Source organism: Capra hircus, chromosome 21 (assembly GCF_001704415.2).
Source record: "Capra hircus breed San Clemente chromosome 21, ASM170441v1, whole genome shotgun sequence".
Taxonomy (NCBI): Eukaryota; Metazoa; Chordata; class Mammalia; order Artiodactyla; family Bovidae; genus Capra; species Capra hircus.
The window spans coordinates 52,552,518-52,696,696 of NC_030828.1; the positions used below are offsets into that span (position 1 = coordinate 52,552,518).

The 144,179-nt window shown below is 36.1% G+C and overlaps 1 pseudogene; it reads left to right on the forward strand.

Moving 5' to 3' along the window:
• LOC108638479 lies at window positions 14,214-99,497 on the forward strand (annotated as a pseudogene).

A 144,179-nucleotide genomic window follows, 5' to 3' on the forward strand; every position in this document is an offset into this window, starting at 1 on the left:
ATCGCCAGTCTATGTCTGATGCAGGATACAGTATGCTTGGGGCTGGTGCACAGGGATGACCCAGAGAGATGTTATGGGGAAGGAGGTGGGAGGGGGGTTCATGTTTAGGAATGCATGTACACCCGTGGTAGATTCATGTCAATGTATGACAAAACCAATACAGTATTGTAAAGTAAAATAAAGTAAAAATAAAAATTAAAAAAAAGAAAGAACATAAATTGTAAGGAGTAAAACAGTAAATTTTATGTCATGTAAGGAAGAGATATCATAGAAAAGTAAGATAGATGTTCATATTATTAAATCAAATCACTTACGATTATACAGTAAGTGAAGTAAAGTGAAGTAGCTCAGTCGTGTCCAACTCTTTGTGACTCCGTGGACTATATAGCCCACCAGGCTCCTCTACCCATGGGATTCTCCAGGCAAGAATACTGGAGTGGGTTGCCATTTCCTCCTCCAGGGGATCTTCCCGACCCAGGGATCGAACCCAGGTCTCCCGCATTGCAGGCAGACGCTTTAACCTCTGAGCCACCAGGGAAGCTAAGTGACAAACAGATTCAAGGGATTAGATCTGATAGACAAAGTGCCTGAAGAACAATGGAAGAAAGTTTGTGACATTGTACAGGTACAGGAGGCATGGATCAAAACCATCCCCAAGGAAAGAAATGCAAAAAGGTAAAATGGTTGTCTAAGGCCTTATAACTAGCTGTAAAACTAAGAGAAGTGAAAGGCAAAAGAGAAAAGGAAAGATATACCCATTTGAATGCAGAGTTCCAAAGAATAGCAAGGACAGATAAGAAAGCCTTACTCAGTCATCAGTGCAAAGAAATAGAAGAAAACAATATAATGGGAAAGAGTAGAGATTCCTTCAAGAAAATTAGAGATACCAAGGGAACATTTCATGCAAAGATGGGCACAATAAAGGACAGAAATGATATGGACCTAACAGAAGCAGAAGATATTAAGAAGAAGTGGCAAGACTACACAGAAGAAGTATTAAAAAAAAGACCTTCATGACCCAGAAAAACATGATGATATGATCACTCACCTGGAGCCAAACATCCTGGAATGTGAAGTTAAGTGGGCCTTAGGAAGCATCACTACAAAGCTATTGGAGGTGATGGAATTCCAGTTGAGCTATTTCAAATCTTGAAAGATGATGCTGTGAAAGTGCTGCACTCAATACGCCAGCAAATTTGGAAACCTCAGCAGTGGCCACAGGACTGGAAAAGGTCAATTTTCATTCCAATCCTAAAGAAAGGCAATGCCAAATAATGCTCAAACTACTGCACAACTGTACTCTTCTCACATGCTAGTAAAGTAATGCTCAAAAATCTCCAAGCCAGACTTCAACAGAATGTGAACTGTGAACTTCCAGATGTTCAAGCTGGATTTAGAAAAGACTTAGGAACCAGAGATCAAGTTGCCAATATCTGTTGGATCATCAAAAAAGCAAGAGAGTTCCAGAAAAACATCTATTTCTCCGTTTTGACTATGCTAAAGCCTTTGATTTCATGGACCAGAACAAACTCTGGAAAATTCTTCAAGAGATGGGAATGCCAGATCACCTTACCTGTCTCTTGAGAAACATGTATGCAGGTCAGGAAAGCAATAGTTAGAACTGGACATGCAACAGACTGGTTCCAAGTTGGGAAAGGAATATGTCAAGGCTGTATTGTCACCCTGCTAATTTTACTTATATTCAGAAAAAAAATTGATACAAAGCATTTAAAATTTATTAACATTTGATTTATAATATCCTCATTCAATCTTCAGAGAAGGCAATGGCACCCCACTCCAGTACTCTTGCCTGGAAAATCCCGTGGATGGAGGAGCCTGGTGGGCTGCAGTCCAGGGGGTTGCTAAGAGTCGGACAGGACTGAGCGACTTCACTTTCACTTTTCACTTTCATGCATTGGAGAAGGAAATGGCAACCCACTCCAGTGTTCTTGCCTGGAGAATCCCAGGGATGGGGGAGCCTGGTGGGCTGCTGTCTATGGGGTCGCACAGAGTCGGACAGGACTGAAGCGATTTAGCAGCAGCATTTAATTTTAGTAACTTTTCCATTTGCATTTGAAAATAATGTGCATTGTCTTGCTTGAGTGCAGTTTTACCTTATTAAAACTAGGATAGTTTTGCTACTTTTGTTTACATATCTACCCTAGTATTTTTTTTATTATATTAGGTATAATACAAGAAATGTATGAATATTTCCCATTATAATTTGAGTTTATATAGGAGATATAATAAAAATATGTTTACATCTAATACATTTCTAAGTGTGCTTTAAATATTTAATATCTATTATTATTTTGTGCATACAACTTTTGAAATGTGATGTGTTCTTTTTAATTTATTTAAGTTATAAAATATTTCTCTGTCCTCTTCTGTGATGCATTTTTGTTTTTGTACTTTGACCATTCTTAACAGAGTATGTTTGCTTTGTTAAGTGCTTACAAGATATATTTTTTACTGTGAAAATTTTCTATGTCCTTATATGTAGCATATTGCTCTAGAAAGAAGCCTGCAGTTGTGTGTTGCATTTTACATATTCTGAAAGTCATAGTATGTTCTTGAAGTATTTTCCATTTGATCCACCATTTTTTAATATTTATTTTATCTATTTTAAATTAATATAAACAACTACAAATTATGCAAAGTACAGCAGATGTGAAAATAACACTACTATGTGGGGAGGGTCCTTAATGTATATTTCACTGATAGAGAAGTCCTTCCACAGAAAATGACACATAAACTAATGAATAGAAGATGAATAGGAGGAAATGACTTGAAAAAAGTTTAGAACAGGGCTATGAACAGAGAAAATATCATGATCAAAATCCCAGATACAAGAAAGGGTTTGGCCTGAATGGCTACAGCATAGAATGGAAGAAGTTACATTAGATGAAGTTAAAAACTTTGTAAGATATCTTATGTAAACTAATATATTTGGAGGTAAAGAATTTGTACATATAAAATTATTATGAACATAGATCTAAATTTTCTAATCAAAATCAAAAAGCATCCCAAGAACGCAGCAAGAATATCCAAACATATTCTACAAAATGCTCTTACATCACACACTCAGTTCAGTTCAGTTCAGTGGCTCAGTCATGTCCGACTCTTTGCGACCCCATGAATCGCAGCACGCCAGGCCTCCCTATCCATCACCTACTCCTGGAGTTTACTCAAACTCTTGTCCATTGAGTCGGCGATGCCACCCAGCCATCTATCTCATCCTCTGTTGTCCCCTTCTCCTCCTGCCCCCAATCCCTCCCAGCATCAGGTATATAAAATAGAAAAATAAGTATCTGTAAGACTTTATACATTAAATAAGCAGTGCTATGTATTTACAAGATGCATTTTATAGTACAAATTGTTTGGATTTTTGTTGTATTGGCTGAAATGTTACATAAAAGGTTAACTTTTGTAAGAATAGAGTTATGTAATAAATAAGATAATCAATAAATGTTTCCAAAGATCATGCTAAATTCTGATAAACACTTATCATAAAATTAATTGCTGAAAAAGTATCTTTCTAAACTGGAATGACTCAAAGCAAACATCCTATAAACAGAAATAAAAATTCCAAAGACATTATCTCAAATTATAATCTTCAAGTAGCACTGCCTAGATAAGAAGCATCTTATCATTCATTTTAAGAAAATATTTCACATCACATATCTTTGATAAAGAGCTTTGAAATTTCACATATAAATGAGTTAGTAAAGTGTTCATATAACACTTTCCAAATGGCGTTTCCATTCCCCTTGGTGTTTTTACTGTATCAAAGATTGTAAAAAGAAACAGCAATTTTTTCATATAGTAATTTACTTGTGTTTTGATATTAAGAGAAAGTGAAGATCTCTTTTGAAATGAATCAAAATGACAGTATTGAGATAAGACATGGTGATAAGGAAGATGGTGATATTTTACTATATTAATTTTTTAGATCTTCACAATAACTTACTAAAATATTACTTCTTGTAGTAAAGACTCTCAATATCAAACTTTAGTAAATTAAAATTTTAAAACTTTAATTTTGTCCATACTTTAATAATTAGCAGAAAAGGTAGATTATTACAAGGAGAAAAATGACATTAAACAAAAACAAATGGGAAATGAATATCCCAAATTGGAGCTATATATAACTATAAAACATCTACAGTTTTAATATTTATTCATGGATTAGTAGAATCACCTAACTTGGTTTAAAAACAAATTCAGACATATATATATATATATATATATATATATATATATATATATATATATATTCCCCTATCTAAAAAAAATATACTTTCTTGCAGCTTGTTGATAGCATTCTTATTCTGAGTTACTATTAATAGATAATTATTGCAATAATCATTGCAAAAAGAATAGTCTTCAAAATCACACACATATGGTTTTAAAATCCTAACTCTGTCACTTGATAGTTTGGCTTTCAAATACTTCATTTGTATAGTAGGAAAAGAACATTATCTCACAGATTTTTTAGCAGAAGGAAGGTAGGAAAACATCAATATTAGCTGGTACTTATTAAATAATGACCATGTACTAACAACTATTCTAAGTACTTATTAAGTCATCAGACTAAACATATGAGGAAGATAGTTACATAATTACTACTTTGTTGATGAACAAACTAAGAATTAGCTAAGTTAATGTATGGTGGAGAAAGCATTTCAAGCTGAAGTTCTTAACAGCACACATTTCTCTTTGTTAAACACAGAAGGACTGTGTACAGAGAAATCCTGTAGTCTCTCAAAGCAGGGAATGATGATTTTCAGACACAAGATATTTGCGTGCAAGTTTCTGTTATGATAGCACAGAGTTATCTAAAGATTATATTCCAGGTTTTTTCTACCTTGATTTGCCAGTTAAATATCCATTATGTCAGAGTTGTTTCTCTTCCATAATTATGCATTCATGGATAATTTTAAGTGTAAAAAAGGACAATTTTGGTTTAGTTTACAGTAGTTTGCAAAGTTCCCTTTTATACTTTCTCTTATTTCTTAATTCAATTTCCCATATTTAATTACAATTAATATTTATTGATAATTAATATGTAGTCAAATAATATGCATAAAGCAAATTTTAAAAGCTGAGTAATGTTGATTCACACGTGTTACATATTTCTCTTGATTTGCTCCAAACTTTTCCATTCAGGAAAAGAAGGAATCCTAGACTACTGAATAATTTTAAAATGTTTCAAAATGAATGTTCAATAGGAAAAGGAAAATAAGTATATTTTTAAGCATGTAGATATTGCTAATAAGAATTGTGAAACAGGGCTGATAATGAAGAATTAAACATATGACATTGCATCTTGTACATAGTATATGCTTGCAGCATTTGTAATGTAATTTCAAGACTGCATTATATTGCCTTGGAGAAAATTAGCCATGAGATCCAGTAAGTTAGCAAGCTCTGAAGTCTCTTGAAAAGTGTCTGAAAGTAGAGGAAAGGCATTTGAGAGTAAGGGGGACATAAAGCCATGCCCATATCTGCTGTAGCATGACAGAACAAGTCAGCTTTCTAGAAGCTAGCTGATTATTGCGATTCTAGCACTAGGAAAAATAAAGTTACTAAATTATAGACTGCTCTCATAGAATTTTATTTCATAATAATCTAGATGTCAATATTATTAATATTCTTTCAAATACCTATTAACTTATCAATGATTTGATATTCTAGATTCTCCCTGCTTAAGTTCACACTAAATCCAGTCCAGGTTATAATTCAAAAAATTAAAATTCATCATAAATAGGTAAATATTAGCAGCTTTTTTTTAAGAAAAAAATTGCATCTAATTGTAATGATCTCTATATAGAATGTACATACTTTGGATATGTAAATTACTCTAATATTTCATGTGTTTACAAGGGGTTACTTGAATATTTATGTATTCATTATATATCTATTATTTTCCTTTAGGAGTTTTAGAATCTAATAAAACTGTCACAGAATTTTCAGCTGCAATGAATAAATAAGTAGATGTTTGGGTTCTTTTTCATTCCATAAGTAAGGTTAACAACATTATAACTTCTAAACACTCTCTTCACCCATAAAATAAACTGAAATCAATTATAATATGATGAAATTTCTCAAGTTTGCTATTCAAATTTGTCAACACCTATTTATTCTAGATATCAGAAATGTATGTCTATAATTTATGTAAAAGAAAAATTAATGGGTAAATTAACCCTTAGTGTTTTTTACCTCTGCCCAAACTGAAAATTTAAGATGTGAAACATTAAAGTGAATTCAGTATTTTACCTCTTAACAACTTAAATATATCTTAATATAATTACAGAGAAATATTTTTGAAATGGGAGAATAAAAACTAAGTATCTGCTGTTCCACCAAAGCAAGAACACTGGGAAAACTTGTCAAGTTGACCTATTCAGAACTCTGGAAATTTACCTAAAGCTTGCAGCAATCCAAGGACAATATAACCATTTAAAAAAAAAAAAAAAAGCCTGCTGATTTTCAGTTAGAACAATGAGCTTGGTTTTATTGAAAACTGAAAATTTAAGATGTGAGACATTAAAGGGAATTCAGCACTTTCGCCTCTTAATGACTTAAATATATCTTAATATAATTACAGAGAAATATTTTTGAAATGGGAAAACACGGTTTTCAGGTACGTAGTAACCTATACGCATAAAGCTTAGCATACATTAGGAGAGTGGACAATGGTTTGGATCTTCTCAAATTTCCATCTCCAGAGTACTATCAATCTCTGACTTGTATTAAAGTTTTCTGGAAGACCTCATTCACTGGGCTTCTCATTATTTGGTCTAACTCAGGAAACTTATTTAATATATCTGATGGAAAAGACCTATTCTCAAAACATTTATCAAAAACAATCAGCTGCCTGAGGAATTAATATCAATCTGGGCAAACAAGGGAGCGGTTAAGAAGAAAAATAACTGAGGGGTGAGATGTCCACAGCATCTTTGAAAAAGTTCTAACATTCTTAAGACTCCAAAAGAATTGCTTTGTCACTCTAAAGACAGAAGGATTTATTGCTGTTTTTCCCATCCTTGTAAGTATAAAGGAGAATTCAAGATATTTTGACATTAATATTCTAATTGACAGGGGAATGCTATACTGAATGATATGAAGCCTTAGTGATTATTGAACTAAGCACAATAATAAAATGATGTTCCCTGAGGGATTATTACTAAATGAATTAAAAATCAATTAATAAGAAACATAGTATATTATTCATTGTTTTTATTATTTGAACATTAAGTAGTTTCCCAGACTGTCCAGTATTTAATAATATTCTTTAATATAAAAAAATCGGAAAATTCTTAAAAGTAAATCTAGGGGAAAATCGTCATGAGAATGTTCTTGGCAATGATTTCATGGTCATGACACCAAGCACACAGACAACAAAAGCATAAATAGTCAAATGGGACTACATCAAACTAGAAAGCTTTTGCAGAGCAAAGGAAACAATCAACAAAATGTAAAGGTAACTACAAAACAGAATATATTTGCATGTCAAGTATCAGATAACGGGCCAATAACCTGTATATACACACATACACACTCAAATGTCAATATATGGCAAAACCAATACACTATTGTAAAGTAAAAACATAAAAAATAAAATTTAAATATGAAAATAAATAAATAAATGAATTATACCAAAGTGAAAAAAGAAAAAATTAATGGCAAACAAGAAATTAAAAATGGGCAGAAGATCTGAATAGACATTTTTCCAAAGAAGACATACAAATAGCCAGCAGGCACATGAAAAGATGCTCTACATCAATAATTATCAGAAAGATGTAAATCAAAACCACAATTAGCTCTCACTTTGCATCTGTTAAGATGGCTATTACTTAAAAAGATAGCATTTTAAAATACACGCTAACAAGGATATGGAGAAATTGGAACCCGTGTTTACTGTCAGTGAGACTGTAAACTGTTCAATCACTATAAAACCAGTATGGAGGTTCTTCAGAAAATTATAAATAGAAGTATCATGTGATCCAGCAATCCCACTTCAGGCTATTTATTTAAAAGAACTGAAATCAGGATCTTCAAGAGGGATCGGCACTCCTATGTTCACTACAGCAGTATTCACAATAGCTAAGATAAGGAAACAATCCAAATATCCATGAATGAATGAGTGGATAAAGAAAATGTGGTCTATATTGACTATTATTATATAATAAGCTTATCATATTATATAAATATGCTATATGATCTTATTATATCTTATTATTATGCATTATGTAATATTAGATTATAAATTATATGAACTTACTACAACATGTGAAATATTAATTAGCTTTAAAAAGGAAGGAAACAATGATGTTTAAAACAACACAGATGAATGTGGAGGCCATTAAACACAGTGTAATAAGTCTGACTCAAAAAGACAAATATTGCATGGTTTCGCTTATATGCGTAATTAAAAATAGACAAAACCATAGAGTCAGAGAACAGAAAGATGGTTATCAGTGCCTGGAGAGAGTGGGATACAGGTTGACGTTGGTTACAATGTGCAAAGTTTCAGATATGCAAGATGTACAAATTTTTGAGATCTAATGTATAGCATTCTGCCTATAGCTAACAGTATTGTATTGCATATGTCAAATCTGCTAAGAGGGTAGATCTTCAAGCCTTCTTACCACAAAATAGAGAAGAAAAATAAAACAAAAACTATGTGAATGTGATGGATATATTTTCTTGATTATGTGAACATTTCACAGTGTACACGTATCAAAATATCCCACTGTACACCTTAAATATACATAATATGTATATATCAATTGTACCACAATAAAGCTGTTAACAAAAGCCAAGAATGTCAATAAACTTTGTGTTTTATTTATTAGCTAGTTGGCAATTTTTCCATGGGGTCACAAAGAGTCGGACACAACTGAGCGAGTGAACTAAACTGAGTGACAATTTTTCAGGTTATTCTCACTTTATAGAAGTCATATTTCCATAATTTACAAAAGATAATGGTATTATATTACAACTGATAGGCTCTGTCTGCCATTAATAAATTAAAAGGAGATCTAATATTATTCTTATATAATACCCAATATAATCCAAAAGACCAAAAAAGATATATCTCTGAAATACATTTGTCATTTTCTATTACTTTCAGGATGAAGTACATTTTGAATGCTTGATCACTCATCATATATGATTTTATTATGCTTCATTTATATAATATAGAGACTACAGAGAATTAAACATTAGTAGAGGATTCAAAATTATTTTTAAAATTATAACACTACAAATATTTGTTTTTCTAATATAAAACTTAGCTGCTAACTATAAAAGTCATATCCTGAACCTGCATTTTAACTGGTTTAACTTTGAGAACTTTTAAGTGTGCCATTGCCACCTAACAGATATAGATTCTTTGTGCTAAATAATAGTTTTATTTTAAATGAAAGAAAATAAGATTAACCTTAATTTTTAATAAAGCTTAAGTTGTAGGAGCAACAAAGTTTTTAAAAGTTAACTTACTTAAAAGAAATGAATGAAATAAACAACTGATTTTAAGGGATTTTAAGACTGTGCAAAAAAGTGAGAAAAAATAAAAAACTTCATGCTCAGTATGTACAGAAAACATAAAATACTCCAGCACAGAACTAAACACTTGATGATCTGAGACAAATAATCAAATGGTGACACTTTTGTTTATTTTTCCCCTATTACTTGATTGTAATGGAAATTAATTGCAACAGTATTTCAATGTACACATTACTAAAGCTGAGGCAAAGCTAACATGTTGATAAATACATAAGTGTTTTCCCTCTATACCAGAAATAATTAATTCATCTATATACCTTAATAAAACCTTTGCTTATAAAAGGCTTTCAGTTCAGTTCAGTGTTTACTGCGAGTCAAATTTTCTTGAGGGGATAAAAAAAAAAAATATCTGTTTACTAAATATAACCAAGGTACAGAACTAAAAATTCCCAAACTGAATTTATTTTTACTGTTTAATAAAAGTGAAAACATGCTGATGCACTGTAACTTAGAGTGTTAGTGCACTTTATAGTGTTTCATTATGAATAGAATGTTTTCATTAAATTTTCTGAAGAATTTTTTGTTTAAATTATTAATCAGAACAAAGCCCTAAATTTGCTTTTTATTACTCTATTACTAGACTGTCTATACAATTCCTTTACTGTATATTGCATTTATAAAACCATTTTATGAAATCTGCATATTTCATAGTAGTAGTTTCATATCATTTGTAAAAGCAATGAAGCTGAACAGGTACCTCAGGGACTCAATTTCACGTCTTTTTAAAACTCTATCAATATATATATTAATAAACGTTCATTAAATGATAAAACAAAAGACTATCATATTTAATATTCCTAGACGGTCAAGAATCTGCATGCAATGTGGGAGACCTGGGTTCTATCTCTAGGTTGGAAAGATTCCCTAGAGAAGGAATAGCAACCCACTCTAGTACTCTTACTTAGAGAATTCCATGGACAGAGGAGCCTGGCAGGCTATATAGTCCATGGGATCGCAAAGAGTCAGAAATGACTGGGCAACTAAAAATAACTAAAACTTTCACTTTTCACTTAGAATAAGAAAAGGGTATCTCTATAATCATATTAACTTCATACATTTTTATATTTGGGGCCAATGTAATAAAGTATTAAGCAACGACTTAGACGTTATTGCTTTATGTATACAAAAAAAGCTGACAAAATATTTGTGTAAAAGTAGTAGAAAAAAGCAATTGCTTTACTTTGAAGATTGTGATGTCATTAAAAGTATATTGAAAAAATGTTGTTTACAAATGAAAAGCAAATTTAGTTTAAATAAATTTAAATTACTGAAGAATAAGGACAATGCTAATAAACAGAGAAACACTGGTTGCAGTAGTACTAGTTCCTTTAAATATATATATATATATGCACACACATATGTCTATTTCAGTATATACACACGCAGGGATAATGTATGATTGTATTAAATTATTAATGAGTATGAACGTCTATGTAAGCTGATTTTACTCTATAAGCCAAAAGTAAAGATATCACATTTATAGGTATCATTATCACTGTGATAAATTAGAGCTGAGATTAAAATTAATTCACACTGCAAGTTCAATCACTGTCAAACTTTTAATAAGGCATCATTAATTTACCACTAGAATAGCAAAAATGCTAAATGTATTAATATGTCCTTTAGACTGCCTTATTATTGATACCATAAAGAAAAGTTATCCTTGTCTTAGTTTACTTAATATTCTAGAAGTACACTGTCACTTGGTTTTTCTTTTACTTATTTTTTAATTGAAGGATAAGTGCTTTACAGAATGTTGTTGTTGTCTGTCAAACCTCAACATGAATCAGTGATAGGTAAGGGTTTTCACCTGGTTTTGAGTGAGCAGCTTATCACTTACATAAAGGAAAGGCAAATACTGAGAGAAGTCAGGAGACACAGCCAACAAAGGGTAAAGAATCAAGTCAGGAACCACACTGAGTGACTTAAAACTATAGAAGGAACTCCAGGAGTCACTGTAACAGACCATTCACATTTATCAACACAAGGGACAAAGAAGGTGGTGTTTTGGGTCAGTCTTCGGCTATTGATAGTTCTTGCTGCTGCTACTGCTAAGTCACTTCAGTCGTGTCCGACTCTGTGTGACCCCATAGACAGCAGCCCATCAGGCTCCCCCATCCCTGGGATTCTCCAGGCAAGAAGTCTGGAGTGGGAGGCCATTTCCTTCTCCAATGCATGAAAGTGAAAAGTGAAAGTGAAGTCGCTCAGTCGTGTCCAACTCTTTGTGAGCCCATGGAACACAGCCTACCCAGGCTCCTCCGTCCATGGGATTTTCCAGGCAAGCATACTGGAGTGGGGTGCCGTCACCTTAAAACAAGTTAAATCACTGGACATACAATCTGAATGTCTCAGTAAAGAACGGGTGCTTAGCTGTCAGGTTGGTGGGAATAGAGGTGGGGCATTACCAATGTCTTTGACAATAGTCTCATAGCAAACAGTATGACACACAGAAGCACAGTATTACACTTACATTTTGTCACAATGTCAGTACTGTTAATACAAATAATACAAATATTTAATATTTATTCTACAAATACATAAAAGGTTTCCTTTTTGCCCTAACTGCTTTAAAGCTTTTAAAATTTAAATTATAGCTATTTTACTATTATGTGTCTACATGTGGTATCTCTGTATATATTCAGCTTTGAGTCTGCAATATTTTTGAATATTTGGCTAAGGATCCTATTGTTCTAAAAACTTTCTCCAGCCATATTCACTTAAAACCTTGCTTCTGCCTATTTACTTTCCCCCATTCTTCTGGGGTCTCACTACTACATCTTTCCTCCAAGTCCCTTTTCAGCACTTTATGTAAGTTTTCTGTATTTGTTTCTCACTGTTCTAGTTTGGATATTTTCATAATCTTTCAACTCATTTAGCCTCTTTCTACCTTTGTCTAACATATTATTAAATCCTTCTACTGAGTTCTTCTATTATCATATTTTTTTATAAGTCAATTTATTTCTATAGTTTCCAGTTCTCAGCTGAAATTCTCTAACCACTCATTTTTTTAAACAAATAAAACACATAATTTAAAGTCTACCTAAATAAACTCATATCTGGTCTTAAAAGGATCTGCTCCTCTTGTCTCATTTTATACTCAAGTCTTTAGTGTACCTGGTTATTTTTTTCGGCTGCTGAACATTTTGTTTAAACGTATATGGTGTCAGTTTAAGACTGAATGATGCTATATGCTTTCCAAAGGTAGTGACAGCTTCTTTTGACCAGCAAGTTGTAAGTTAGATGCACTTATTAAATGACTGAATTGATTCAAAACTGAAGTTCAATAATGTGAGTTAGGTTACTGAATGGTTTACTATTAATTCTATGTTGTGTCCTTTTTCAACAGATCCTTAATTCTAATTTGTATTCCCCAAGTCCCCAGGTGATGACTGAAAAATATCTATTCAGACTTATAAAGGCCCTGTTTTCAAGCTACCAAATGACACAAGAAAAAAAGTCACATCATAAGTTGTGTTTAGCTCAGAGAACTCTTTACCCCTGGATCTTGACCCATCATATCCTCTATGTTTGTTGGTCTTCTGATAGCTTCCTACAGATCTTATTTTTAAATATTCTCCATTTTTCTTAGTTAACTCTTAGGAATTATAACCTGGTGGCTTAGACTGTAAATAATCTGCCTGCAATGAGAGAGACCTGGGTTCGATTCCTGCATCAGGAAGATCCCCTGGAGGAGGGCATGGCAATCCACTCCAGTATTCTTGCCTGGGGAATCTCATGGACAGAGGAGCCTGGCCGGCTATAATCCATGGGGTCGCACAGAGTCAGACGTGACTGAGTGACTGCTGCTAAGTCGCTTCAGTTCTGTCCGACTCTGTGCGGCCCCATAGAGGGCAGCCCACCAGTCTCCTCCGTCCCTGGGATTCTCCAGGCAACAACACTGGAGTGGGTTGCCATTTCCTTCTCCAATGCATGAAAGAGAAAAGTGAAAGTGAAGTCACTCAGTCGTGTCCGACTCTTAGCGACCCCATGGACTGCAGCCCACCAGGCTCCTCCGTCCATGGGATTTTCCAGGCAAGAATGACTAACAGGAATTAAACAGCAAAAACAAGCCCCAAACTGCTAGAAGTTAAACAGTTCTACCACTGACATAATGAATAGACTAGAATAACACTTCAGACCTCACATTTATATTCAAATATCTGACTTAAAATAAGTCATTTTTAAAAGTAAACAAATATTTAAAAATCTACGGAACTTAGTGAGTGAGCTAAGAAAAGTATACTCCTACCTGGTTTTGAGAGAGTAGCTCATTCCCTAGGTTGAAGGAAACACTGGTATGGAAGGACCGCACAGAGAGAAGGCAGGAGACAGTTAAGACTGTGAACTCAAGGTACCCTGCTGGGTGACTGGACTTCAGACTGCCGAAGTTTCAACAGGCCCGCCTGGCCAGTGGCTGTTCCTGGGCCTCCGCTTGCCACAGGGCTCTCAGGAGGAATGGCAGCCTGCTTGGCCTTCTGCGGCGGTGTGTGCTGACAGGGCACCTTTACAGGTCACGTTCTGCCGGCGGGTTGAGGGCAGCAGAGCCTCGCTCACGTGCGTGCACTGAAACACACGTTTCTACTAAAAACTGGAAAACACGTTTCTACTAAATGCTGCAGACCCAGCACAAGCGCTCCGCCATGCCCCTGGGCTACCCGGAGCCGCGACGTATGCTCGCGAGATCCGTGAACTGGACGCCTGATGAGAAGTGGGTGAGAGTCGGCGAGGCGCCCTTCAGAGAAAAGGCGAGAGGGCTGAAGGTGCGCTTGTATGCTTCTTTAGGTACTATTTTTAGATAATTTATACACTTCCATGAATGAGGGGTTTTATACTACCCAAGGTTTACGCGCAGCAACTCAATTTCAGAAAACCATTTTAAAGGGGTAATTTTTAGAAGCAAAAATATGTATATATAAGAAGGCGTTAATGCATTACATTGCCCTAACACTGTTAGGGCATTACATTGGAATGCCCCATAAATATTAAATTCTTAAATAGTGTGTCATTATAATACCTGTGTACTGTAATTTTTACAGTGGAATAATATGCAATAAAAATGATATTTACATGGACCTTTTAATGCCACCAGAACATTCTAAATATTTAATATTCATTGAGAAATTTAAAGGGCCTTTCCCAGTGACTCAGTGGCAAAGAAACTGCCTGCAGTGCGGTAGGGGCAGCAGATTAGGGTTCCAACACTGAATAGGGAAGATACCTTGGAGGAGATCATGACAGCCCACTCTAGTATTCTTGCTGGAAAAATTCCCATGGACAGAGGAGCCTGGTAGACTATGGTCCACGGGATCACAAAGAGTCCATCAGTATTGAAGTGACTCAGCACTGAACACACAGGTGAAAATTAGAATTTGTTAGGACAGTGAAGTATTAAAGATGTGCTTATTTATAGATATGCATATGTATAGATACACATATATGTTCAAAAAATTACATATTTCCATTCAATATTAATTTATCAAATACTTTAATATTTTCTTATTAATTTAAGACATTAAGAGAACATTTTATTTCCCAAATGACTCCAAAATGTGCTGTGGGACTTTCACTGGAAATGTAAATGTCTAAATTGTTTTCTATACAAGTAACAATCAATAATTTAACAACTAATAAATGAAGTGATCTATATTTAAATAATAGGAAGCAGACAAGTATTGTTTCAATACTTTATTCCAATTTTATTTTCAATGGTTTTATTTTAGAAATCCATTTTAAATGTTAAACATCATCAGAACTGCAAAATTTATAGTCTTACATTCAAGTTGCTACTTCAGCTCTTCAGTGATGAGTTGTTCCTCAAAGATACATAGACACACACATATATAATTTTTGAGATGATCACTAAACTATTTCTTCAATTGTTACATGACAGTTCCTTCTTAAAAACAAATAAAGCACCATTTCCATTTCTTTCTGTTCTGAACAGGTGAAGATGACAGTGATATCAATAAAGAGAATTGTAAGGTCAGGATGAAGAACATTCCCAGTTCAGATCTTAATTTCAGGAACAATTTGCCATGACATCTGTGTAGTCTCTTCATGGAACTTTAGCAAATCTGACAGCTAATTAATTATAAAGCAAGATTAGAGACTGGACAGAAGTGCTGGCAGAGGAGAATTCATCTTTTGTGTCAACATGTTTCAGTATATTCATTTTCTTAGGCCTGAAACACATTCGCCTAGTAAATCATTGTTTATCTTTAAGCTCAAAAAGGAAGTCAAACATGGCATGAACAATTATCAAGATATTCTCAGAGAAATGGATTCCCAAAAAAGAAACATGAAAGTAAATTAGAACTATGGTGACATCTGAGATTTCCCTGTTTTTTGTTTAAATTGTATGCGATGTCTAAAATCACTTTATTTTAAAATCTCAGACAGAAATAGAAAGCTATCACCAGAAACAAAGTGTATATAAAATGATCATGAATTTAATATAGCTATTATATATATACAAAATTGTAGATTATGAATTAAGAATGCAGAGTTCAAGGTAACATAAGTTAAATAGGAAAACTCGGCCAATTAAAAAATTAATATTATCCATCCTTAGTAATTCAGAAATGTTATTTGACCTAGTTAAAACTCCTATTTTATACAACCCTGGATAAAGTAAAACCAAACAAAAGCTTGTTACCTTCAATCAAGTATTTCCAGCATTATATTCTGTAAAAATAAATGCACATTTTATAATTTATTGTGGTGAACAGTATAAGTGTTTAGAAATAGTGAATCAGTATGTTGTATAATAGGAATTAACATAGTGTGTAGGCCAGTAATACTTCACAAACAAGCTCATAGAAAAAGAGATCAGATTTGTGACTACTAGAGAAGAGAGCAGGAGAATTAGATGAAGGTGGTCAAAAGGTCCAAAATTCCACTTATAAGTACTGGGGGTGCAATGTGCAGCATTATTAATATGATTAATACTGCTGTATGTTATGAAACTTACTAAGAGAGTAAGTTCTAAGAGTCTCATCACAGGGAAAATTTTTATTTTACTTCATTAATAGTGTGTCTTCTGAAATGATGGGTCTTCACTATTGTAATCATTTCATGATAAATGTAAGTCAAATCATTATATCATATGCTTTAAACTTATACAGCACTATATGTCCATTATATCTCCATAAACCTAGAAATAAAACAAAATTGAAATAAATGAAGAAACTTTTGGTTTCTAGTCTGATATGTAGCAAACTTGGAATTTGCCACTGTATCTTAACAAGTAAAAACCAATACAAACTAAAAAAAAAAAAAAAAAAAAAAAAACCTCTTCTTAGATCTTGGAATAGAGTTATATCATAGTACAATTAGCTGCCTCCAAATTTGGAGAAGCAAACAGAATCCAACTTACTGGAGCAGAAACTTACAGCAGGAACCACTGCTGCGTAGAAAAAAATCTAATCTTTAATTAATGAATTGCCAGACGTTCAATTGCAAAAGCCTAAAAATCAAAAAATAGACATTTCTCCAAAGAAGACATACGGATGGCTAACAAACACATGAAAAGATGCTCAACATCACTCATTATCAGAGAAATGCAAATCAATGAGGTACCATTTCAGGCCAGTCAGAATGGCTGCGATCCAAAAGTCTACAAGCCATAAATGCTGGAGAGGGTGTGGAGAAAAGGGAACCCTCTTACACTATTGGTGGGAATACAAAATAGTACAGCCACTACGGAGAACAGTGTGGCGATTCCTTAAAAAACTGGAAATTGAACTGCCTTATGACCCAGCAATCCCACTTCTGGGCATACACACCAAGGAAACCAGAATTGAAAGAGACACGTGTACCCCAATGTTCATCACAGCACTGTTTATAATAGCCAGGACATGGAAGCAACCTAGATGTCCCTCAGCAGATGAATGGATAAGAAAGCTGTGGTACATATACACAATGGAGTATTACTGAGCCATTGAAAAGAATACATTTGAATCAGTTCTAATGAGTTGGATGAAACTGGAGCCGATTATACAGAGTGAAATAAGCCAGAAAGAAAAACATCAATACAGTATACTAACACATATATATGGAATTTAGAAAGATGGTGATGATAACCCTGTATGTGAGACAGCAAAAGAGACACAGAAGTAAAGAACAGACTTTTGGACTCTGTGGGAGAGGGAGAGGGTGGGATGATTTGGCAGAATGGCATTGAAACATGTATACTATCATGTAAGAAACGAATCGCTAGTCTAGGCTCGATACAGGATACAAGATGCTTGGGGCTGGTGCACTGGGATGACCCAGAGAGATGATATGGGGAGGGAGGTGGAAGGGGGGTTCAGGGTTGGGAACTCATGTACACCTGTGGCGGATTCATGTCAATGTATGGTAAAACCAATACAGTATTGGAAAGTAAAAAAAAAAAAAAAATGGCTAGAGAACCCAGTCATAGGAGGACTCCACACCTTTCTGACTTTAAACAGCAGGGATTTGGCCAAGTTGTAAATGAATATCATATTTTTTTTTCTTTTACTTCTATGAGGAGGAGGGGTATATGAAACATTCTGATTATGTCAGGGCACTCTGTTCTTCATAAGGTCTGGACTCAGGAGAAACAGTTTATCCAGGATCCAAACTGATGTGATTTAATCGGAGTCTAATCAACCTGGGAAAAGAGAAAGACCCCTCTGGAAGTCTTTCGCCTTCCAGATAAAGGAAAGAAATGCCCAACTTCAGTGCATTCTGACCATCCTGCCCCACCTAGATAAGTATGGACTGAAAAGCACTTTTGAAGTTCACGTAGAAAGGCACAGTCTTATTAAAAGACCTCAGCATAGAACTCTCTAGAACACATCATCTCTTCCAACAGCTTACCACTGCACTGTTCAAGATGTATTTATGGCACCTTTTCCTATTATATCATGTCCATTTATTAAGAAAAAATACATGCCAAAAGAAAATAATAGTTTTGAGAGACAAAGCAAGTGTCAGAACCACTGTCAGTCTGACAGAAATATTGGTATTATCAGACTAGAAATTTGAAACAGCTGTACTAAGAACTATAATGGATAAAGTACACAGCACAAAAGAACATATTGGAAATCTAAATAGAGAAATGTAACTTCTAAGAGAATCAAAAAGAAACACCAGTGATCAAAAGCATTATAACAAATGAAGAATACTTTTAAAGGACTTATAAAAAGTTAGTTGGATAGGCTGAGAAAATTTTATTGAACTCAGGATAGCTAAGTATAAACTGTCAAAAGTGAAAAACAAAGAAAAAGTAATCAATAGTACACCAAAATAATGAGACAACTTTGAAATGTGTAACATGTATAATGAGAATACCAAAGGAGAAGAAATAGAGAAAATAACAGAAGAAATATGAGAAGCAATAATGATAGAGAATACTAACATTAATGTCAGAAATAAAGCTATATATTCAGGAAGCTCAAGAACACTATCAGGATAAATACCAAAATATTAATAATCCTTATTATTTTCAAACTGCTGAATATCAAAGATTAAGAAAAATCATGAACAAAGGCAGAGAGAAAAAAATCTGTCACATAAAGGAACAAAAGATAAGAATTATATCTGACTAATCTATGCAAACATGAAGATAGTAAAGTGAAATATTGAAAATGTTGAAAGACAAAATCCAACAACCAATAATCTTATACCATGTGAAACTATCCTTCAAAAGGGAAGAAAAAAAAAAATTTGTGACAGGTATAAATAGAAAATGTGTTGCCAAGAGATCTACCCTGCAAGAAATGTTAAAAGTTCTTTAGAGAGAATGAAAATTACATAGGCCAGAAATTCAGATCTAAAGATGGAAGAGCATTAGAAAATAAATAAGAAAAGGTAAAATATTTTGTTCTTACTCTAATGAATAGCAGTTTGAGCAAAATAGTACTTGCAGTGATGTATTTGATTATGTATGTTTTATAAATATATCTGAAAATTTATATAATATATTCCTTTGTTGGTATCATAAGGTGCTCACACTCCTTCTGAAACAGTGTAGAGTTATATGAAAGTCAATTTAGATTAGTTGTAACTAAATATACTTCAAACTCTAGGGCAACCATTAAAAAATGTAAAAACCAAGATATACAACTGATATACCAAGGATGGAGAAAAAACTGAAGCATATAAAAATGCTTAATTAAAATCACTAAAGGAAGAAAAGAGCTGAAGGAAAAATAAGAGCAAGGAAAAGCAGTGATGAATAAAAACAACAAGTATGGTAGATATTTGCCCTACTATATTAGTAATTACTTTAAACATCAATGTTCTAAATCCACCAGTTAAGAGACAGAGCTTGTTAGTGTGGGTTGAAAAATCTGGGTATATGTTGTCTACAGGAAACTCAAGTTAAATGTAAAGACAGGTATAAATTTAAAGTTATAGAGAAAGATATAATGTATTAACAAGAAACAAAAGAAAATAAGATTAGGTTACTTCATATTAGATTTCAAAGTAAGGAGAGATTTTAGGGATAAAGAAAGGCATTACATTAATGGTAAAATTCTCCAAGAAGACATAATAATCTTTAACATGCATGCCATTTGCAATGAAGTGTCAAAATGTATGAGGTAAAAACTGATAGACCAGTGAGAGAAATAGATGAATCCACTATTAGAGCTGGAGGTTTTAACACCTTCCTGTCAGAAATTAACAAATTGAACAGGAAGAAAATCAATAAGGAAGGACGTAATTGAACTTAACCGTATTGATCAAATGAATGTGACTGACATCTGTAGATTCCTTTATTCAACAAAAGCAAGATATGTATTCTTCTTAAGCTTACCTGCAACATTCACCAAGAAAGATCAAATTGTTGATCATAAATACGTCTTAACAAATTTGAAACAGTAGGAATTACGCAATATCTGTTCTCAGATCACAGTGGTACTCAATAATAGATAGCTGGAAAATCACCAAATACCTGGAGATTAAACAGCACAGTTCTGAAAGACACATGGGTTAAAAAAGAAATCCTCAGAAATATTAAAATATTTTGAATGAAGAAAAATGAAAACACAGCCTATCAAAAGGTGTGAGATACAATGAAAGTGGTACTTACAGGGAAATTTCTAGTATTGAAAATGTAAATTAGAAAAGATATTAATAGATCTAAAATCAATCATCTAAGCTTCCATCTAAGAGATGAAGAAGTGCATTTAAATCACTTTAGAAGAAAGCAGAAGAAAGGAAATAGTAAAAGAAAATAGAACAGAGATAAAAGGAACAAAATAAGAAATCAATAGAAAAAAATCAATGAAATAAAAAAGTTATTTGAAAATATCAACAAATTAGTAAGTCTCTAGCCAGGCTAACTAAGAACAAAAGATGACAAAAATGACTCATATCGGAAATCAAACAGGGAACATTACTGCTGGTCCTATGGAGCTAAAGTGATAATAAAGGAATACTGAGAACAACTCTGGGCCTATAATTTTGGCAACCAAGATGATACAAACCAGTTTCTCAATAGCACAATCAAATAAACTTGCTTAAGAAGTAAAAAATCTGAATAGACCTGTATCTATTAAAATAATACCCCAATTATAACATTCCAAAACAGCAAACACCAGTCCAAGATGATTTCACTGAGTACAGAAGTAGTAAAGAAATTGTGCCAATTGTCTACAGTCTCCTTAGGGAATAGAATCAGAGGGAATGTTTCCTAACTCATTCTGTAGGCCAGTATTAACCCTAACACCAAAACCAGACAAAGACATTACAAGGAAAGAAACTACAGAACAATATCTTTCTTGAACAGATGTAAAAATCCTCAACAAAATATTCTCAAATCAAATTCAAAATACATATGAGATTTATTCAACATGATTAACTCAGATTTATCCCACATTTGCAAGGCATTTTCAAAATTCAAAAACCAATTAATGTAATGCATCATATCAACATGATAAATAAGAAAAAAAGAAACATGATCATATCAGTAGATTCTGAAAGAGCACTTTTCAAAATTCAACATGTACCCATAATAAAAACTTTCAGCAAACTAGAGATGAAGAGGAAGTCCCCTAACTTGATGAAGTACATAGACAGTAAACCCACAGCTAATGTAATACTTCATGGTGAGAAACTTGAAGTTTCCCACCACAATTAAGAACAGGGCAAATATGTCCTTCTCACTACATTTTGTTCCATCATACTGAAGTCTTAGCTAAGACAGGAAAAATAAATTAAAAGGTATACACACTGGGAAGGAATAAATAAAACTGCTACTGTTAACAAATGGTAGTCTATGTAGAAAAATCCAAAGTAACACGCATATACACACAAGAACTACTTGGAACTAATAACTGATTATAGTTAGGTTGAAGTATACAAGGTTGATATGCAGAAGTCAATGGCCTTTCCATATATCAGCAGTGATCAAGGGAGATTTGAAATTAAAAACACAAAACCGTATACATGAACAAGTAAAAATGAAATAATTGGGTGAAAACCTTGTGTAAAATACATAATCTATAAAAAGAAAAACAAAAAACTCTGATAAAGCAAATCAATTTCTAAATAAATGGAGAGATATTTCATGTTCTAGGGATAAGAAGATTCAGTATTATAATGTGTCAGTTATTTGCACTCTGATCTATAGATTCAAAGCCATATCAATCAAAAAAATCTGTAGATCAGATTAAAATTATAAAATTTATGTTGAGGAAGAAAAGATCCAAAATAGCTAACACAGATTAGGAAAAGGATAAAGTGAGATGATTGGCATTATCCAACTTCATGACTTCTCATAAAGCTACAGTACTCAAGACAGGGTGTTTTGCCAAAAGAACAGAGAGATGAATGGAACAGCAGAACATAACAGAAGTGCAGCATTCATTTCAGGTCAGTTCAGTCGGTCAGTAGTGTCCGACTCTTTGTGACCCCATGAACTGCAGCACGCCAGGCCTCCCTGTCCATCACCAACTCCCAGAGTTTACCCAAACTCATGTCCATTGAGTCAGTGATGCCATCTAACCATCTCATCCTCTGTCATCCCCTTCTCCTCCTGCCTTCAATCTTTCCCAACATCAGGGTCTTTCAAATGAGTCAGCTCTTTGCATCAGGTGGCCAAAATATTGAAGATTCAGCTTCAACATCAGTCCTTCCAATGAACACCTGGCATGTGTTGTTAGCATAATATAAATTAAAACAATGAGCTACCACTGTGATTCTATTAAAATGGCCAAAATCAGATACAAATACAATACCCAATACTTGTGAGGATAGGGAGCAACGGAAACTCTAGTTCAACACTAAAGTTATGTAAAATGGTGCCACTTTAGAAGACAGTTTGGCAGTTTCTTATGAAATTAAATATACTCTTATCATATGATCCAGCTATGCATTCCTTGGTATTTTCCAAAGGAGTTGAAGGCTTAGGTCTAAACAATAACCTGTTCATGGATATTAATAGCAACTTTATTCATAATTACATAAGCTTAGACACAACTAAAATGCCTTTCAGTAGGAAAATAGATAAGTAAACTGTGGTGCATCCTTGCAATAGAATATTATTCAGTGCTAAAAAATGCTATCATTTTAGAAAGTCAACTATGGAAAAAAACATGGAGAAAACTAAAATGCATATTTCCAAGAGGAAAAAAAAGTCAACCTGAAAATGCTGCATACTGTATTATTCCAGTTATATGACATTCTAGAAAGGGTAAAACCATGGAGACGATAAATAAGATTAGTGATTTCCAGGAATTAGGGAGAGTGAGGGATGAATAATTAGAGTGAGAAAAATTTTAGGGCAGTGAAACCATTCTATATGATACATGTCATTATGAAGTTCTTTTCAAATCCATAGAATGTGCAGTAATAAAAGGGCAGCATAATGTTATCTGTGGATTTGGGGTGATAATGAGGTGTCAGTGTAGGTTCATCAATAATAACAAAACTACCACTCTGGTGGGAGTCACTGATAATGGGAAATTCTATACATGTGTGGGTCATGAGGTTTATGGGAAATCCCTGTCTGTACCTTCTACTCAATTTTGTTGTGAATCTAAAAATGCTAAGAAAAGAAAGTATGTTCTTTGATAAATAAATATCTTGACTCATATCCAGTATAGCTCATTATAGAGCAAATAGTTAAAACAGCACTAGCCCAAACCCAGTCAGTTCTACATCATAGTGACTATTTTCTGTGAGACAGCAGTGTTTCATGTTTAAAATAACATGTTCTCTAGAATCAGAGAGACTTGGGATATAAATTTTGACCTTGTGACCAATGGCCTGTCTCCTTCCATATGTAAGGAGAATATCTATCCTAGAGATTATAAGAATATAAATGTACAGTGTCTGCCATTTAGCAAACTCTGAAAAGCATTACTTTGCACTTACTTTGAATCAGCAGATAATTTGTCTTCTCTACTGGAAATATTAGCCAACAGATTGCAAATATATGAGCCTCTTCTTACTTACTCTAGTTAATACAATTAGGAATGTTATATATCTACAGCTATTAATGCCATAGCATTTAGAAAAGAAAGTATTTTTTGTGGTTTCCAAATCTAAAAATTTTAACATGAATTTTAAAATTTTATGAAGTATGCAATTTTGTGGCCCAGGGGTTATTATTCTTACAGAGTTTAAAAAAAAAAAAGATAGCCATGGTAACATATTGAGTCTAGTCCTCTTTATGGAATTATGTCTGAATGTTTGTTGTTTTGAATTCATGTCTATATATCCTCCCCTCTCTTCATTTTACTGAAGTTCACTGTCAATTTGGGTTGCTATTTGTAATGAAACACACCCTTTAGAGCTAAACTAAATATATAAGTTCAGCTCTTTAGAGCTGAACTAAATATATAATTTTGACTTCCCTGGTGCCTCAGACGGTAAAGTGTCTGCCTACAATGCAGGAGACCGGGGTTCGATCCCTGGGTTGGGAAGATCTCCTGGAGAAGGAAATGGCAATCCACTCCAGTACTCTTGCCTGGAAAATTCCATGGACAGAGGAGCCTGGTAGGCTACAGTCCATGGGGTCGCAGAGTCGGACACGACTGAGCGACTTCAATGTCAATGTTGTAATGAAACACACCCTTTAGAGCTGAACTAAATACATAATTTAGGCTAGCCACGTGTTCTCTCTGGGACTCATCAATATTAAATATTAAAATAAAGTGAGACTAGACTCTGAGTTACATCATGTACTTGGAATTAGTTATTCTATGTGTATTTACTGTTTCTTTGTCAACTTTGTTCCTAATTTACACCTTTAAAAACTTCATATCTGAGTGTAATCAATTATGAACATATTCGCACAGAATGAAAGGAAATGGAAAGCATCTAAATCAAGGATATGGTAGCAGCTGGCTTACTTGGAAGGTAACCCAAGGAGCAGAACTGAGGAAGTGGTGAAAAGTAAGAGAGAAGGGATAAAAGTTAGAAAAAAAAAAAAAAAAGTTTGTTGAGCTGGTCATAACTATAGAAAAGGTAGGCTTATTCTTTCTGTGGACCATTTGGTTAACTGTTTGGAATTCACCTTAAAACTGTATTATCAGAGAAAAGAAGCCTGGAAAACTTATCTACCACCTTATATACTCCATAGGTTTATGGTTCCTTCTGGACTTATCAAATCTTCCACACTTTCAGAGTGTACCAGTGTTGAGCAAACTAGCTTTCCACAGCTTTGGAGAAAGTGGCAGGAGAGCAGGGCGTATACTTGGTGTGGAACTCTGAGGAAGATGTAGGGAACTATTGTAGCAGTGCTGTGTGACAGACATTGAGTGCTTTAGAGGCAGTGACCATTTTACCTTACTCATTCCGAGAGAAACATAAAGATATTATCTCTTTTAGACAGATGAAGAAACTAAGGCACAAAACCCAAATCACATAGCTAGTGAAGGACTGAATCAGAGTTTAACCTCTAGCAATCTGACTCCTGCATTTTCAGTGGCAATACCAGTCTTAAAGATTTTTTAAATATATATATAATATTGTTGCTTATAAGCAGTTTTCCCCCAAATTAACACCACTGAAAACTTGTTGAAAAAAACAAACCAACAAACAAAAAGACTTGTTGATATCAGATAATCTGGTGTGTAGAGCTTGTGACTTCTCACAGTACTTTCAACGTCTGCTCCTTATGTGATTCACAAAATTCTATAGGTCCAATGAACAACTGCGTGATTTATTTTGGGGGTTTGCCAATAAGAAACAATTTTGCCTATTAAAATTCAGTAGCATAAATCTACTACCCCAAACTGTTTATTTCAGTTGTTTTCTTACTGCTATTCCTTCTCTATTTCGCGTTGCTTAGTTAATTGTCTCTGGTTAGTCCTCTAGCTGACTCTGTCCTCTTATTTATTTTGATATCTACTATGTGTTTTAATTCTTTTGGTGTTTACCATCTTGTTCCTATATCAAACAAAAAAGTGTATTTAATTATATCACATTTTATAAACTTTTTCTCCTGCTTTATTGATATATAATTGAAGCATAATATGTTAGTTTAAGGCATACAACGTAATGATTTCATACATGTATATATTAAAAATGATTATTGAAATAAATTTAGTTATCACAGTTACATTTTTCTATTAATAAATTATGAATCACACAAAATTAAATAGATTCTAACACAAAATTTAGTATGTGTTACAACATAATCAAGTGAAAAATAGAATGCTCTTACTGTAAACTTCCATGAGGTTGAATTTTCATGACTTAGTTAACAGTATTAATGTCATTAGCATTGTTGTATCTCTTTATTTCAATAATTTTTATACAGTAATTTCACACAATCTTCAAGAAACATCATATTTCATTTCAAGTTTATCAAACATGTCACAAGACCAATTTTTTCTGTTTTCTATTCTTTTAATATTTTCTTTGCCTATTTTGAAATCCTGCTCTAATTAAATGGTTATTTGGTCAGGTAAATTGCTGCAAGTTTTGGTTTATTCTTAACCTTCAGATTATTTTTATAGACATAGTGACTTTTATAAGAGTAAATTTTTAAAAATTGCCCTAAAAATTATAGTGCAAGTTCTATGTTGCTGGGCAGAGAGTCCTTGAGGAACTCTTTTCTCAACAGAGTTCGTGTTTGCTGCTCTTCAGTGTGCTGAATTCTGGTTACATGTGAGAGGCCTGAATATGATATGGTTTTCTTTACCCTATAAGTAAACTGTACTTTTTCTCTGGAAGATTGTAATATTTTCTGTTTATTCTTGAAATTCATCGATTTTCACCAAAATAAAAATTTTAAATTTCATTGTGGTAAAATTGATACATGAAAAGTTATGCATATTCAAAGTATATATTTTTATGAATTTGCACATATTCATACCCCTGTGATACCATCACCACAATCAAGGTGGCAGATAATCATATTTGTCACCTCCAAAAATGTTCCTATATTCTTTGGGCTGTATATATGTGTTTATTTTCATTTATTTTACTGTGTTAAGGACATAACATGTGATCTAGCTCCTTTATATATTTTAAAATACATAGCACTGTATTAATAACTATAGTTTCTGTGTTGCACAGCAAATTTCTAGAATTCAATTTGTAACTGAAACCTTATGCCTATTGAGCAACACTTTCCTAATTTCCTACTCCCTCTGCTCTGGGAATCACCATTCTAGTCTCTGCTTCTATAATTTTGGCTATTTTAAAACCTTCATGTAAATGGAATCATACAGTACTTGTCTTACTGTGACTGCTTATATCACTTGGCATAATGTTCCTTAGGTTCATCCATGTCTCAGTGCTAGATTTCCTTCATTTTAAATGCTTAATAATATTTCATTGTATGTGTAATATTTCACTTATGTGTAATATTTCATTGTATTTGTAATATTTGGGGCTTTCCAAGTGGCTCGGTGGTAAAGAATATATCTGCCAATTCAGGAAATGATGAAGACAGGAGTTCAATCCCTGGGTCAGAAAGATCCCTTGAAGAAGGAAATGGCAACCCATTTCAGAATTATAGCCTGGAAAATCCCATGGACAAGGAGTCTGGTGGGCTAAGTCCAGGGGTTCACAAAGAGTTGGACATGACTGAGTGACTGGGCACATATGTATATACCACGTTTTTTAATCCATTTATTTATTAAGACCTAGCTTATTTTCATATCTTGATTATTGTGAATAATGCTGAATGAACATAGGAGTTCAGATATCTCTTCAAGATCCTAATTTCATTTTTTTTTGGATACATGCAACTTACATAGCATATTAAAAAGCAGAGATAGTAGTTTGCCAACAAAGGTCCGTCTAGTCAAGGCTATGGTTTTTCCCATGGTCATGTATCGATGTGAGAGTTGGACTGTGAAGAAAGCTGAGCGCCGAAGAATCGGTGCTTTTGAACTGTGGTGTTGGAGAATACTCTTGAGAGTCCTGTGGACTGCAAGGAGAGCCAAGCAGTCCATCCTAAAGGAGATCAGTCCTGGGTGTTCATTGGAAGGACTGATGTTGAAGCTGAAACTCCAATGCTTTGGCCACCTCATGCAAAGAGTTGACTCATTGGAAAAGACCCTGCTGCTGGGAGGGATTGGGGGCAGGAGGAGAAGGGGACAACAGAGGATCAGATAGCTGGATGGCATCACTGACTCGATGGACATGAGTTTGAGTGAACTCCTGGAGTTGGTGATGGACAAGGAGGCGTGGCATGCTGTGATTCATGGGGTTGCAAAGAGTCGGACACGACTGAGTGACTGAACTGAACTGAACACAAAACTATAATTTCTAGATCACGTGATAGTTCTATGTTTAATTTTTTGAGGAATCTCCTACTGTACTCTATAGTGACAACACCATTCTGCATGCCCACCAACAGTGTGTAATGGTTTCAATTTTTCCCCATCCTTGGTTACACTTTAATACCTTTTGTTTTTATTTTGTAATAACCATCCTAACATGCATGAAAAGATATTAATTGTGGTTTTGATTTGTATTTCTCTGATAATTAGTTATTTTGACATTTTTTTAATATCTGGTAATCATTTGCATGTATTCTTTAGAGAAATGTCTATTAAGTACTTTGCCCGTTTTTAAATTGAGCTCCTGGCTTTATTTGATACTTGGTTCTAGGAGATTCTTATATATTTGGGCATTAACCACTTACCAGATAGATGGTTTGCAAATATTTTTTCCAATTCCAATCTTACCAGTTAATATCCAAAATATATAAATAACTCATCCAACATTAACAAAAAATACAATTAAACCTGTGCAAAGGAAATGAACAGATATTTTTTTCCCCAAAGAAGACTTGCAGATGATCAATAAAAACATGAAAAGAAGCTCAACATCACTATTCATTACGGAAGTACACATCAAAATCAGAGTGAGATAGCACCTCACATTTTTATGTTTGCTATTACAAAAATACAACAGATAATTAGTGCTAGCAAGGATGAGAATGAAAAAGGAACCCTTGTGTATTGTTGGAGGTAATGTAAATCAGTACAGTCAGTATGGAGGTTCCTACGAAAACTAAAAATGTCTGCAGTACCATGTATATTGCACAATTATTCACAATAACCAATATATGGGAACAACCTAAGTGTCTGTCAAATGAATGAATAGAAAAAATGTAATACACACAGAAACACACACACACAAAGAATATTATTCAGCCTCGCCCATGAGAAAGATGGAAATCTTCAATTTGCAGCAACATGGATGGATCTTAATGGCATTAAGCTAAGTGGAATAAGTCAGAGAAAGACAAATACTGTATGATATCACTTAAATACAAAGTTTTAAAAAGCTCAACCTGTAGAAACAAAGAATTGAGTAGTAGTTAGCAGAGACTGGGGAATGGGAGAAATGGGGAGACATTGTTCAAAGAGTATAGACTTCCACTTAGAACAAGCTTGAGTTCTTAGAATCTAATGTACAGCATCATGATTACAGCTAATAATACTTACTATATACTTGAAAGTTGATAACATTGACTATTTTTCACCATAAAAAATAAATGGTAATTGTGTGATATGAGAGAGGTGTTAGCCTAGGCTCTGGTGGTAATCATTTTTCAGTATGTAAACGTGTCAGATCAGCATGTTGTACACCTTGAACTCATCCAATGTTATATGCAGTTATATCTCAGTAAACCTAAAATAATATTTTTGGGAAAATTATCAATAATAGTCAACAGAGTTGCTTCTGGGTATTATCATGGAAATGTAGTGTCAAAAGTGGTTAGTTAATTGTTTTTTAATCTATATACATATATTATTTTAAAATAATAGTAGCAACAAAACATGCTCAACATAAGACCTTTAAATAATTCTTTTAAGTAAAATATCATTTTAATTAAAATGTACTAAATTTTATAAATAAGATTTTTTTTTAATATTTTAAAAACTGGTGATTTAATTAAAATATTTCACTATGAAAAAAAAGGTTTTTCTTTAGTTTTGTGATATTTAGTTCTATTATTTGTTTACATTTACTAATTTTGATTTATTTTTCCAGTTTTTTCCCCTTCATTCAGAAATGGTACATTTTTTTCACATTATGGGTGACAAAGACTCTTTGACCCAAACTTAAGTGAAGTTCCCCTGTGCTTTCTGTGCTAGGTTTACACCTTAGCTTACTTCCTTGCTGGATTTATATTCCCAGTTATAGAAAGACTGCTACTAAATCAGGTTAGTGAGAATCTTCCCAACCTTGATATTTTATCAGCCTGATCTGCCTTTGGTAAGAATCCTATTAAGTTGGCTTGGCAAGCATCTCCTTACACTTAATGGCTCTTCTTATTAAGTTCCCATCCCCTGACTCTGTGATTCTATTTTGGCAGTGAATTCCCACTTGTCCTTGCAGTGTTTAGAGCTGCATTTGATCTTTCTCTCCTAATGAGACAGTTTTGATACCTACCTTGATAGTCTTGGTTAAATCTTCCTTACTCTTTTAACAGGGGCAAAAATATTTTATTTAACATCAATTCAGTTCAGTCTCTCAGTCGTGTCTGACTCTTTGCTACCCCATGAGTCACAGCATGCCAGGCCTCCCTGTCCATCACCAACTCCCAGAGTTCACTCAAATTCATGTGCATCGAGTTGGTGACGCCATCCAACAATCTCATCCCCTGTCATCCCCTTCTCCTCCTGTCCCCAATCCCTCCCAGCAGCAAGGTCCTTTCCAATGAGTCAAGTCTTTGCATGAGGTGGCCAAAGCATTGGAGTTACAGCTTCAGCATCAGTCCTTCCAATGAACACCCAGGACTAGTCTCCTTTAGGATGGACTGGTTGGATCTCCTTGCAGTCCAAGGGACTCTCAAGAGTCTTCTCCAACACCACAGTTCAAAAGCATTAATTCTTTAGCACTCAGCTTTCTTCACAGTCCAACTCTCACATCCATACATGACCACAGGAAAAACCAGAGCCTTGACTAGACAGACCTTTGTTGGCAAAGTAATGTCTCTGCTTTTGAATATGCTGTCTAAGTTGGTCATAACTTTCCTTCCAAGGAGTAAGCCTCTTTAAATTTCATGGCTGCAATCACCATCTGCAGTGATTTTGGAGCCCAGAAAAATAAAGTCTGACACTGTTTCCACTGTTTCCCATCTATTTCCCAGGAAGTGATGGGACCAGATGCCATGATCTTCGTTTTCTGAATGTTGAGCTTTAAGCCAACTTTTTCACTCTCCACTTTCACTTCCATCAAGAGGCTTTTTAGTTCCTCTTCACTTTCTGCCATAAGGGTGGTGTCATCTGCATATCTGAGGTGATTGATATTTCTACTGGCAATCTTGACTCCAGCCTGTGCCTCTGCAGCCCAGCGTTTCTCATGATGTACTCTGCATAGAAGTTAAATAAGCAGGGTGACAATATACAGCCTTGACGTACTCCTCTTCCTATTTGGAACCAGTCTGTTGTTCCATGTCCAGTTCTAACTGTTGCTTCCTTACCTACATATAGGTTTTCAAGAGGCAGGTCAGGTGGTCTGGTATTCCCATCTCTTTCAGAAGTTTCCGCAGTTTATTGTGATCCACACAGTCAAAGGCTTTGGCCTAGTCAAAGAAGAAATAGATGTTTTTCTGGAACTCTCTTGCTTTTTCAATGACCCAGTGGATATTGCTAAAGAAGAAGAACTAAAGAGCCTCTTGATGAAAGTGAAAGAGGAGAGTGAAAAATTTGGCTTAAAGCTCAACATTTAGAAAACTAAGATCATGGCATCTGGTCTCATCACTTTTGGGGAAATACATGGGGAAACAGTGGAAACAGTAGCTGACTTTATTTTTTGGGCTCCGAAATCACTGCAGATGATGATTGCAGCCATGAAATTAAAAGAGGCTTACTCCTTGGAAGGAAAGTTATGACCAACCTAGACAGCATATTAAAAAGCAGAGACATTACTTTGCCAACAAAGGTCCGTCTAGTCAAGGCTATGGTTTTTCCAGTGGTCATGTATGGATGTGTGAGTTGGACTATAAAGAAACCTGAGCACTGAAGAATTGATGCCTTTGAACTGTGGTGTTGGAGAGGAATCTTCAGAGTCCCTTGGACTGCAAGGAGATTCAACCAATCTATTCTAAAGAACATCAGTCCTGGGTGTTCATTGGAAGGACTGATGTTGAAGCTGAAACTCCCATACTTTGGCCACCTGATGCGAAGAGCTGACTCATTGGAAAAGACCCTGATGCTGGGAAAGATTGAGGCCAGGAGTTGATGGGGATGACTGAGGATGAGATGGTTGGATAGCATCACTGACTCTATGGACATGGGTTTGGTTGAACTCCAGGAGTTGTTGGTGGACAGGGAGGCCTGGCATGCTGCAGTTCATGAGGTTGCAAAGAGTCAGACACAGCTGAGCATCTGAACTGAATTGAACTGAACTGCATATATGCAGAATGATGAGCACATCATAAGCTTATATGTTTTTGAATTCTTACAAAGTTCAGAAAACTGCACTGCTACTATTGAAAAAAAAAAAAAGAACATTATCATAACTACAAAGTCTCTCTCAATCACCCTAGTTGTTACACCTTCCAAAGATTACCACTATTCTCACCTCTGTCTCCAAAGGTTATATGGCTTTTTAATAAATAATGGCATTATAATATATTGCTTCTAACTTTAAATGCATGGAATCTGTCCATATTTTTGCCTCTTGATTTGTCGCTTTTGGTAACAATTTGTTGTGAATATTCTTATCACCACAATGTTTTTGTATCCATACGTTATTCATTTTTACTTCTGTAAAATATTACCTTTTTATGAATATGCCACAATGTATTTGTTCATTTTTCTGTTGATTACTTTCAATGTAAGGGACTATAGATTATATTGTTGTGAATGCACTTTTTCCTTCTCTTTGGTCCAAATATACACTTATTTCTGTTGGTTGTATCTCCAGAAGGGAGCTGTTTGGTGATAAGGCATGCATGTATCTAACTTTGCTGCTGCTGCTGCTAAGTCACTTCAGTTGTGTCCGACTCTGCCACCCCATAGATGGCAGCCCACTAGGCTTCTCTGTCTCTGGGATTCTCCAGGCGAGAATACTGGAGTGGGTTGCTATTTCCTTCTCCAATTCATGAAAATGAAAAGCGAAAGTGAAGTCACTCAGTTGTGCCCAACTTTTAGCGACCCCCTGGACTGCAGTCTACCAGGCTCCTCCATCCACGGGATTTTCCAGGCAAGAGTACTGGAGTGGGGTGTCATTGCCTTCTCCGGTATCTAACTCTTGTAGATGTTATCAGGGCTTCCTTTGTAGCTCAGTTGGTAAACAATCTGCCTTTAATGCAGGAGGCCCAGTTTGATCCCTGGATCAGGAAGTTCCCCTGGAGACAGAAATGGCAACCTACTCCAGTATTCTTGTCTTGAGAATCCTATGGAGAGAGGAGCCTGGCAGGCAATAGCCCATGGGGTAGTGAAGAGTCGGACAGATCTAAGTGACTAACACAAACAATGACTACATATTTTCATACTTTCTTGTCAAATCTCAGTTAAGTTTACCAATAGGTTTTATGCCAGAGGAAGTGTAGTTACCTTATACTGTTGTTTAAAGAGTTCAGAACATGTATCCCTACATATGCCACACTGGCATATTGACTGGCATATTGACTATTTTGAGTTAAAGACACTTGAAAAACAGCAGATGCAAGAACACTCTGACTTTCCTTTTTTTTTTTAATTTTAAATCAGGAGATGAAATTCCTAACTGAAGGGCAATACACCCTATACCAGAAGGCATGTAACATTCTTATCACTAACTGGGAACTTGAGTTGGAGAGAATTCTGTACAAACAGATCTTGATAAAATGATTTTTACTTGCCTTCAGCTCATCAAATATTTAATTACTTTCCTCTTTTTATTCAACTTCCTCTGTTTATTCAGCCTTGTGCAAAAGCATTTTAGCTTTGCAGTTTTTTGGATCTTCATTCCTTATGGAGGCTCCCATGTCACATAAAGCTTGCATTAAATAAATTTCTTTGCTTTTTCTCCTGTAGATCTGTATTTGTCAATTTAATTATCAAGCCTAGGGGTCAGGGTGGGTAACTAAGATGTTATAGGTGAATTTTGCCTCCCTATACTGCTTTAATATGTGTTTTCGAGATCATTATGGAAGGTGAACCACATTTTCAGTTTTTATCAACCAATTGCATACTTTTTTTTATTTTACAGTTTATTTTGCATTTATTTTGGATTAAATTAAATTGTTAATAAATTTTAAAAAAGATGTCCCAATAGGATTCTAAAATTAAGTGAAATTTATCTTTATTTGGCAAGGCAAAACTTCCACAGTACTTCACACAGAAGTCTGAGAGGGCTATAATAAAAAAAAAAAGCATATATCCCAAATGAGGCAATATTCTAAATGCAAGTCTCAGCTGACAAGGTGGACTGTAAATTCTTTGTGATTGACTGGACATGTTCAGTTTTCACATCACAGATGCTGGCAAATCTGGTTTCAAACAAATCTGATATGAGTTGCATAAGAGCCAGCAGGCCTAAGATTCCTTAGGGAGGTACGTATTGCTGAAGCTTAGCAGAGTTTTCATTATCAATATATTCTGGATATAAGAACTTGCTACTATATTGTTACATATGTTCATGTTCTGAATTTCCTTTTCATCTTGGTAAAGATGTCTTTTTGCTTTAATTAACAGAATTTTCTAGCTTTAATGTAGCCTAAATTCACAGACTTTTTCTTAATGATTAGGACACTTACTAGGTTCTCTTTCTTTAGGGTACTGATTTTAAAAATTATTCTTTAACCCAAAGTCAAGAAACATTTGTGTTTTATTTACTCACAGATTAGATTGGGAGCCCACCTAGAGTTTAATGTCCATTTGGACACTTTCTGGACCCAGCAACTTTTACTGAAAAGAATAAAATCCCTCAGTGTTCTGCAGTGAAAAATTTGTCAAAAATTAATACCGTTTTATTTGTGAGTCATTTTCTAAACTTTTTATCTTTTTTTCTCTTTATCATTATTCCAAAATCAACCTATATTTCAAGCTGTATCTTTGCAGTTCCTTACAGCCCTGGGATTTCTTTGGAGGGAATGATGCTGAAGCTGAAACCCCAGTACTTTGGCCACCTCATGTGAAGAGTTGACTCATTGGAAAAGACTCTGATGCTGGGAGGGATTGGGGGCAGGAGGAGAAGGGGACGACAGAGGATGAGATGGCTGGATGTCATCACTGACTCGATGGACACGAGTCTTGGTGAACTCTAAGAGTTGGTGATGGACAGGGAGGCCTGGCGTGCTGCAATTTATGGGGTTGCAAAGAGTTGGACACGACTGAGCGACTGAACTGAACTGAAAATATGACCATATAAATCCTGTTGTATTAGCCAACTTTGTATATAACTGTAAATGTGTTTAAAAATTGTTAAAATCCTGAAACTAGCATAATTCTGTCCAAATTATATATAACTGTCATCTTACTTTTATTTTAGCTCTTACAGTAGTACTCTGGTATAATTTAACCTGCACCCCTGTCCATTCTTCACAACAATTATTTAAAATATATATATATATGACCACTAACTGTCAACCAGCAGGTTTTCCCCAATCCTTGTTTAGTTTATTAACTATAAAACAGGAGTATCATCTCCTAGAAGAAGGAAAGCATTCTCTGATAAAGCAATACAACCAAAGTTTTTAAATGTATAAAGAGATTTCAAGGCATTTCTGTTAGAGCATTACCTTAAATCTTACCTTATTACCTTCAATCTTCCCAGTAAATCAGAGAACTTATAAAATTTTGAATAATTTGTCTAATTTAATTTTTGCCTTTTAGTTTCATTTTATTCTGTTTTGCATAAATTCCTCCTTCCTTACTGTTTCTCCTAAACCCCGCATGATTTTAAGTTTTTCTACTTGGCAATTATATAGAAAAGTTAAAGCATAAAAGCACATGGCTTTCTGAAATCAGATACACCTATATATGTCTCAGTCCAACAGTTGGTAGATATGTAACATCGAGCAAATTGAAACTGCATTTATAAAATGGGAACAGAATACTATGTTTATATCTGAATTCTCAGAAACAAAGATGCATACTTCTTACAGTGGGAACTCAACAAATGTTTTTTAAAGATTGAGTTATCATAGAATTGTCACTGAAGAGCTGTGAGATAGTTTTGTTAAATCCCTCTAGGAGCATTTAAGGTGTGACAGTTTTTCAGAGGAGACATTTAAAGAATAAAATTAAATCTGAGAGATGTACGCTCAAGCACAGCCTAAAATGAACTTTAATCATGAACTTCTTCTGTTATCAGATTAAACTGAGGCATGGGAATTCTTATATTCAAAATGATTTGTTTGTGCTAACTTCATTAACTTTTACACACATTTTTTGCAATCTTCCTGTGAATAAACAGGTTAAGCATCATTTAACACAAGACATGTGGAAAAGACGTAAGCGCTTTGTGATCCTGGAAAGATCCGGAGCAGCAATTCTTATTTCTGCCTTGTAGAAAGAAAACTCTCAGCATGTACACCCTTGGAATGGAAAGTTTATGCTACGTAGGTTTAACTTTAGTCCTGAACCATGAGTGCACGTGGCTTTGTCTCTCCAGTCCTAGTAGAGCTCTAGGAACAATATTCAAACTCAGAATATCAGGTTAATAGAGCAGATTTAACAGACATTTGCAAAAACTGTCCATCTTGCTCAAATTACATTATCTCTGTATTTTTAAGTTTACACATTTTTCATAATGTTCACACTTCTTCCCTGAAAATATAGGTCAAAGGAATAGTTTCCCTCTTTGTCTTATTTGCTTTCAGGAATCAGAGGAAGTGTAACAATCTAAGTATGTGTAGTGCAACTGTTTTATATATCACTTGGAGAGATCAGTTTAATTAAAAAAAAATCTGTCTGGGTCATCTTGACCAGCATAACATTATTTTTGATTCATGACACATAATGAGCCAAAATATACTTGCTGTAAGAATGCTAAACATTAAAATGACCTTGGCTCTTCTCTTACCAAGGAAACCATCTGTAGAGGAAATCTGCCATATGCAAACTGGTATAAGAAGCTTCAACACCTTATCTTTTCCCAAATGAAAATTTAGATAGTCATAAATAAACTTTAAAAAATATTTTATATTCTCAAAATTCCTTAAAAACTACTTGCATATATATATATATATACACACACACACAGGTATAAAGAGCTGTAAATATACTCAAGTAACAGAATAAATACAATTTATTCATATACTGGTCCAATTAGCCTTAGGAATAATTTTCAGGTGTGGAAGACTATAATCCTTAACTGTAACATATTACTTTGAATTTAACAGGACAATGAAAATGTTGCTATCAAATCCTGGAATGGCTGGCTTATTTTCCCATATTTTTCTTTGATTTTTATTATGAGATTATTCTTATGGAAAATTAAGGCAAATGACTCAAAGGCAGTCAAATAGTCAAGTTTTTAGTTTCTACCTGAGTACTGTTGAGAGAAATGGTACATTTCACAATGTAAGATCATAACTATAGTTATGAAAAGTTAGCTGCATCTTTTTTTTTGTATTTAAGCAAAAGGAAAAACATACCTCATAGTTTTAAGTAACACTTAAAAAATAATTTATGCACTAATGTATACCTCTTTAAAAATATTTAAGATGCAAAGGAATTTTTTAAAAATCAAATATGTTTATCTAAAAATATGTGATTTTTTTTTCTCAGGAGGCAAGGAATTTGAAGTGATTTAAAGAAAGCATCAGATATCATCTGATTTTATATGATGATTGTATGCTGTGCTCTGGTGTTCAGTCATGTCCAACTCTTTGCCACCCCATGAACTGTAGGCCCCCAGGTTCCTCTGTCCATAGAATTTTCCAGGCAAGAATACTAGAGTGTGTTGCCATTTCCTACTCCAGGGGATCTTCCCAACCTAGGGATCAAACCTAGGTCTTTTGTGCCTTCTGCATTGGCAAGCAGGCTCTGTACCAAGGTGTCACAGAAATTTTATGCTGTAATAATAAATATTGTGATTATTTTTGAGAGTAAATTTTCACCACAACTTTTAATAGAAGCCATATCAGTGGCTTTTAATAGAAGCCAGCCAAATAGTGAGCTTTTTTGAAGTTGCCCTTTATCATATAGAGAAATATCATTGGGAAATACTTTGTCTATTATTCTTAGTTTAGTGAAACTTGTAGGGAATGACTGTTGGAATTTGTACAATGCTTTTCCTGCATCAGTAGAGATGATCATATATTTTAATTTTTTTAGTCTGTTAGTGTGGTGAGTTGCATTCATTGGTTTCAAAATGTTAAATCAACATTAAATTCCTGTAATAAACCACACTTGGTTGTAACATTTTATCAATTTGTATTATTACTGGATTTAAAATTTTTAAAGAATCTTTGCATCTATACCCATGAGTTTGTAGTTTTCTTTTCTTGAAATCACTTTTCATTGGATTCCTTAGCCCTTTACATTTAACATATATATTAATATATTTTTAAAAAAATATAGCATATCAGTAATTACTTTCTGTTTCTGTCATCAGCTTTCTCTTTCTTAGTTCCCCCTTCTGGATTGAGTAATTTTTATCATTTCATTTCAAATATTTATTGGCTTCTTATCTACAACTCAGGTTTATATTACTCATCTTTAATTTAGCACCATATATTTTCTTGAGATACTGTAGAGTCTCACATGTGGTATAAGCACATTTTCTGCTACTGCCCATTTTACTGATATTACACACTAGCTTTCCTGGTTCTTATTTCAAAACAATGGTAGGTTCATTAGAAGCATAGTATTCATGCTTCGACTTTAGAGATAAAGTATACATGCAATTGGTAGAATTCCCCTCCCCAATTTCTTTGTGGGACGAGTTTTAGCTACAAATTCAGTTATTTTAATAAATATAAGAACACATGTGTTATTTTGGGTGAATTTTGGTACCTGTGTCTTTCCAAAAAAATGTATGCATTTTATCCATGTTGTTGAACTTTTTGACATTAATTACTGTGATAATAACATATCATTTTAATATCTGTAGATATTCTAAATCTACTGAAACTTTTTACTATGGCTTACTATATAGTCTCTCTTGAAAAAAGTTCATATGCACTAGAGAAGAATATATATACTATCACTCCACCTAATATATATTAGGTAGGGTGTTCTGGAAATGTAAAATATATTAATTTTGTTGATAACATTGTTCAAATCTTCTATATCTTTATAGATTTCTCTCTTCCTGTTCTATCAGTTATTGAGAGGAATTTAATTCCATGACCAAAATTGTGGATTTGTCTATTGATGATTTTTCCTTTACATTCCTATCTGTTTTTGCTTCATGTATTTTGAAGCTCTGCTATTAGATTCATTAACACAATTCTTACGTCTTTTCTCTAAATTGAAGCCCTTGTCAATTTATAACCCTCCTTTCCCTACTTTGTTCTTAAATACTTTGTTTGCTATCAACTCAATTAATCCAGCTTTCTTTGGGTTATATATCCTTTTTCATTCTTCAAATTTTAATGCCTTTGTACTTTTATACTAAAATGAGACTTGTGATAGACATCATAGAGTTGGAATTTGCTTTTTTTTATCTCTCTTGATAACCTCTGCCTTTTAATTAGGTTTAGGACATTTAAACTTAATGTGATTATTTATACATTTAGAGGTTATTGGCTGAGCTGCATCCTATATCATGAGGATAAAAGCCATATCTTCAGTGTGGGAAGAGAAAGCTAGAAGTAATGTGGGTCAAAGATACAGCCTAGCAGTCATATCTGCCCTGTATTTCTATGTGAATGTGAAATGTCTTTTTAAATTTTTATTTTCTATGTACCTGTTACAACTGAATAGAAATTATATGCATATTTTAACAATATAGCATTGCTCCTTGACTGGAGCTGTGACAAATTTATTTGATATCTTCATAGTGTTTTAGTCAAAATTAGGTTGGTGTGAGTCTGAGCTATGATGAATTATCAAGAGTATAACATTGTAAAAATGGAAAATAATAATCTGTATACCTTTATTAAGTCAACTACTATGAGTGATTTGGTTAATATATGCAATGACACTATTTATGCTACTTGAAGAATTGTAATGACCCTTTTTTTGGGGTTTTGTTTTGTTTGTAGTATAGACATTCAATAAATATTGCCTATAAGGAGTGTATTGACATCAAAGTTTTGTACTAAAGTTTTAAAATTAGAAATAAAAATTTCAAATGTGTTCCTCTAAATAGTAATACACATGCATTTTGACATATTTTTCAGAGCTGCATCTTAACATTTTATATAACACTGTCCTTAGAATGAACACAATGGCTTCCATTTTAATTATAGAAAAATAAAATATTTTCACTTTAGCATTTATAGCAATATCCATATTATATGGTCATGCCAAATCAGTTCAGTTCAGTTCAGTTGCTCAGTTATGTCCAACTCTTTATGACCCCATGGGCTGCAGCACGTCAGGCCTCCTTGTCCATTACCAACTCCTAGAGTTTACCCAAACTCATGTTCATTGAGTCGGTGACGCCAGAATAAGACATTTTTAATTTTGAATAAAATAAATCATTTTAGGACTTACTTTCTTTTTCTTTTTCCATTTTTCTTCGTTATTTTCTAATAGCAGGGTAACTCAAAATACTATTTACACATTCAAATATAGCTTTGAAATATTCAAGGAGGCATTCAATCTGTACTAACTGAAAATGCCAAAATATATAGCAAATAAGACTCATTATCTTTTCAAGGTAGAATACCCCCAAACTATATACATCACTATTTATAAATTTTCTGTTGCAAAATAATATCTGACATTCTGAACAAATTTTTTATGACTATACAAATCCTTGATTATGATCTGTATTATATATTGTATTATTAGTATCAACATTGGAGATTAAAAATATGATAAAATTCTATTTTATTTACAACATGTAAGTTACTTATCTACCTGACTGTAAATTAATATAGTATTAAGTTTAAAATCTTATTTAAGATAGCTGTCATGTGCTTTATGAAGTTAGCTTTTTGAACACATGTGTATAAAGGAAATATTACTTAGGCATTTAGTGAATTGATAAAGACACAAAAAACTAAAATTTAAGTTAATTTCCATAGAATAGATTTTAAAAATTCAATTAATTTCAATAATGCTATTTCCCACTTTGATTTGAGAGTATATATTAGATGCAGTTTCTAAAACTTAAAGGAAAATGTTGAACTTGAAACATGAGCTTTGAAAAACAGAATTATGCCATCTGCATTTCTTGACACTATCATATGACCTTGATATTCTAGCCATCTAAAATATATTTTTATGAGATTAAATGCTTATGATAAAAAGGAAGAAAATACAATTTACTTAGTTCACTTACATTTTTTTTTCACTTACATTTATGTTGAGTTAGTTTAGGAATTATTCTTATTTTTTAACTCAACATGTATCCTTGATATGAAATCAAATACTCCTTATGCCTGTCTTGAGATTATTAAAATAGTTTATTTATTCTCCATTGTTTTCTTTTTTATGCTAGACAGTACTTCTTTTTTACCTTCGATTTCCAACATCATTTCTTATAGATATAAACCAAATATGTTAAATATATCCCTCAGAGGTCTAAAGATATTTTTGCTTCTATTTCTTTGGGATGACTTCTGCTCACAGGTAGATAAATAATTGCTGACTTTATTATCTGAGTTCTGACAGCTCAAGTATAAATTCTTCTGAAGATATTTGCTTTAAAAGGAAACAGAATCTTCTTTTCTTAGAATATTCCTTGTTGGTAAGATTCATGTTGTGTCTCTCACGGTGACCTTTTATAGTTGGTCACATCTTTCAGGGTACCTCTTTTTTGTAGGTTTGCTTTTCTGAAAATGTTTTCTATATTCTAAGATGTAATTCATTACTTAACACCTCAGCTGAAACTGAAATTATGTAACTAATATATTGGAAAGTTTCAGTTTTTCTGTTTCCTTCCACCAGCATATGCATGGTTAGTTTTTCTGTGGCTAAAATTAACATAAAATTTCCATAGAAACATTCAAAGTGGTGTCCTATTTTTCACTTTGTAAAAACATGTATTTTCTTTTTTTTTCCCCCTTATTCTTCTTTGTAGAATACTGCCTTGTCTGATCTTGTATTTCTACATTTTTATAAGACACTTGAAATTTTCCAAATTACTTTGAAACCTGTATGTTTTTATTATTATTATTTTTAAATGCATACATGGATAATCACTACTTTATGATATTAAATTTTAATAACAACCAACATGTTAAGCTATTCCAATTATATAAATCTTCTGTATTTTATATATATATATATTTTCAAAATGATATTATAAAAGATGTCTTAAATTTATCCCCAAGTGCTTTAGAATATTTGTTTTCACTGAGTATTTTATTTTCTAATGATGGGGAATAACAGTAAAGCAATATCTATCATCCATTTTCTCCTTTATCATTGGGGAAAGTATAAGTTATTACACAAAGTAACTATAGTAACATACAGCTTAGTAGGGAGAAATATGGTCAAAGTTAATGTCCTACCCTTTAGTTGGCATTCTGTAGGCTAAAAAAGTAATGAAGATATGAGGCTTTTCTGCAGCCTCAACTTTTAATTAATTCTCAGTATTTATTGGTGTCAAGAGGCAATTGGGGTCAGATGGGTCATACTCCTTGTTCCAGTGTCCTTTGCTTGAGTTTCATATTTTACACCGGTTATGAAACTGTCAGGAAGTACCAAACTACCTGTTCATGGGTATCAAGAAACAGTCACAGTAGCCACAGTAGTGTTAGCAAAATATGCATTTTCTCATTGGTTCCAATAGAGGTGTCAGATGTGAGAGCATATGTGCTAATTTAGAGGAAAATTCTAGAGACTTGGCCTAAAAACCACTCCTCAAACCCACTGATTTTTCAAGTTGAATAAACAGAATTTTGTTAAAATACCCAGAGTAGGGACTTCCCTGGTGGTCCAGTAATTAAGAATCTACCTTTCAATGCAGGGGACAGAGTCCACCCCTGGTTGGGGAGCTAAGCTCCCACATGCTGCAGTGCAACTGGACTCATGCTCTGCAGCTACTGAACCAGTGCACAAACAAGATTTAAAAAAAAAAAAAAATGGATGGGGACCTCAATAGACATCAAAGACATACAGCTAACCAACAGACACATGCTAAGATGCTCAACATAAATAATCATCAGGAAAATGCAACTCAAAACCACAAAGAGAACTTCCCTGGTGCTGAAGCAGTTAAGACTTTACACTCCCAGTGAGGGGGGCTGGATTTGATCCCTGGTCAGTTGAAACTGAGCTCACAGGCCAGGCTGCAATTAGAGATACTGAGCGCTACGACTAAAGATCCTGCATGCTTCAACTAAAGAACCCTGCATGCCGTAATGAAGATCAAAGATCCTGAATGCCACAGCTAAGACCCAGCACAGCCAAATAAGTAAATAAATATTTTAAGAAAACAAACACAATGAAGATTTTCTCATGGTCCAGTGGTTAAGAATCTGTCTACCAATGCAGGGGACAAGAGTTCAATCACTGGTCCAGGAATATCCCACATGCTGAACAACAGCTAAGCCCATGTACCATAACTACTGATCCACAGACTGCATGCCACAGCTACTGAGACCTTTTGCCACAACTACTCAAGCTTTTTAATATACTGCCTAGGTTTGTAATTGCTTTTCTGCCAATGAGAAAGTGTCTTTTAATTTCCTGGCTGCAGTCATGGCCCACAGTGATTTTGGAGCCCGAGAAAATAAAGTGTGTCACTCTTTCCATTTTTTCCACATCTGTTTTCCATGAAGAGATGGAACTGGATGCCAGCATCTTATTTTTTTGAATATTGAGTTTCAAGCCAGCTTTTTTACTCAAGAAGCTCTTTAGTTCCCCTTCGCTTCTGCCATTAGAGTGGTATCATCTGCATGTCTGAGGTTGCTGATATTTCTCCCAGCAATCTTGATTCCAGTTTGTGATACATCTATCCTGGCACTTTGCATGATATACTCTGCACGTGACTTAAATATGAGGGTGACAATATACCACCTTGGCCTACTCCTTTCCCAATTTTGAACCAGTCTGCTGCTCCATGTCTGGATCTAACTGTTGCTTCTTGACCTGCATACAGGCTTCTCAGGAGGCAGGTAAGGTGGTCTGGTATTCCCATCTCTTTAAAAATTTTCCACAGTTTGTTGTGATCCACACAGTCAAGGCTTTAGCATAGCGAATGAAGCAGAAGTAGCTGTTTTTCTGGAATTCTCTTGCTTTTTGTATTTTTCTTTTTTTTTTTAATTTTATTTATTTATTTATTTTTTATTTTTTAAATTTTAAAATCTTTAATTCTTACAAGCGTTCCCAAACATGAACCCCCCTCCCACCTCCCTCCCCACAACATCTCTCTGGGTCATCCCCATGCACCAACCCCAAGCAAGCTGCACCCTACGTCAGACATGGACTGGCTATTCAATTCTTACATGACAGTATACATGTTAGAATTCCCATTCTCCCAAATCATCCCACCCTCTCCCTCTCCCTCTGAGTCCAAAAGTCCGTTATACACATCTGTGTCTTTTTTCCTGTCTTGCATACAGGGTCGTCATTGCCATCTTCCTAAATTCCATATATATGTGTTAGTATACTGTATTGGTGTTTTTCTTTCTGGCTTACTTCACTCTGTATAATTGGCTCCAGTTTCATCCATCTCATCAGAACTGATTCAAATGAATTCTTTTTAACGGCTGAGTAATACTCCATTGTGTATATGTACCACAGCTTTCTTATCCATTCATCTGTGATGGACATCTAGGTTGTTTCCATGTCCTGGCTATTATAAACAGTGCTGCGATGAACATTGGGGTACATGTGTCTCTTTCAATTCTGGTAAAAATGGGCCAAAGAACTAAATAGACATTTCTCCAAAGAAGACATACAGATGGCTAACAAACACATGAAAAGGTGCTCAACATCACTCATTATTAGAGAAATGCAAATCAAAACCACAATGAGGTACCACTTCACACCAGTCAGAATGGCTGCGATCCAAAACTCTGCAAGCAATAAATGCTGGAGAGGGTGTGGAGAAAAGGGAACCTTCCTACACTGTTGGTGGGAATGCAAATACAGCCACTATGGAGAACAGTGTGGAGATGCTTTTTGTATTTTTCAACAGATGTTGGCAATTTGATCTCTGTGTGCTCTGCCTTTTTTAAACATGGCTTATACATCTGGAAGTTCTCAGTTCATATACTGTTGAAGGCTAACGAAGAATTTTGAGCATTACCTTGCTAGTGTGTGAAATGGGCACAGTTTTGCAGTACTTTGAACATTCTTTGGCATTTCCCTTCTTTGAGATTGGAATGATAACTGACTTTTCCCATTCCTGTGGCCACTGTTGCTGCTGCTGCTGTCACTTCAGTCGTGTCTGACTCTGTGCAACCACATAAACGGCAGCCCACCAGGCTCCCCCATCCCTGAGATTCTCCAGGTGAGAATACTGGAGTGGGTTGCCATTTCCTTCTCCACTGTAGTGGCCACTGTAGTGTTTTCCAACTTTGCTGGCATACTGAGTGCATCACTTTAACAGCATCATCCTTTAGAATTTGAAATAGTTCAGCTGGAATTCCACTGCTTTCACTGGTTTTGATTGTAGCAATGTTTCCTAAAGCCCATTTGACTTCACACTCCAGGTGAGTGACCATACCATCATAGTTATCCAGGTCATTAAGACTTTTTTTGTACAGTTTTTCTGTATATTCTTGCTACCTCTTCTTAATCTTTCTGCTTCTATTAGGTTCTTACTATTTCTGTCCTTTAGTGTGCCCATCTTTGCATGAAATGTTCCCTTGGTAACTCTAATTTTCTTGAAGCAATCTCTAGTCTTTCCCATTCTATTTTTCCCCTCTATTTCTTTGCCTTGTTCACTGAAGAAGGCTTTCTTCTCTCTCTTTCTTTGGAAGTCTGCATTCACATGTGTGTATCTTTCCCTTTCTCCTTTGCCTTTTGCTTCTCTTCTTTTCTCAACTATTTGTAAGCTTCCTCAGACAACCATTTTGCCTTGCTGCATTTCTTTTTCTTGGGGATGGTTTTGGTCACCACCTCCTGTATGATGTTACCAACCTCTGTCCATAGTTCTTCAGGCACTGTGTCTATCAGATCTAGTCCCTTAAATCTATTTCTCACTCCCACTGTATAATCATAAGGGATTTTATTTAAGTCATACCTGAATGGTCTACTGGTTTTCTCTATTTTCTTCAAGTTTGAATTTTGCAATAAGGAGCTCATGATCTGAGCCACAGCCATTTCCAAGTCTTGTTTTTCTGACTGTATAGAGCTTCTCCATCTTTGGCTACAAAGAATATAATCAATCTGATTTCAATATTGATTCTTGTGATGTCCACATATAGAGTCATCTGTTGTCTTGTTGGAAAAGGGTGTTTGCTATGACCAGTGCATTCTCTTGGCAAAACTCTGTTAGCCTTTGCCCTGCTTCATTTTATTCTTCAAAGCAAACTTTTCTGTTACTCCAGGTATCTCTTGACTTCCTACTTTTCATTCCAGTCTTGTATGATGAAAAGGACACCATTTGTGTGTGTGTGTGTGTGTGTGTGTGTGTGTGTGTGTGTGTGTTAGTTCTAGAAAGTCTTGTAGGTAGGTCTTCATAGAAACATTCAACGTCAGCTTCTTCTGCATTACTGGTTGGAGTAGAGAGGTTATTAGGCTAAGTGAAATAAGTTAGGCAAAGAAAATAAAATAATGCTTGATTTCACTTAAAGGTAGAATCTAAAAACAAAACAAATTAGGAAACATTTAACAGCAAGAAAACAAATAGGCAGTTGCTAGAGGATATTGAGTATTGGGAATGAGTAATATTGGTGATGGAAATTAAGAGGGATAAACTTCTAGTTTACAAGGAGGAGAGAAGAAGAAGGAGAAAAGGGAACAGAATGAGAAAAGGGATCGGGGAGGAGGAGAAGATGATATAGAGGAGATGAAGGAAGAAACAGAAGAGAATTTGCCATAGCAACACTTATGGGAAAGTATAGCAAACAAAACATTTTATATTTACTCAGAAGTAAATCACTGCAGATGGTGACTATAGCCATGAAATTAAAAGACGCTTACTCCTTGGAAGAAAAGTTATGACCAAGCTAGACAGTATATTCAAAAGCAGAGACATTACTTTGCCAACAATCGTCCATCTAGTCAAGGCTATTGTTTTTCCAGTGGTCAGGTATGGATGCGAGAGTTGGACTGTGGAGAAAGCTGAGCACAAAAGAATTGATGCTTTTGAACTGTGGTGTTGGAGAAGACTCTGAGAGTCCCTTGGACTGCAATGAGAGCCAACCAGTCCATTCTAAAGGAGATCAGCACTGGGTGTTCTTTGGAAGGAATGACCCTAAAGCTGAAACTCCAGGACTTTGGCCACCTCGTGTGAAGAGTTGACTCATTGGAAAAGACTCTGATGCTGGGAGGGACTGGGGGCAGGAGGAAAAGGGGACGACAAAGGATGAGATGGTTGGATGGCATCACTGACTCGATGGACATGAGTTTGAGTGAACTCCGGGAGTTGTGATGGACAGGGAGGCCTGGTGTGCTGCGATTCATGGGGTCACAAAGAGTTGGACACGACTGAGTGACTGAACTGATCTGAACTGAGTGAAGAGTAGATTTGTGATCAAAACAGAGACCCCTAAAACAGATAAATGGTGAAAAGATTATTTATTGTATTCTAAAATAATATTAAAGATCAGTATTTAAAGCTCTGCTATCCAAAGCAAAACAAAAAGCAAAAACTTTAAAAAAGTAAGAATAACTAGACTTACATATTGAAAATAAAGAAACTAGACAGTAACCTCATATAATAGGTGAAATAAAATTCCATCTGAAACAAAAGTCTAAATTTGGGGGAAAAAATGTGTTTTCATTTTATGTAGGAAAATCAATCATTAAGCAAGATGTCAAAAAACTCAAAATATAAGAATTAATTATAACAGTGTTAAAAAACATCATTATATATATGTATTATATATATATATTTAAAACAGAAAGCACTGGGATAGGGAAAACATGCCTTCAGCTCTCCCAGCACTGAGCTCATGCAATCTGTATAAGGATGCTTCCACATAACTTCACCTAATTAAAAGTGCAATAGGTAACAGTGTCACCTAAGTTCGCAGAAGCAAAGAAAAATAACCAAAGTGAAAAGGCAGGGAAACTTCTCTCAATGGACAGAGCAAGAGAAACTTTGAAAAACAAATAAATAATCTATATGATAAAGAACTCAAGGGATTAGTAATAAAAGTGTTAATTGAATTAGGGAAAATAACTGATGTACACACTGAACATTTTAACAGTGAACTAGAAAATATATAAAAAAAGAAGCAATCAGAAATATTCAATAACTACAATTAATTAAAAAATGGGAATGAATAGTAGACTAAGTGATACAGACAAACATGTATGTGATCTGGAAGACATAATAATGAAAATCTTCCCCCACCCCCAAAAAAGGTGATTTGAAAAAAATGAAACAATTTAAGAAATCTCTGAGAAAACATCAAAAATACCAACATTCACAGTGTAGGGATTTCAGAAGGATAAGAGTTCAAAAAGGAGATTTTAAAAATGTATTGGAGGAAATTACTCCCTCCCTCTTTCTCTTTCTTTCTTTCATGTTTCTAAAATTTCTAAAATGAATGTATGTTGCTGCTTTTGGTAAATTTAAAGGTAATCATTGATTCCCCTTCATGTAATGACTCCTTATGCTGCTTGTAGTTAATCTGCTGAGAACAACCACAAAACCTGGGAAAAAAATTAAAATGCCTCTCTGAAGGCAATGAGAAACTAGCAAGGCAGTCAGGTTTTTAAGAATGAAATAAGGATGTGAACCGAAAGCATTAAATCCAATAGTGGGATCTGCTTCTCTGCTTGAGGCAGTTATGAATTCTAAAGAAGTTTCAGTGTAAAGGCTGAGAGGCAAACTAACTTACAAGAACTAGAGCAGGGGGGAAAAATGGAGCCCACAGGGCGCCAAAAAGGAAGGCCCTGGTAAACAGCCAGGCTCTTCTACTGCTACACCCTAGAAGCAAGCAAGGACAGGAAAGAACCAGACCTCACAAGTAAAGGAGCCCTCCTTTCACTCAGTTTTTCCTCTGGCAAAATTGTTTCTGGATGAACATTATATCACCAAAAGCCTTCATAATCTTCAACAAAATGTGATACTCTGTCACTTTATAAAACTAAAGCAAGTATAAAAATAATTAGTCATTAAAAAGTAAATAATTGTCCCCAAACAGTAAAATATAGACTATATTGGAACCACAAAAATCTATATGCAGAAATTTCCAGATAGAAAATTTTAAATGTTTTTAAATATGTTCAAGAAATTAAGTGAAAATGGGAAAAATTAAGTAAAGCTTGTAGACTAAATATTAGTATGGTATCTGTGCTTATGCTTAAAGAATCTGAATACAGCTGAAAAAATGTGCGAAGTTGGTGAAATAATATGATGAAAAGTACTGAAAGGAATTCAAAAATAATGCAAGAAATGCAGTAAAAAAAATACAATATATGTTTAATTGAAGTGCCAGAAATAGGACAAAAACAAATGAAACCACATGTAAGTACAAAATACGAAAATGCATGCAAACTAAAGAAAAAGTAGAATCTTTAAAATAGTCAAAAGGCCAAATTTCTCTTGAAAGAACATCATTGAATTGGATGTTGACTTCTCAAAAAAGATATTGACAGAAAATTTTGGAATGACATTTCTAAAGAAAGAAAATAGCTAAAAGATTTATTTATATAGTAAAACATCCATTTTACAAATGAAGTTGAAATTTTAAAAATTAGTGGAAAAAAACTAATTTTAGCAGGTCATTATAAAAAAAATTATAAAGGGATTATTTTAGTCAAAAAAAAAAGTGATTCCAGATATACAAGGACAGCTGCATTAGAAAGCTTATAATACTTTTTGAGAGGAAAAAAAAACTAAATAATAGGACTGCTATGCCATATTCATGCATTGAATGGTACACGATTATAAAAATGTCAGTGTTCTTCAAGTAAATACATAGATTGAATTTAAATCAAAAGCCCAATATATTTCGTGTGTGTATGTACATCTAAACTGGATCTAAACTTTACATGGAAATACACGTGTCCAATAACATCCAAAGTGTTACAGAAAAAGTTGCAGAACTTTCACTGTGCACTATTAACACTACACAACCATGGTAAAACAGTGTGATTATATTACTAATATACTAATGGTATAAAGCAAGTATAAATAGATGTACTAATGGTACAAAATAAAGAGTGAAGAATCTGACTTACACACACATGCACATACACAGACACATACACACATATATATGTGCACATATATACACACATATACATACACACAAACAAGTCTACTACAAAATGATTTAGACAAAATGATCCTAGGCCAATGAAAGAGCTATGGGTTTGTAAAACCAAAAGAATCTTCACCCATTATTCTCATAATATACAAAGATAATTCCATATGTATGGTATATCTTAAATGTGAGAACGTCTGGAAAATATCTTCATAATTAATTATAGACAGTGAAGCAGCTAAATAAATTAAAGATTGTTAAATAACTTCAACAAACATTTCCTCAAAAATTCTGTCTAAATGGCCAATATGCATACGGTGGGCTCAACTACATTAACAAACATAAAATGCCATAGGTAGGTAGCAGGCAAGGATATGGAATAATGGCAATTATACATTGCTAGTGAAAATACAACTGTATAATTATTTTTGCATATCTATTAAATAGTAAAAACTGTTGAAAATACATATACCTTATGATCTAGAACTTTAACTTATATGTATATCAACAATAAAATTAATATAGATGTATCCCAAAAATATTTAAAAAAATAATCAGAGTGGCATTGTTTATAATAACCCCAAACTATAAACACCCATTGTTAGTCTATAGAAGAATGAAAAATAAAACACTTGAGTAGCCTCAAACTGTAAAATTTTAATGTAATAAAAAAATTTGTGGTACATAAAATTTATGGATACATTTCACAGTAATTAGTGAAAAATGTAAAATACAGCATACATGCTGCTTAATTTTATTCATAAAAATTTTAAGAATAGGCAAAACTTATCTTTTCTATTAGAAGCTAAACAACAGTTATGAGGAACAGAGTGGGAGTGGTGACTGGGAAGGAGCTTTAAACTCTTGTGCTAATGTTTTATCTTATGACATCTTTAGTAATTTTTTTGGTATATTTATTCTCATAATTGATAATTCTGTTTACTGATATTTTGTGTTTTGTGAACTTTTACATATGTATGTTATCCTTTGATTTAAAAGTTTATAAATATTTTATACAGTGAATATATTATATATAGTTGTATATGTATATATATATGTATATATATATATATATGTAGATCCCCTGGAATAAGTAATCGCTACCCATTCCAGTATTCTTGCCTGGAGAATTCCATGGACAGAGGAGCCTGGTAGGTTATAGTCAATGGGTCACAAAGACATGACTGAGTGACTAACACTTTCACTTTTTTTTTTCTTTTCAAAACAAATAATATATATGTATGAAAATTTGAATGAGTTATAATAGTACATGAAAGTTTAAAACACAAAATTAAATTTATAGGATCTGTACTATTTCAAAGAATTGGCAAGAAAACAAAGAGGGCATCTTAGTACATATAGGTAGGCTATCAATATGTAAAAAATTTTCATTGTTGTTCAGTCACTAACTCGTGTCTGACTTTTGCAACCCCGTGGATTACAGAACACCAGACATCCCAATCCTTCACAATCTCCCAGAGTTTGCTCAAATTCATGTCCATTGAGTCAGTGATGCTATCTAACCATCTCATCCTCTGACACCCTCTTCTCCTTTTGCCTTCAATCTTTCCCAGCATCAGGGTCTTTTCCCTTGATTTGGTTCTTGGCATCAAGTAGCCAGAGTATTGGACCTTCAGCTTCACCATCAGTCCTCCAGTGAATATCATGGACTAGTTGTTTGTAGCACTGTGACATACTCACAGCTAACTTAACCTTAATATCAATTTACTTCAGTTCAGTTCAGTTGCTCAGTCATATCTGACTCTTTGCAACCCCAAGGACTGCAGCACGCCAGGCCTCCCTGTCAATCACCAACTCCCAGAATTTACCCAGACTCATGTCCATTGAGTCGGTGATGCCGTCCAACCATCTCATTCTGTCATCCCGTTCTCCTCCAGCCTTCAGTCTTTCTCAGCATCAGGGTCTTTTCAAATGCGTCAGCTCTTCACATCAGGTGGGCAAAGTATTGGAGTTTCAGCTTCAACATCAGTCCTTCCAATGAACACCCAGGACTGATCTTCTTTAGGATGGATGGGTTGGATCTCCCTGCAGTCCAAGGGACTCTCAAGAGTCTTCTCAAACACCACAGTTCAAAAGAATCAATTCTTCGGTGCTCAGCTTTCTTTATAGTCCAACTCTCACATCCAGACATGATTACTGGAAAAACCACAGCCTTGACTAAACGGAACTTTGTTGGCAAAGTAATGTCTCTGCTTTTTAACATACTATCTAGGGTGGTCATAACTTTCCTTCAAAGGAGTAAGCTTCTTTTAACTTCATGGCTGCAGTCACCATCTGCAGTGATTTTGGAGCCCCCAAAAATAAAGTCTCCCTCTGTTTCCACTGTTTCCCCATCTATTTGCCATGAAGTGATGGGACCAGATGCCATGATCTTAGTTTTCTGAATGTTGAGCTTTAAGCCAACTTTTTCACTCTCCTCTTTCACTTTCATGGAGAGTCTCTTTAGTTCACAAATTCACTTACCCTAACAGATAATTGTACTTCCTGCCAACATTACTATAAAACAAGCATGCACATAGCTATTACTCAGGTAACAAGAATTCACATTAAATTATTAAAAAATGTAATCCAATTTTTAAATTTTGTAATAAGTGGTATTTCACTTAAATTGAATGCAATATTACTTATGATCAAAGAAAATTGGTTGGGCTTCAAATAGCTTTTTAATATCATTTCCTAATGAAAATTCGTCACAATTTATTTAAACTTTGCTTTCTTTTCTTATAAAAACATTCATGTTTGACTGCAGTTCATTTCTAAAGTTTATATCGTTAAAAAAAATGTTCCTATCCTGAGCTTAAGATCTCCTTTAATGTATTCTTTATACATATATATATATGTATATGTATATATTATTTCACATCTGTTCATGGACACTTAGGATGGATATATACTAAGGTGTAGTTAATGTCGTTGTCCCATTTTCTATAACAATATCTCATTAGGTTTGCCAGAGTTAGCTGAATTTCTAAACATAGTCCCCATTCAATCAGGGAAAGCCCAAAAGAAAACCTCAATCAACAACTATGTCTCATCAATCATTTGCTAGTTGGAGCTGGAGTTAATATATGTATATGAGTCAGTTCTTTGCATCAGGTGGCCAAGGTATTGGAGTTTCAGCTTCAGCATCAGTCCTTCCAATGAATATTCAGAACTGATTTCCTTTAGGATGGACTGGTTGGATCTCCTTGCAATCTCAAGAGTCTTCTCCAACACCACAGTTCAAAAGCATCAAATTCTTTGAAAGGTAAAACTTGTTTTTCTCTTCCCTTAGGAATAAAACAGCTTTTGGAATTATCCTCTATTGATGTGAATGAGAACAAGATGGGAAAATAACATGTGTTCACAGATAATGAGACTCTTGTTATCCCTGGGGAGATTGATCTGTCAATATAAATAAGCAAACACTGGGAAAGAGCCTAGTGCAAAGTCAAACTAGGCACAGGATGATACTGAGCTTAAATCCAAAAAGGCAGTTGCCATTTTCAGAAGGATACTGCAAGAGGAGCTCTGGGTGGTCATGAATCTGTAAAACTAATATTCCAGCTATTTGTTGAAGCTTCATTTTCAAAACACAACAAGTATTAAACAGCACAAAAAATATTTGATCCTGGAAATACTGTGTTGTCTACATTAGTTAATTCATTTTGGAGAGACTGTCCATAAATCATTTATCTCCTGATAAGAAATAGATTTATTTCTAAACAAACAAACATATATTATAAGAAAATCAACATATATTATAATCATTCTCATTCTATTATCCAGATATAATTGCTTTTCAGAAATATGTTGAGTGGGTATAATCTCATAAAATCATTTGATGAATATCATTTGACTTTGTATATTGTACCATTGATATATTTAACATCTAAACAGGTATGTTTTCTAAACTTCAGTTCAGTTCAGTCGCTTAGTCATGTCTGACTCTTTGGGACCCCATGACTCGCAGCATGCCAGGACTCCCTGTCCATCACCAACTCCCGGAGTTCACTCAGACTCATGTCCATCGAGTCCGTGATGCCATCCAGCCATCTCATCCTCTGTCGTCCCCTTCTCCTCCTGCCCCCAATCCCTCCCAGCATCAGAGTCTTTTCCAATGAGTCAACTCTTCGCATGAGGTGGCCAAAGTACTGGAGTTTCAGCGTTAGCATCATTCCTTTCAAAGAAATCACAGGGTTGATCTCCTTCAGAATGGACTGGTTGGATTTCCTTGCAGTCCAAGGGACTCTCAAGAGTCTTCTCCAACACCACAGTTCAAAAGCATCAATTCTTCAGAGCTCAGCCTTCTTCACAGTCCAACTCTCACATCCATACATGACCACTGGAAAAACCATAGCCTTGACTAGATGGACCTTAGTTGGCAAAGTAATGTCTCTGCTTTTCAATATGCTATCTAGGTTGGTCATAACTTTCCTTCCAAGGAGTAAGCCTCTTCTAATTTCATGGCTGCAGTCATCATCTACAGTGATTTTGGAGCCCAAAAAAATAAAGTCTGACACGGTTTCCCCATCTATTTCCCATGAACTGATGGGACTGGATGCCATGATCTTCATTTTCTAAATGTTGAGCTTTTTCACCCTCCACTTTCACTTTCATCAAGAGGCATTTTAGTTCCTCTTCACTGTCTGCCATAAGGGTGGTGTCATCTGCATATCTGAGGTTATTGATATTTCTCCCGGCAATCTTGACTCCAGCCTGTGCCTCTGCAGCCCAGCGTTTCTCATGATGTACTCTGCATAGAAGTTAAATAAGCAGGGTGACAATATACAGCCTTGACATACTCCTTTTCCTATTTGGAACCAGTCTGTTGTTCCATGTCCAGTTCTAACTGTTGCTTCCTGACCTGCATACAGATTTCTCAAGAGGCAGGTCAGGTGGTCTGGTATTCCCATCTCTCTCAGAATTTTCCACAGTTTCTTGTGATCCACACAATCAAAGGCTTTGACATAGTCAATAAAGCAGAAATAGATGTTTTTCTGGAACTCTCTTGCATTTTCGATGATCCAGCGGATGTTGGCATTTTGATCTCTGGTTCTTCTGCCTTTTCTAAAACCAGGTTGAGCATCTGGAAGTTCACAGTTCACGTATTGCTGAAGCCTGGCTTGGAGAATTTTGAGCATTACTTTACTAGCATGTGAGATGAGTGCAATTGTGCGGTAGTTGGACCATTCTTCGCATTGCCTTTCTTTGGAATTGGAATGAAAACTGACCTTTTCCAGTCCTGTGGCCACTGCTGAGTTTTCCACATTTGCTGGCATATTGAGTGCAGCACGTTCACAGCATCATCTTTCAGGATTTGAAATAGCTCAACTGTAAGTCCATCTCCTCCACTAGCTTTGTTCATAGTAATACTTTCTAAGGCCCACTTCATTTCACATTGCAGGATGTCTGGCTCTAGATGAGTGATAACACCATCATGATTACCTGGGTGGTAAAGATCTTTTTTGTACAGTTCTTCTGTGTATTCTTGCCACCTCTTCTTAATATCTTTAATGTATGCTTATTTTGTCACTATCATGCACTAAATCATTATTTACCAACATCTGAGACATAGGTAAAATAGTAGATATATTTATAATTTCAAATTTTGACAATAAAATAATTTAGAGTCACTAGGTTATCTAATAGATTCAGTAATGTTGCTGCATATTTTCAGTCTTACACTGAGTAGAAGGTCTGCAGATAGGGGGAAGACAGAATTTACTGCTTTTGTGACTCACTATCTAGATTTTCTTTAGTATTGTCATATGAAAATATTGAAATGTTAGATGTTTATCTGTCATTATTTTAGGAATGCTTGGCCTAAATTCCAATAGGGACATTGACTTATTTAAAAGACAAATTGTTATTTTAAGATTATTGTATATTGAAGATTTTTAGCTGACTCAGTTTCTTACAGCACTTCAAGAATGAAAGATGTGATAAAATAAGCTATATCAACTCAGGAAAAATGGAAAAAATATCGAAATGAAGATCTAAAGTGTCTTTTAATGACAAGATAAAATAGCAGAGGAAGATAGCTGTATTTATGAATGAAGTAAATGTGAATCAAGGGAAAAGAGGTTAAATGTGTTGATTAGGAAAGAGATAATAAAGAGGAAAAAATAGAAAAAAATTCAGGATAATTTTTCATGTTTTAAAGATTTATAGCTACATATTAATTTTACTGACATATTTCCTATAGGCTTCCTTGTCTGAAAGAAAAGAAAGAATACTTAGAAAAGTAATCTTTTTTAAGCACTGTGGTACTTTCCAGTATTTAAAATAGACTCTAATTTTTGTTTGCTGCTGCTGCTGCTGCTGCTAAGTCACTTCAGTCATGCCTGACTCTGTGCGACCCCATAGAGGACAGCCCGACAGGTTCCCCCGCCCCTGGGATTCTCCAGGCAAGCAACTGGAGTGGGTTGCCATTTCCTTCTCCAGTGAATAATAGTGAAAAGTGAAAGTGAAGTCACTCAGTTGTGTCCGACTCTGAGCGACCCCATGGACTGCAGCCTACCAGGCTCCTCTGTCCATGGGATTTTCCAGGCAAGAATACTGGAGTGGGGTGCCATTGCCTTCTCCAAATTTTTGTTTAAGATATCATAAATACACTTAAAATCGTCAGGATACTTATACAAAATATTATTAATAGTGACTACTTATCTCTTGATATCCTTTGACAGTAGAATTTTGAGTATTTTCCATTTCTTTGAATGTATATATACACACACACACATATATAATTCTTCAAAATGAGCACATTTAATTTTTTATTCATGTTTCAAAGCATAAAATCAAAATTTTAAGCAGGAAACATTTTTTTTGTTCACTCCCTGAGCAAATGAAAATTTTTGAAAGTCAGAAGGGGCAAATTTTAGTTTGAAGTTCATGACTGTCCCTTTAAACAACAGAATATAGACTCATCAAGATATGTATTATTTTGAGGCAACTGATATATAATTATTTGCCTCAACTTCATAATTATGGGAAAAGGATCAGAAATTTTGAATAAAGATAGCTTTGTTGCTGCCAAAATAGACTCTCACTGAAGGAGGACATAGATTTTCAGCAGAAAGATGGTGGTGCTCATCTGTTTTCTGTAACTGTCAAAATCTAGTATGACCTTGATATCCTTTAGTCCAGGAACTAAATTTTCATATTCACTACCACCAGCACAGCAAAATAAAAACAAGAAATGAAGAGACTATATATATATATATATACACATGCCATATGTATATGTGTGTGTGTATAGAGAGAGAGAAAGAGGGTATGGGTAGTTGTCTTGGACTGCCATAGCAAAATATCATAGATCAGTAACTTAAACAACAGCAATGTATTTTCTTAGAGTTCCAAAGGCTGAAAATTGAGATCAGGGATGCTGGAATGGTAGGATGAGATCTGCTTCCCTAGCTTAGAGATACTGTCATCTTGATATGTACTCAAATGAAAGTGTAAGAGAGCAAGTAAATGCTAGTGTCTCTTTTTATAAGTGCACCAACTCCATCATGAGGGTCCCATCCTCATGCCCTCAACTAAGTCAATTACTTCTCAAGGCCCATTTCCCAAATAGCATCACTTGGTGATTGGGGCATCAATATAATGAATTTGGGAAAGACACAAATCCATTTTACATTACCACCAACAGTGTTCAAGTGTTCCAATTTCTCTACGTCCTCAACAACACTTGTGATCTTTTGTTTTTTGATAACCATCATAACAGATATGAGATGATATGCACGTTGTGACACAGCAATCCCACTTTGGGTGTGTATCCAAAATAATTAAAATCAGGATTTTGAAGAGATAACTGCACTCCCAGTTTCATTGCTGTATTATCCACAGTAGCCAAGATATGGAAACAACTCAAGTGTTTTCAAGAGATGAAAAAAGAAAATGTGTTAAATACATAGAATACTATTCAGCCTTTTAGAAAAAAGGAAATATTGCCATTTGACACAACAAGAATAGAGGGCATCATGTGAAGTAAAATAAGTAAACACAAAAGGACAGATACTGAATGACTGTACCTATATGAGGCATCTAAAATAGTAAGACTCATAGAAGAAGAGAATATAGTATTGGTTGCCATGGATTGAGGAATGGGAGAAATGGGCAGTAGTTGTTCAACAGGTATAACATTTCAGTTACACTAAACGAATGAATTCTAGAAATCGGCTGTGAAATATACAGCCTTTAGTTAACAATATGGTATTGAGCATTTCAAAATTTGTTAAGAGCGTAGATCTCATGTTTAGTGTCCTGACAGCACACCCACACAATAAACACAAGGAAACTTTGGACAGTGTTGAAGTGAAGTGAAGTCGCTCAGTCGTGTCCGACTCTTTGTGACCCCATGGGCTGTAGCCTACCAGGCTCCTCTGTCCATGGGATTTTCCAGGCAATGGTCCTGGAGTGGATTGCCATTTCCTTCTCCAGGGGATCTTCCCAACCCAGGGATCGAACCCGGGTCTCCTGCATTGTAGACAGACACTTTACCATCTGAGCCACCAGGGAAATCCTTGGACAGTGTTGGATACGATCATTACCTTGATTGTGCTGATCATGTCCAAACTCATTAAACTGTACACAATAAATGTGTGCTGTTCTTTGTATATCGATTATACCACAATACAGCTGTTAAAAAAAGCCAAGAAAAATCTTAAACTGTTGATGTCTAATGTCTTGTGGATAGGAATAAAAAATGGCTGATGAGTGGATTGCATGATGTATAAAAATGCCATTCCCAGATCCTTTCTCTTGGCACCTGGATTCTGCATTCTTCAGAAGGTCACTCTAGCATTCTGAAAGGCCAGATGCTAATGGCTATCCCAGGTGGCTGGAATACAGAGCAAAACCAGTAAAATCCATGCTAATCAGCCCATTCTTTTGCCTCTTACTGTAAACTCAGTTATTCTCATGAACAAGATTTTAATGCTGTAGTGTTCCACCTCAAGCTGGTGACAACTTACAATGCAGAACCAATTGCAAAGCAGACTAAATTGTTACCTTCCATAGTTAACACATAGCAAACTCCCTAGGAGACCATGGCAGTAAGTTGAGAGTGAGAGGCAGTGTACCAGGCATAGGTGCTCTGGGAGCATGATCCGCTAGCATGAGCAACTTACTTGTACTTTTGGGACAAGCTTGAAGCCATTCTTCAATATGACTTTTCACTTGATGGTACAGGAATATAGCTCCTGTAGCAGGAATGTATGTGATGGTACAGTCACATACATTTGTGACTTCGTGAATTAGATAATACCCACTGGGCATATGCTCAGTTGTGTACAGTGGTCTTTAGATTTTCCTTGTGCTAAAAGAGGATTTTCTCCAAACCCTAAGGATCCACTCTCTAATTCTCTTTGAGGACTCACAATAGACTGAAGGTACTTCCTCATTTGCTACAGAAAGTTTGAGTATTATTAGTTCTGCCAAGTCATATGTGACAAAGATGCATTCACTAAAACTTGGGCCAGCTCTTAGAGTCTTTCTAAGGACTGGACCCCAAATTCAAAACCTTGAGGCCTTCAAAAACTAATTTGCAAAATACAGCACACTTAAAAGAGGACAAATGAGTCATGTGCCACTTGCCTAGTTCTAGGGAGTATAACAGAAACCATCCTTGTCTTTTGCTTTAGAGTAACTCTAATTTGACTCAGGCCAGGAAACACCAATAATCGTAACTGAGGTATAAAATTGAAATTTGATAGGTTTTATCTCCTTTTAGGGCTTCCTTGGTGGCTCAGAGATAAAGAGTCCACCTGAAATGCAGAAGCTGCAGGAACTGCAGGTTCAAACTCTAGGTCAGGAAAATCCCCTGGAGGAAGGCATGTCAACCCACTCCAGTATTCTTGCCTGGAGAATCCCATGGAGAAAGGAGCCTGGCAGACTATAGTCCCTAGGTTGCAAAGAGTCAGACAGAACTGAAGCAACTTAGCACACACACATATTCCTCTTTAACAAGCTTTTTTTTTTTTTTCTTGCCAAATGTTAGAGGATATAAACTGAGTCTATCCTGTCAATGTGTAGACATTAATGTGGTGGGCCAGCATAATATCTTTTGAGATGCTGGGTTAATCTAGATTTCGTAAACTAAATTATGAGAGAGAATTATAAAAAGAAAAGAGACAGTAGAGTGTTAGTGCTGTCATTACATGTTGAAAGCCAATTGCTGCTCATGTTTTCTACTTATTGATAGAAAGCAAAATCTTTTGGCAGTTTGATAGCTGCATGATAGGTGCCAGGGGCAAAGTTAATTGCTCCTATAAAGAGACTACATCTGGAACAATTGGAGTCATCATCAGATTTTATGTGGTTATCTCCCATTCTTGCAATGTTTCATCTTCAAAAGCCAAACAGACATGTTAAATGGAGTTGTGCTAAGAATCTCTGAAATTCCCCAAGGAATACAGCACTGCTTTTATTGTTCTCTTTTGACAGGGAGGAGTGGGAAGAAGATGAAAGAGTTAGTGCTCAGTCATGTCCCCCGCTTTGTAAAACCATGGACTAGCCTGTCAGGCTCTTCTGTCCATGGAATTTTCCAGGCAAGAATACTGGAATGGGTAGCCATTCCCTTCTCCAGAGGAGTTTCCCTGACCCAGAGATCAAACTCGGGTCTCCTGCATTGCAGGCAGATTCTTTACCATCTGAGCCACCAGAGAAGCCCAGGGAGGGGAAGGTTTCAGGGCAAATCTTTAGCTTCTCTGTACAGAATCTACTGTGAAAAAGACTCAGTCCAAAGCTCTATTACATGACTATAAGCCCCACCTCTGATAGAGTGCAGGGGTATTACAAATCTGCATAGGTTAACATTGTTTTGGAGCCAGTGAACAGTTACACGTGTAAGTTGTGCCAATAAATGCCTGGTGTCTCATATACATTTAGTGGGAGCTAACTGTAAGACTAGTTTAGTCAAACAACTGAACAAGGTGCTTGAAGTACTACTCCTGTCACTCAGACTGGCACATTACAATTAGAATAGTATGCAAGTATAGCCATATTAAGTTGCCCTAATCTAACAGTTTATTTCTTTTCTGTCACATTTAGAATGCAGCTCCAACTAAATTTGTCAGATTTTTGCCAATAATAAATGGTGAAAGAATGTAATATGTGGCATATAGTATATTTATCTTGATCTTACTTCTGGTTATTCCCTGGGCTTCCCTGGTGGCTGAGACAATAAAGAATCTGCCTGCAATATAGACCTGGGTTTGATTCCTGGGTTGGGAAGATCCCCTGGAGAAGGGAATGGCTACCCACTCCAGTATTCATCCCTGGAGAATTCCACGGACAGAGGGGCCTGGCAGGCTCCAGTCCAGTCCATCGGGTTGCAAAGGGTCAGACATGACTGAGTGACTAACAGTGTCACTTCAGTTTCTGGGACATAATGCTATCAGAATCAGTTTATCTGGCTAGAGGCTATGAGGTAGTAAGAGCAGTTGGTGAGAAAAACTGGTGTGTCATTGCAAAGCAAAAAGCTCAGGTGAATGACTAAAGCTCTCCACCACAGCATGCGCACCCAGTAGCAGGAGAAGAACAAGGGCTAGGGACTCACACAACTCGTATCCAGATAACTTCACATAAAGGATTCCATTCCAGTTCTCCAACTCCACTATTTCCCAGTCAGTGTTCCAGTCTTCACAGAAGAGACCAACAATTCATCTATACATTCCATAACTGGATAAAATCATGTATCTGACCTGTGTTTTTATTACCCTAACACTACTAAGTACAGAAAAAAATATATATATATCTTAAATTATGAATAGAAAGCTCAGAGCTTGCAGGTGTCTTTCTTAAAGCTTTGTAGGGTCAGAGGCAACTAGCCCACCTCCCAGTTCTTATCATCCTCATCTTCACTGTAACACTCTATTGAGCAGGGACTCTTCACTGAAGCCATGTCTCCCTTACTACTTTTTCTGTCACTGCTTTCCATAGACTGTACATCGGTCATCCTCCAGTTATAACCACCAGACCAACTCATATCCAAGCAGGCCAAATGAAACGAATCAAAACAAACAACAAGGACAACAAAAATATTCTCATCCTTGAATATCTGTTTTTGCACCCTCTGCTGTTATCAGCCAAGTCAAGTACACGAAACAGAAGCCATTTTTAAACAGGTCGTTTTAAACAGTTTCTGTCACAAATCATAAACACTGAAGGACAGGTTCTTAGATAACAATAAGGAATAACTCCCACTCTCTTACTACCTACCACTGAGAACTGGAGCCATGACATCAAGCATACACACCTGAAAAATGAAGGTCAAGGGATGCAAACCAGTATCAAGAAGCTACCACTTAGTGACGCTGCAGGTATCTCTTAACACAACGGAAGCTGATGAAGAGAACTAAGTGGTGGCTACAGGAAACATTCAAATGTGTACAACCATGTTTGGCCATCACAAAAGATAAACATATCCAGGATATTGGCCTCCACTTCATTTTTATCTTCCAAACTTAAGCACATTTTTGGATTTTTCTTAAATCCAGACCCAAAGATACAAGAGACCACAAGAAGTAAAATTGTAGTTTTCCAACTTCTCTAAGAAGGAAGTGAGAAATGGAAATTGAGAAAGACAATCCACAATATCTAGAAAATCAAGAATACAAGCATCATAATAGTAGAATCTTTAAAATTAAACTGCATTTAAACAGTAATTTAATATTGGAGTTTAAAAAATAATTGAATAAGCTTTCTACAATAATGACTTAGAGATTTAGTTTTACATTATTTATTTTATACTGGAGGACACTGTAGTATAATTAATAAAGTCAGCAGATTTTAGAAGTAGATTTCACAGTTAGGCTTCTATCATACAATTCTGTGTCATTTCCTCTGCATCATTTGTTTACATTTTATTCTTCATGACTGTCTTTCAGCTCAGAGAATTACACATAGATAGGTAGGCTATTTTCTGTGAAATCTCAAAATGAAAAAAATATTAATTGCAATTAATAGAGTAAAATCTGCTTTCATAATGGTAATATGTTTTGATTCTTCATCTCAAATGGCACTTGTGTTATCAAGTTCAACTGTTAATTCATGGGTATGCTTTTGTTGCCTCATCCAGTGTGTATTATACTTCACCTTAGGAACGTTATTCTCTTTTGCTCTATTATTCATGTTTTCAATCAGAACACAAAATACTTACTGAAGAGTAAGGTGAGATGGAATTGGGTTATACACCCACATCCACACCTTACCCTTCAGGAGCATCTCAGTCAAGTGTTTCAACTATTTTCTTTTAAGTCCTGCTTCTGGATCTGCTAAAAATGATGGCAGAGCTCTTGTGAGCAGTATATGAGAGGGATAAGGCTTGCAATTTGCTCAGTACGTTGTCTGTCTTGATATGAATGCTTAATCTCAAAGATGTTTACAATTAGTGACTGCTAATTGAAATACTGCTTTTCAAATTCCATAGTTTCATTTTCATTAATTGGATATCCACTTATCTCCTTAAAAATCACCTGAGCAGGAAATATTTTAAGTTATTTGTGACTTTAAATATTTAGCAAAGATGTCTGGCCTATTAATACATAATATATACTATGAATTATGTGAGATAATGAGCAAATAATATCAGAGAGGATTTCTCTTATCATAATATCTAAAGTAGACCTCTCCCTTCCAATTATAAAACTGTTCAATTAATTTCAAAGTAGTTATAAACATCTCAAAATATACTTTTATTCATTTGTATTTCTCTTTCTATAAAATACAAATTTCCTGAGATAAAAGTCCAAGTCTAGTGTTTTATTGTATTATAACATAACATAATACAATGTAATATGATAGTTCATACTAGATATACCTGGTCATAGTATAGGATCTTATACCAGTCTTGACTTCCTGGGATGAGTCCCAATTGGTCATGGTATGTAAGCATCGTTGTTGTTATTGCTGTTGTAGTTGCTAAGTCTTGTCCAACTCTTTTTGCAATCGCATGTACTGTAGTCTGCCAGGTTTCTCTGTCCATGGGATTTCCCAAGCAGAAATACTTGAGTTGGTTGTCATTTCTTCTCCAGGGGATCTTCCCCACCCGGGGATCAAATGCACATCTTCTGCACTGGCAGGTGGATTCTTTACCACTGAGCCACCAGGGAAGCCCACAATAATTTTTACATGTTGCTAAATCTGGCTTTTCAAGAACTTGCATCTTGTGTCCATGATAGGTATTTTTCTTTAATTTTCTTAACACGGCTTTATCTAGTTTTGTTATCAGGGTAATATTCGGTTCAGTTCAGTTCAGTTCAGTTGCTCAGTCGTGTCCGACTCTTTTTGACCCCATGCATTGCAGCATGCCAGGCCTCCCTGTTCATCACCAACTCCGAGTTCACTCAGATTCACGTCCATCGAATCAGTGATGCCATCCAGCCATCTCATCCTTGGTCGTCCCCTTCTCCTCCTGCCGCCAATCCCTCCCAGCATCAGGGTCTTTTCCAATGAGTCAACTCTTTGCATGAGCTGGCCAAAGTCCTGGAGTTTCAGCTTTAGCATCATTCCCTCCAAAGAAATCCCAGGGCTGATCTCCTTCAGAATGGACTGGTTGGATCTCCTTGCAGTCCAAGGGACTCTCAAGAGCCTTCTCCAATACCACAGTTCAAAAGCATCAATTCTTCGGTGCTCAGCCTTCTTCACAGTCCAACTCTCACATCCATACAGTACCACAGGAAAACCATAGCCTTGACTAGATGGACCTTAGTTGGCAAAGTAATGTCTCTTCTTTCCAACATGCTATCTAGGTTGGTCATAACTTTTCTTCCAAGGAGTAAGCATCTTTTAATTTCATGGCTGCAATCACCATCTGCAGTGATTTTGGAGCCCCCCAAAATAAAGTCTGACACTGTTTTTACTGTTTCCCCATCTATTTCCCATGAAGTGATGGGACCAGATGCATGATCTTAGTTTTCTGAATGTTGAGCTTTAAACCAACTTTTTCACTCTCCACTTTCACTGTCATCAAGAGGCTTTTTAGTTCCTCTTCACTTTCTGCCTTAAGAGTGGTGTCATCTGCATATCTGAGGTGATTGATATTTCTCTAGGCAATCTTGATTCCAGCTTGTGCTTCATCCAGCCCAGAGTTTCTCATGATGTACTCTGCATATAAGTTAAATAAGCAGGGTGACAATAAGTCTTGACGTACTCCTTTACCTATTTGGAACCAGTCTCTTGTTCCACGTCCAGTTCTAACTATTGCTTCCTGACCTGCATACAGATTTCTCAAGAGGCAGGTCAGGTGCTCTTGTACTCCTATCTCTTTCATAATTTTCCACAGTTTCTTGTGATCCACACAGTCAAAGGTTTTGGCATAGTCAATAAAGCAGAAATAGATGTTTTTCTGGAACTCTCTTGCTTTTTTGATGATCCAGCAGATGTTGCCTCATAAAATCAGTTATATTGCATCCCTCTTTTATTTTCTGGAATTTTCGTGAAAAATAGGTGGTCTTCTATTTCTCTTCGATTCAGTTTTGGTATTTTACTTTTTTCCAGAAGCTTTTGTTTGCCATCTAAATTGACTATTTTATTGACATGAAGTTTTTAATGTAATATTTCCTTTTTTTAAAATATTTTCACAAGTTTTAGTGAGTCTCCTCCCATTTTTATCCTCAGTTTTGTAAATCTGTATATTATCTTTCATTTTCTTGATCATTTTAGGTAATGTTTGTCAATTTTGTTGATATTTTCAAGTATACAACTTTTGCTTTCACTGATTTCACTCATATTTCTGTTATGTATTTTATTGACCACAAGGATCTTAAAATGCTGAGAAACTAAAAATGTGAATGTACTAAAAACATAATTTAACCACTACAATGTGCAAATACACCAGTTCTTATAAGGCAAAAATTTAAGAGCACATAAACTTAAATACTTTAATATAGGGAAAGAATAAAATAGTAAATCACTCTGTGTGTACCTGTATGAATGTATATATTTTTTATTTTATAATTCAGTAATTATATACTATAATATTTATTTTATATTATACCATGAGATAAAGAGAGGTAAAAAATGATTATACTCCTTTTATAAAGGTAGGTATGTGTCCTATTAAGTTAGGTTCTTTTTACATGAAAAGCATTGTAGTACAGTCATTACCACCATGGCTGCTAATACTTGTTATCTATGGTACTTTGTTCAATGTGCTAGAATATTTGCAAAAATGACCATGATAATGCCCTCTTCTTAAATGCACACTTCTTTAGGAAGATCCTCTAGAGAAGGAAATGGCAACCCACTCCAGTTCTCTTGCCTGGAAAATCCCATGGACAGAGGAGCCTGGTAGGCTGCAGTCCATGGGGTCGCTCAGAGTCGGACACGACTGAGTGACTTCACTTTCACTGTTCACTTTCATGCATTGGAGAAGGAAATGGCAACCCTCTCCAGTGTTCTTGCCTGGAGAATCTCGGGGACGGGGGAGCCTGGTGGGCTGCCATCTATGGGCTGCCGCACAGGGTCGGACACGACTGAAGTGACTTAGCAGCAGCAGCAGCAGAGCGACTTCACTTTCACTTTTATAATGTAGGTTTACCACATCTATAATGAAGTATAATCTATTTTCCCATTCCTATATCTGGATTTGTGTTTTGATTTGCTTTGAACAGGATATAGAATATATTTTATTGCTCAAATTGTAAAACCTAAGTTTTAGGAAGAATTGTGGTTCATATTCCCATTGTGTTGAACAATTCCTATGAGAGAATCCATGTAAAATAAACAAGCAAGCAAACAAAAAACTAGGTCTAGCCCTAGGGGTGGCTGTCTTGCAGAGGAGAACAAAGGACTGCAGCTGATAGCCAGAATCAAGTGACAATTATATACACAACCATTTGAGACCATGCTGCCCAGTAGAGCCACCAGGTGTTCGAAGTTGCAAGAGTGATACCAGGTGAAACTGATCAAAAAACTACCTAGTTCAGCCCAGATTAACATACTGACCCACAGAATCATAGGCAAATAAACAGCTGTCCTTCTAAATTTTGGGTGGTCTGTTATGCAGCAACAGATAACTGAAAAGAGCAGATTTCTTAAATTCTCTGAGGTTTCCTTATCTGTACTATTGGAGATATAACAGTATCTACCTCATAACTTTTTCTTGGGTCAATAATTGAAAAATGCTTCTGTTGCTACCTGGCCCATAGCAAATGTTATTTATGTTATTGTCAAATACATACATGTGGCAGAAAACATACGGGAAAAATGTAGGCTACTCATAGCAAAGACTGAACACATCTGGAACAAGAGGTCACTGGACACAGAAATTAAAAGCTTCTGTGGCCCAGTTTCCCATCTCTGCTTCTTGGATTCATATTCTCTCAACATCTGCTTCCACATAGGTACAAATACGGTTGCCAGCATGATTTGCATGAACAGAAATCTTAGCTATATAAAGAAAGTGTTTCTTCAGTATGCTCTTCACCTGACATTTTAAGGTACTACAAAAAAGCATTTCAGATATCAGCTTTCAAGAATGACTAACAGTTTGTGTGTAATGCATTAATCTTACTACTTAAAATGCAACATTAAATATTATGTAATTAATATAGTGATATCACTATTACTTACAAAGCTTTGTATTGAGTACAAAGATAGTTTAGTTCAATGTATAATCATGAAATTCATAGTATTGGAATCAGAGAATTTAAAAGTTAATTATATAGATGTAAAATAACACTGTATAATATTATAGAAAGAAAATGATAATGAAATAATATATTTGGATTGTTGACTTATAGAAAATTGGTTAAATTATTGAAATCTAAAGAATATCTATCATCCATTGATATATTGGGAAAACATACACATATAAAAGGGGAAATTGCAGAGAATATTTTATTTTGTTACTACAAAATTTATATAAGCCAAGAACACAGTTTTAGTTCAAAGGTGTAGAACAAAGATTTGTGCATGACTATACAGGCATCAGAGAAAGTGATGGCACCCCACTCCACTACTCTTGCCTGGAAAATCCCATGGATGGAGGAGCCTGCTGGGCTGCAGTCCATGGGTCGCTAAGAGTTGGACACGACTGAGCGACTTCCCTTTCACTTTTCACTTTCACGCACTGGAGAAGGAAATGGCGACCCACTCCAGTGTTCTTGCCTAGAGAATCCCAGGGACGGAGGAACCTGGTGGGCTGCCGTCTATGGGGTCACACAGAGTCGGACACGACTGAAGTGACTTAGCAGCAGCAGCAGCATATAGGCATAGAAATAATTTTCTATTTTCCTATTTTTAACGTTTTAACTCTTTCTGCTATTACATTATATTGACAAAACTATGTAAGAAAATCTTAAACAGTTCATAAATGAATATGCTCAAATGGCCAAAAAGCATATAAAAAATATTCAACATCATTTGTTAGCAAGAAAGAAAAATTAAAACCACAATAGTGTAACAGTACACATACACTAGAATAGTAATTCAAAAAAACTGAGTGCAACTGAGACTCATAAATTGCCAACGAAGCATAAACTATTTTATGAAAATATAGCTTGACATTTTCTTAAAACTATGACTTATGAATTTCACTTCTAGTTATTATCTAAGAGAAATAAAAACAAGAATGCTAAACACCTTAAATACGAATTGTCATAGTAGCTTTATTTGTAAGAGGGAAAGCCTGGAAATAACCAACACTAGGTATCCATCAACAGAAGAATGGATAAACTGTAGGATATTAGTAAAATTGAGTACTACTCAGCAACAAAAAGGAACAAACTGTTGATATATGCAACAATAAAAATGCATCCAAAAAATCACTGAAAACCATTTTGGTGAGAAATAGAAGTGGAATACAAAAGAGAACAGACTATCCAGTCCCACTATTAGGAAGCTCTAGAGCAGGCAATAAATAATATCTGGAAGCAGAAGGTATAGCAGATCGACTGGAAGGGACAGAAGGGAACAATCTTGAAAAAGTATATGTTACAAGGCTATATGCATTTTTCACTTACTGATCTGTAGAGTTTTCTGTGCATTTTATCATATTTATATCACATTAAAATAAATTACTGGGGAAAAAAAAACAAGACAACAGCATAGAAACCTATGAAAATAAACACATAGTCTTTAAACTGAAATTAATCCTTCGAGACCTCATTGGACATTTTCACAGTGACAAAACTAGCATGATTGTAAACATGAATAGCGATGCATTGCTTCCTCATTGCTATTAGGTGACATGACTCTTGGGTGGGAAGATAAGAGAGTAGACATTTTCCATGTGCCTGTTTCTATTTCTACAAATAAATCAACTCAGACACTATTTCATTAGAATTATGCTTTTCTAGTCTCAGAATGTTCAGGCAATTAAGTATTGAAAGTATAAATAATGATTTATCTGAACCATAATAATGACAAAATTATCTAGACAAAGTGCAAGGTGATTTTTCTGTTTACAAGTTTGTTTGTAATGTTGTAAGATTATATACTCATCAGTTTTCTCACTTAATATGTCTCTCACTTGGCATAATTGGTAAATCATTTATAGTACCTTTCTTGTAATTTGTCTTATCACTATGCTTCATTGGTTTTCAACTTTATATCATAGTTGTATTAACCCATTAAGTGTTAAACTTCTAAATATATCCTAGCACTGATCAATTGGTATAGATAATGAAAGTGTTAGTCACTCGGTCGTGTCCATCTCTTAGCGACCACATGGATTGTAGCTTGCCTGGGACCTCTGTCCATAGGATTTTCCAGGCAAGAATGCTTGAGTGGGTGTCCATTCCCTTCTCCAGGGGATCTTCCCAACCCAGGGATCGAATCCAGGTCTCCTGCATTGCAGGCGGATTCTTTACTGTCTGAGTTACCAGGGTTAAAAATAGTGAGATATTCAGTAATTATTAAATTTATTAGTTTAAACATAATTGGCTGGTTTGTAGACATATAACTGTGTGACAATCTGATAACTGAGAGATGTGATTAGCATATTTTACATAGATTGTTTGAAACATTGAGATAAGTTAGTTGTGTTTTGCTTATGATGCTTGGGAGCCAATAACAGACTGCATTATACGGCAGATAAACTTACAGATGAGGTGAAAGTGTACTGTATTTTAAGCAGTCCATTAAATCCACTACTAGACCACAAACTGAAATAGCATCAGTGAGCAATTCCGTGAAGTAAAATGATCTGAAGTCCATGATAGCAAATGTAACAGAGTCCTGTCATTACTAAAATCATAACCAAGGCATGGGGAGATGAGGTAAACTCCAGAAAATTTGTTCTTGTAGGTGTTTGATCTACCGTTTTGCAAAGAACATGATTCAAAGTGAGCATATTTAAAGTTCTAAGACAGTCTATAAGATATTATTTTTGTCTTTTAAAACATACAGTTATATAAGTTTTCTTTGTCATTGTTATTTTTACTTCTGTCTATAAGTAGAGTGCTTGTAGGGAGTGCCATCCATACACAGTAAGGGGAAAAAAAAAAAAACCTCTTACTTTTGTCTACTTGCTCAAGTTATGCTTATGGGCAGTTTCTGTTTATTTAATGTGTTTCCAGTATGTACCTAGAATTTTGATGATGGATGAATTAAATACAAAACAAAAGAAAGCAAGAAAATATATTTATATACAAACGCCAAACTATATTTATATACACTCAAACACACATATGCACACACAAGCTAACACAAATGCACATCAATATGCATATCTGCAGATATGTAATCAGTTTGTCTGCTGACGAGGGACTTAGTTTTCCTCTGCATAAAAAAAAATATATTCACTTACTTAATGATTATTGAGGAGCAGTGGAGAAAATTAATTATAAACTGCCAAGATGTCTTCTTAGAGGGCAAGAACAAAGACTTTATAACCTTTGTCCTGAAATGTATATTTCTTTAAACATGTGAGTATGAGCCATCCTGCTCAGTAATGAGTACCCTGATAGAAAAATCATGGACTGTAGCCCATCAGACTCCTCTGTCCATGGCGATTCTTGTGGCAAGAATACTGGAGTGGGTTGACATGCGCTCCTCCATGGGATCTTCCTGACCTAGGGATCGAACTTGGGTCTCCTTCATTGGTAGTCAGGTTACTTACCACTAGTGCCACCTTGGGAAGCCCAATTAAAAAAAAAATCACAATATAAAAATTAATGAAATCCATGGACTTGATCCTGCAGAAACAGACTAACAGTTGTGACTATGAATCAACATCTATAATATGGCCAACACTGGCATCTAGCATGGCTCAAGCTGCCTGTGGGAGTTTAAACCTAATTAGAACTAGGTTGAAATGTCAGGCCAAAGTTTATATGAAACATTCTCACCTATTCATACCACTCTATGACAGGTAAGGTGACTTTTTTTTTTTCCTTTCTGTTATACTTTGACAGAGAGGTGGTGATCATTCACAGTAGTTGCTTGTGACTAAGAGAAGAGACTGCTGCAGCCTCATTGTCTGGATGAGAAAAAATGTGTAAGGTGAGAGGTAGCAATGGACACCCATGAAGCATTTCTTGAGACCTCTGCTTAGCTGTCTCCAAGACAGGTGACACAGCAGAACTGGTGGCTGTGAAATACTCCAGGCTCAAAACTTAGGAACAATCTTGACTGATTTGTTGAATAGGAGTCAGAATAGTTATCTCCTTGAATTGTCATGTGAAGAGTTGACTCACTGGAAAAGAATCTGATGCTGGGAGGGGTTGGGGACAGGAGGAGGAGGGGATGACAGAGGATGAGGTGGCTGGATGGCATCACCGACTCAATGGACGTTAATCTGAGTGAACTCCGGGAGTTGGTGATGGACAAGGAGGCCTGGCATGCTGTGATTCATGGGGTCGCACAGAGTCGGACACGACTGAGCGACTGAGCTGAACTGAACTGAACTGAATTGTCATAGGAAGCAGAAAGCCAGGCAGGAGGGAGAATAGGATAAGTGAGACTGAAAACCATCTGCTAACATAGTTTGGAGCTCAAACTGAAGGAGTAGAATACAGTCACTACTGATAAAATTAATAAAAAGTTCCTACAGTGTATATTCAATTCAAGAAACCTATCTTCTCCAAAAGATAGCTAGGAAGACTCTACTTTTTTCTGTAGTTCAAAAAATCTGTTTATTACAGAGCCTTGTAAACTTCGATACACTTGACAACAATAACCTAATAAAGGGAAGCTGCCTTTCTGGGACAAAATAACCACTGGAGTAAAGACTGGTAATAATACTCACCACTAAGTGCAGTTGAAATTCACAGGCATTTTTGTCCTCTATAACTAATATAGAAGGAGTTAAAAAATGATTTTAAAGTTAACCTCAAAGTCACTGGAAATGAATAAGCTGTTACACTTAATTAGGCAAAAATCCCTGCCATAAAATGCCTATCTTCTTTTAGGTACATGATATGTGTGCTAATTAATAATCAAAGTACAGCCTGAAGGAAGTTTGGTACAGTAATTTGTTCAAGTAAGAGTAGAATTTGAAATGTGCTGTCAGTTCTAATTGAGTTATTGCAAAATACCCAGGATGAAGATTTTTTGAAAATAGCGGTTCAAATTTAAAAGAAATCTTTTAACAAGAAAGTAAAACTGACTTGAGAATTGCTTGATAAAATATATACTAGAACTTTGTTTTTCTAGCATACTGTGATCAATGAGAAAATTTTATTTTTATTTTATTATTATTTTTCAGGGAAGTCATCATGAATGAATGACAGAAAGTAGGCTTGTGTAGGCTGAAGAGCCACAGCAGCAGTAAGCTGGAGTCCTTTCAGCACAGAGCATTGTCTGAGATGCTGTCAGTGGTTACCTTTGTATAGATGATTTAGCTGAACAATGTTACTTTGTGCTCAGGATCGTCCTGAGTGATGTAATGAGGAATTTCAGAAGAGAATATATGTTATCCATTCAAGAAAATTATATTCTTCATAAGAAAAATCATCTTCACATATAAACTATTTGCTAATAATGGGAAAAGCACAGTATGTGTCCATACTGATGGTTAGAATGCTTAGAGTAAGTTAGTTTTTGGTGGTCTCACAGTCAATTAGGGAATATATTAATGAGGCCTGAAAAGATGGAAATTATTCAAATACCAGAAGAATGGGGGTATATATGAATTAGTGGATGAAAACATTGACTGTAAAGAAGAAAATGATGGTATGGCAGAAACGAACACAATATTGTAATTATCCTTCAATTAAAAATAAATTAAGAAGAAAAAATGAAGAAAATGAGTAAAGTATATGAGATAGCTCTCTTCACTTGATGAGCCCTTTTAACTGGGAAAAATGAGAAATAATTTTGAAAGGATAGTTTGAAATTCTTTAAAACCCAATTTCATCAACTTCTAATGGGGGAGCTTCTGAAAAAGTGATGTGCATAAAATAGCAATAATTTTATTTCCAACCTTCCTTGATATTACTTTAATAAAGCTAAATTATAAATAAACATAGTCTCCAATATGGACATTAGTGAACCTCATCTCCTGGCATTCATACTGCTCTATAATTCTCTCCCAAATCAAATAGGGTCAACCTGTGTAATTGAAGAAGGAAATGGCAACCCACTCCAGTGTTCTTGCCTGGAGAATCCCAGAGATGGCGGAGCCTGGTGGGCTGCCGTCTATGGGGTTGCACAGAGTCGGACAGGACTGAAGCGACTTAGCAGCAGCAGCAACCTGTGTAATCAACAGAATATTGCAAGAGTCATGGTATATGATTCTGAGACCAGGTAATCAAAGCCCTCATGCCACCTTGTGCTTTAAGGAATCATTCACTATAAGGATATTATGAAGACATTCAACAGCCCTGTGCAGAGGTTCATGTGACGTGGAACTCTTACCATGTGCTACTAAGGTATTGAGAATTCTTTTTAATAGCTATACCTGAAAACTATCTTGAAAGTAGGTTCTCTAGCTTTGTGAAGCCCTCAATTAACTGCAGTCCCAGCTGACATCTAGATTGCCATCACCTAAGGTGATAGAATCACCCAGCTAATTTAACCCCCAAATACTTGACCCTCAGAAATGGTGAGATTATAATTGTTGTTTAAGATGCTTAATTTAGGGATAGTTTGTTATGCAGCAATAGGTAACAAATGGAAAAAAAAAAAGTCATCTGAAATTTCAATGGCAAATGAATGCAAAAAGGAAACAAGGAAGTGCCAACCCTCTATATCTAGTCTACTAAATATTCAAAATACTTTCTGATAGTTGTTGAATTTTATTCTCATTACAATTTTTAGTCTAAGAGCTAATGAATTTAGGCAATTACACACATTTCCCTTGTGTAGATTCAGTAAAGAGATTAAACAAAGAGTTATTAAGAAAAGCTATCTAATGTCAAAATTAGATACCAGTGATCCAATACAAATATAGTCAGCATATTCCCAGAGCACCTGAGCCACTCCTTTATGCTATCTTGGCTATCTTGGCTAAGTTAAGCTAACTGGATGGTTTAAACAACTCTAATATTCCAATAGCTTATTTGTCACATATGAAGAAATAGGAAATGAATATTCCTTATTCTGAGACAGAATAATGTGATGGTTGAGCAGGTGGTAAAATTCTGAGGGGATGAAAATATGCTTAACTCAGAAACTATTTTACTTATTAAAATTTCTCTTCACTGACATTTATTGTCATTTCCTCAGAATAACTGCATTGCTGGCAAGCTTTAAATAGCATGGAATCTATTAGAGGTTTTGAAATTCTGAATAGAAAATTAAAACATTGCAAGTTTTACAGAGAGTTTTCATGTTTTACTTCAAAGTCTTACTCATTTAATCAACCTGATTCTTACTTGTGAAGGAGGAGAGCTGCTTTCAATTTTACATTAATTTTTATTATGTGCTTTCACAGAGAAAGATGACAAGAGAAGTAAAATAATCTCCTTCCAAATATGAAGGGAAAGGCCATTCTTCTTGGCTTTATATGAAAAACACAAATTTCTCCAGGAAAGATTATGAGTGCTATCAGCCACACTTTTTCTACTTCACAGTTTCTCACATTCCATATCAAAATAGGCTTAGTTATTATTTTTAAGTGGGTTCAGTTATATTCATTTATTTCATATCTTTCCTATAAGAGAAACTAGAGTCATCTAATATTTTAGAATCCACAATATGCTTTCAAGTGTAAGAATTAAAATTAGTGGCTAGAAATTATTCCTATTCCATCCTTGCTAACCAGCAGTTTCCCCCAAGAACTTCTAAGTTAAGTGCTTGGTTGCATAAAACCATATAAATTTAATGTTCAGTGCTCAGGTAGAAATTAACAGGTTTAGAGCTTATAAGTAGTTAGAGTCATGAGAAAGAAAAGATCTCTATACATTTAATTTTTTTTTTTTTTTTGGTGTATGTGTAGGATCTTTGTTCCCCAACCAAGAATCAAACCCATACCCCATATATTGAAAGCAGAGTCTTAACCATGGACAGCCAGGGAAGTCTCTGTTTAAATGAGATGTCCTTATGAGTCAATGAATTAGTATATACATATTCCATTTAGAATTTGGTATATATTTCAGTTTTTAAGCTTATCTTTGTATATGTGGGTAAATGCGCATAAAATAAGGCAGACTTTGTGATACAAGTGTCTGAATAGCTTTAATGGAGAATTTAGGAATATAAACAAAATTAAATTAAGTGTATTCAGATTTCTCTATGTTGGATTATGTATGCTTCAATGGACTAGGCTAAGAGAAAAAAGGTAGATCTCATATTCATGTACTAAAGAATAATAGAAAAATTGTTATTGAATCAAGTAATTTCCCTGCTGACATATAACAAGCAGAGAAGACCTTTGAAAAGAACATGTAAAATTTACTGGAAAACAACAAAAGTTAATCAGAGATGAAAATATTATGTAAATCAAATCACTATTATAAATCTTAAAGTACTACAAACTCTTTGCATTCTTGATCAATATATCTTTACTTTTAGTAAAGCATTCACGTAATTATAGTGTAATATAATTCTATCCTTACAGCAATTAGAAAATGTGTTTAAGTTTCTTATAGTTGGTTTTGTGTATTGTATATATGTTTGTATTCTTCAATAAGAAATCAAGAAACTGGCATCAATAGAAATGAAATATAGGCTTATCTGAGCTCTCTAAAATGAACATAAGTATCAACTCTCTGGCTATGGTTTCACAGAGAGATGAAATGCATGAGGGAGCAATTAAATCATATATTTGAAAGACAAAGGCTAATTGCTTTATTGGTTACATGTATAAGAAATGATAAGATAAAATGCTGCATCTCTTATTTAAATTGATCAGTTTACAGAATATGTAGAAAATAATATTTTTATATTTTAATGCTTTCATGTAGAGGATGAGAGTACTAAATTTTCTACAGTGGAAACAAAATCAGTCATTACTGAAAGGAAGTCTCATTCCACATAATTAATTTTAATCACAAGGGGAGACAGAGAGGATACAGAATGCTGTCATTAAATAAATGACAATACTGTAGTAGGTTCCAAACTCAAAGATGTCTTTAATATTCTGAACCATCATTCAAATACATGATACACTAGCAATATTAAAAAGTAACATAATTATTCTTGCATTTATTTTGTCTCAGAACCAAATTCTATTTGAGAAAAAGAAAGTTGATAACTAGAATTTGGGCTGAGAGTTCAGGATAATTGCTATTTATTACAATGCAGTTGACATAAAGTGGCAAATTATTAGACATTTTGTATCTACTTTACTTTTAGAAACTAAAAAGGTTACCACCTACAATGCTGTTCAAATTTTTGTATTTGCCATCTACTCATTATAAAGCAAATACATGTTTTAAGGTTATTTCAGTTCTAAAGAGGTGAAAGACAAGCTGCTGATGAATTAGATAAAGTACAATTTCTTTTCATAAGCAATTTTTACTTAGAAATACTCTTTAATTTCTAGTTCATTTTGCAGGAAGGAAATAAGGCAAAGAAAAACAATAAAAATTGTAACTCACAGATTCACAATATGTTTATATTTTGGTCAGAAGAATGAAGCACATTCTATGATGATACAAATGTTCTTACTATTATAATTCAATAATGGCAAGTTTATTTGAAGAAAATTATTTTTAGATTATGTTGTTTCATGCATAACTCAAGAATACTCACTGCTTCATCAAACCTAATTTGAGAGTTACATCTGGAAAAGGATTATGTAAATGATATAAGGAAGGCACAGATTGTTCAGTGATAGAGAATCCACATACTAACGCAGGAGGCACAGGAGATGCAGGTTCGATCCCTGGGTTGGGAACATCCCCTGGAGTAGGAAATGGCAACCCACTCCAGTATTCTTCGCTGGAGAATTCCATGGACAGAGGAGCCTAGAGGGCAACAGTTCACGGGGTCACCAAGAACTGGACACGACTGAGCAACTGAACACAAACAAATGATATAACCCCTGATTTATAATTATACACCGAGATATTTAGCAAAAAAAAAGACACAATTGTAGAATATTTAATTTAGAAGGCATCATAATATAAAATATCTGCTCTAATTCATGACCCAATAAAGGGATGTTGTAGTTTATTCATCAAGAGTGTCCATCCAACTTTTAGACTCCATGGACTGAAGCCCACCAGACTCCCCTGTCCAGGGTATTTCCCAAGCAAGAATACTGGTGTGGGTTGCCATTTCCTTCTCCAAGGGATCTTCCTGACCCAGGGATGGAGCCTGCATCTCCTGCATTGCAGACAGGCTCTTTATTGCTGAGCCACCAAGGTAACCCCAATACAAGTCACAAAAGTGTTAGACACAACTTAGCAAATAAACAACAAAAAAAATATAGGGATACTCACAATCTTACAATTGGGAGAGAGCCCTCTATCTACTGTAGAAAATCTCTGGTAATCAGGAACAAATTTTGACAGAACTCCAGTGTCCAGAATTTAGGCTCTTTGTTTGCATTGAACCAAAGTCTGCCTCTACCTAACTCCCAAATTTAGATTGAAAAATTTATTTTTCTAGAAAAATATTGAATCGACTATCTCCTTTGTATATCATTTAATTGTTGAGTGTACTCATCTTTATTTAATACACCTGCCTCATGACAATACTGTAGTAGGTTCCAAACTCAAAGATGTCTTCAATATTCTGAACCATCATTCAATTACATGATACACTAGCAATATTATCAAAACCACAATGAGGTACCACTTCACACCAGTCAGAATGTCTGCGATCCAAAAATCTGCAAGCAATAAATGCTGAGAGGGTGTGGAGAAAAGGGAACCCTCCTACACTGTTGGTGGGAATGCAAACTAGTACAGCCACTATGGAGAACAGTGTGGAGATTCCTTAAAAAACTGGAAATAGAACTACCTTATGACCCAGCAATCCCACTGCTGGGCATACACACCGAGGAAACCAGAATTGAAAGAGACACATGTACCCCAATGTTCATCACAGCACTGTTTATAATAGCCAGGACATGGAAACAACCTAGATGTCCATCAGCAGATGAATGGATAAGAAAGCTGTGGTACATATACACAATGGAGTATTACTCAGCCATTAAAAAGAATTCATTTGAATCAGTTCTGATGAGATGGATGAAACTGGAGCCAATTATACAGAGTGAAGTAAGCCAGAAAGAAAAACTCCAATACAGTATACTAACACATATATATGGAATTTAGGAAGATGGCAATGATGACCCTGTATGCAAGACAGGAAAAAGGACACAGATGTGTATAACGGACTTTTGGACTCGGAGGGAGAGGGAGAGGGTGGGATGATTTGGGAGAATGGCATTCTAACATGTATATTATCATGTAAGAATTGAATCGCCAGTCTATGTCTGATGCAGGGTGCAGCATGCTTGGGGCTGGTGCATGGGGATGACACAGAGAGATGTTGTGGGGAGGGAGGTGGGAGGGGGGTTCATGTTTGGGAGCACATGTAAGAATTAAAGATTTTAAAATTAAATAAATAAATAAATAAATAAAAAATAAAAAAAATAAAAAAAATAAAAAAATTTGGGAATGCATGTAAGAATTAAAGATTTTAAAATTTAAAAAATAAAAAAAAAATAAAAATTTTAAAAAAAGCAAAAAAAAAAGTAACAATTATTCTTGCATTTATTTTGTCTCAGAACCAAATTTTTCAATGACCTGATTTCTGAACTACCTAGCTTTGTTTTCATGTTTAACTTTATTCTAATTTATAAATGTTTTTAAAATGAGACATTTAAAAATGTTTATTTCATCTAAATTTTGCGATGTATTACTACCTACTTTGTTGGCAGACTTTATACCTAGTAATGTATTCCAAAATTGTCTTGAATTTGGTTTTTCACATGATCCCTTGGTAGTTATTAATATATTTATTCAGTTCAGTTCAGTTCAGTTGCTCAGTCTTGTCCGACTCTTTGTGATCCCATGAATCGCAGCACGCCAGGCCTCCCTGTCCATCACCAACTCCCGGAGTTCACTCAGACTCACGTCCATCGAGTCAGTGATGCCATCCAGCCATCTCATCCTCTGCCGTCCTCTTCTCCTCCTGCCCCCAATCCCTCCCAGAATCAGAGTCTTTTCCAATGAGTCAACTCTTCACATGAGGTGGCCAAAGTCCTGGAGTTTCAGCTTTAGCATCATTCCTTCCAAAGAAATCCCAGGGCTGATCTCCTTCAGAATGGACTGGTTGGATCTCCTTGCAGTCCAAGGGACTCTCAAGAGTCTTCTCCAACACCACAGTTCAAAAGCATTATTAAGCCATTCAGTAATTCAGACCAGCAAATTTGCTACCATAACTGCTACCATAACACCATTAAAGTGTTGCTATAATGTGATATACTACTTGAAGTTATTATTAAATTGTAACAACATTTTCTGTTGTAAGAATTTCTTTTATTGTCTGTTTGTGAGGAGGATACATATTAATAAATACAGATCTAAATCTGATGATGTCATCTAAGTAGATGAATAAGATTCCTCTTCAACAACAACAAAAAACTTGGCACATATTCACAAAAGCTTCCTGGGGGTTTCATTAATTCAGGAAGAGTTGTGAAATTCAGTACAGAGTCCAAAACAGCGGAGGGCCATTTTGAGAAGTCAGGTTCACAAACTTGTGTCTGGCTTTCCCACCCATGGTCTTGGCTACAGAAATGGAAACACATCCATGTCCTTGGGGACTGCTGCAGCCTCATTTGGCTTTGGGTCTGAACCAATACTACATAACAAAGATCCTGGAGGAGTCATGCCCACCATGTGTTGGGTGACAGAATTGGCCCTGGGTATGGATACTGAAGTGGTACATCAGCTGGTTCTAGACCCCTCAGCAGCACTCCAGTAGGCACTGAATTTAGAAGACTTACCCACGCGATATAATATATACTCACCTGGAGCCTGGAAATAAGCCTGACAACAGCATACCCCACTGCAAACTTAGCGACAGCCTTGTAACTGGCATCAACTCACCAAGACTGCAATTCTACATGTAATCTCACCACTCTGGGGGAACTGAGAGGAGAAGGCTGTTACCTGCTAAATTCACTGGGTAAGGACTAGAAGAGATGTTTGCTACTTCAAAGGCACAGACACCATTAGGCTACACAGATCATGAAAAATCAGGTAAATATGATGCCATGAAGGGAAACTAATGAAGTTTGAGTAACTTACCCCTAAAGAAAAATAATCATCTTAAAGAAACTGAATGAAATGCAGGAAAATGGAGATAAACAACAAAACAGAAACAGGAAACAATGTATGAACAAAATGAGGAATTTCATTAAAACAATAAAATAAACCATAAAAGGCCAAACAAAAATTCTGGAGCAAAGGAATTCAATGGCAGAATTGAAAAATTCAATAGATAACTTCAACAACAGACTTGATCATGTAAAAAGAAAAATGACCAACTTGCAGACAGATCATCTGAAGTTAGCCATTTGTGTGTGTTAGTCGCTCAGTCGTGTCTGACTCTATACGACCTCATATAGCCTAAGCTAGCCTACCAAGCTCCTCTGTTCATGGAATTCTCCAGGCATGGATACTGGAGTGGGCTGCCATTCTCTTAGCTATTTAGGAGTACAACAAATCCAAAAAAAAAAAAAAAAAAAAAAACAGAAAGAAAGAAATAAAGAAAGAAAGAAAGAAGAGAAGAAAGCCTACATGAATCATGGAACACCATCAAGAGAATGGCTAAATGTAATTTGATACTTCTGCCACATTCTGCATTCCATCCTGAAATCCCTAAACTTCTAACATTTTTTTTAATTATGTATTTTAGGGTTGTATCTTTGTGCTATCTAGTTGTATGGGGTCTAGTCAAGGCTATGGTTTTTCCAGTAGTCATGTATGGATGTGAAAGTTGGACTGTGAAGAAAGCTGAGCACTGAAGAATTGATGCTTTTGAACTGTGGTGTTGGAGAAGACTCTTGGGAGTCCCTTGGACGGCGAGGAGATCCAACCATCCATTCTAAAGTAGATCAATCCTGGGTATTCTTTGGAAGGAATGATGCTGAAGCTGAAGCTCCAGTACTTTGGCCACCTCATGCGAAGAGCTGACTCTTCTAAAATATTTTAATTATCCACCCCATATGCAAAATACATTTACCCCAACCAAACATCCCAAAATTCTCAAAATATTATGACATCAACTCTAAGTCCAAAATCTTACATTAGTCTTAAATCTCATGTGTTAAATTATCTTATATACAAGTGAGAATTTGAGTATTATGCATCCTGGGGGAAAAACCCTTTTCATCTGTGGAGCTGAGAAGCTAATAAAATAGTTACCTGTGACTTGGTAATTCTTCATATTCCAAAAGGGAAAAAGTGGATATATTATTCCTTTGGGGGAGGCATAAAACAAAGATAAAAGCAAAATAGTTGAAGGAAAGGACAAAGGAGTAAAGAGGGAGTTAAAAAGTATAATAACAAAAACAGGACTGTCAACCAGATGAAACTGGGACAAGACTGAGTTTATTTAATAAATAATTGTATGTTAGACATTACTTTGCCAAAAGGTCCATCTAGTCAAGGCTATGGTTTTTCCAGTGGTCATGTATGGATGTGAGAGTTGGACTGTGAAGAAAGCTGAGCACTGAAGAATTGATGCTTTTGAACTGTGGTGTTGGAGAAGACTCTTGAGAGTCCCTTGGACTGCAAGGAGATCCAACCAGTCCATTCTGAAGGAGATCAGCCCTGGGATTTCTTTGGAGGGAATGATGCTGAAGCTGAAACTCCAGTACTTTGGCTACCTCATGAGAAGTGTTGACTCATTGGAAAAGACTCTGATGCTGGGAGGGATTGGGGGCAGGAGGAGAAGGGGACGACCGAGGATGAGATGGCTGGATGGCATCACCGACTCGAAGGATGTGAGTCTGAGTGAACTCCGGGAGTTGGTGATGAATGGGAGGCCTGGCGTGCTGCGAGTAATGGGGTTGCAAAGAGTCAGACACGACTGAGCGATGAACTGAACTGAACTGAATGCTTTGTATTTACCACTACACTGCCATACAGAACAGTTCTGCTGTTCTAAAACCCGCCCTGTGCTTCTACTTAATTCCCCTTCAATACCACTCCCACTAAAACGCTTTGCAAATATTAATCTTTGTATCATTGCTATAGATTGATCTTTTACAGAATGCTAAATAATTGGAATCATACAGTATGTAGCTTTGTAAGACTGGCTTCATTACTCTACTAATATATATATTTAAGATTCATCAATTTCTTTTGTGACTTCCTAGCATTTTTTTTATCATTGCTAAATACTCCACTGAGTGGATATATCACAGTTCATATATACACTCACCTATTGAAGAGCTGATTCCAGCTTTGGTGACTATGAATAAAGCTACTGAATGCCTTTTCATACATGTTTTATATGGTTAAAAGTTTTATAGTTAATTGTGTAGATATCTAGGAGTGTGATTGCAGATCATATGGTAAGATGATTAAATATTCTGAGTATTGCTGTAACAATTTGTACAAGCTTAGAATCTTAAAATGTCATCAACTTATTTATCTCACAGTATTGTAGGCCAGAAGTCTAAAGTCAAGATGTCAGCAGAACTGAATTCCTTCTGAAGTCTCTGAGAATCTTTTCAGTTCCATTCTCATTTTTGGTGGCTGCTGGTGCATCTTGACATGCTTTTGAATACCTCACTCCAATCTCTGCCTATGCCTACACGTAACTTTTCCCTTTAGGTATATCTGTGTCTTCTCATTTTGTGTCTCTCATAAGGGCACTAAAAACCAGATGTAATTGTTACTTAGTTGCTAGGTTGCATCCAACTCTTTGCGACCCCATGGACTACAGCACTCCAGGCTCCCCTGTCATTCACTGTCTCCTGGAGTTTTCTCAAACTCGTGTCCCTCTAGTCAGTGATGCTATCCAACCATCTCATCCTCTGCTGCCTCCTCCTCCTTTCACCTTCAGTCTTTCCCAGCATCAGGGTCTTTTCCAATGAGTGAACTCTTTGCATCAGATGGCCAAGGTATTGGAATTTCAACTTCAGGATCAGTAATTCCAATGACTATTCAGGGTTGATTTCCTTTAGGATTGACTGGTTTTATCTCTGTGCAGTCCAAGGAACTCTCAAGGGTCTTCCCCAACACTACAATTTGAAAGCACCAATTCTTTAGTGCTCAGCTTTTTTTATGGTCCAATTCTCACACCCTTACATGAATACTGGAAAAACCGTAGCTTTGACTATATGGACCTTTGTTGGCAAAATGAAATCTTTACTTTTAAATATGCTGTCTAGGTTTATCATAGCTTTCCTTCTAAGGAGCAAGTGTGTTAATTTCATGGCTGCAGTCACCATGCACAGTGATTTTGGAGCCTAAGAAGATTAAATTTGTCACTGGTTCCTTTTTCCCCTTCTGTTTGCCAGGAAGTGATGGGACCAAATGCCATGATGTTAGTGTTTTGAATGTTGTTTTAATTCAGCTGTTTCACTCTCCTCTTTCACTCTCATCAAGAGACTGCTTAGTTAGTGTGTACATGAGTGCTAAGTCACTTCAGCTGTGTCTGACTCTTTACAACCCTATAAACCATTGCCTGCCAGGCTTCTCTGTTCATGGGGATCCTCCAGACAAGAATACTGGAGTGTGTTACCATGCCCTCCTCCAGGGGATCTTCTGGACCCAGGAATAGAACCCACATCTCTTATATCTCCTGCACTGGCAGGCAGGCTCTTTACCACTAGCCTTGCCTGGGAAGCCCTCTTTAGTTAGGGTCCACACTAAATCCAGAATGATGTCATCTTGAGATCCATAATTTAATACCTATGCAAATAACTAATTTCCAAACAAGGTCATATTATCAGGTACAAGGGGACAGTACTTAGAGATATTTCTTATATCAATGCACCATATGTTATAGAAGTTATTCTAAAATATTTTAATTATCTACACCATATGCAAAATACATTCACTCCAACCAAACATCCCAAAATTCTTGAAATAGTACGACATCCACTCAAAGTCTAAAATCTTATATTAATCCTAAATCTCATGTGTTAAATTGTCTTATATACAAGTGAGAATTTGAGTATAATGCATCCTGGGGGAAAAATGCTTTTCATCTGTGGAGCTGAGAAGCTAATGAAATGGTTACCTGTGACTTGGTAATTCTTCATATTCCAAAAGGGAGAAAGTGGATATATTATTCCTCTGGGGGAGGCATAAAACAAAGATGAAAGCAAAATTGTTGAGGGAAAGGACAAAGGAGTAAGGAGGGAGTTAAAAAGTGTAATAACAAAAACAGGACAGTCAACCAGATGAAACAGGGACAAGATTGAGTTTATTTAGTAAATAATTGTATCTTACTATAAAATAAATCTAAAAACAATCTAGTCATAAGCCAGAGTCAATCAAATTAAATATACCTGACTGTGTTCCCTACAATAATAAGACTAGAATTATGTGACTCAGATGCTGAAAGAATCTGCCTGCAATGCAGGAGAACAGGGTTTGATCCTTGAGTCAGGAAGATCCTCTGGAGAAGGAAATGGAAATCCACTCCAGTATTCTTGCCTGGAGAATTCCACAGACAGAGGAGCCTGGCGGGCTACAGTCCACAGGGTTGGGTTGCGCAGAGTCAGACACTACTGAGTAACTAACTTTCACATACAGATGAAAATTTAACTTCACCGTATGTAGCACAGGCAGATTTGGAGGCACACAACTTTTTTTAAATTTAAATTTAATTGGAGGCTAATTACAATATTGTATTGGTTTTGCCATACATCAACATGAATCTGCCACGGGTGTACACGTGTTCCCAATCCTGAACCCCCCTCCCATCTCCCTCCCCGTACCATCCCTCTGCGTCGTCCCAGTGCACCAGCCCCAAGCATCCTGTATCCTGCATCGAACCTGGACTGGCGATTCATTTCATATACGATATTATACATATTTCAATGCCATTCTCCCAAATCATCCCACCCTCTCCCTCTCCCACAGAGCTTATATATCACCTTCAACGTCTACTGACTTAAAGATTTCAAACGCATGTAAGAATTAAAGATTTTAAAATTTAAAAAAAAATAAAATTAAAAAAAAAAGATTTCAGTTTTAATTAACAAATGTCATGGAATATTTTTATGCTAAATCCACCCACAAAGAAATGTTGAACAGGTGTCTGAATGCTCACACAGTGTTGTGTCTTTTCAGGTGAACATCTTTTTATTCATGATTAGAGAATTAAACAGTCTCATTAATGTGGATTAAGAGTAGGATTGAAGTAGAGGCTGGCTTGTTAATATGGAGGAAATTTTCAGAAAAAAATTAGGGCTGTCATTTGGTTTTTGTATGTTGGAAGAGTTGGGGGGAACAGGTGTCCATTTAATAACATTCTACCCATCAATTAAGAACAGTTGTCATCCACAATTAGTAGACTACAAGCATGCACATGCAATATTCAAACAAATTATCCTAAAACTGTGAGCTAAATTGTGTGATCTTAAGAATATTATAAAAAAGAAGCACTTGTTTTCTGTATTCCTTTTTATCTTGGAATCCTTTTTTTCTATTTATCATTGTTTTCCCCCTTAATAATCTGTATCAGAATCGTTAGAAAATAAGCATCCTTTTCTTTAACAAAAGATGAAGAATCACTGACAATATAGTTAATCAGTATCTTGTTTTTTTGTATAACTTTACCAATGAAATGTACTTTGATTTTACATAATATAACATATATACGATATCTTGGCATTGCTAATATTTCTTATACATAGGTACCTGAAAATATACATTTAAGAATGTAAAATCAGGAACAGATACATGGAAATATGTAGTTTTTGCATGTTATTGTTTCAAACTTTCTCAAAGTACATAAAATTAAAGTTTGAAGTTGATGTGGTCTTCCAAGACTCCTTGCTCCCACAGCAAGAGGCCGAAGTTCAATTCCTGATCAGGGAACTTGATCCCACATGCTACAACTAAAACCCAGCACAGCCAAATAAGTATATTTGGGCTTCCCAGGCAGCTCAGCTGGTAAAGAATCCACCTGCAATGCAGGAAACAGTGGTTCAATTTCTGGTTTGGGAAGTTCCCCTGGAGAAAGGATAGGCTACCCACTCCAGTATTCTTGGGCTTCCCTGGTGGTTCAGACAGTAAAGAATTGCCTGTAATACGGACAACCTGGGTTCAGTTCCTGGGTTGGGATGATCCCCTGGAGGAGAGCATGGCAGCCCACTCCAGTATTCTTGCCTGGAGAATCTCCATGGACAGAGGAGCCTGGAGGGCTATAGTCCCTGGGCTTGCAAAGAGTTAGACACATCTGAGCAAACATTCCTCCCCAGGATTTTCTCTTATGAGTAAACAAAATGTCCTGGTTTTAAAAAATCGAAACAAATCAGTAACAAAACAAAGAAACTGCTAATAATATTTCTGCATATGTTTTTTACAAATAAAACATTGACATAGCTAGATTAAAATTTCCTTGATTTATTTAGACTGAGTAAAAAGGAAAGCAAATCATCGTGCTATATTTAGATGGTCTGATGATTTATTTTCCCTAATAAGTTCCTTTGACTCTAATACTTCTCCTCTTCCTGCTCCTCGTACATGGAGAAAAGAGTGGTTTTCCATAACGTTGTGAGAACAGAGGGGTGAGGCATCCACATACTGATGTTTTGTCCACTGGTTCCTCATAGTAGCCACTGTGGAGAGGCTACTTTGAGCTGTTCCCTGGATAGGAAAAGATAAGCCTGGTCCTTTATTGGATGAGAGACTGCTGAAGCCCTTAACTGTTTCAACTTGTGATCTGGTCATTCTTTTGTCTTGTTTAAGGCCTAGTTGGCCTCCATATACACCTCTGAATCAATTTAGGTCCCCTTTACCTCAAGCCCCTAAACCTCTTTCACATTCTCTCCACAGGTCCTGGCCCAGGATTTCTATGCCACATCCTCTGCTGTGCCATCAAACTCAGAAACTGCTAGACTTGGTGGCAGCAATTTAAGGACATTTAGATCTGACCAGCAGGCTTTCAATTAGGCTGACCTCTGTAATCATCAAGGAAATGTAAGAAATCCTGTGTGCGATGCACTTCATGCAGGATTAGTGAAGTTTGGGACTATTAAGTAATCCCTGTCTCTGCTTATTCATTCTAGACCACCCTGCGTCAGTGCAAGGCCTCTTCACTTGAAAGGTTTCCTCCCAGAATCCCAAAAGGAAAGCAGCGAGGCATTTCTCTTCACCAAACATGAAATATAGCAAACTATCAACATAACAAACACTTCCTCAAACTCATCAGCATAGGGAGTGTTCACTATTAATCGGTGCTTTCCTCTCTTACTTCACACTCTTATTTTCTTGTTTGTTTTCCTTCTACCACTCACTGGTCAGCAAAATTCTTAATATATCATGAATTTCTGAATTTCTTCCTACGCTACGAAACTGTTTGTAATCTGGTTGTCCAAGTCTCACTCTTGGTTTGTTACAAATGCTAAAGGATAAATTTACTTTTCTCTTTTAAAAAAATTACCTGGCTTTCCAGACTATTATATTGCTATAAAATTAAGAATCCAGATTTTCTTTCTTTCTTTATCTACTCCTGCAATAAGAATTCTAATTTCTAACAATCTCTCCCTGGGAGCCCCTTGGAAGATCACATTCCGTTATCTAGATAGTAACTTTTGGCCAAATAGAATATTACGGACAAAAAAGCAGCAAAAAGACAAAAATACATTCAGATATTTCATATGTCTTATCTCTTTTAGACATATGTCCACACGGATAGAATGTACTTACCAAGGGGATTACTAACGTTAAGAAAGATGATATAGATCCCAGCCAGCTTTCCAGGAAATAAGAATGAAATGGAAGGAGATTCCTATCACACATGCCAAACGGCTAGCTTGCCATTCAGTGAGTTTCAGGAAAAAAATTAAAAAAAAGTAGTTTCTCCTTTATTTCTGTCATTTATTTTTAGATCTAATACATAAAGTAGAAATAAAACAAAAGAAATTAAGGATCTAAACCCCACTCTGTCACCAATATTCTTCTAAAGCCATTCGTTTTTCATGTGATGAGAGTTATCATTACCTTTTCTGAGCATCCTCAGCCATTGTATTTTCAATGTCCTTCCAAGTATTTATTCATACTGTATACATTACTCTGTGTACACTGAAAGTTTCCAAATGTTTTACAAAATCGTTAACAGCAAACAAAATAAATAATTCAACCCAGCTTTGTATAAGTATGTGACAAATAATTCAACCCAACTTTGTATGTGATACAAAACAACTATATTTCTACTTATTGTTTCATAGTGAGTTTATATGGCATAAATTGAATTATTTTTCTAATACTATTTAACTATTTGACTTTGAATCATGAAAAGTAATGGCAACCCACTCCAGTGTTCTTGCCTGGAGAATCCCGTGGACGGAGGAGCTTGGTGGGCTACAGTCCACGGGTCGCAAAGAGTCGGACACGACTGAGCGACTTCACTTTCACTTTCATGAAAAGTAAACTTTTGGGTCCTCAGTTTATTTATATTATTATAACAATAATTATACCACTTTTTCTTTATTTTTTTTAATTTTTTTTTACATGATAGTATACATGTTAGAATGCCATTCTCCCAAATCATCCCACCCTCTCCCTCTCCCTCTGAGTCCAAAGTCCGTTATACACATCTGTGTCTTTTTTTTGCTGTCTTGCATACAGGGTCGTCATTGCCATCTTTCTAAATTCCATATATATGTGTTAGTATACTGTATTGGTGTTTTTCTTTCTGGCTTACTTCACTCTGTATAATCGGCTCCATGTGGTTAAAAATTCTATGAACAAGGCATGCGAAGGACATTTTACTGTAACTGTGGAAGTCTGCTGAATGTAACTGAATTTGATTTTTTTTTCAGTTAGTAACTGTGACTCAGAAAGAATACAATATAGGACATCCGAATCAAATTTAATTTTGTTATCTTAGACTTATCATTCCTTACTATCTATATGTTTTGGGATACAGATTTAACACAGATACTAGGATAATCTCTCATTTATTTTCACTGCCAAATATTATCATCACTTATACATGCAAATAATGCTTTGGCCAAGTATGAACTGAGGAGAGAATTCTATGTCTAGAAACCTCTCTGCAATTTGACAATAAATCATTGTTTCTGGTAACAATACTGATTGGCTTTCTTGACCATATTTAATCTATTTTTTTTTTGTTTAGACATTATCACTTTAAAGGAATAAAAAAGTGAGCAATTTAAAAGAAGATACAAAGAAAAAAGTTTTAATCTTGTGACTATGGAAAAGCTGAAGGAGGAAATGCTATTAATCTCTAATAATTCCACATAAACTATTTTCAGTTCAGTTTAGTTCAGTCACTCAGTCATGTCCAACTCTTTGCAATCCGATGAATCACAGCACGCCAGGCCTCCCTGTCCCTCACCAACTCCCAGAGTTCACTCAAATTCATGTCTATCGAGTTGGTGATGCCATCCAGCCATCTCATCCTCTGCCATACCTTCACCTACTGCCCCCAATCCCTTCCAGCATCAGAGTCTTTTCCAATGAGTCAACTCTTTGCATGAGGTGGCCAAAGTATTGGAGTTTCAGCTTCAGCATCAGTCCTTCCAAAGAACACCCAGGACTGATCTCCTTTAGAAGGGACTGGTTGGATCTCCTTGCAGTCCATGGGACTCTCAAGAGTCTTCTCCTATACCACAGTTCAAAAGCATCAGCTTTCTTCACAGTCCAACTCTCACATCCATACACAACCACTGGAAAAACCATAGCTAGATGGACCTTTGTTGGCAAAGTAGTCTCTGATTTTTAATGTTATCTCGGTTGGTCATGAGAAGGCAATGGCACCCCACTCCAGTACTCTTGCCTGGAAAATCCCATAGATGGAGGAGCCTGGTGGGCTGCAGTCCATGGGGTTGCTGAGAGTTGGACACGACTCAGTGATTTCACTTTCCCTTTTCACTTTCATGCATTGTAGAAGGAAATGGCAACCCACTCCAGTGTTCTTGCCTGGAGAATCCAAGGGACAGCGGAGCCTAGTGGGCTGCTATCTATGGGTTTGCACAGAGTTGGACACGATTGAAATGATTTAGCAGCAGCAGCAGCAGATTGGCCATAACCTTCCTTCCAAGGAGTAAGCATCTTTTAATTTCATGGCTGCAATCACCATCTGTGGTGATTTTGGAGCCCCCCCAATATAAAGTCTGAACTGTTTCCACTGTTTCCCTATCTACTTCCCATGAAGTGATGGGACCAGATGCCATGATCTTCATTTTCAGAATGTTGAGCTTTAAGCCAACTTTTTCACTCTCTTCTTTCACTTTCATCAAGAGGCTTTTTAGTTCCTCTTCACTTTCTGCCATAAGGGTGGTGTCATCTGCATATCTGAGGTGATTGATATTTTTCCCGGCAATCTTGATTCTAGCTTGTGTTTCTTCCAGCACAGCGTTTCTCATGATGCACTCTGCATATAAGTTAAATAAGCAAGGTGACAATATACAGCCTTGACGTACTCCTTTTCCTATTTGGAACCAGTCTGTTGTTCCATGTCCAGTTCTAACTGTTGCTTCCAGACCTGCATATGTTTCTCAAGGGGCAGGTCAGGTGGTCTCGTATTCCCATCTCTTCCAGAATTTTCCACAGTTTATTGTGATCTGGGGAGTGCAATTACTCAATAATTTGTGAGGAATAAGATACTAATTTTTTTAAACTATAGGGGTACACAGAGGCTACTAGTTTTAACTCCAACATGTAAAGACCTAGATGTTATCACGTTCATCCTAACAATTAGGAAACTTTGAAAACACTAAAAAATCAGTGACTTAGATCCATTCAAGAACTGAGATTATAAATCACTACCCAAATTCTAGAGATATAGCTGAATGCAGAGAATCAGAGCTGAAATATGTTTAGCAAAATTAATACAAAAGTGTAATACACTACAAACAAGTAACATCTATCCCATTAATGCAATTTATTCAACATTTAAAGTGTAATATATGTGGCCCAGTATATTAACAAGCTAAAGAATGAAACTCATAAGAACATATTATTAGAGGTAGGAAAGATATTTGACTAAATGCAATCCCTATTCTGATAAACATTCTCTGCAAAATAGGAATTGCAGTTAGTTTCCTTACTTTGATAAAGGACACCAATCAAAATTTATTTTTACAGTTTGACAAAATGGAAAAATTTTTCTAAATTCAGAAAAAAATGCAGGGATGTTATCTCTTATCACTACTAATCAACATCACCCTGGAAGTACTAGGAACTATACAAATTAGAAAAAGAGAAGTAATTGTTCTGGTCTATTTTGTTTTGCAAATGACATGAGTACCTATGTATAAAATCCCCAATGGATCTACCCTCAAAAATACTTTCTGGTATTCTAATAAGTCAGTATAGCAAGTCACAGCATACAAAACCAATATACAAAAATAATTACTAAACAATTGGATTTTTAAAAATACTATATAAAATTTCCCATTAAATTCTAAGTTGTAAATATTTTAAAAGTACATATAAAATATATATTCACATATCTACAAAATTCATATTAAAATAATGAGATCTAAACAAATTGAGAACTATCCCTTGGTCATGCATTGGAGGACTCCCTATTATAAGAAGTCAGTCTTCTAGAATTTTATTATAGATCTAATCCTATACCAGTTGAAATCCTAGTGATCTACTGTATAGACCTCTATAAAGTGTTCTAAAATATGGGCATTCTCCAGGTAAGAATACTGGAGTTGATTGCCATGCCCTTCTCCAGGGGATTTCCCCAACCCAGGTCTCTTGCATTGCAGGCAGATTCTTTACCAACTGAGCCACCAGGGAAGTCTGTCTAAAATATACAAAAGGACAAAAGACCTAGAATAACTTAATATAATATTGAAAAATAACAAAGTTGAAGGACTCACAATATCAGATTTTAGATTTACTGTAAAGTTACAATACACAGGTTGCATTAGCAAAATAATAGACACCTAGATCAATGGAGGGCTTCTCAGGTGCATTAGTAACAAAGAACCCACCTGCCAATGCAGGAGACCTGAGATGCAGGTTAGATCCCTGGGTCGGGAAGATCGTCTGGAGAAGGACATGGCAACCCACTCACGTATTCTTGCCTGAAGAATCCTATGGACAGAGGAGCTTGTGGGCTACAGTCCACATGGCTGTGAAGAGCCAGACACAGCTGAAGCAACAGCAGGCACACATGCCCAGACTGGTGGAACAGAATAGAAAGCAAAGAAGTAAGACTGTAATGAAACAGAAATTACTCTCTGTATTTGTTGAAATTAGTTCATACTTATATAAATGATTGATGGAATATTTTGTGCAAAGTAATTCTAAATTCATGTAGTTATTTCACCTTCATGATGGTGATTATTAACTCCCCAGTCTTTAAGTGAGGTTGTGGAGAGTGACTTCCTTCCAAAGAGTAGAGTGTGGAAAGAGGGAAAAAAGTAACTTTACTGTGTTGAAACTTACAGTATTAATCAGTCGAGTGACCAAAGCTAACATGAACAATGACTGCATGTTGATAATAGGTACTGTTGATATATAGTGATGAAGTTGATACTTTCTTTACCTCTGTGATATCCATCTCAAAAACTCCAGTATAACCATGAAAAAACAGGGAAAATGTGAGAGAGACACCCTACAAAATATCTGGTCAGTATTTCTCAGGATTGCTAGGATCACCAAAAAACAAAGAAAATATGAGAAACTCTTACAGCCAATAGGAGTCCATGGATCAAAAACAACAAAATGTAACATGGTATCCTGGATGGGATCCTAGAACAGACACAAAGAACATTAGGCAAAAAACTAAGGAAATCTACTTAAAATACTGGACTTCAGTTGACAATAATATATTAATATTGGTTCACCTATTGTGTCAAACATATGTACTATAATAAAATAAAATACTAATGGGGAAACTGGGTATTGGGTATATGGGAACTTTCTGTCTTCATAAAAGTTTCATAAAACTGAATTATTCTAAAATAAAATACTTATTTACCAATTAAATAACAAAACAAAACCAAAAAAATACAAACAAATACTCCACACTTTAGCTTCTCCTTTCATGCAGAGATACTGGACACATATGGCTCTCTCTCCTGAAACATTATTGAGACTAAAATGTAAAAACAGATTAGAATCGACCTATAACAGCAAATTTCTTCAAATCATAAGTTAGATGGAGCATATTTAGTGGCTGAAACACATAAAAAGTTACTGTTTAATGTAAGCTCTGAGGATGTGCAAGAGAAATTGTATTGTAATCCTCACACTGATACCCTAACGTGGTCTTGGTTCTGATTCATCAAGTACAAAATTCTGCAAGCGTGCACCTCCAATCCCTTTCTGCCATTTATTCATTATGCAGAATTGAGGCAATGAGAATTGAGTAAGACTAGCCACTCATTTTTCTTTAATGCAATTGATTAAAGAATCTGGAGAAAACTAGGGATCTGGTGTAGATTTTGTTTCCTAGAGAAAAGTCTTCATTCTGGCACATAGAAAGTTCATTTCCTCACAGAACTCTCTCACCTAAAGCACCATAAATTGAGGTCTAGGAATCAATATACCACATTCTATCATACGTTGAGCTCTTGATCAAATCCTGACCTATAGTAGTGATTAATGACTATTATAAATCCCCATCTTAATCTTCTGACTTTCAAGGGGAAAATGACAGCAGTGCAATCCGTGGCCTTCTTGTGGTTGAATGTGGCCCCTGTCACTAGTTCTAGACAATCAGCGCCACTTCCAGACTGGAGCATTTAACTGTTGTCAGAAGAGTCATTAGAGTTCATTTTCTGCCATAATGATCCATAAAAATCCAAATAGTAAGTGCTATGGCAGCTCAAGTTCCAAAGTGAGGACAATTTAAAACACAGTATAGACACAAACCCCTGATGGAAACTCAACAAGGGCAAGGAATAAACCTTTGTGTCAAGCCACTAAATGCTTGTCACTACAGCATAATTTAACTTACTTCTCTTGATGCACCACCTATGGAAAAATATGTCAAGAAATGATCCTACTAATCAGACTGCCAGGAAACCCAGCCAATTATCTATTTCTTCTCTCTTAAATGTAAGCATCAGTGATAACAATTATTCATACACATGAAAAAATATCATAAGGAAGATAATTTCAGAAATAAAGAACATAGGTGAATTAACAAGCATTGTAATAAATGAAGAAAAAATTATAAACCTGTATGTGAGACAGCAAAAGAGACACAGATGTACAGAACAGACTTTTGGACTCTGTGGGAGAGGTAGAGGGTGGGATGATTTGGGAGAATGGCATTGAATCATGTATACTATCATGTAAGAAGCGAATTGCCAGTCTAGGTTCGATATAGGATACAGGATGCTTGGGGCTGTGCACTCGGATGACCCAGAGAGATGATATGGGGAGAGAGGTGGGAAGGGGGTTCAGGATTGGGAGCTCATGTACACCCGTGGCGGATTCATGTCAATGTATGGCAAAACCAAGACAATATTGTAAAGTAAAATAAAAAATAGATAAATAAATGAATTTTAAAAAATTTAAAAAATATATATATGCTATATGGAGTATAAAGAATATAAAGCCTTTTGAGATTAAAGCCACAATCAAAAAATATTAGAAAATAACCACTAACAAAATATATTTGAAACCTTGAAAATATGTTCAGATAATTGCACAGCTTTTATAGCAAACACAGCAAAGAAATTAACAATATGGAAAGGTGAAGGGACAAAGAGGCTCAGTCTACATTTGATCATTATAATAATATGGAGAAATGTCAAGAGTCTACTTTTTACATTAAAATTGCATTTCACATCTAAGTGGTTCACTCTCTTCAACTTTAATAATTCACAGGTTGCCCAACCCTGTTTTTTGTCAATGGAAGTTTTTTTTTTCCAGTTTTCTTACTTGTCTTTCCCTTCCTCCCTTCTTCCTTTCTTCCTGTGCTTCCCTCCCCTCCTCTCCTACTTTTCCTTGCCCATTATGATAATATGGAAAAATCTCAGAAAGTGTCTACTTTTATATTAAAATTGCATTTCATATCTGTTTCACTCTTTTCAACTCTGATAATGTATGTGTTGCCCAGCATTATTTTTTGTCAAGGGAGTTTTTCCTATTCTTTTCCTTCCTTCCTTCCATCTTTTCTTCCCTCCTTTCCTTCTTTCCTCCTTCCTCTCTCCTCCCCTTTTCCTTTCCTCTCTCTCTGTTTCTTTCTTCTTTCATAGTACCTAATCCACTGGGTTTTGAAAACATGTTCTTTATGTTACAAAGCATGGGCAAACATGACCTCCATGAATTCGGACACAAAAAACCCTAAATATTTTTTTCTTTCTTTAACTAGTTTGGAAATAATGCCAAATTAAAAAAAAATAATAGTAACAGGTAAATGTAAAGGAAGAAAATGCAAGACAAATATCGTATTCCCTTTAAATTATCAAATTACAATGAAATAAAACTTGACTAGTCATATTATCAAATATAGTTGATGTTGAAAATTCAAAACAAAGGCTATTTTATAGGCAGGAATATATGTACCTAAGCAGTAAGCCCCAAACAAAAACATCTTTATTACCTTTATCTAAATTTAATCCTTGATGTTTAAATTTGTAGTTAAAATTTTAAAATGTATTTTCCACATGTGAATTATCTCAGAATGGTATGCTTTATATAAATTCCACTTCTAGAGATCAGGAAAATGGCGACATAGTTGTAACAGTAGCTATAATATAGATGCTGTAACGTATGCATTATAATATTGAAAGACATTTACCTGCCATTTGTAGCCATGCTATCTTTCCATTCTCCTGTCTCTTTAATACTAGTCTTGGCAGGTACTAGATGGCTCATTGAGATTTCCTGTGGTTTATGACCCAAGTTGACAACTGTGACTTCTTCTTTGTGGCGTTCTGATGGTTATGTCATATAAGAATCACCTTATATCATTTGAGAAGCTGCTGACACAGAGCTCTGGTTTGATGGATGACCTGAGCTTCTGCTATTCCCGTCAGAGGTAAGCAGCAAGTTTTACAGGAAATTATTGGAAGGAGATACAGTGAGGGGGAGAAACGGAAAGTAATGCACTTTGAAAACTGACAAAATGATATGCTTACAGTTCCGAGCTGGTATAGCTGGGAACGGCAGGGAGGGGAAAAATGTCTCATCAATATTTAAATAGTTGATCATATAACCGACTTGACAGGCCATTTGTAAGGGCAAATTATAGAGCAAAACTGTAAGCTATGGAGGCCGTTGTGCCCTCACTTGCACTTTTCATATTTCAGGTTTACATAAAACATAAAAGAAATACAATCATGCAATTGTTTTATGTTTTTATACCAGTGATTCTCAAACTGTGTTCTCCAGAAGCAGCATTAGTGTGAGAACTTGTTAGCAAGTGCAACGACCAAGACCCCACTCCAGTCATACTGAATCAGAAACTCTAGGGTGTGTTTAGCAATATATGTTTTAGCAATCCCCCAGGTGATTCCAACGCAGGTTCAAATTTAAGACCACTGCCTTCTCAAATCAATATTTGCTGTCTTAATTCCCAAACATGTAATATCCTATGCACACATCGTTGATTTTCTAGAAAGATTTATACAAATAATTTATAACAAGAGAAAATAACACTGGCAAGATTAAGTTAATTAAACTCTATTGCATATACATACAAAAAGTATACACGTGATATGCAATGCTAATAACTTTTAGCAATATAGTAATTAAGAATATGGTTATAAAGCCACAGATTGGAAAATACCCACCACGTTTAGAGTAGAGTAACTCTCCATTATCAACATGATAATCCCATTCCTCCCTATAAAATGGCTTACATGTTTATCCAGCTTGCAGTTTAGCATTCCTGGTAACAGAAAGTTCACTACATTGGAAGGCAGCTCAGCTGTTAGCCAATGGACCTGTGTGTGTGTGTGGTGTGTGTGTGTGTGTGTGTGTAGGGGCGGGGGCAGGGGGCGGGGGGGTGAGGGGATGTAGCTACATTAAAAAACATAAACAGAGCCTTAAAAACCATCTGAGAACCATGGAAGGAATGGAAAGAAAAAAAAAAAACATCTAGAGACGCAGAACCATTCTTAGGTGAGCAAAAAGTCACCAGGAAGCTTTTCCCCTTAGTATATCTGCTGATTCTGAGTGGAGAATTCTGGGCCTTTGATAGAGAAAAGAAAGATCAACTGAGCTTTCAGTGGTTCTTTTGAAAAACCTGGAAAATGCAAATGCCTGAAATGTATTGTCAGTTTTGTTTTGTTTGTTTTTTTTTTTTCCTCCACAGAATAATGTTAAATTTTGAGCAATAAACAGAATGGGGAACAAGGCTAAAAGCTTCTACAAAGCCACGGAAATGTTTCTGTTTTTCAGTGTCCCGGGAACAACTCTAAGAAGTCATGGAGAGGAGCAAAACAGGAAGGGAGCTTTCCTCAAAAATATTGGCTCTTCCGTATTACAGAGTTTTCTTCAGGAAAACAAAACAAGCGAGGCACATCAAGCAGAAAGAGTTCGTACCATAAATTATAGGCCTAAAAAAAAACTGTTGAAAGAGCTGGAGGAATAAAAGAGACACACCTGCCAATATTCAGGCATTCAGAAGCCACGGAATTGCTAAAGTTCTGTAAGGAAGCGAGGCGCGGTGAGTCCTGAGTGGTGGATTTGGCCCGCCGCCCCCGCCAGCAGTGCCCGGGGCCCTCCAGGCGCGCGCACGAGGGGCGCCCAGGTGGCGTGGGAACGCATCCAGGGATCAATCTGTTCTTGTGTTGGAGAGGCCTGAGGACTTCCATTATGCAGCTTTTGAAGAATTACCGCCCCCCCCCCCCCCCGCCCTTTCGGTGATACCAGAAGGGCCATAACATGGTCCAAACTGCTAAAGGGACGTGGTGGTGTCCAGATGAGGACGGTGAAGCACCACACCCGGAAGGGCGTCCCGCTGGAGCACTGGGCCCGCGCCTGGGTGGGCGTGAGCGAAGCCTTGGCCCAGATGGAGCGGAACCCTGGCCACGACTACTGTGTTCTCGGAGGAGAGAGGAATGACAGCCTGGAGGAGACCCTCAGAACACGCATGAAACGGTGCCTTCCCAGACAGCGTGAAGTTCCAGCAGGACGCGGGCCCCTGCTTGCAGAGGACCCTGTGTCATGTGCTGCTAACCGGCCCGCACCACAGCTGCGGGGTGGGTTGTTGCCAGGGAGTGAACTTCATAGCGGGATATCTGATTCTGTGGCTGTTGGACGTCCCAGTTGACGGAATACTTCCAGAGTACTGCGGCCCCTCGATGCTGAGCCCAAGACAGGCCAGGAGGTCCTCCCGGAGCTGGCGAAGACCAAGCTGCTGGCGGTGGTGGCCAGGAAGGGACAGGCACAGTGTGCTATGTACTCTGGTCCTGTTGCGCAGGTTTGTCTGCCTGTTTGTAAACCTCCAGCCCACGTTGCTTCGCATCTGGGATAGTCTGTTCAAGGAGGGCTCCAAGGTCACCTTCCAGAAGGCCCTAACCCTCAACAAGCAACATCTGGTGTTGATCTTGAAAGTTAACAGGTCTCCGACATTTCAAGATCACCAGAGGGAGCTTCGTGAAGCAGTGCCACACCGTCATGCAGACAGTATTCCCAGAGCCTGGGAGCCTGTCCAGGGCCAGCATGACGGGACACTGCCGGCCTGGCTGCAGACATGGGGCTGACTCAGCTGTCTGGGCAAAGGAGCTTCCACCCACTTTCTGCTGCCAAGAACAACAGGGCTACACTCCCGCCAGGAATGGAGCAATTTAATTATCATTCTGTAAAGTTATGACCAAACTAGATAGCATATTCAAAAGCAGAGACATTACTTTGCCAACAAAGGTCCATCTAGTCAAGGCTATGGTTTTTCCAGTGGTCATGTATGGATGTGAGAGTTGGACTGTGAAGAAAGCTGAGCACCGAAGAATTGATGCTTTTGAACTGTGATGTTGGAGAAGACTCTTGAGAGTCCCTTGGACTGCAAGGAGATCCAACCAGTCCATTCTAAAGGAAATCAGCCCTGGGTGTTCTTTGGAAGGAATGATGCTAAAGCTGAAACCCCAGTACTTTGGCCACCTCATGCGAAGAGTTGACTCATTGGAAAAGACTGATGCTGGGAGGGATTGGGGGCAGGAGCAAAAGGGGATGACAGAGGATGAGATGGTTGGATGGCATCACCGACTCAGTGGACATGAATTTGAGTTGGTGATAGACAGGGAGGCCTGGCGTGCTGCAATTCATGGGGTCGAAAGAGTCAGACATGACTGAGCGACTGAACTGAACTGAAAGTACCTCTTCTCTTCATTGTGAGCCGCAAGTCACCTTTCTAGATTTTTTTTTTTAATCTGAGACATTAATAACATATGAAATGTGAGATGTAAGAACAAAAAGTCTGTAATTCACGGGAAGTTGAAGCCCTCCATAGTCGAAAGCCCATTTGCCTGGCTATCACTGCTGGAGCTATACTGATCTCTTCCTTACCCGCTACATTCTACGTGTGCTTCTTGCTGGTAAGTCCTAAAATGTAAATATACCTTTTATACAAAATGGCAGAGATAGAGGACAGGGAAAAAAGGGTTAATGAACACAAATATTTATATAACAAAGAATATTTGCTACAGTCCTCATTTCTGTAATTGTTCATAAGGTATTTATACCTCCTGCTATTTATAACTTTTTGTATCCATTCCATATCTGCTTTCTCCTCAACCAGATTTCTGGATGTATTTCTAACTTGGTATATATGTAATATGTTAATCCTTTTAGTAATATTTAAATATGATTTCTTTAATTCAGGACAGTTGTGGTCTACAACCTTTCTTTCTATGGTGAATTTCAAAATAAACATTTATAAAATATATAAATATAAATAAAATATATAAATATAAATATGAATTTGTTTTACCCTATCTCAATAAGAGATAGAATAAAAGATTATCCTACAGTAAGTAGTATCCTACAGTAAGTAGTATTCACAAAATTTCAATTTTAGTGTAAATGAAACTTTACACTTAAATATTATCTTCACAATTGAATATATTGGTCTAGTGAATAAAATAATAGTAGGAAACTAAGAAAAGTTAAACTTCAAGTCAAGTATGATAGCATCAGTGCTATATTTCCATTTAACTGTTAATTGACATTGTTACACACTTAAAAATGCTTAGTATTAAAAATGCACTCTGACTATGGGACAGTTTTTACAATTATACATTTTATTGCAGTGGATGCAAAGTTATGTTCTTACTACCTATGAAGAGAATATCTCTGAAACAAAGTTGTGCCTTTATTGAAACTCTTTTCTTTCTATTTTTTTCTTTCAAAATATTGTTGCTTGAGGGAAAAAAAAAGGACTTCTGTCTGTGGATCAAAGCTCTGTTCTCAGTGGAATCTCATCGACTCTGCTTGCTAAAGAAGAGGTAAGGAGGCTATGGTGGGCAGTAGATAGAAATAAAAAGGAGACAGTAATGCCCAATAGTTTAGCAGTTTCGACTACGTTGCATGTAATATGATCGATCTCTGATGAATCTCCACAGTCTTCTAAATTTCTTCCTAATCATAGTATGCATTTCAGTATTGTATTTCTTTGGAAAGACAATATTGAGACTAAATTTTCTGTCAAGTTTGCACCACGTTTTAACAAAGGCTGTGGACTGTTTATCTGAGTCACAACTCTTTTTAGATAAGTTAAAAATTAAAACTTTTCAAAATAATAAGTAAAAATAGACATAAAGAAATAGCTTTTTGATGTCTAAGAAGTAGAAAGAGAAGATACAGCATTAGCACAGGTATAAGATGATCAATCTAATAAGACATCAAAGTTTTCATCAGATTCAAAGCATGTTACGTTGTCTTTGATGTTATAAAATCACCTGAGTGTTGTGGAAATTTACTTGCTCTGGAAATCAAAAATTTTGGGTTCAAATCCTGAACATGTACTAGCTCTGTGACCTTGAACAAGCTGAACATACTTCTGAATTTCTTCACAAAATTGTTATAATTGTACAAGTCATGTATTCCTCTCATGCTTGTTTGACAAACAAATGGTAAAACCATATCAGACATTATTTGGCAAAACTACAAAGCACCTTTTGATGTGGGAACTTAAAGTGATTTTGTGCAGCATATGTGAGATAAACAGGAAATTGTACACAAACAGTGTACATCAGAATCAAATGTCTTGGATTTTAACTCCATTAGCTTGTGGTTTTCTATACAATGAAAAGTGACTGTCACTGAAAACTAGTGAAAAAAATCATTGAATTTGATAAAGATGGTTCTGGAATTGACATCTTTTTCTTTTGTTTAACAGGAATTTTCTAGCTTAGCCTGTGTTTTCTTATTTGTGAAGTGTGGAGGGGGCAGCATTAAACTTTGTGTTGAATAGCATTAAAATGTATAGAATACTAGTAGAGCTTCTAATCCATTGGATGAACTCAATGGATTTTATTTTTATTTTTCTAGTTAATAAACTTTGTAAAGGTCATACTAAGGAAATTGATGATGAAAATAAGATGGTAAAAATGATATATAGTGTTAAAATTAAGTGCAATGGAAATGCTGATATGCTGAAACAGGTGGTGTAGTGGTAAGGAATCCACCTGCCAATGCAGAAGGAGCAAGAGATGCAGGTATGATCCCTGGGTTGGGAAGATTCCCTGAATAAGGAAATGGCAACCCACTCTGGTATTCTTGCCTGGAAAACTCCATGGGCAGAGGAGCCTAGCGGGCTACAAACCATGAGGTCACAAAGAGTTGGATACCACTGAGTGACTGAACAGACAAATGCAATTTATTTAACAAAGATCTGTTTTTCCTATGTACATATTTTGATCCCTTTCTTAAGGACGCATTAGCAGAAACCTTAGTGGCCATAACTGTTGCATGTTGCATCCATACTAATAGTAATAAAATTATTTCTCGTTCAACAGAACTTATCATTATCATTCAACAGAACTTATATTTTTATCAAAAACAATCGTATTTCTCTCTCTCATTCAGGTTGGTATTTCCCTGAGGTAGTCTTGTTTGGAAAACTGTACTTTCTGAAAGATCAATCAGCATCTTCTCTGTGAAACTGTAGAACATATACTCTCCAACTGTCTAGGTTTAACAAGCCTTGACCAGTTCTCAGTTGATTCCTTTGCTGTACTAATAACCTCAGGATCCAGCAACATCCTGGGCACTCTGCCCCACGGTCTGTTCACTATCAACAAATGTTGCCAATCAGTTTGATCAAAGTGTCACAAAGGTCAATGTCTTGCAGCTTTTGCTAAAAAAAGAAATGCCTAAGAAGAATATTCTCACTTTCCTCTTATTATCTTTTAAGACTTGCTTTTTAACATGTGTTCCTATTAAATACTGAACAGAAACAAAATATATATAAACTATATGATAGATGCAAAGTGTTTAACATAGAACTAGCTAAATAGTAAATGCTGAAAAAGTTAACTATTAGTAGAAACAAAATATATATAAACTATATGATAGATGTGAAGTGTTTAACATAGAACTAGCTAAATAGTAAATGCTGAAAAAGTTAACTATTATTAGAAATAATATGCACCTAAAAATGTATTTTCAGACTTAAAAGAATTTTTAGAAATTTAAGAATTTTAGAAATATAAAGAGATACAGATATATTTGAACTTCCTCTAGCCCATTTAATTTCGTTTATTGTCCAAGGAAACTGCAGTCCTGAAGTTAGTATCATTTATGCATATGCAGACTTTTATATTGATACTAGTTTATATACTAGTTTATTCTTTATGTCTGTACATACTTTATTAAACCTAAACCAAAACAATTATAGTTCATAAAAAAAGAATAATCTGAAGCATAGATTCAGAATTTGATCATAGTACCCAATACATAGTGGCATCAATTTATGCTCTTTTGAGAAGAGTATTTTTGCCAAGATTTGGCATTGCCAGCCTTTTTACTTTTTTATCAGGCTATTGGAAATAAAATGGTGAATTTTAATGTGTTTTAAGAATTATTTACAATGTCAAGCATCCTTTTTGAGGTTTATGGGCCACATGTGATTTCTTTCCTGCAAAATGCTTCTTCATGACTTTTGATAATTATTTTCTTGGCTTGTTTGTGCTTTCACCAATTGAAATGGAGATGCTTATATGTTTTGCATATAAATATAATTTATTTTCTTATAAATATCCACTAATGGCTTGCCCAATTATTCTTATTTTGGTACTATGAAAGTAATATGATACTTTTCATATTAATACTCTCAAAATTGTCAACTTTTAATTCCTTTTGATACAGATTTATTAACAATATTTTCCAACCCAAAGATAAATAAATAGAAATTTCTACAAGTTTCTCTAACTAAAATTTGATTTTCCACAGTTTAGCATTTACAATGTATTTTTTTTTTCATAGAATGAAGAGTAAATGCATTTTCCATAGATATAACATTTGCCTCAGCACCATTTACCAGATAGTTTATGTTGTTGTTGTTCAGTTGCTAAGTCATGTCCGACTCCTTGTGACCCCATGGATTGCAGCACACCAGGCTTCCCTGTTCTTCACTATCTCTCAGAGTTTGCTCAAACTCATGTACATTGGTACAGTGATGCTATCTAACCATCTCATCCTCTGTCACCCCCTTCTTCTCCTGCCATCTATCTTTCCCAGAATCAGGGTCTTTTCCAGTGAATCAGCTCTTCACAACAAGTGGCCAAAGTATTGGAGCTTCAGCTTCACTATTAGTCCCTCCAATGGATATTAGGGTTGATTTTCTTTAGGACTGACTGAAATGAACTGCATGCAGTCCAAAGGACTCTCAAGAGCCTTCTCCAGCATCACAGTTCAAAAGCATCAGTTCTTTGGCACTCCAGCTACCACATCCATACATGACTACTGGAAAAACCAGAGCTTTGACTATAAGGACCTTTGGTGGCAAAATGATGTCTCTGCTTTTTAATATACTGTCTAGGTTTATCATAGCTTTCCTTCCAAGGAGCAAGCATTTTTCAATTTCATGGCTGCAGTTACCATTTGCAGCGATTTTGGAACCCAAGAAAATAAAGTTTGTAGCTGTTTCAACTTTTTTCCCTTCTATTTGCATTGAAGTGATGTGACCAGATGCCATGATCTTAGTTTTTTGAATTTTGAGTTTTAAGACTACTTTTCATCTCTTTCCTTAAGAAGCTCTGTAGTTCCTCTTCACTTTCTGCCATTAGAATGGTATCATCTGCATATCCGAGGTTGCTGATACTTCTCATGGCTGTCTTGATTCCAGCTTGTGATTTATCTAGCCCAGTATTTCATATCCACCCTTGTATATAAGTAAAATAAGCAGAACAACAATATACAGCCTTATTGTACTCCTTTCCCAATTTTGAACCAATCCATTGTTCCATGTCCGGTTCTAATTGTTGCTTCTTGATCTTCATATAGGTTACTCAAGTGACAGTCAAGGTGGTCTGGTATTCCCATCTCTTTAAGAAATTTCTGCAGTTTGTTGTGATTCACATAGTCAAAGGCTTCAGAGTAGTCAATAAAGCAGAAGTTGATGTTTTTCTGAAATTCCCTTGCTTTTTCTATGATAAAGCAGGTGTTTAGTTTGGTCTCTGGTTCCTTTGCCTTTTCTAAGTCCAGCTTGTACATCTGGAAGTTCTTGGTTCAACTACTGCTGAAGCCTAGCTTGAAGGATTTTGAGTATTACCTTGTTAGCATGTGAAATTAACGCAGTTGTATGGTATTTTGACCATTCTTTGGCATTGCCTTGTTGGGGGATTAATATGAAAACTGACCTTTTCCAGTCCTGTGGCCAATGCTAAATTTTCCAAATTTTCTGACATGTTAAGTGCAGTGCTTTAACAGCACCCAAAAATCTGGTGAACAGTTTTAAGTAGTTAATAGAGTTTGCTAGGATGGATACTAAAGACAGAAAAAAATAGATATTCAATTGCATATATTTTCAAATTAACTGTAAAATGTTTGAGTAAATATTAAATTGTCTCAGTTTCAGCCCCTCTGATTTACAAATTTAGCAAATAGAAATAGAAGAGGCTCAGATAAATTTGAAATTCATGTAGGCAATGAATACTTTCCTACTCTAAGCATTTCTTAAATAGTGCATGGAACATACACTTAAATAAATCTACTTTTTATCTTAAATTCAATTTACAAGAAGTTCTGTGTTCTATCTAGCAACACCATTCTTACTGAAACAAAAATATAAAATTAATATTTTGATGATTCTAACTGAAAAAGGAAAGTTAATCATATAAATTAATTGTGGGAAATTCTCAAAGATGAAAATTTTAAAGTAAATTTGAATAGTTAAATTTTCAAATGTATTTTTTGGGAATTTGCATCATTTACTACTTGGTTTTGCACTGGTCTTTTGAGATACTCCATATGTGAAGTTTAGCAAAATTTCATTATTTTTAATGGCTGAGTAGTTTCCATTACAAATAGAGAAAATTTCCTCTTCTGGGGCTCTAAAATCACTGTAGATGGTGACTGCAGCCATGAAATCAGGAGATGTTTGCTTCTTGGCAGGAAAGCTATGACAAACTTGGACAGTGTGCTGAAAAGCAGAGACATTATTCTGCTGACAGTGGCCCATATTGTCAAGGCTGTGGCCTTCCCAGTGGTCATATGTGGTTCTGAGAGCTGGACCATAACGAAGGCAGAGCACCAAAGAATTGATGCCTTCAAACTCTGGTGCTGGAGAACACTCCTGAGAGTTACTTGGACAGTAAGGAGATCAAACTGTTTAATTTAAGGGAAATCAACCCTGAATACTTGTTGGAAGGACTGATGCTGAAGTTGAAACTCCAGCATTTTGGTCATCTGATGAGAACAGCTGATCCATTGGAAAAGTCCCTGATGCTGGGAAAGATTGAGGGCAGAAGGAGAAGAGGGCAACAGAGGATGAGATGTCTAGATGGCATCACTGATGCAATGGACATGAATTTGGGGAAACTTCAGGATGTGGTGAAGGAGAGAGAGGCCTGGTGTACTGCAGTCCATGGGGTTGCAAAGAGTCAGACATGACTGGGCGATTGAACAACTATGGAGTATGTACACCACATCTTTATCTATCCATATGTAGGTGGACACCTAGGTTGCTTCCATGTCTTGGCTATAGTAGATAATGCCACTTCAGTGTTCAACATTGAAGTCCATGTGTCTTTTTGATTAGCATTTTCATCTATTCTGGATATATAACCAGGGGTGGGATTGATGGATCATATGATAACCCTGTTTTTAATTTCCAAGGAACCTCCAATATGTTCTCCACAGTTGCTGCACCACTCTATAATCCCACTAACAATGTAGGAGGTTCCCTTTTTTCCATATCCTCTCTAACATTTATTATTTGTAGACCTGTTGACGATGATCATTCTGACTGGTGTGAAGTGCTACTTCATTGTAGGTTTGATTTGCATTTCTTAATAATTAGCAGTGCTGAACATCTTTCCATGTGCCTGTTGACAATCCACATGTCTTCTTTAAAGAAATGTCTATTTGTATCTTCTTCCCATTTTTTGTTTTTAATTAGGGTTTTTTTTTTTTTTTTTGTAATTGAGTTATATGAGCTGTTTGCAGTATTTTGGAAATTAAGCCACACTCTGTCACATCATTTGCAAATATTTTCTCCCAGTCTGTAAGTTATCTTTATTGTTGTTTATGGTTTCCTTTGCCTTATTTTTGTATTTTTATTTTTTTTGCCTTGGGAGTCCAACATAAGACAGCATTGTTACAATTTATGTCAGAAATATTTAAGTCTTTAAACCATTTTGAGTTTATTTTTCTGTTTGGTGTAAGGGTATATGGGGGTGTGTTTGAATTTCATTGAGTTACTAATACATGCAGCTGTTCAACTTTGCCAACACCACTGCTGAAGAGACTGTCTTTTCTCCATTGTATATTCTTGTCTCCTCTGTTGAGGATTTGTTGGCCATAGGTGTGTGGATTTGTTTCTGAGCTTGCTATTCTGTTCCACTGATCCATCTCTGTTTTTGTGCCAATAGTGTATTGTTTGGTTACTATAGCTCTGTATTGTCTGAATTCTGGGAGAGTCATACCTCTAGCTTTGTTCTTTCCCCTCAAGATTGTTTTGGCAATTCTGCTTTTCTGTGGTTCCATATAAATTTTATGATTATTTGTCCTAGTTCTTAGTTTTCTTTTTTGGTAAAGGCTTTGTTTGGTTTTGGTATCAGAGTGATGGTGGCTTTACAGAATGACTTTGAGAGTGTTTTCTTTCATGTTTTAGAAGAGTTTGAAAAGGTTCCATATAATTTCTCCCTTGTATGTTTGGTAGGATTCCCCAGTGAAGCTTGAATTTTGTCTTCAGGGAGTTTTGAATAGATCCTTTTATCATTACAAATGATAATAAATCAAGTCATTTTATCATTATAATAAATGAAATAATATATACATATATAATATATAAAAAATGAAATGAAATAAAAATTCTTTTATCATTATAAATGATTATAAATGGCTCAGATGGTAAAGAATCTGCCTGCAATGTAGGAGACCCAAGTTTGACCCCTGGGTCAGGAAGGTCCCTGGAGAAGGGAATGGCAACCCACTCCAGTATTCTTGCCTGGAGAATTCCATGGACAGAGGAACCTGGTGGACTAGAGTCCATGAGGTCTCAAAGAGTCAGACATGACTGAGTAGCTAACACTTTTATAATTATACAGTGTCCATGTTTATGTTTTTTATGTCTTTGTTTTACAGCCAATTTTGTCTGATATGAATATTGCCTCCCCCCATTTCTTGGCATTTCCATTTGCATGAAATATCCTTTTCCATGCCTTTACTTTCAATCTATGTGTGTCCTTTGCCCTAAAGTGGGTCTTTGAAGGTATCACGTTGAAGGGTCTTGTTTTATTATCCAGTCTGCAACTTTGTATCTTTTGATGAGCACATTTAGTCTATTGATATTTAAGGTAATGATTGATACCTGTGTATTTATTGCAATATTAAACCTAGTTTCCCAGTTCATTTTGTATTTCTTCTTTCTTCCTCTTGTTTTCTTTTTCCTTTTTCAGCTTGATGGTTTTCTTTTATATTATACTTGAGTTCTCTTCTTTTTGGTTTTTGTGAATCTATTTGTATGTTTTTTGATTTGCAATTACCCTAGTGTTCAAGTATGTTAGCACATTACTATATCTTCTTACTTTAGACTGGTAGTCATATGAGCTGAAACACATTCAAAAAATAATTTTCTTACTCCCCCCCCATTTTATGCTTCTGATGTCCTATTTTATATTTTCATTTCATTTATAATTACTTTCACAATTTTTTAATTTTTTATTTTAATTCTTTGTACTAGCTTATTTTTTGTTTCATGGATCACAACTTTGTCATGATGAAGGGGCTTATGTAACTCAGTGAAGCTATGATCTATACTGTGCAGGGCCACCCAAGATGAATGGGTCAGAGTGAAGAGTTCTGGCAAAACATGGTCCACTGGAGTAGGAAATGGCAACATACTCCAGTATGCTTTCCTGGAGAGCACCATGGACAGTGTGAAAAAGCAGAAAGATATGACACCTGAAGATGAGTCCCCCAGAATGGAAGGTGCCCTATATACTACTGGGAAAAGCAGAGGGCAATTACAAATATCACCAAAAAGAATAAAGTGGCTGGGCCAAAGTGAAAATGATGCTCAACTGTGAATGTGTCTGGTGGCAAAAGTTAAGTCTGATGCTATAAAGAACAATACTACAATGGAACATGGAATATTAGGTCCATGAAGTGAAGTGAAGTCGCTCAGTCATGTCCAACTCTTTGCGACCCCATGGGCTGTAGCCTACCAGGCTCCTCTGTCCTTGGGATTTTCTAGGCAATAGTCCTGGAGTGGATTGCCATTTCCTTCTCCAGGGGATCTTCCCAACCCAGGGATCGAACCCGGGTTTCCTGCATTGTAGACAGACGCTTTACCATCTGAGCTACCTGAAATGGAACATGGAATATTAGGTCCATGAATTAAGTTAAATTGGACATGGTTGAGTAGATGGCAAGAGTGAACATTGACATCTCAGGAATCATTGAACTAAAATGGATATAAATGGGAGAATTTAATTCAGATGACCATTATACCTACTACTGTGGGGAATAATCCCTTAGAAGAAATAGATTAGCCCTTATAGTCAATAAAAGAGTCCAAAATGTAGTACTTGGGTGCAGTCTCAAAAACAACAGAATGATTTTGGTTCATTTCCATGGCAAATCATTCAACATCACAGTAATCCAAGTCTATGCTCCAAATATTGGTGCTGAAGAAGCTGAATTTGATGGGTTTTATGAAGATATACAACATCTTCTAGAATTAAGACTGAAAAAAAGTCCTTTTCATTACAGGACATTGGAATACAAAAATAGGAAGTTAAGAGATACCTGGAATAACAGGGAAGCTTGGCCTTGAAGTTCAAAATGAAGCAGAGCAAAGGCTAACAGCAGTTTTTCATGAGAACATGCTGATCATAGCATACACCGTTTTGTGATAATCCAAAAATAATAGCTCTAAAAATGGACATCAACAGAGAGTCCAACACCAAAATCAGATTGATGATGTTCTTTTCAGACAAAAACAGAAAAGCTTTATACAGTCAGCAAAAACAAGACCTGGAACTGACTGTGGCTCAGATCATGAGCTCCTTATTGGAACATTCCAGCTTAAATTGAAGAGAGTAGGGAAAACAATTAGGCCATATGGGTGTGATCTAAATCAAATCCCTTATGATTATTCAGTGGAGATAATGGATAGATTCAAGAGATTAAATCTGGTAGAGAGCCTGAAGAACTATGGATATAGGTTCTTAACATTGTACAGGACGCAGTGACCAAAACCACCACAATGGTGTCACTCACTTAGAGCCAGACATATTGAAGTGTGAAGTCAAGTGGGTCTTACAAAGCATTACTGTGAACAAAACTAGTGGAGAGATGGAATTCCAGCTGAGCTATTTTAAATCCTAAAAGATGGTGCTGTTTAAGTGTTGCACTCAATATGTCAGCAAATTTGGAAAACTCAGCTGTGGCCACAGGACTGAAAAGGTCAATTTCACTCCAATTGCAAAAAGGGCAATGCCAAAGAATATTCTAGCCACTGTAGAATTGTACTCATTTCACATGCTAACAAGGTTATGCTCAAAATCCTTCAAGCTAGGCTTCAGCAGTTCGTGAACTGAGAACATACAGACACACAAGCTGGGAAAAGGCAGTGGAACCAGAGATCAAATTGTCAAAATTGGTTGGATCATGGAGAAAGCAAGGAAGTCCCAGAAAAACATCTGCTTCATTGACTACTCTGAAGCCTTTGACTGTATAGATCACAACAAAAAAAAGAAAGAAAAGAAAAAGCTGTGGAAAATTATTAAAGAGACAGGAAGACAGGAATACCAGACTACCTTAATTGCCTTCTGAGAAACCTGTATATGGGTCAAGAAATGACAGTTAGACTGGACATGGAAGAGTGGACTTATGCAAAATCGGGAAAGGAGTACTACAAGGCCATGTTTAGTCACCCTGTTTATTTAACTTATATGCAGAGTGCTTCATGAGAAATACCAGAATGGATGAATCACAAGCAGGAATCAAAATTGCTGGGAGAAATATCAGCAACCTCAGATATGGAGATGATATCACTTTTATGGCAGAAAGCAAAGAGAAACTAAAGAGCCTCTTGATAAGGTGAAAGAGAAAAGTGAAAAAGTTGACATAAAACTCAGCATTGAACAAACTAAGATCATGGCATCCAATCCAATCACTTCATGACAAATAGAGGGGGAAAAAGTGGAAATAGCAACAGACTTTTATTTTCTTTGGCTACAAAATCCCTATGGATGGTCACTGCAACCATGAAATTAAAAGCCACTTCCTCCTTGAAAGGAAAGCTATGACAAACCTAGCCAGCACATTAAAAAGCAGAGGCATTGTTTTATCAACAAAGGTCCTTGGAGTCAAGGCTATGATTTTCCCATGCATAGATGTGAGAGTTGGACCATAAAGAAGACTGAGCACCAATGAATTGCTGCTTTCAAATTGTGGTGCTGGAGAAGACTCGTGAGAGTCCATTGGACAGCAAGGAATCAAACCAGTCCATCCTAAAGGAAATCAACTCTGAATATTTGTTGGAAGGACTGATGCTGAAGCTGAAGCTCCAATACTTGGCCAACTGATGCAAAGAGCCAACTCACCAGAAAAGACCCAGATGTTGGGAAGGATTGAAGCAAAAGGAGAAGAGGGCAGCAAAGAATTAGATCATTAGATAGCATTACCAACTCAATGGACATGAATTTGAGCAAACTTCAGGTGATAGCAGAGGACAGAAGAATCTAGAATGCTAAGTCCACAAAGTCTCAGAGCTCTGCATGAATTAGAACTGAACAACAACACTGACTTATTTAAGTGATCTAAAATCTTTTTATATATTTGGGGTTTTTTTCTATTGTGATTTTTCCTTTCTTCCAGATCCTGGTGTTACTGGGAAAGAATGTTTGCTTTGACCAGTGCAGTGTGTTCTCTTGGAAAAACTCTTTCAGCCTTTGACCTGCTTCATTGTGTTCTCCAAGGCCAAACCTGCCTGTTACTACAGGTATCTCTTGCCTTCCTACTTTTGTATTCCAGTCCCCTGTGATAAAAAAGGACATCTTTTTATTGGTGAATAGGAACTAAAGAGCCTCTTGATAAAAGTGAAAGCAGAGAGAAAAAAAAGAAAAAAAACTCGCTTAAAACTCAACATTCAAAAAACTAAGATCAAAGTATCCAATTCCATAACTTGATGGCAAATAGATGGGGAAAAAATGGAAACAGTGATAGACTTAATTTTCTTGGGCTCCAAAACCACTGTGGATTGTGATTGCAGCCATGAAATTAAAAGATATTTGGATACTTATGACTGATTCATGTTAATGTTTGGCAGAAATCAACACAATACTGTTATGTATTTTCCTTCTATTAAAAATGAATAAATTTTTAAAAAGTTCTCATTGGAAGAAACGCTATGACAAACTTAGATAGTATCTTAAAAAGCAGAGACATCACTTTGCTGACAAAGTTTCATCTACTCAGTGTTATGGTTTTTGTCAGTAGTTTCAGATGGGTGTAATATCTAACCAGTCCATTCTGAAGGAGATCAGCCCTGGGATTTCTTTGGAGGGAATGATGCTGAAGCTGAAACTCCAGTACTCTGGCCACCTCATGTGAAGGGTTGACTCATTGGAAAAGACTCTGATGCTGGGAGGGATTGGGGGCAGGAGGAGAAGGGGACGACAGAGGATGAGATGGCTGGATGGCATCACTGACTCAATGGACATGAGTCTGGGTGAACTCTGGGAGTTGGTGATGGACAGGGAGGCCTGGCGTGCTGCGATTCATGGGGTCGCAAAGAGTGGAACATGACTGAGTGACTGAACTGAACTGAACTGAACTGAAGAGTTGGACAATGAAGAAGGCTGAGCACCTAAGAATTAGTACTTTTTAACTGTGTTGCTGGAGAAGGCTCATGAGAGTCTCTTGGACAGCAAGGAGATCAAACCAGTCAATCCTCAAGGAATTGACCCTGAATATTCTTTGGGAGGACAGCTGGTGCTAAAGCTCCAATACTTTGACCATCTGATGAGGAGAGCCGACTCACTGGTAAAGACCCTGATGCTGGAAAAAGATTGATGGCAAGAAGAGAAGGGAGTGACAGAGGATGAGATGGTTGGATGGCATCACCAATTCAATAGACATGAGTTTGAGCAAACTCCCAGAGATAGTGAAGGACAGGGAAGCCTAGTGTGCTGTAGTCCATAGGGTTGTAAAGCATCAGACATCACTTAGTGACTGTACAACAACATTGATCCTTGCTTCTTTTCTGTTTAAAAATACTTTTTAATATACTTCTTTAGAATATATTTAATATTGCTGTATTCTTTTAGTTTTTGCTTGTCTAAGAAATTTTTTCTCTCTCATATCTTATGATAATCTTACTAGCTAGACTATCCTACTTGCAGGTTTTTCCCTTTTAGGATTTTGAATATATCTTTTGAATTCTTCCTGAATTGCAGTGTTCTGCACAGAAATCAGCCAATAGCCTTTTGTTGTTCCTTTGTAATTAACTCTTGTTTTCTCTGCTGTGTTTTAGAATTTTCTCTTTCACTTTTGCCATTTTAATTATAATATATGTTGGTGTAGGTCTCTTTGGGTTCATTTGTTTGGCATCTTCATTATTTCCTGTACCTGGATATCTGTTTCTTTCTTTAGGTTTCAGAAGTTTTCAGCCATAATTTCTTTAAACACCTTTTTGATCCCCCTTACTCTTTCTTCTCCTTCTAAGATCTTTATGCATAGATCAGCATGCTTATTATCTCATAGGTCTCACATGTTGTTTTCATGTGTCTGCTAAACTCTATAGTATCAATTCCATAAATAGTTTTTGAATGAAAGTTACTGGTGTATCAGAACATATTTGGATTTGAATACTAGCTAGGTATTGACAGAGACACACTTTTACGCACTTAATGGATTGATGTTGACATTACAAGGATGTTATTACTAAATGGAGATAAAATGTCTAGCATTGTGTGAGTACAATTTATATTTTTCATGTGTTTAAATAAAATTGAAAATAAAAATTGAAGAAGAATCTTAGCTGTTTTCTAAAATGTCTTTTGACTTGTGCATGTTGTAAAAAAGTTCTGGTTAGCCTGATTCAAGACTACATGTCTTTATATTTTGTAGAGTGATTTGACTTAGTAAACACTTTTCAAATAGCAAATATAAAACATATTTTATACATTCACTTGTACTTAGCTTTATGCATTACAATGACTTAGCTTTATGAATTATAATGAGGAAAGTAGATTTGCTTACATAATATATGTTGATGGCTATCTTCAGAGTATGAAACTCTCCATGGTATTGAAATATTCCATTTCCTTTCTGGCATTTGCTATAAATGTGCATGACAACTGCTTTCATGAAGGTGAACAATGGAATAACATTTTAATCCTCACTCTGAAAGAAGGATTGGTCACAGAGAAAAGTGACTTCAATTATTTTCTAAAAAATAAAAGGTGAAGGAAATTGTACTGCTTATAGTATGGTCATTTCTTACACAGTGACATTTCATCCAACATACATCATTCTAACAAAATAAAATAAAATTAATTGATAAGCTCTTATGTCCCATTTATCCTTAGAGTCCTCTCAATTCCAAAAGGAAGAATTTTACTTTTTTTTTTTTTTTTTGGTAGAAGCATTATCCCATATGCCCCAGCACTTAGTCATTACAGATGACAATAGGATATGAAGAATGACAACAAGATGCCATATTTTCAGTGTATTTTTCTACTTCAAATGAAGTTATTTCAGGATTTTTGCCAGTACAATACAGTACAGGGGGGAAGAAAAATGATAAATTCAAAAATAGCAAAAGTGTTTCTAAACCTAAAATATACTATCTCTTTTGATTCTCTCAAACCCCGTGAAGTAGAAAACACAAACAGCAATAAATGAGAACATCACATTACACAGAAAGTGACATTCACATATCATTACCTTTTTTTAGAACTGTTGTACCACATGATTATTTTTTCTTCCTCTTCCCTTCTATCTGAGGTTAAGCTAATATTAAAATGGAGTATTTATAGATGATCACATCTCTAAAAGGCTTTTACTTTTTTCATAATGGCTTTTACTTTCAGGTAAGATTGATGTTAGATGTTGTACAGTAATAGAAAATATATTCATTGGTCTCTGCACCTGATTCCTGTAACGGAGCTCTTTAAACTCTTGTAATTTCCTAAGTGAAGCACTAGGAGCATCTTTTGTTCTAATATTTGATTTTTGACCCCAAGTTACTTACACTGAGTTTCTTTATCTTTTAGAATTTCCTGGATTATAGCTGTGTCTTTTGTTTTCATGAGGTGACTCTGAGTGGGTTCCTGAATGAGGGCTGGTCACCAGAAAGGGCAAATCCTGTTTGCATGCGTTGTCAGTCATGTTTGACTCTTTGCAGCCCCATGGCCTGTAGCTTGCCAGGCTCCTCTGTCCATTGGATTCTCTAAGAATGCTGGAGTGGGTTGCCATGCCCTCCTCCAGGGCATCTTACAGACCCAGGGATCGAACCCGTGTCTCCTGCATCTCCTGCGTTGCAGGCAGAGTCTTTACCGTTGAGCACCAGCGAAGCCTAAACTGTGATTAGAGTCTTAGAATTTTCAGCTCCACCCCCAGTTCTCTGGAGAAGGGAGAGAAACTAGCAAAAGGTTAATGATCAATCATGCCTATGTGATGAAGCCTCTGTAAAAATCCCCAAATTATGGGATTTGGAGAGCTTCCAGATTGGTGAACACATTTACCTACCAGGATGGTGATGCACTTCAAATCCATGGAAACAGAAACTCCTATACTCTTACCCTCCCAGGCCTCCCCCTGTGTATTTCTTCATCTGTTCTTCTGTATCATTTATCCTATCCATTTTTACTATATAAAACTAAATTGGTAAATATAAGTGTTTCCTTGAATCTGTGAGCTGTTCTAGCAAATAATCAAATTCAAGTGGGAGAAAATCATGGGAACTTCAGGTTTGTAGCCAAAGTGGATAGAAGTTGTGGGTAATCTAGGGACCTACTACTTGTGGTTGGCATCTGAAATGGGGAGCCGTCTCATAGGACTGAACCGCTTGTGGGACCTGATGTTATCTCCAGGTAGATAATGTCAGAATTCAGTTAAATTGTAGGACACCCAGCCAGTGTCACAGATAATGGCTTGCTGGGGAAAACAATCTCACACAATTGGTGTCAGAAGTGTTGTGAGTGTGGTAGTAGTGTGAGAGTAAAAGAGATACACACTGGATAAGTTGGGTTTTCTTATAGACATAGTTGATTAAAGGACACAGTAGTTCTATGCAATGAGCAAATATTGACTGAAAAATCAAAATCTATATTAAAGTTGAATAAAAGATGTCTACCTCCTGTGTGTCTCTAAACTTAAATGTCTTAAAAAAAAATCCCTTTCATAGCACTACTCAAAGTATGCTCTTCAATTGTTAGGGACCCATATTCATTTATTTTCATTTATTTTATGTCAGTTTAGATGATATTCACAAAATTGTAGGAATAAACTTCTCCTTACTTTTAGCATATTTCTAAAGAATAAATTACACACTTTATATCTCTCAACCAAAACTGTAATCTCTTTGACATCGTAATCGGTCACAATTACTCTTTGTAGTTGCTAGAGCACATGCCTCAAATCAATACATAATTGTTGATAAGAGGAAAATGCAAATATTAAAAAATGGATGATATGTAGATACATATAAAGATAGAATGAAAGGAAAATAATTGTTAATACCAGTTTTTAAGTCAGAAATTTCATGAGAAGAAAGCATATAGGATTCCTCTTGAAGTGAGGTATAAATAATTTCAGTGAAAAATGAGCTGGTCAAAAATCTCTAGTGTGGTTCTTATCACAGAAATCACTGTTAAGAGAGAAGACTCAGGGCATGGAGCAGAGTTTATTCATTGTTTTCTTTCTGGTATTTATCATAATATAGTCATATAAAATATGTTCCTTTTCTGATTATTTAATAGAAAAATGCCACTATAATAATTATAAATTTTCTTAATTCCACAATTTTAAAGAAAATGTTCATCTAGCTTTAAAATTACCATAAAATTATAAAGTGTATGTGTAAATATCTTGAGATATATAGAAAATTTTTTTTTAAATTGAGATATACCAAATGGGATTCCCTGTGGCTCAGCTGGTAAAGAATCTGCCTGCAATGTGGGAGACCTGGGTTTGATCCCTGAGTTGGGAAGATCCATGGAGAAGGAAAAGGCTACCCACTCCAGTATTCTGGCCTGGGGAATTCGATGGACTCTCTAGTCCATGGGGTTGCAAAGAGTTGGACACAACTGAGCAACTTTCACAAGTGTTATTTAAGTTGGTGCAAAGGTAATTGTGGTTTTGCATTCTACTCTTGAATTTTGCTCTTTGATTTTGGTATATACATTCATGTATAAGGTATATACATTATTATATTTATTTTAGGTTAAGTATATTAATTTAGTTGTTAGACATTTATTTTAGATGTTAGACAAAAAGCAAATTCAAGCAGTTTTCTTATTTGAGTTCAAAATGGGTTTTAAAGCAGCAGACACAACTTGCAACATCAGCAACTCATTTGGTCCAGGAATAGCTGATGAATATATAGTGCAGTGGTGGTTCAAGAAGTATTGCAAAGAAGACTAGAGCCTTGAAGATGAGCTCAGTAACCATTTATTGGAAGTTGACAACAACCAACTGAGATGATAATCGAAGCTGATTCTCTTACAACTACATGAGAAGTTGCCAAAGAAGTCAATGTCCAGCATTCTGGTCTTTTGGCATTTGAAGCAAATTGGAAAGGTGAAAAAGCTCATAAGTGGGTTCCTAATGAGCTGACTGCAAATCAGAAAAATTATTGTTTTGAAGTATCATCTTCCTCTTATTCTGCACAACAACGAACCATTTCTCAATCAGATTGTGACGTATGATGAAAAATAGATTTTATACAACTGGCAGTGACCAGCTCAGTGGCTGGACCAAGAAGAAGCTTCAAAGCACTTCTCAAAGCCAAACTTGCACCAGAAAAAGAAAAGGTCATGGTCACTGTTCGGTGGTCTGCTGCCCATCTGATCCACTACAGCTGTCTGAATCCTGGCAAAACCATTATATTTGAGAAGTATACTCAGCAAGTCAATGAGATGCACTGAAAACTGCAACACCTGCAGCTTGGCATTTGTCAAAAGAATGGACCCAAATCTTTTCCATGACAATGCCTGGCCACACGTCCCACAACCAGTGCTTCAGAAGTTAACCGAGTTTAGCTATGAAGATTTGCCTTATCTGCCATATTCACCTGACCTCTTGGCCAACTGACTACCACAATTTCAAGCATTTCTAGAATTTTTTGCTGGGAAAAATGGTTCTAAAACCAGCAGGAGGCAGAAAATGCTTTCCAAGAGTTCATGGAGTCCTGAAGCATGGATGTTTATGCTATAGGAATAAACCAAGTTTATATGAATTTAGATTTAATTTTCAAGTGGTTAAGAATAGAGACTGTATACTGAATACATTTCATTATATTATTTTTCTTTCCTCAAACAATGATAGAACTCTAATGGGATACGTTGTTCTGTTAATCTAAAATTAATATGATCTAAAATTAATATGAGCTGAAACATTTATTTTATAGGAAATGCACTCATTAAAATAATGCATTACTTTCCAGCTGTCAGAGACCCTGATTTGGGTCCTATATGTTTGCAGTGATGTGGAAGTTATAGAATTCTATGGAAATTAGCAGGGCAGAATCCCATGGGTATTATAGATTGTGAAGAGAAAATAATTTAAAGGGTTGGTTTTTAAGAATGATGACATTTAGAACCCTTGAGAATACATACTCTGAATTTTATGTATCAACACTTATTAAAATGTAATTTGAAAAGCTCAAGTGAAATTGTACTGACAAATAAGTCATGACTTTCACCAGTAAAGAGATCACTTTATCTCTGATGAAAAGTTATGATGAAAGAACATTGAATAAATTCTTCACATTAATGGTCGTGTTATTTTCATTAGAATCTTACACTATCTTATATCATTCTACAATCCATGTCCAGGCCTCATTGTTACACTTTCCAATTAACTTTATTCTCAATTTGACTGTTGTAGACACCATTTTTAAAACTGTAGAAAGCAAGCACCTGTTTCAAAGAAAGAACTCAAATAACTTATTAAATCTAGCAAATGTCCAGGCTCAGTATTTTCACATGCCAGTAACACTCTTAGAGGTATCCAGGTTGAATAAAGTAGAAGAGAACAAGTTGAATAAAGTAGAATATTGTTTACAGTGCTGGAAAACTGTCTTTGTGTTCTGAATATAATCAGGAATATCAGTTCTGATGCTTGAGAATTCAACCCTATTTCAAAAGCACCACAATTAATTTAAAAAATAAGGTAATAATATCATGTATATGGAAAAAGCAAACCTCGATGACTCCTAAGCAATTATCTACCTTGCATATTCAAAATTACTCTTTACAAAGCTGCTTTTTACAGTGCTTTTTCCATTTGAATTATTTGACAAGATAATCCATATTCATGCTGAAAACTGTGTGAAAAGTACAGAAAACATGAACAAGTAATTAATTTAGAGGAACTAACTTCCATCAAATAGTTGATTTATAAATTTGTGATTATTGCTTGATAATTTTTTATCCATTCCTAGTGTTTTTAGATATGTACTATACAGAATAAATTACAACTTTTGTAACTTTTATAACTTGTAAAATACTCTCTTTATATTAAATTGTGATTGTAGGACTTCCAATTGTAGCTCCAACCTATATAATACTTGGAAGTTATCATGCCATCGTTATAGAAAAATAACTGAGCAATGTGAAAAGCAGTGACTTTTGTTAGACTCATCAGAGATTGGAAGTCAGTGGAAAAATTATAATCAGTACTTTGGGAAGGCAGGCAAATATAGTTATTAGCAGTCTTTATCAATTTACCCCGAACAGAAGCCTGTGAAGTCTTAAACTGGGAGGGACACATACAGTCATTTCAACAAACCAACTGAAACTAACTGTGAACTAGCTTGAGAAAGAGAAACTCCTGGGGCCATATATAGTCCAAGTTTTTGTAGATGTTAACCTCCAGGAATCCTACCAGTTTCTCGTGTTGATGATCCAATGAAAATGCCCTCATGTTTTGGGCAGAGGAAAAGGAAAATAAAATATTCCTGGAGTATTCTCCACAACAAAGACTACCACTGCAGGGGAAACTATGTTACTAGAGAGTTTTAACAGGGGAAGTAGCAATTATATAGCTTCAGCCACATCCCCCATACCCCTCAGCCTTCCTTTCCTATTTTATGTAAGAATAAGAGGAAAAAAACCTGAAAGATACTTGCGAAAGTCACAGTCTGGGGACCCAGGCCTACCAAAAGACAGACGTGATCAGAAGATTATAGAACAGTTTCCCTTTGCAAACCCTACCATCATTCGTTTCAACAGGGCACAACTGAAAGATCTGCAAGACACAATCTTTATTTAAGAAGGAATTCTTAGGAAAATTTATACAGAACAACAGAGGATGGGACAGGAACACTAGTGGAAACTGAAGTCTCTGACATCTATAGCTTCAGCAAATAATGAGCAGAGTAACTACCAAAAATATCTGTCATTTGGCATATCTATTCAAACTGTGGAGAAGGCAATGGCACCCCACTCCAGTACTCTTGCCTGGAAAATCCCATGGATGGAGGAGCCTGAAATGCTGCAGTCCATGGGGCTTGCGAGGAGTCAGACACGACTGAGCGACTGCACTTTCACTTTTCACTTTCATGCTTTGGAGAAGGAAATGGCAACCCACTCCAGTGTTCTTGCTTTGAGAATCCCAGGTACAGGGGACCCTGGTGGGCTGCCGTCTATGGGGTCTCACAGAGTTGGACACGACTGAAGCGACTTAGCTGCAGCAGCAGCAGCATTCAAACTGTAGATCAAAAAAAATCTCAAAAAAATCCTGAATTGAAAAGACATCTCATCTAGGAGGAACGAGAATGAGATTTATATCTGATTCTTTATCACAAAACATACAAACGGAAAGGTGAGTAAAATATGTAAAGCATTAAAAGAAAAAAAAATAATAAAAGAAAACCTAGAATTCCCTATCCAGTGAAATTATATTTTAGAAGTTAAGGGGAAATAAAAATGTTTTCAGGCAAAAAAGCCTAGGGAGATTGTTGCCAGCAGGCCTGGCTTGCAAGAAATATTAAAAGTTTTTCAGGGTAAATTAAAATTACATGGATCAAAAATTTAGATCTATATAAAGAGTGTCAGAGATGAAAGTAAAAGAAAATATTTAATTTTTCTTATTTTTAATTGATCTAATAGATACCTGTTTATCTAAAATAATAATACTATCAATATTTGAGTGTTTTTTACATGAAGAAAACTAGAGTGAATGACAGCAATGTTATAATGGGAGGGAGGATGGAATTATAAATTCTCTTTGAAAAACTACTTACCCTGTCACGAAAGCTATATATTGTTATTTGAAAGTGGACTTAGGTTATTTATTAGTGTATATTACAAACTCCAGGATAACCAGTAATTTAAAGTAGGTATAAGTAATTGATACACTAATGGACTAGAGAAAATTGACTAATATAAAATGCTCACTTGAAACCTCAAAAGTTAGAAAAAAATGAGGAATATTAAGAAACGGAAAAATCAAAGAACAAGTATAACAAATAGAAAAGAGTTACAAACATGGTAAATATTGGTTAGACTATATAATTAATTGCTTTAAATGTAAATGGTACAAATGTAACAAACAAAAACCAGAGACTGTTGGAGTAGTTAAAATAACAATCCCAAATATATACTTTATGCAAGAAACCCTCCTTAAATATAAGGGCACAGATAGTAAAGACATGAAGAAAGATATAATATGCTAATACTAACCAAAAGAAAGTTTGAGTGGCTATATTAATTATAGAAATGATTTTCAAGGAAAATCATCTAGGATAAAGTATTGCACTCCATAATAATAAAGGAATCAATTCTCCTGGCAGACATAACAATTTACAGCATGTGTCCACCTAAAAACAGAGCATCTAAATATGTAAGACAAACAGTGATAGTACTACATAAAGAAATAGATAAATACACCATAATGGCTGTAACTTTAACACCCATTTTTAACCAATCAATAGAGCCATCAAATTCAAAATCATCAAGGCTATAACTTAACTGAAGAGAACAGGATCTAACTGATATTTATAGACTGCTTCATCCCACAGCACTAGAACACACATTCTTCTCAAGCTCACATGGAATATTCACTAAGATAGATCACATTATGGACCAATAAAATACACCTAAGCAAATTTTAGTGAAGAGAAATTACGTAAATTATGTTCTCAGGCTACAATGGAATAGCAAATAAAGTTGAATTCTGTTATAGAATGTTGTTTGCAATAACGTAAAATATCAAAATATTTGAAGAGTGAAAAACACACTTCCAAATAACATCAGGGTCAAAAAAGTAATCTCAAAAGAGTTTAAAAAATATTTTAAAGAAAATATAGAATTTCTGAAATGCTGTAAAGTCATTTCCTAGAGGGAATTTATAACATTGAATGTGTGTATTATAAAAGAAGACAGATCTAAAATCAATAATCTACTCTCCTCTATCTTAGCCAGTTAGAAGAAGAAAAATAAGGGAAATGTAACCCTAAAACAAACAGAAAAAAAGAATCAGAAATAAAGAGCAGAAATCTATAATCAGAAATTAGAGCAGAAATAAATGAAAACTGGGAATGAAAAACTAGAAATCAATGAAGCACAAAGCTAGTTCTTTTGATAAGATCAGTACATTTATTTTAAAAATCAAATCAGGATAACCAAGAGAAAATGTGAAAAGACAAAAAAAAAAATACTAATCTCAATATGGGAGTGACCATCACTAATAACCCCATAATATTTAAAAGTAACAGTAAAGGAATATTATGAACAACTATGCTCACAAATTTACCAAAGTAGTTTAAGAGCTAAAATTGGAGAAAAGGAAAGATACAAGCATCTGAATGCAGAGTTCGAAAGAATAGCAAGAAGAGATAAGAAAGCCTTCTTCAGTGATCAATGCAAAGAAATAGAGGAAAAGAACAGAATGGGAAAAACTAGAGATCTCTTCAAGAAAATTAGAGATACCAAGGGAACATTTCATACAAAGATGGACTCAATAAAGGACAGAAATTGTATGGACCTAACAGAAGCAGAAGATATTAAGAAGAGGTGGCAAGAATACACGGAAGAACTGTACAAAAAAGATCTTCATGACCCAGATAATCATGATGATGTGATCACTCACCTAGAGCCAGACATCTTGGAATGTGAAGTCAAGTGGGCCTTAGAAAGCATCACTAAGAACAAAGCTAGTGGAGGTGATGGAATTCCAGTTGAGCTGTTTCAAACCCTGAAAGATGATGCTGTGAAAGTGCTGCACTCAATATACCAGCAAATTTGGAAAACTCAGCAGTGGCCACAGGACTGGAAAAGGTCAGTTTTCATTCCAATTCCTAAGAAAGACAATGCCAAAGAATGCTCAAACTACCGCACAATTGCACTCATCTCACATGCTAGTAAAGTAATGCTCAAAATTCTCCAAGCCAGGCTTTAGCAATACATGAACCATGAACTCCCTGATGTTCAAGCTGGTTTTAGAAAAGGCAGAGGAACCAGAGATCAAAATGCCAACATCTGCTGGATCATGGAAAAAGCAAGAGAGTTCCAGAAAAACATCTATTTCTGCTTGATTGACTATGCCAAAGTCTTTGACTGTGTGGATCACAATAAAGTGTGGAAAATTCTGAAAGAGATGGGAATACCAGACCACCTGACCTGCCTCTTGAGAAATCTGTATGCAGGTCAGAAAGCAACAGTTAGAACTGGACCTGGAACCACAGACTGGTTCCAAACAGGAAAAGGAGTAGGTCAAGGCTGTATATTGTCACCCTGCTTATTTAACTTCTATGCAGAGTACATCATGAGAAACACTGGACTGGAAGAAATACAAGCTGGAATCAAGATGACTGGGAGAAATATCAATAAGCTCAGATATGCAGATGACACCACCCTTGTGGCAGAAAGTGAAGAGGAGTTAAAAAGCCTCTTGATGAAAGTAAAAGAGGAGAGCAAAAAAGTCGCCTTAAAGCTCAACATTCAGAAAATGAAGATCATGGCATCCGGTCCCATCAGTTCATGGGAAATAGATGGGGAAACAGTAGAAACAGTGTCAGACTTTATTTTTGGGGGCTCCAAAATCACTGCAGATGGTGATTGCAGCCATGAAATTAAAAGACGCTTACTCCTTGGAAGAAAAGTGATGACCAACCTAGATAGTATATTCAAAAGCAGAGACATTACTGTGCCAGCTAAGGTCCGTCTAGTCAAGGCTATGGTTTTTCCAGTGGTCATGTATGGATGTGAGAGTTGGACTGTGAAGAAGGCTGAGCGCTGAAGAATTGATGGCTTTTGAACTGTGGTGTTGGTGAAGACTCTTGAGAGTCCCTTGGACTGCAGGGGGGTCCAACCAGTCCATTCTGAAGGAGATCAACCCTGGGATTTCTTTGGAAGGAATGATGCTAAAGCTGAAGCTCCAGTACTTTGGCCACCTCACATGAAGGGTTGACTCATTGGAAAAGACTCTGATGCTGGGAGGGATTGAGGGCAGGAGCAGAAGGGGACGACTGAGGATGAGATGTCTGGATGGCATCACGGACTCAATGGACGTGAGTCTGAGTGAACTCCGGGAGATGGTGATGGACAGGGAGGCCTGGCGTGCTGCGATTCATGGGGTCGCAAAGAGTTGGACACGACTGAGCGACTGAACTGAACTGAAAAGAAATTGTGACTTTGAGCTAGGCACATTTTCTTAGGACAGCAAGAATACTGTGTATATTTAGAAAGTAATGTTAGGCATATTATAAGTCTTTGAATGCTCTACAAGATACACCATTAAGAAATTGAAACAAAAACAACAAACAAAAACTTATAAGCTGAAAGAAAATATTTGCAAACCATGCATCTGAAAAGGGGCTTAATATTTACTAAGAACTCTTATAATCCATTAAAACTAACAAAAAGAGAATTGCATTTAGTCACATAAGATGCATACTAGACCTTATAAAATGGATGAATTGTCCTTATTGTACGAAAAGATGTTCAACATCAGTTATTAGGTATACAACATAAAAGACCGACAGTGCATCATTCTCGCAAAGATGTGGAGGAACTGAAATGTTCAAACATCGATGATGGGAATGTAAAATCATGCATCAGCTTTAGAATAGTGTTTGGCATTTCCTTGGAAATCATGCATATACATGCCAACAACAACTGGAATTACCAATGATTGTTCAGTAGCTTCTGAGTTTTAGAAATAAGAATATTCTCCATTTTCTCTCACTAGAATTTGTTGAATATCTAATGATTTGCTGAGCCAAATACTATTCTTAGGGAGCAGTCATTAAATGATTAATTAAATGTTATTCTTAATACCTAACCAAACTAAACTCTTATGTATAAATGTACAATTGTACTATGTATTTGACAACATACTAGTGAAATCACCAATATCATTTTCAAATATTATGCAAATATGCCAATGTGTAATTCTTACAGTAAAGTAATAGAACATGGCGATATCAAGACCAGAAGATTCCAAATCGTCTGATTTATTTAAGTATGTAAAGGACAAGTAGTTGAACAACTCCATATTTCTGAAGGGAAAATCATTTTACACAATGTCAAACTCTGATCACATTACACAATGTCACATTACACATTACACAATATTTATACAATGTCAAACTAAGGACACGTGAGTATTGAGCAAAATACTCAAACACTACAGTGTTGGAGCAAAAAGATGAATCAGGTAAATTCCTGCATGCCTCTGGAGAGAGGATAAGCAACACAGATGTCTCCTTTCAAGAGAGGTGTATTGGGGTGAGAAGGTCACAGTGATCAAGCCCCATCAGGTGATTGACCATTAAATTCAATAGCCTCTGCAGTTTTCTTATCGACTTCTCGAATCTCCTTTAAGGAAATGTCTCAAGGGAGAGAGACAAATAAACCATAGAAAAAGTGGCTGTAAATAAAACCAGCTCCAGAATAAACATCTGGTTACCGAAGAATTTGAAAATAAAAACAGCTACAAAATATAACCAGATTAGTGTTGTGGTGGATTTATGTTGATGTATGGCAAAACCAATACAATATTGTAAAGTAATTAACCTCCAATTAAAATAAATAAATTTATATTAAAAATAGATAAAACATTACAAATGCAGTTTTAAATGGGCCAGTTCTGTTAGGAAAACAATCACTTCATGTTGGAAATCATAATTAACATATAAAGTTTGGAACAGTTAAATTGTATCTTAAAATCCAGTCCTTTGTTTAGGGTGTAAAGTGCATTGTGTTCTTAGAAATATGGACCCCTCTAATGAAGTGTTATAAAGGTAAGAGAAACATTCCTGATCAATTTTGCTTATTCATATGATCCTTCCCTGTGGAAAATGAGACTGAAATAATCAGAATTTCTGGATAAATCCGTCTCTGTCTTTGTGTTTCTCTGTCTCTAATATTTATATTCAGTTCAGTCGCTCAGTCGTGTCTGACTCTTTGTGACCCCATGAATCGCAGCACGCCAGGCCTCCCTGTCCATCACCATCTCCTGGAGCTCACTGAGACTCGCGTCCATCGAGTCCGTGATGCCATCCAGCCATCTCATCCTCGGTCGTCCCCTTCTCCTCCTGCCCCCAATCCCTCCCAGCATCAGAGTCTTTTCCAATGAGTCAACTCTTCGCATGAGGTGGCCAAAGTACTGGAGTTTCAGCTTTAGCATCATTCCTTCCAAGGAAACCCCAGGGCTGATCTCCTTCAGAATGGACTGGTTGGATCTCCCTGCAGACCAAGGGACTCTCAAGAGTCTTCTCCAACACCAAATATTTATATTAGAAAGACATAAACTTAATACCAATGAAAATGTATGTATGAATGAGGAAATTTTTCAGTCAAAATTTGACTCCAAATTTACAATTTTCAGTAGTATTAAAATAACCTCTAGTGATTATACAGAGTGAAGTAAGCCAGAAAGAAAAACACCAATACAGTATACTAACACATATATATGGAATTTAGAAAGATGGCAATGACGACCCTGTATGCAAGACAGCAAAAAAGACACAGATGTGTATAACGGACCTTTGGACTCAGAGGGAGAGGGAGAGGGTGGGATGATTTGGGAGAATGGCATTCTAACATGTATACTATCATGTAAGAATCGAATCGCCAGTCTATGTCTGACGCAGGATAGAGCATGCTTGGGGCTGGTGCATGGGGATAACCCAGAGAGATGTTATGGGGAGGGAGGGAGGTGGGAGGGGGGTTCATGTTTGGGAACGCATGTAAGAATTAAAGATTTTAAAATTAAAAATAAATAATAATAAAAAGAAAAAAAAACCCAAAGAGCAAATAAGGAAGGCAGTAGGTGGAAGAGGCAGTATAATTTAATTAATTTATAAGACATCTTTGTGGTGTGCTAAGGTGTCTTGTATATACCATCTTTAAAAAAATTTTATTTTTTAATTGAAGGATAATTAAAAAAAATAACCTCTAGTGATGAGAAAATAATCTAAATGTAGATTGCTGGCTTTTTATTTTTGCAACATCTTCTATCTCTAAATTTTATTTGGAAATACATAAGCACAGTATTCATGGTGTGGATGTCACCTTGTTCACATTTTCAGTGTCATGGAACACTTGTAAGTTCAGCAGCATGTTAAAGTTCCACAAAGCCAAATAACTACTGACTCTAATGCATTTACATTGTAAAAATGGTAGAAAACTAAAAAAGAGCTCTCAAATGAGACAAAAAAATGTTTATTGGTTTTGACCACTTAATAATTTGAGTTGTATAATTTAAAATATAAACATTGGCACATTTAATAATGCATTATTATAATTAAAGTGTATAAATTATATATTTATGAGTTATTTATCTGTGGCTTCTAAAGGAAGCTGTTACTTAATAAATCCAATCGACTTCTTTAAGCTTCTTTTAAAGCTGTACTAAAATCTGACCAGTAGTTGTGTAGCTGTCTCAAGTTTCTGTAGCTTCATTGTGTTTTGAGAGATGTATGGTGCATAGCTTTAACTTTTCCACTGATTATTCTACAGAATTGCTTACATGATGAGTTTTCACCTACAATTATACTCCACATATATATAGTAATTTAATTATAAATATTTTGTTATAATACTTTGGGTTCCTGATTTCCTACTTGAGGAAATAGTTATAAATAAAGGTTCCTGTAATGAAATAAATTTCTTGATAATCACTTTAAATAATAAAACTGATACAATTTATTAGTGTGAATAAAACAATTGTAATTATTTATAAAACGTCAGTGACCCTTATATCCATAATTTTGAGCCAAACCTGCCAGATTAAATGTGTGCTATGTAGCTTCAGTCATGTCTGACTCCTTGCGAGCCTATGAACTGTAACCCGCTAGGCTCCTCTGTCGATGTGATTTCCCAGGTAGGAATACTGGAGTGGGTTGCCATTTCCTACTCCAGGGATCTTCCCAAACCAAAGGTCTAACTTGAGTCTCTTATGTCCCCTGCATTGGCAGGTAGGTTCTTACCACTAGTGCCACCTGGGAAGCCAGATTAAATAATATATCACATATAATTTCAGCTCTAGAGTATAATATCTGTACTATTAGATGTTGTAGTAATATTTGTCTCGTGGTTTTGTGAAGTTTGCTGAGGACACTCTTCTGAGTCCCGATGTCTTGGAAGCCCTAGGAACCTCCTGTGTTTACTGCAGTTGTAGCGGCAGCATCACACATCCCAACAGAGTCAGGGTCCAGGCAGGCAGTACTTTGGCTCTCCTCAGCCCCAAGTTTTGACTTAAACTGTTTTTTGAAGCTATCTCCTCCCATGGAGCTAACCATACCTGTCCTGGGCAGAGGTCAACATTACCCCCTTAGTTTCACTAAGAGCGCTATCTGCTGCCAACACATTTATTATTGGCTTTCTTTCCAGTTGCTTACTACCATTCTCATCTTTTTTTTTTTTTTCCCATGAAGTTTAGTTACGAAGTTTCAAAGGGTTTGCCTGAAGTGTCAGAATTCAGAAAGTGTTATATTTATGATGAACACATTTACTGCACTTATATTGATTAAATTTAAAAAAATTCAAGTAACCAATAATGTTTACTAAATTACTTAAAGTCCTCAACACCCAAGGCAGACATACTGGAAATAGCTAATTTGTCTGCTAGATGCCTACAGTTGTAGTAATTGACCAGAAACAGTACCCTGTCATATCTTACTAGGCAGAGATGCCTACCACATCCTAGTAGAAGAGTAATATGTAAAATGTGAGTTCAGGAAGAAAGTATGATATGTAGGGTTACAAGGTTGATACCATATATGAAAAAGCAAAGGAGAGGAAGAGAGGGTATCAAGAAGAGAGGGAAGGAGGCTAGATTTTCATAAGTACACACCATTAAAGAACTTCACAATATGCCATTCTAAGAGGTAGAAATCTATAGGCAGTGGAGACCTATATACGATTTCTGCTAGAGAAACAAATTGAGCTTATTTTGACTTTTTAAAAAATACAAATGTATTTATTTTAATTGGAGGTTAATTACTTTACAATATTGTATTGGTTTTGCCATACATCAACATGAATCCACCACAGGTGTATACGTGTTCCCCATCCTGAACCCCCTCCCACCTCCCTCCCTGTACCATCCCTCTGCGTTGTCCCAGTGCACCAGCCCCAAGCATCCAGTATCATGCATCGAACCTAGACTGGTGATTCGTTTCTTATATGATTTTATACATGTTTTAATGCCATTCTCCCAAATCATTCCACCCTTGCCCTCTCCCACAGAGTCCAAAAGACTGTTCTATACATCTGTGTCTCTTTTGCTGTCTCGCATACAGGGTTATCATTACTATCTTTCTAAATTCCATATATATGTGTTAGTATACTGTATTGGTGTTTTTCTTTCTGGCTTACTTCACTCTGTATAATTGGCTCCAGTTTCATCCACGTCATTAGAACTGATTCAAATGTATTTCTTTTTAATGGCTGAGTAATACTCCATTGTGTATTTGTACAACAGCTTTCTTATCGATTCATCTGCTGATGGACATCTAGGTTGCTTCCATGTCCTGGCTATTATAAACATTGCTGCAATGAACGTTGGGGTACACGTGCCTCTTTCAATTCTTGTTTCCTCGGTGTGTATGCCCAGCAGTGGGATTGCTGGGTCATAAGGCAGTTCTATTTCCAGTTTTTTAAGGAGTCTCCACACTGTTTTCCATAGTGGCTGTACTAGTTTGCATTCCCACCAACAGTGTAAGAGGGTTCCCTTTTCTCCACACCCTCTCCAGCATTTATTGCTTGTAGACTTTTGGATCGCAGCCATTCTGACTGGTGTGAAATGATACCTCATTGTGGTTTTGACTTGCATTTCTCTGATAATGAGTGATGTTGAACATCTTTTCATGTGTTTGTTCAATTCAGTTCATTTCAGTTCAGTCGCTCAGTCGTATCTGAGTCTTTGTGACCCCATGAATCGCAGCACGCCAGGCCTCCCTGTCCATCACCAACTCCCGGAGTTCACTCAGACTCGCGTCCATCGAGTCCGTGATGCCATCCAGCCATCTCATCCTCTGTCGTCCCCTTCATCTCCTGCCCACAATCCCTCCCAGCATCAGAGTCTTTTCCAATGAGTCAACCCTTCATGTGAGGTGGCCAAAGTACTGGAGCTTCAGCTTTAGCATCATTCCTTCCAAAGAAATCCCAGGGCTGATCTCCTTCAGAATGGACTGGTTGGATCCCCTTGCAGTCCAAGGGACCCGCAAGAGTCTTCTCCAATACCACAGTTCAAAAGCACAATTCTTCGGTGCTCAGCCTTCTTCACAGTCCAACTCTCACATCCATACATGACCACAGGAAAAACCATAGCCTTGACTAGGCGGACCATAGTCGGCAAAGTAATGTCTCTGCTTTTGAATATGCTATCTAGGTTGGTCATCACTTTTCTTCCAAGGAGTAAGCATCTTTTAATTTCATGGCTGCAGTCACCATCTGCAGTGATTTTGGAGCCCAGAAAAATAAAGTCTGACACTGTTTCCACTGTTTCTCCATCTATTTCCCATGAAGTGATGGGACCAGATGCCATGATCTTCTTTTTCTGAATGTTGAGCTTTAAGCCAACTTTTTCGCTCTCTTCTTTTACTTTCATCAAGAGGCCTTTTTAGTTCCTCTTCACTTTCTGCCATAAGGGTGGTATCATCTGCATATCTGAGGTTATTGATATTTCTCCCGGCAACCTTGATTCCAGCTTGTATTTCTTCCAGTCCAGTGTTTCTCATGATGTACTCTGCATAGAAGTTAAATAAGCAGGGTGACAATATACAGCCTTGATGTACTCCTTTTCCTATCCTGTATGTCTTCTTTGGAGAAATGTTTATTTAGTTCTTTGGCCCATTTTTTGATTAGGTCGTTTATTTTTCTGGAATTGAGCTGCATAAGTTGCTTGTATATTTTTGAGATTAGTTGTTTGTCAGTTGCTTCATTTGCTATTATTTTCTCTCATTCTGAAGGCCGTCTTTTCACTTTGCTTCTGGTTTCCTTTGTTGTGCAGAAGCTTTTAAGTTTAATTAGGTCCCATTTGTTTATTTTTGCTTTTATTTCCAATTTTCTGGGAGATGGGTCATAGAGGATCCTGCTGTGATTTATGTCAGAGAGTGTTTTGCCTATGTTCTCCTCTAGGAGTTTTATAGTTTCTGGTCTTACGTTTAGATCTTTAATCCATTTTGAGTTTATTTTTGTGTATGGTGTTAGAAAGTGTTCTAGTTTCATTCTTTTACAAGTGGTTGACCAGTTTTCCCAGCACCACTTTAATCCATTGTATATTTTTGCCTCCTTTGTCAAAGATAAGGTGTCAATAGGTGCTTGGATTTATCTCTGGGCTTTCTATTTTGTTCCATTGATGTATATTTCTGTCTTTGTGCCAGTACCATATTGTCTTGACGACTGTGGCTTTGTAGTAGAGCCTGAAGTCAGGCAGGTTGAGTTGTAAAGAATGGAAGGCAGTTCTTTACAAAAGAACAGTGTGTGCTAGAAGACAGCTGATTACTATCTGTGCTGTTTTCACTTAATTTCTTTCTTCAGAACATGGTTATATAATATAATTTTCTAGGTAGATTCCCTATACTGTCCTTAAACCTATTTGAGCTTACTAAATCTGTAAATAATTACTTACCATCCCTATATGCCTAAATATAAATTAAAATGCTGATTCGTCCAAGGAAATTTATTTCATCTGTGAAGTATATCTAAATGACTCTGCCATCATTTGAAAACATTGTCTTCTTGTGTATCTGTATTATACTATCTTTATACATGGCCCCAAGGTTAACTCTTCTTTTTTATAAAATCCTACATTTTGCTGAACTGATCCTTTTTATTCCTTAGATAAACTGAAATAAAAGGTCCACATAATTTCCTACTAAAACATAGTAGTTGGCTCTGCTGTGCCTCAGCAAAGATATACTGGAACTGTCCAACCCTGACAACATTTGTAAATCAGAAGCTATAGAAACACACAACTGCAAAAAGTTTCAAAAGAACAGTTGTGACATTTTACCTGGCCCTGTATACTTCAATATGTCTAAAAGTTCTCTTATTAGATGTGGTATAACCTTAAAAAATGGAAATAGCTCAATATAATAACCTTGCATATCATTATTAGCACTATTATTTTAGAAGAAAAGTGTGTATGTGTGTGCACGTGTGTGTGTATACATATACATATACATATACATATACATATACATATATGTATATATATGCTCGGTCGCTCAGTTGTGTCCAGCTTTTTGCAACCCCATGGGCTGTAGCCTGCCAGGCTCCTCTGTCCATGGGGATTCTCCAGGCAAGAATACTGAAGTCGGTTGCCATTTCCTACTCCAAGGATTCTTCTCAACTCAGGATTTGAACCCATGTCTCCTGTGTCTCCTGTATTGGAAGACAGATTCTTTACCACTGTTCCACTTGGGAAGTGCTGCTCTCGCTCTCGCTAGCTCACTCTCTCTCTCTCTCTCTCTCTCTCTCTATATATATATATATATATATATATACACACACACACACACACACACATATATATACACACACACGCACATACACACACACACACGCATATATATATATATATATATATATATATATGTATATATTTAAATTCTCCCCAGTTGGCAAAAGTATTTTGATGATGGAAGCCTAGTTATAGGAATCTTGGTAAAGGCCAGTAAATGATTTATTTTTTATTTGGTGTGAAATGTAATTTATTATGTTAATCTTCCTTAGCTATTCAGTAAAACAGACCTAATTTCAATGCATGCATTGCTCAGGTAAAGGTCCATGTGCTGTCCTTAAACAGTTGCTGTTAATAAGATTTTGAAATTTATACTTTAAAGGTAATATTATACAATACCTGGAGTTTCTATGTGATAATAGCTAATTATAACAACTGTGACAGAATGTGGAGGGCCCTGTAAAGTTCTTTTTCTTAACGTGGTGAAATATACATAATGTAATATTTACCGTGTAACTACTATTGCGTATGCCTTTCAGTGGTATTAAGTACCTTCATATTGTTGTGCAATCATCACCACTGTCTCCAAAAATTCTTTTATTATCCCAAACTGAAAATCTGTACCCATTAAATAATAATTCCCCACTCCTGCCTTCCTCTAAACCCTGGTAACCATCACGCTACATTCTAACTCTATGAATTTGATTATTTTGGCCTTCCCTGATAGCTCAGTTGGTAAATAATCTTTCCTAGAGTGCAGGAGATCTGGGTTCGATTCCTGCCTCAGAAAGATCCCCTGGAGAAGGACATTTGATTATTTAAGGTACCATGAAAAGTGAAAGTGAAACTCGCTCAGTTTTGACTGACTTTTTGCGACCCCATGGACTATACAGTCCTTGAAATTCTCTAGGCCAGAATACTGGAGTAGCTTTTCCCTTTTCCAAGAGATCTTCTCAAGCCAGGGATCGAACCCAGGTCTCCCACATTGCAGGCAGATTCTTAACCAGCTAAGCCACAAGGGAAGCCCTTAGGTTCCATATATAGGTGTAATCGTACAATATTTGTCCTTTTATGACTATTATTTCATTTAGCATAATTTATTCCATATCATTTATATGGTAGAATGGAGCAGAATTTTATTCATTTTAAAATGTTATTGCATTGTATGTATACACCACATTTTATTTATCCATCTGTCTATTGATAGACATGTGGATTGGTCCCATCTTTTGGCTTTGGTGAACACGGCTGCTGTGAAAATTGGTTAAGCCTCTGCTTTCAGTCTTTGGAGCACATAACAAGAAGTGGAATTGCTGAATCTTATAGTAATTCTAATTATTTTCAGAGCACCATACTGGTTTCTACAGTGGCTACAGTGCACATAGATTCTGGTTTTTCCACATTCTTGCCAACACTTCTTATTTTTTGTTGTTGTTTTATATTGGCCATCTAGTGAGTATGTAGTGGTATCTAATTTTGGCTGATTAAGTTTTTAATAGAATTACTTTTCCAAAACAAAAGCAATAGTAAAGGATTAAATATTTCCACAAAAGGCCCTTTTACAACCACAGTGGTTCAAAAGAGTAGTTTCCATGAGATACTACTCTGGCCTGTCATGACCCTGTCACCACTTCCTATAATCTCAATATAGTATTGCTTTATGGAAATCTAAGGACAACTAAGATCATGGCATCTGGTCCCATCACTTCATGGGAAATAGATGGGGAAACAGTGGAAACAGTGTCAGACTTTATTTTGGGGGGCTCCAAAATCACTGCAGATGGTGACTGCAGCCATGAAATTAAAAGACACTTACTCCTTGGAAGAAAAGTGATGACCAACCTAGATAGCATATTCAAAAGCAGAGACCTTACTTTGCCAACAAGGTCCATCTAGTCAAGGCTATGGTTTTTCCTGTGGTCATGTATGGATGTGAGAGTTGGACTGTGAAGAAAGCTGAGCGCCGAAGAATTGATACTTTTGAACTGTGGTGTTGGAGAAGACCCTTGAGAGTCCCTTGGACTGCAAGGAGATCCAACTAGTCCATTCTGAAGGAGATCAGCCCTGGGTGTTCTTTGGAATGAATGATGCTAAAGCTGAAGCTCCAGTACTTTGGCCACCTCATGCAAAGAGTTGACTCATTGGAAAATACTCTGATGCTGGGAGGGATTGGGGGCAGGAGGAGAAGGGGACAACAGAGGATGAGATGAAAGGATGGCATCACCGACTCAGTGGACATGAGTTTGAGTGGACTCCAGGAATTGGTGATGGACAGGAAGTCCTGGTGTGCTGCAGTTCATGGGGTCGCAAAGAGTCGGACACGACTGAGCGACTGAACTGAACTGAACGGAAGGATAACTATGAAAGGAAACTTTCCTTTCATAGTTAAATACAATTTATTAATTTTTACTTTCTTAATATTTCTTTGAGAGAGTGTTTTATCATCAGTATTTCTCTGTGCTGTGCTGTGCTTAGCTGCTCAGTCATGTTAGACTCTTTGCGATCCCATGGACTGTAGCTCACCAGGCTCCCCTGTCCATGGGGATTCTCCTGGCAAGAATACCGGAGTGGGTTGCCATTCCCTTCTCCAGGAGATTTTCCAAACCCAGGGATCGAATCCAGGTCTCCCACATTGCAGGCGAATTCTTTACCGTCTAAACCACCAGGGAAGCCCATGAATACTGAAGTGGGTAACCTATCCCTTCTCCTCAAGGATCTTCCTGACCCAGGAATCAAATGGGGGTCTCCTGCATTGCAGACAAGTTCATTACCAGCTGACCTATCAGGGAAGCCCCCGTATTTCCCTGCATAAAGATGTTTGTGACAAATGCCACAGTTATCATCTTAAGTTATTTCTCTTTTTAATACAGTTTTTCCTGATATGTAAGCACATGTAACTGGGATAGGAAAGTCAGGGATTAGAATGATGCACAGTGAGCTGTCTAAGTAATGAAAACAGCCATCTATGGCCCAGAGAGAGCAAAAATGTTTTTGGATGACCTCTGGGAGTATCTTTCATACTGAATATGATATACTATGTAGCATAAGACATCTGTTTTACAATAATAATATGTGATAGTGAGTCTGCTGCTGCTGCTGCTGCTGCTGCTGCTGCGTTGCTTCAGTCGTGTCCGAGTCTGTGCAACCCCACAGATGGCAGCCCACCAGGCTCCCCCGTCCCTGGGATTCTCCAGGCAAGAACGCTGGAGTGGGTTGCCATTTCCTTCTCCAGTGCAAGAAAATGAAAAGTGAAAATGAAGTCACTCAGTCGTGTCCGACTCTTCGTGACCCCATGGACTGCAGCCTACCAGGCTCCTCCATCCATGGGATTTTCCAGGCAAGAGTACTGGAGTGGGGTGCCATTGCCTTCTCCGCATATGACATCTACTACATAAAATATACAGAGAATAAAATATTCTGTGACAGTGAGTAGATGTATAATTTATCTATAATTGTTTTGATAAAGAATGCTAAAAAATAAATTTGAGAGATTGGTTTAAGATGGCAGAGTAGAAGAACATGTGCTTGTCTCCTCCTGTGTGAACAGCCATCAACAGGAGAACACTGGAACCCACCGTAAAAAGATACCCCATGTCCAAAGACAAAGGAGAAGCAGCAACAAGACAGCTGGAGGGACCAATGACAATAAAATCAAACCCCATACCCACCAGGTAGAAGACCCACAAACTGGAGAACAATAATACCAAAATAGTTCTCCCACTGTTGTGAAGGTTCAGTGTCCCAGGTCAGGCTTTCCAGCCTGGGGATCCAGCAAGAGACTAGGAATCCCCAGGGAATCTGATTTTGAAGGCCAGCAGGATTTGATTATAGGACTTCTGCAGGACTGGGGGAGACAGAGACTCCACTCTTGGAGGGCACAAACAAAACGTTACATGCACCAGGACCCAGGGGAAAGGAACAGTGACACCACAGGAGACTGAACTGGACCTACCTGCTAGTTTTGGAGGGTCTCCTGTTTAGGTGTGGGTCAGCAGAGGCTCCCTGCGGAGATGGGAATCACTGGCAGCAGAATTCCCGGGGCATGCCTCTTGGCGTAAGCCCTCTTGACGGTCACCATTAGCCCTACCATAGAGCCTATAGATTCAAGGGCTGGCTTGCTTCAGGCCAAACAGAGATGAACATACACTGGAGGAATCAATAGCAAAATACTGAGGCAGAAGACCAGATAAGTGACATGGAAGAGAGAATGGTGGGAATCACTGCCCCAAAATAGAATATAGAAAAAAAGAAAAAAAAATGACGGTATAAGAGGCATCTGGACCACATAAAATGCACCACCATTCTCATTGTAGGGGTCCTAGAAGGAGAAGAGAGAGAGAAGGACCTGAAAAAAATATTTGAAGAGATAATATCTGGGAACTTCCAGCAATGCAGGAGACGCAAGAGACACGGGTTTGATCCCTGGGTCAGGAAGATCCTCTGGTATAGTAAATGGTAGTCCACTCTGGTATTCTTGCCTAGAAAATTCTGTGGACAGAGGATCCTTGTGGGCAATAGTCCATGGGTTGCAAAGAGTCGGACACAACTGAGCACAGCACAGCACAGCAGCACTCTAACCTGGGAAAGGAAGTAGTCAACCAAGTCCAGGAAGCACAGAGTTTCAAGCAGGATAGAAACGAGGAAGAACACACCGAGACACACAGTAATCAAACTGCGAAAATTAAACACAAAGATACAGTATTAAAAGCAACCAGGGGAACACAACAAATAACATACAAGGGAACTCCCATAAGGTTATCAACTGATTTCTCAGCAGAAACTCGGTAAGCCAAAAGGGAATATCACATTCCCTTTAAAGTGATGAAAGAACCTACAACCAAGAATACTCTATCCAGCAAGACTTTGCTTCAGATTTGATGGAGAAATCAAAAGCTTTCCAGACAAGCTAAGGTTAAGAGAATTCAGCTCCACCAAACCAGCTTTATGACAAATGCTAAAGGAACTTCTCCAGGAAGGAAATATAAGAAAATGAAAAGAACAACAGAAAATAATCCCCAAACAAGAAAACGGTAATAGGATCATACATATCGATGTGTGTGTGTGTGTGTGTGTGTGTGTGTGTGTGTGTGTGTGTAGTCACTCAGTCATGTCTGACTCTTTATGACCCCATGGACTGCAGCCCACCAAGCTCCTCTGTCCATGGGATTTTCCAGGCAAGAATACTGGAGTGGGTTGCCATTTCCTATTCCAGGGGGTCTTCCTGACCCAGGAATTAAACCACCATTTCCTGCACTGGCAGGAAATTCTTTTACCGCCGTGCTACCTGGTAAGCCCCAATGGATAGTATGTATTTTATATATATATATATATATATATATATATATATATATATATATGTGTGTGTGTATATATATATGTTTTAGAAAAGTTATGAATTTTTGCCTAGCTAAAAAATTTACGACATTTTGGTTCCACTTGTTTGACTAAGTATGAATAGAATGCTAGATTTTTAAATTATTTCACAAAAACTTTGATATAGTTCCATTTACTGTGGCATTGAGGATCACTGCTAAACGTCTAGAAAGTTTGTTTTCTTAGTGATTAAAAACATTGAATGACACTTGAAACATATAATTCAATTCTGAGAATATAAAGAAATATGATGTTGTAAAAAAATTACAGAAACAAAGTAGTGACTGTCTTCTCCATTTGTCAGTATTCCCCTTATTTGAAATGGATTACATCCATGCTAAGCTGGAAAATAAGTAAATTTTAGTGACTTCTACAAAATATCACCTCAATACCTTTCTTAGGAAAATGAATCCTGGTTAAAAGGTTGTGCTTTTCTGCTTCACAAAACTAATAAAAGATTTGCTTAATGGAAAGTATATTTGATAATATTGTTCAGGTAAAGAAAATACAATTTGTGTAAAATTTACAGCACAAAAATGTAGTGCTATTTTAAATGCATGTTTTAGATGTGGCAGTGCCTTAGTGCATATCTACATACTTGTGAGATAATAAATTGTTTTTTTAGAAAAATTAAATTTGATATCATTAACAAGCTATTAATAGTAACCTTTGAAAACATAAGCACCTAAAGAATATTGTGTCGAAAGTATATATAAAAGTAAGCATAATTTTTATAACAGATATTACACTTTTCAGTGAGAGAGTTTGGGCCTGAACATCAAAAACAATACCACAGGAACATCAGTAGACACAGGTACTCATGAAAGAGATTAAAAAATAATAAATCTGAAATAATATTTTTATTGATTTTACTTATTTTAGTAACCTTTAATGGTCACCTTTCAATTTTTAGATTTTATTTTTTAAATTTATTTACTTTTTTAATTGAAGGATAATTGCTTTGCAGAATTGTGTTGTTTTCTGTCAAACCTCACACAGTGAATTTTTTAATAGTAAATTGATTTATCATTAAATTGATAAATAAAATCAGAGGGAAAATTGTTTTTGTAGAAATTGTTTAATTTTTTCTGAAGCTTGTACAATAATCTGAAGTGTAATAAATAGCTCAGTACTCTTCAAGATTGATTAAAATTTAATCAATCCATTCTGACTACAGGAGAATATAAATGTATACAATGAATTATAATTACAATGAAATGTTTATATAATGATATCTATACATAGATATAGATAAATACTCTCACAGCCAAGTATTCTAACTAGACATGTCAAAATATTGAGTTTTTTCTTCAATAAACAAATATTTTGAAATTCAGCTTAATATTTTACAGGATAAGGTATCAAGCTTAGTGTATAAATTGTTTCTTGATGATATTTATATTCTTTTCCTTTAGCCACAGATATAATCATATATATAATTTATAGATAGATAGATATAATTTATAGAAGTATTGGGCTACTGATATTTTCAGCTCTAGACAGATTTTCTCAGTAGGACAAATAACATATGATCTTAATGGAAATTATTCAGACAATATCACCTCATAAATTAATGTAGGAAGAACCAGCAAATATCACTCTTATATGTTATCCAGGACTTCAGTTGCCAGCCACTTGGAAATAATATGGGGCAAATTTAACTTCTTGCCTGAAATAATGAAATATCCTGACAAAATGTCTGAAACAACAATTTTTAAAATATTTAACATCAGGCAATGAAGAACAGTGATTTTTGAGAGACAAGACATAAGCAAGGTGAATCTTGTAATTGCCTAAGCTTACTGCTTTGATTTTTCAGGTGGCAGTAGTGGAGGAGGGCAGAGAAAATCAATATCCTGAATTAAAGAAGTGGACTTGAGATTCCAGGATATGAGGGTAGCTGAAATTGTGGAATAATATATCAGAGAGGAAAGAGCTTTACAGAAAGAGAACTCTGGAGATCTGCAGAGGGTCCCCATCAAATATTCAGTAGGGTATTGTTTGGCACAAGGATCAAGACAACTTTTTAATGTTGGGGAAAACAGTCAGAAAGGATTAAAAGTATCTGGTACTCACACAGAGCTGAGAATAACACCTGTTCCCAAAGGACTGAACTGGAAAATTTAGTAAATTACTGAGCACTAGGTAGAGTACTTAGAAGAGTCTTGCCTTAGTTGTAAAGAATAGTAAGCTCTAAACTAAACACTGATTTTGTCCTGTATAGCAAATCTTAAAAGCAAGGCTTGAAAGGATCTACCTCTAAGTAGGTTAAATGTATCCCAGAACAAACTAAGAATATTTATAGAATTATAAAACTATCCAGCATGTAATAGGGTAATGTTTAAAACAAACAAAAAAAACTTTGTTTGCAATGCAATATAAAATTACCATACTACCAAAGAAATAGGAAAGTATAACCCATAATAATTAGAAAAAGCAATAAAAATAGTCTAAGAATTAACACAGATGTAATAATTAGCAAAGTATTTAAAATATTTTGTGTATTATATTTCATATCCTTAAAAAGGTAAGTAGAGACATACAACATAAAATATGAACCAAATTGAGCTTGTGCAGATAAAAACTGTGATGCATGTGATGAAAAGTACACCAGATGATATTAGTGGCATTCAGCTCAGTTCAGTTCAGTCGCTCAGTCATGTCCAACTCTTTGCAACCCTATAATCGCAGCACGCCAGGCCTCCCTGTCCATCACCAACTCCCAGAGTCCACCCAACCATGTCCATTGAGTTGATGATGCCATACAAACATCTGATCCTCTGTCATCCCCTTCTCCTCCTGCCCTCAATCTTTTCTACCATCTGGGTCTTTTCCAATGAGTCCGCTTGTCACATCAGGTGGCCAAAGTATTGGAGTTTCAGCTTCAGCATCAGTCTTTCCAATGAACATGCAGGACTGATCTCCTTTAGGATGGACTGGTTGGATCTCCTTGCAGTCCAAGGGACTCTCAAGGGTCTTCTCCAACAACACAGTTCAAAAGCATCAATTCTTAGGTGCTTAGCTTTCTTTATAGTCCAACTCTCACATCCATACATGACCATTGGAAAAACCATAGCCTTGACTAGATGGACCTTTGTTGGCAAAGTAATATCTCTGCTTTTGAATATGCTGTCTAGGTGGGTCATAACTTTCCTTCCAAGGAGTAACCATCTTTTAATTTCATTGCTGCAATCACCATCTGCAGTGATTTTGGAGCACAAAAAATAAAGTCAGACACTGTTTCCACTGTTTCCTAATCTGTGTGCCATGAAGTGATGGGACTGGATGCCATTATCTTAGTTTTCTGAATGTTGAGCATTAAGCTGAATTTTTCACTCTCCTCTTTCACTTTCATCAAGAGGCACTTTAGTTCTTCTTCACTTTCTGCCATAAGGGTGGTGTTATCTGCCTATCTGAGGTGATTGATAATTCTCCCAGCAATCTTGATTCCAGCTTGTGCTTCTTCCAGTCCAGCATTTCTCATGATGTACTCTGCATAGAAGTTAAATAAGCAGGCTGACAATATACAGCCTTGACGTACTCCTTTTCCTATTTGGAACCAGTCTGTTGTTCCATGTCCAATTCTAACTGTTGGTTCCTGACCAGCATACAGGTTTCTCAAGAGGCAGGTCAGGTGGTCTGGTATTCCCATCTCTTTCAGAATTTTCCACAGTTTATTGTGATGCACACAGTCAAAGGCTTTGACATAGTCAATAAGCAGAAATAGATGTTTTTCTGGAACTCTCTTGCTTTTTTGATGATCCAGCGGATGTTGGCAATTTGATCTCTGGTTCCTCTGCCTTTTCTAAAACCAGCTTGAACATCTGGAATTTCACAGTTCACATATTGCTGAAGCTTGTCTTAGAGAATTTTGAGCATTACTTTACTAGCATGTGAGATGAGTGCGATTATGCGGTAGTTTGCGCATTCTTGGAGAAGGAAATGGCAACCTACTCCAGTATTCTTGCCTGGAGAATCCCATGGACCGAGGAGCCTGGCGGGCTGCAGTCCATGGGGTTGCAAAGAGTCAGACATGACTGAGCGACTTCACTTTCACTTTGAGCATCCTTTGGCATTGCCTTTCTTTGGGATTGGAATGAAAACTGACCTTTTCCAGTCCTGTGGCCACTGCTGAGTTTTCCAAATTAGTGGCATCCAAAATGAAACAAAAAGAAAAAAAAAAAAAAGACTTAAAAGATTAAGAGAACTTCAGTTGACTGCTGGAAAACTTGAAGCAGCATAATATATGTGTAATAGCAAACCCCAAAGAAGACAGAGTGGAGAATCTGAAAATATTGTTTGAATAACTATGAATAAAGGCTTTCTAAACTTAGTATAAATTATATACCAACAGATCCAATAGTTCCAAATATTTAAGGTACAGAATAATCAAGACAACTTCTAATAATACATGTCTGAAAATTTTCATCTCCATTGTTTAGACATAGTTTAGACTGGCAGTTGTTTGCCTCCCCACCCAATGGCCATTAGAATATGTTATACCACTGACTTCTTGCATATATGTAGCTGATCTGAAATACACTGTCAGTGTAAACTTTTTTTTTTTTTGGAAGTACTTTGCCATTTATTTTTTATCTTCTAATATTTTAAGATTTATTTCTCTAACTTATATTTTTCAAAATACTATATTAACATGTGAGTATTATACATGAAGACTATTTTCATTTATAGAAGATTTTATGCCATTATATCTGTTGAAAATAATTTCCATAAATTCTCTCTGTAGTTTAAATTCCCCCTAAAGGTTAACCTCTTTATTATGCTTTAACTTAGCAAGTATTGATTGCTGTGAAATTTGGTGTAAAAATTTAATAAACAAAAATCTCAACATCAAGTAAGTGGCTTTCCTGTTGGCTCAGATGGTAAAGAATCTGCCTGTAATACGGGAGACCCAGGTTCGATCCCTGGGTTGGGAAAATCCATTGGAGAAAGGACTGGCCAACCACTCCAATATTCCTGCCTGGAGAATCCCCATGGACAGAAAAGCCTGGTGGGCTACAGTCCATGGGGTTGCAAAGAGTCGGATATGACTGAGCGACTGACACTTTCAGTTAAGTAGAGTCAGGAGGCCAGAAGAAGGGGCTCTCATGTTCTGCAAAGAATGGCCAACAGGAAGAAGAAAGGTTCCTCTTCTTTTCTGGTAAAGACTCAATTCAGTGAAGTTATTGACTCTTGACTATAGCCCTCCCAAATTCTTTTTCTCCTCTATAAGAATGTTCTTCTTCCCCTGAAGTATGGGG